At 30.1% G+C, this 106,883-nt stretch overlaps 18 protein-coding genes across 40 annotated transcripts; 9 read left to right on the plus strand and 9 right to left on the minus strand.

Annotated features, from left to right (window-relative positions):
• Positions 1-2,317: 2,317 nt before the first annotated feature.
• On the minus strand, positions 2,318-4,744 carry LOC124491666 (uncharacterized). Its single transcript, XM_047054346.2, has 2 exons — positions 4,577-4,744; positions 2,318-3,935 (listed from the first exon to the last, which is right to left on the minus strand). The coding sequence occupies exon 2, from the start codon at positions 3,648-3,650 to the stop codon at positions 2,403-2,405; it is 1,248 nt and encodes a 415-aa protein (XP_046910302.2). The 5' UTR covers positions 3,651-3,935; positions 4,577-4,744; the 3' UTR covers positions 2,318-2,402.
• Positions 4,745-5,752: 1,008 nt separating this feature from the next.
• Positions 5,753-24,335, plus strand: kcc (solute carrier family 12 member kcc). Of its 5 annotated transcripts, none has more exons than XM_075729954.1 (12): positions 5,753-6,399; positions 6,458-7,101; positions 13,309-13,658; positions 19,211-19,351; positions 20,512-20,764; positions 20,864-21,420; positions 21,504-21,726; positions 21,822-22,160; positions 22,270-22,793; positions 22,913-23,090; positions 23,317-23,452; positions 23,704-24,335. In XM_075729954.1, exons 2-12 carry the CDS (start codon positions 6,582-6,584, stop codon positions 23,909-23,911), a joined length of 3,429 nt encoding a protein of 1,142 aa, XP_075586069.1. In that variant the 5' UTR covers positions 5,753-6,399; positions 6,458-6,581; the 3' UTR covers positions 23,912-24,335. The 5 variants fall into 5 exon arrangements, with proteins under 5 accessions (XP_075586069.1, XP_075586072.1, XP_075586078.1 ...); XM_075729957.1 differs by having other exon boundaries at positions 5,923-6,325; XM_075729963.1 differs by lacking the exons at positions 5,753-6,399; positions 6,458-7,101 and adding exons at positions 9,201-9,618; positions 11,124-13,113.
• A 2,903-nt stretch (positions 24,336-27,238) lies between these two features.
• LOC124492826 (uncharacterized) lies at positions 27,239-30,626 on the plus strand. Its single transcript, XM_047055829.2, has 4 exons — positions 27,239-28,055; positions 28,173-28,560; positions 28,623-29,461; positions 29,527-30,626. The coding sequence occupies exons 1-4, from the start codon at positions 28,028-28,030 to the stop codon at positions 30,432-30,434; spliced, it is 2,163 nt and encodes a 720-aa protein (XP_046911785.2). The 5' UTR covers positions 27,239-28,027; the 3' UTR covers positions 30,435-30,626.
• A 187-nt stretch (positions 30,627-30,813) lies between these two features.
• Positions 30,814-32,536, minus strand: cib (thymosin beta cib). Its single transcript, XM_047055828.2, has 3 exons — positions 31,843-32,536; positions 31,427-31,597; positions 30,814-31,227 (listed from the first exon to the last, which is right to left on the minus strand). Exons 2-3 carry the CDS (start codon positions 31,548-31,550, stop codon positions 31,082-31,084), a joined length of 270 nt encoding a protein of 89 aa, XP_046911784.1. The 5' UTR covers positions 31,551-31,597; positions 31,843-32,536; the 3' UTR covers positions 30,814-31,081.
• An 870-nt stretch (positions 32,537-33,406) lies between these two features.
• LOC124491880 (uncharacterized) lies at positions 33,407-48,811 on the minus strand. The gene is made up of 9 exons (XM_075729973.1): positions 48,396-48,811; positions 46,142-48,226; positions 37,283-37,320; positions 36,400-37,167; positions 36,131-36,256; positions 35,400-35,928; positions 34,950-35,342; positions 34,489-34,894; positions 33,407-34,422 (listed from the first exon to the last, which is right to left on the minus strand). Exons 2-9 carry the CDS (start codon positions 46,656-46,658, stop codon positions 33,936-33,938), a joined length of 3,264 nt encoding a protein of 1,087 aa, XP_075586088.1. The 5' UTR covers positions 46,659-48,226; positions 48,396-48,811; the 3' UTR covers positions 33,407-33,935.
• Positions 48,812-49,957: 1,146 nt separating this feature from the next.
• LOC124491458 (uncharacterized) lies at positions 49,958-50,992 on the minus strand. The gene is made up of 2 exons (XM_047054098.2): positions 50,837-50,992; positions 49,958-50,780 (listed from the first exon to the last, which is right to left on the minus strand). Exons 1-2 carry the CDS (start codon positions 50,849-50,851, stop codon positions 50,235-50,237), a joined length of 561 nt encoding a protein of 186 aa, XP_046910054.1. The 5' UTR covers positions 50,852-50,992; the 3' UTR covers positions 49,958-50,234.
• Positions 50,993-52,543: 1,551 nt separating this feature from the next.
• Positions 52,544-53,601, plus strand: LOC124491881 (uncharacterized). Its single transcript, XM_075730025.1, has 2 exons — positions 52,544-52,785; positions 52,853-53,601. The coding sequence occupies exons 1-2, from the start codon at positions 52,777-52,779 to the stop codon at positions 53,387-53,389; spliced, it is 546 nt and encodes a 181-aa protein (XP_075586140.1). The 5' UTR covers positions 52,544-52,776; the 3' UTR covers positions 53,390-53,601.
• Positions 53,602-53,745: 144 nt separating this feature from the next.
• Positions 53,746-54,922, plus strand: LOC124492822 (uncharacterized). The gene has a single exon (XM_047055822.2). It carries the CDS (start codon positions 53,848-53,850, stop codon positions 54,769-54,771), a length of 924 nt encoding a protein of 307 aa, XP_046911778.1. The 5' UTR covers positions 53,746-53,847; the 3' UTR covers positions 54,772-54,922.
• Positions 54,923-55,000: 78 nt separating this feature from the next.
• Polr2B (RNA polymerase II subunit RpII140) lies at positions 55,001-58,893 on the plus strand. The gene is made up of 3 exons (XM_047055821.2): positions 55,001-57,959; positions 58,032-58,230; positions 58,299-58,893. Exons 1-3 carry the CDS (start codon positions 55,114-55,116, stop codon positions 58,773-58,775), a joined length of 3,522 nt encoding a protein of 1,173 aa, XP_046911777.1. The 5' UTR covers positions 55,001-55,113; the 3' UTR covers positions 58,776-58,893.
• On the minus strand, positions 58,761-59,945 carry BCAS2 (BCAS2 pre-mRNA processing factor). The gene is made up of 2 exons (XM_047055823.2): positions 59,428-59,945; positions 58,761-59,354 (listed from the first exon to the last, which is right to left on the minus strand). The coding sequence occupies exons 1-2, from the start codon at positions 59,599-59,601 to the stop codon at positions 58,875-58,877; spliced, it is 654 nt and encodes a 217-aa protein (XP_046911779.2). The 5' UTR covers positions 59,602-59,945; the 3' UTR covers positions 58,761-58,874.
• A 139-nt stretch (positions 59,946-60,084) lies between these two features.
• On the plus strand, positions 60,085-64,976 carry LOC124492676 (uncharacterized). Its single transcript, XM_075730037.1, is given in 11 exon segments — positions 60,085-60,275; positions 60,329-60,430; positions 60,495-60,577; positions 60,631-60,698; positions 60,753-60,917; positions 60,919-61,053; positions 61,109-61,342; positions 61,403-61,548; positions 61,619-61,900; positions 63,319-63,448; positions 63,525-64,976. Coding segments are annotated over 11 exon segments (2,661 nt in total). The 3' UTR covers positions 64,650-64,976.
• On the minus strand, positions 61,914-62,721 carry RpS13 (ribosomal protein S13). The gene is made up of 3 exons (XM_047055638.2): positions 62,574-62,721; positions 62,447-62,495; positions 61,914-62,383 (listed from the first exon to the last, which is right to left on the minus strand). The coding sequence occupies exons 1-3, from the start codon at positions 62,594-62,596 to the stop codon at positions 62,000-62,002; spliced, it is 456 nt and encodes a 151-aa protein (XP_046911594.1). The 5' UTR covers positions 62,597-62,721; the 3' UTR covers positions 61,914-61,999.
• A 461-nt stretch (positions 64,977-65,437) lies between the features above and the next one.
• LOC142598198 (pro-neuregulin-1, membrane-bound isoform-like) lies at positions 65,438-65,946 on the plus strand. The gene is made up of 2 exons (XM_075735461.1): positions 65,438-65,520; positions 65,594-65,946. The coding sequence occupies exons 1-2, from the start codon at positions 65,466-65,468 to the stop codon at positions 65,944-65,946; spliced, it is 408 nt and encodes a 135-aa protein (XP_075591576.1). The 5' UTR covers positions 65,438-65,465.
• A 61-nt stretch (positions 65,947-66,007) lies between these two features.
• Positions 66,008-77,379, plus strand: LOC124492675 (cell adhesion molecule Dscam1-like). 16 transcript variants are annotated; one of them, XM_075730114.1, is made up of 7 exons: positions 66,008-66,116; positions 66,175-66,461; positions 74,768-75,031; positions 75,083-76,336; positions 76,401-76,571; positions 76,644-76,801; positions 76,875-77,379. In XM_075730114.1, exons 3-7 carry the CDS (start codon positions 74,812-74,814, stop codon positions 76,926-76,928), a joined length of 1,857 nt encoding a protein of 618 aa, XP_075586229.1. In that variant the 5' UTR covers positions 66,008-66,116; positions 66,175-66,461; positions 74,768-74,811; the 3' UTR covers positions 76,929-77,379. The 16 variants fall into 16 exon arrangements, with proteins under 16 accessions (XP_075586229.1, XP_075586181.1, XP_075586205.1 ...); XM_075730066.1 differs by lacking the exon at positions 66,175-66,461 and adding an exon at positions 67,322-67,609 and having other exon boundaries at positions 66,036-66,116; XM_075730090.1 differs by lacking the exons at positions 66,008-66,116; positions 66,175-66,461 and adding exons at positions 66,587-66,678; positions 66,737-67,021.
• Positions 77,380-78,172: 793 nt separating this feature from the next.
• On the minus strand, positions 78,173-82,163 carry Ptp61F (Protein tyrosine phosphatase 61F). 4 transcript variants are annotated; one of them, XM_075730224.1, is made up of 7 exons: positions 80,996-82,163; positions 80,843-80,933; positions 80,669-80,769; positions 80,348-80,596; positions 80,037-80,255; positions 79,310-79,974; positions 78,173-78,650 (listed from the first exon to the last, which is right to left on the minus strand). In XM_075730224.1, the coding sequence occupies exons 1-7, from the start codon at positions 81,050-81,052 to the stop codon at positions 78,593-78,595; spliced, it is 1,440 nt and encodes a 479-aa protein (XP_075586339.1). In that variant the 5' UTR covers positions 81,053-82,163; the 3' UTR covers positions 78,173-78,592. The 4 variants fall into 4 exon arrangements, with proteins under 4 accessions (XP_075586339.1, XP_075586333.1, XP_046910795.2 ...); XM_075730218.1 differs by lacking the exon at positions 78,173-78,650 and having other exon boundaries at positions 79,047-79,974; positions 80,996-81,360; positions 81,464-82,163; XM_047054839.2 differs by lacking the exon at positions 78,173-78,650 and having other exon boundaries at positions 79,047-79,974.
• Positions 82,164-90,192: 8,029 nt separating this feature from the next.
• Ets65A (DNA-binding protein D-ETS-3) lies at positions 90,193-97,152 on the plus strand. The gene is made up of 7 exons (XM_047054841.2): positions 90,193-90,732; positions 90,827-90,883; positions 93,266-93,394; positions 95,420-95,467; positions 95,603-95,716; positions 95,975-96,120; positions 96,369-97,152. The coding sequence occupies exons 1-7, from the start codon at positions 90,438-90,440 to the stop codon at positions 96,828-96,830; spliced, it is 1,251 nt and encodes a 416-aa protein (XP_046910797.1). The 5' UTR covers positions 90,193-90,437; the 3' UTR covers positions 96,831-97,152.
• Positions 97,153-102,535: 5,383 nt separating this feature from the next.
• On the minus strand, positions 102,536-104,069 carry LOC124492063 (gamma-soluble NSF attachment protein). Its single transcript, XM_047054842.2, has 4 exons — positions 103,937-104,069; positions 103,809-103,876; positions 103,494-103,737; positions 102,536-103,432 (listed from the first exon to the last, which is right to left on the minus strand). The coding sequence occupies exons 1-4, from the start codon at positions 104,047-104,049 to the stop codon at positions 102,889-102,891; spliced, it is 969 nt and encodes a 322-aa protein (XP_046910798.2). The 5' UTR covers positions 104,050-104,069; the 3' UTR covers positions 102,536-102,888.
• Positions 104,070-105,015: 946 nt separating this feature from the next.
• On the minus strand, positions 105,016-105,983 carry LOC124491883 (serine/threonine-protein kinase plk-1). Its single transcript, XM_047054599.2, has 2 exons — positions 105,631-105,983; positions 105,016-105,579 (listed from the first exon to the last, which is right to left on the minus strand). The coding sequence occupies exons 1-2, from the start codon at positions 105,949-105,951 to the stop codon at positions 105,016-105,018; spliced, it is 885 nt and encodes a 294-aa protein (XP_046910555.2). The 5' UTR covers positions 105,952-105,983.
• Between the last annotated feature and the right edge of the window lie 900 nt (positions 105,984-106,883).

The following is a 106,883-nucleotide window of genomic DNA, read 5'->3' on the forward strand; positions in this document are numbered from 1 at the left end:
TTGATAATGATAAAAATGATGTGGCAATTTTTTTTGTTTTGTTTTTGTTTTTGTTTTCCATTTGGTGGTAAAGATAATCTGAGGGGGGAGGAGATAATTTTAAGTGAAAATGATGATGATGATGATGATGAAAAGACAACCTTGGAATATACAAATACCGTTATCATCATCGTCGTTGTTGTTGGCGTTGTCTGGTTTTATTATTATACCAAATCATCATCATCATTATGATTATTATTATAACTGGAAAAAAAACTAAACGAAACCAAACACAACGGGCACGATGATGATGATTTGAATTTTTTTTCCTACTAGACAACAACTTCTCAGTGGAGAGAGAGAGAGGGAAGGAAATGTGGAAAAAATGATAAATAAATTTCACTTTTGCTTGTTTGTTTTTTTTTCATTTTTGTTTTTGCTCATCATCATCATTATACAATCATCATATATATGATGTATGTATATGTATGTAGACATTATTCTGGTGAATGGTAAAATAATTCAAATCAGAATCGTTTGTTTTTAATGTTAATACTAACTGTCTGAATAAATAAATAAAAACCGGCTTATGGTGCTTTATTATGGTGTCTCGTTTTAATATCATTCTGATTCTGATTCTAATCATCGTCATCATTGGATTTGAATTGGTAATGAATAATTGTCCCAAAACGAAAAAAAAGAGACATAAATATAGCACAAACAGAATTCGACCGAAAAAAAAATTAACAACGAGATTTGTCTCATACACACACACACACGCAAGTTGATGGATATAGAAATTCTTGGGAGGAGAAAAAATAAAAATTTTTTTTTTCGAAATAAATGGAAAACTGATAGAATGTGGAAAAAAATGACATAAAACCACATTCTCTCAATTCTTCTTGTGTGTGTGTGTGTGTGTGATTTTCCAATTAAAATTGTTTTCAAATAAATGTGATTTTTTTCTCTCTGTCTCTGTCTCTCTCTCAATTATTTGTGATTGATTAATTAATTGATATTTTTCTGTGTGTGTGTGTTATTAAATCCACACACAGAAAAATAGTAAGTGATTACATCATCATCATCATCATCATCGATAGCACCACCGAAAATCAACCAACAAAATAAAAATGAAAAAAAAAATACCCATTGCTGATGATGCTGACAATGATATGATGATGGTGGAAAAACAAGAAGAAAAAAAAAGCAAAAAAAAATTTTTTTCCATTTACCAAGAAAAATGACAAGAAAAAAAAGATACAATTTTTTTCAGATTTTCAAAATGAAAAAAAAAACAACACAAAATGATTTGTTACATTGTGTCCATTATTCAATGAATATATATATATATAAGAAGAGGTGCTTCCATCGTATTGATTTTTTTTGTGATAAATGATCATCATCATGATGATTATTATCGTTCGATAATCATCATCATCATCATCATGATAACGATGATAATAATGAATTCGTGAAATGAAAATTATGATAATGATGTTATTTTGTTTCATTCGATTCTTTTTCTTTTTTTTGTTGTTGTTGTTTGAAACTTAAGAAAAAAAAAACAACAAAAAAAAATTTTTTTTTTTTGATCATCATTAAATCACATGACCACAATGATGATGATGATGATGATGAAAGATTGTTTCAGTGCAACTAATAATGCGGATAAAGACCAATAAGAAGAAGAAGAGAAAAATCATTTCGGAAGCCAAAAAAAAAAACAACAACAACAAAAAAAACTGCCACAGGAATTTTTTTCTCATTCATTCATCAACAGGTGTATTGGCGCGACCAAAAACAACGACAACAACAACAACAACAACAATTTCATTGGATTCGAATGACAGAAAAAAAATAACAAAAACAAAAGAAAACAAAAAGAAGAAAAACTCATTTCAATTTTTTTCCAATTAAAACGAAAATTTTTTTTTTTCGCTTCAAGGATTCATCATTCATTCATTTTGTCTCTGTGCGTGTGTGTGTGTGTGTGTTTTTTTTTTGTTGTTGTTTAAAACGGAATGGCCTATAATTTAGTTTTTTACAGTTTTCATTGATTATTATAAACCTTTGATGACAAAAATATTGATTTTGAATTTTTGATTTTATGAAAAAAAAACAAAAAAAAAAAAACAGTGACCATGGAATGTCACACAACAAAAAAAAGCAATTTTTTCCAATCAATGCAGTGAATAAGCAATAAGTTTTTGTTGTTGTTTTTTTTTTCTTATTTTGCTATTTTTGTTATGCGCGGTTTTTTTTCTTTATTTTCATTTTGTTTTTCCAAAAAAACACTTGCATTTGTGGAATTTTTTTTTTTTAGTTAAAGAAAAATTAATTTATTTTAATGGAAAAAGTGCATGTTTTATTGAAATTAATAAAAACGAACAATGAAAGAAAAAAAAAGGTAAAATTTAAAATCATCAATTCAATTTATGTGTGTGTGTGTGTGTGTTTAAATTTTGTAGATAAATGCCATAAAGAACCTGTTGAACATGTGTACGATAATCCCATGTAATTAAATATTGTTGATTGTTCAATATGGATATTAATTGATTTTTATAATTGTAATTACCAGTAGTAGTAGTAGTAGCCATATATTTATCAAAATATTTTTTATATTCAAATGAACATAAAATATTTATTGTTGTTTTTATGAGATCTGTATTTAATGATTGAAGATTTTTCATTAAAAATGGCATTATGAATGGCATTATTTGTTGAAAAATTGATTCTGAATCATCATCATCATCATCATCGATATCGATATTATCATCATTGAACAATAAATTCAATATTTGTTTCAATTCCACTAATGTCAACATTAATATTGAACTATGTGTAGACAATGATGATGAATTTCTTAGTTGAAATAATTGACGCATAAAATCAATAATTTCTTCAGGATATTTTTTCATAAATTTTATTGTACATGAAAATAATGGCCGATAATAATAATAAAGATATGGTAAACGATGTAACGTAAATAATAATGTTTTAATTGTTGACATTTGAAATTGTTGTTGTTGTTGTTGCTGTTTGACTGTTGATCGTTTTCGATCCATCATTAATTTATAAATATGTAATAAATTCTCTAAATGAATCTGTACTTCATTCGAATAGATTGATGAAACAATTTCTTTCAATTCTTCATTAACAATACGATCAATTATATCACGTCTTTCGGGTATATATTGATAGATTGTTGAAATAATTTTCGATACATAATTTCGTTCATCACCATCATCACTATGAATTAAATCGAGTAATTGTGAAACAAAATGATCGTCAATGATAATAGCGATATATTTATGATCATTTTTGAAAAAATTGATAGCAAGATCCAATATTTTGTAAACAATATCCAAATGTGGATTCAAATCATTGGTTGATGTACATTTTTCGAAATTATTACCATAATTTATGTATTCTTTTTTCAATTTTGATGGCCCCAATGGACGGAATATATTTACCGTTATTACATCAAGTATATCGGGAAAAATTTGTTTGTAATTTGTTAGCATAATATTATTTTCATCATCCATATCTTCAATGATGAATAGATCATAAATGGATTGAAGTTTTTCATATTTTTTCGTCTTCTCCATTAGATTATCATTGTTGGTGAAATCGAAGATTTCCATACAGACATTTTTAAAATCGATATCCATGGCAATCAATTGATGATGATGATGATAATGACAAAATTTAATGTTGCAAAACAATCAATAACAACAACAATAACCGTTGAAAATTTTTGAAAATTAAAACAAAAAAAAACATGAGAAAAAAAATAAAAACATCGAACCATCAATATAGTACGTACAGGCGTTTTGATTGCCATCTTTCGGTGGAGAATCAAACTGAATTCGAAAAAAAAAAATTTATTTTTTATGCCAATTCCACCAATCCATTTTTTTTTTCGTTCACAGATTTTAATTAAAAAATCAATCTGCCTAATAATAAACAAACCATAATCAATCATCCACGATTAATGTGTATAATTAAGGCATCAAAAACATGAAAATAAATTAACCACTGATGCCTGCTGGTTGATTATTGGTGGAAATAAAACAAAACAAAGCAAAAAAATTCTTTGCCCACAACAAGTTACAACCAACAGAATATTATTATTATTCTAATCAACTTACGATAATGAATAATAATAATCCATTGTGTTGTGTTAATGAACAAAACGGATGAAAAATTATTCGTTTAACTGAATATATTAACTAAGCTCCTACTACTAAAGTTAATTTCCTTGATTTTTTTTTTGTTTTGTTTTCGTCCCAAAAAAGAAAAAAAATTTTCCATTAAAAAAAATCAAGCTGAGCTGAAATCAAAATCAAAAACAAAAAAAAAACAGGAAAAAAATCACAGCAAAGAATCGATTCCGATCTGTTTTTCGGAATAAATTCCGGAAAAAAAGCTAAGGTGAAAATGGAATTTGGCGAAAAAGTTCCAAATGATGACAATTTGGATGATGTGATCATCACATACCAGAACCAAAAAAAAAAGAAGAAAAGAATTTTTTTGCGTGTCCAAAAAAAACAAAAAAACAAATAAAACATATGAATGAAAGAAAAAAAATTCTCACCATTATTCATTTTCAGTCGTTTTTAAAAGCATCGTGTTGAAAAATGTCTATGAAAAAAACTAAACAAGAATTCATTCAGTCAATCAGCCAAGTCTGTATAATGGTGTACTGGTGTTGAAACACATAAGCCATGAAAAGAGCATTAAAGAGTAAGAAAAAATAAAAGAATCCCGGATCCAGAAATAAAAAGAAATGAATCATAAGAAATAAAAATAATAATGAAATGGTTCTATAGTTCCAAATTTTTTTCTTTCTTTCTTTGGCGTTGGCGTTGGCGTTGGTGTTAGTGTGGGCCAAAAAAAAAAATCAAGACAATCCACACATGACAATATTATACATAGGCCCTATGAATCCACAACATATAAGTGTGTGTGTGTTGATCCATCAAGAATTTGTTTGCAAAACAATAAATGTGTGTATGTGTTGTTTGGTATTTGGAGCAAAAGATGTAGTATGAGTATTTTATAGGGTGTTTTTGCATTCTCGTTTCATTCATACAAACAACTGCAACAATGATCCAAGATAACAAAAAAAAAATGGACCAGAAATGATTGCATCGTATGAGATGCATCTTTTGTCTATGAAAAGATTCTATAGAATAGACAAAAGAAAAAAAAACGGATAGAATTCCACATTTTTTTTTTGGTGATCGATAAGATTCATTCAATTCTATTGGCTTTTCATTTTTCTTTTTTGTTCCGTTGTCGAGTTTCAATTTTTTTTTTTCAATCGACCACCCACCCACCCATCCAACCAACCCCCTCCACATTGTGAACATTTTTCATTCATGTAAACAAAAACGGGTAAAAAGAAGGAAATAAAAAAAATATTGACTACTGAAAACAGAATAAATCGATATTTGATTTTTTTTTTTTTTTGGTTCTTTCCACTAGCCGCTGTTCAATTATTGCCCCTTTTTTTCAATCTATTGAAATTTTAATAACAGAAAACAAAAATTGCTTGATCATTTCCATAAATTTAGATCATACCGATAGATAAACTACACACACACACACACATGAATAATGATCAATTGATGATCGAATTTTTTTCAAATAAAATTCTTGACAATTTTTGTGAATAAGCAACCAAAAAAAAAATTCATGACCAACCGATAGAGGGCATTGGCATTTTTTTTTTCATTTTCTTTCGGACGGGAATATATCAGGTCTAAACACTGAACATATGTGTGTGTGTGTGTGTCCATTTTTTTTATTCATAAAAAAAAGAATCGGTAAAAATGTGTTGTCGTATATATGTATGTGGAGCTCACGTCGATATATTGGTCTGTTTGCATTGAATTTTTTTTTGTTTGTTTGTCTGTCTCTGTCTCTGTCTGTATTACGTTGAATGAATGATCACTGACATGTCTATCTATATCTATTTATGAGTAATTTTTTTTTGTTTGGCCGTTAACCTTAAAATCAAACAAAACAACAAGGTTGAACGCTGAACAGAGAGAGAGCACAGCAGAGACTAAAAAACAAAAAAAAAATCACCTTAGTCATTGTGTTCATTATCATCATTCTTGTGTGATCATCACAATCTATCGATTGTTTTGTTTTGTTTCGAAACAACCACATTTCATCATTCATGTTGCCGTTGTTTTTTTTTGTTCTTTGTAAATTTTGATCCATAATAATAATTGATTGATCATCATCATCACGAGACGAAAAATCTGATCTGTAAATCAATCGAAAACAACAACAACAACAACAACAAACCGCAAAATTTTTCATTACGATTCTGGTAATTTGACAAATTTTTCTTCACTTTTTTTTGTGCTGCCAAACGAAAATAAAAACATTAATAATCATAACCAGGTGACTGGAGTATAATTGATTGATCGATTTATAATTTTTTTTGCATTTTTTTTTGTAGATTTAATTTTTATAGCAGTGAAAAATTCATTTTCACTCTGTTTTTTGGTTAAAATTATCAAATTTATCAATACATTGATTGATTGATTAGAAAACAGCGGCAACAATTAATCAATCGATCAATCATGAGCCGATTTACCGTTAGTCGTACTATGCCGGAAGATAGTGTGGCGATTGTAAATGAAATTGAAAATGATGATGATGATGATATCAACAATGACATTGTCGGTGTTAATGATGGTGGTGATGATATTATTGATCAAGATTTTATAATTACAACCAATGGTGGTGATAGTAATAGTTCATTGTCCGGCAAAATAAAAAACAATCATAATCAACAACAATCACCATCATCATCGTCATCATCAATGATGATGATGATGATGATGAATAATAAAAATCAACAACAACAACAACAACAACAACGACAAAATATCAGTAATACATCAAACATAATTGTTATTGAACAACAAAATAATCATGAATCAACAGAATTATTACCAAATGTCGATATTATTGATAAATCATCCGCTACAGTAGCAGCAGCATCATCATCATCATCATCATCATCACCGTTTTCATCATCAACAAAAATGAAACGTCAAACAAAAATGTTTAAAAAATATGGTTCAACCACTAATAATGGTATGTATATGTCATTTGCATGTTGTTTAATTATTTATGAGTTATCATTTTCTGTTGCTGCTGCTGATGCTGCTTGCATCAATTCGTTTCCATTCAATTCGATTCGATGAATGAATGAATGAATCGAAAACTTGAATTCTTGACAAATTCTTATTACCATTTCTATATAATTTTAGGTCAAAGATTTTCATTTTCATTTTCATTCTACATTGAAAGTGAGATAGAAAGATGTTAAACACAAATATATAACTGAACATGAAAATCTTTTCGTCGTTGTTGTTGTTGTTGTTTTTGTGCACATGTGTGCATCGAATGTTTTTGGACGGATGGATGGATGAATGGATCCAATTCATTAATCGAATTTCCAATAAAAAAAAATCGAGTTTCTGGAATTTTTCATTCATTCAAAACATTTTTTATTGTTTATTTTCAGTCTTTATGTCTTAACATGGACATAGAATATATTTATACAATAATAAAATCGAAATGGCTCTTCATTCTTTATTCTTTTTCTTTTATTGATATTCAATTCAATTCAATTCAATCATCATAATGGATAGATATGGAACAATTCTAATCAATGATGAGAATGTTCATTTTGTTAATCGAAAAAAAAGTAAATGAACAACAAAACGTTTGTAAATGATTAAAGTTTACAAGTTTACAATCATTCTATATGGTATCCATGTGTACATGCGGGTATAAAAAATGGTTGATTACTTTTTTTTTTGGCTAGTGGTGGTGTTGGTGGTGGTGGTGGTCAGTCAAATTATTCGGTCCTTCATCATCATTGATTGACTTTAATTAGTGGAAAATTTTGTTTTTTTCATTCTGGTTAAAATGAGCTTTTTTTTTAGCAAAAAGTATGTGTTCCAAATTTGGAATTTCCAATTCTTTTGTTAATTGGAACATATACTCAAACGAACACACACACGCACACACTTCTGGATGGTCATCGTCATCATCATCAAATTGATAGACTGGAGAAAAAAAAAGAAAAGGCTGTACACATGATCTCTTCTCACACATAATCAAAACTAAATTTTCGATTCTAGCATACAATGTGTGTATGTGTATGTATCAACAACATCTTAATCTCTCTGTATCATTATTTTTTTTTTGTTCTCACTTGATTCCGGATTCTTGAATGTGGATTTTTTTTCTTTTGTTTTTCTTTCTTTTGTTTTTTTGGTGAAATAATTTGGCTTCACATTTGGTCATTCTAGCGCTAATTTTTTTCCCATAATTATTTTTGGAGTTTTTTTACAAATCAAAAAAAAAATCCTGTTCGAGTGATTGAATTGGTAGAATGGAAAAAAAATGGGTTGTGGTTCATTTTTTTTTTGTAGTGAAAAACATCAATTCACCAATTGAAACCGAAGAAAAAGAAAAAATTTTTCGATGCTAAATCAATGCGTTGGTCAAGTTAGGGCATGATACAAAAAAAAATAACGATGTGCTGGCATTGTTGTTGAAATTGTTCATTCATCTCATATCGTTCTGCATCATGTTCAATAGTAGTCGTATATACGGGTATATTACCCGTCCAATTTGGATTGCCAATTCCATGATGATAATGATGACAACGAACTATATAACCTGTTTTCGTTGTTTTTTTCTCTCACTGTCATTGACAAGTAAAGAATTCTGTCTATTTTAGCTCGTTCTTTCTTTTCGGTGAACATCTAGTAGATTCTTTTACCAAAAAAAAAAAAAATTCTTTGCTTTTTTTTTACTATTTCATTGACTTCTCACATTGATTTGATTCTACTACTGATTGTATGGTAGTGGTATGTTTTTTGATGATGATTTTGTATATATGATGTTGTGTATAAAGGCTAGTCATCAGAATAAAAACGAAGCATGAGCCAACGGATATAATCCCTAAATAATTCTTTATCAATTCAAATAGAGAAAGAAAATGTCTGTATCATCCATTCTTCTTCTTCTTCTTCTTCCTTTGTTGTAGACACATACACACACACACACACAGAATGATTTCACTATAAACCAGAAAATATTCTCTATTTTTTTTTCTAAGTAAAAAATGTGTCCAATATATTCTTAGTTGAATATTCTGAACAAAACAAAAGCAACTATCTCACAATAAACCACCACCACCACCACCACAACAACAACAACCGAGCTAGTCAGTATTCACATATTTCAAGTGTATATTGGTTTTCTACTTTTTGTTGTCATCATCATCATCATCGGTCGGTTGGTTGGTTGGTTCGTCGGTTATTCTGTCGTTCATTCGTTCCATAATAATTATCGTGATCGTTTCAGATTCAAAAACTAATACTATACGATCAGTTTCAATTTTTTTTCTTCATTTCATTTCATTTTCTGGTTATATGAATATGTGTATCTGTGTGTGTAATGATATTCGGATATAACCGACAATCATTCGTTTTGTTTCGTTTGTTTTTCTGTTTTTTTTTTTGGTAAAAGATTCAGATTCATTTTTATCTTTCTCGATATTTCGAATAACGCCTGTGTGTATTTGTGTCTTTGGTTCGTTTTATTCTATTCATATCACCAGTATTGTCCTCATGTGTGTGTGTGTGTGTGTGTTTGTGTTTTGTGTTAGTTTTCCCATAATGTTTATCTATTTATTTATTTCGAAAATTCAGAATCATCAGATTTTTTTTCCCATTCTTTTTATTTCCCACTGAGATATATTACCACCTCCCATCACCATCATCCAAAAGTTGTATAAAGAAAAAAAGAGAAAAAAAAACGATGCGGCAACAACAATCATCAATCGTCAAACATCGACATTATTTTACTTCATTTATTCAAATAAAAATAATAATCTGAAAATGAAATCTTTTTTTCTTTCTTTCTTTTTGGTTCGCTGATTCTTTTTTTTTCTCTTTCTTTCATGTTGAAGATATTTAGGGGTAGCCAAAATGGTGAAAGAATCGTTATCATTCATTACACAGTAGTAGTGTTATATTCTGTTCTATTATTCTCCATTTCTAGCGTTAGCATAATTCTTTGTTATATTCTTTATTGCTTGGTTTAGTAGTTGTTGTTATGTTTTTTTTTTATTTTATTTTATTTTTTCCTTTATTTTATTCCGTTGTCTACTATCTAGGGTTCTTCATCAGTAAGATCTAGTTGGAAAAAACTTTTTTTTTTCTTGTGTGCTGTACCTAAGTTTATATTTTTTTTTTTCAATCACACGATCTCAACTTTATCGATCCAATCATAATCAATGATTGATACTGCTTTCTATTCGAGATTTTTTTTTTTTTTTTTTTTTTGGTTCCTTCTTTCCATCGATTAAACAACCATAATAAAAAATAATAATCATCATTGTCATCATAATTATATGATGAGTGAAATAGTTTGATGAACTTGACGTTGTCAAGTATTGTTGTTGCTGTTGTTATTATGTTTTTTTTATGTTAAATATTCTGCTACTACTACTGCTACCACTTTTGTGATCTTGAATATTCTTGAATGATTTCTTAGTTCTAAGTACGTATGTGTGTGTCGGTGTATTTCTAGAACATTGAGATCAAAAAGATGATGATGATGATGATGACATTGAGATGATGATTGAAGACGATTGAATTTCTTTAATTTTTTTCCCTCTCTTTTTTTTGTATTTACATTGAAAAAAAATTCTGTAAAATTGCATCCAAATCTTGAAGGTAACAGTAGTGGTGGTGGTGGTGGTGATGGTTCTAATTTTGTCTTCCTCCCCCCCATTTGGTGGATGATGATGATGATTAGGACATGTTAAAGCAACCAAAACCAAATGAGAAAAAAAAACTTTTATTTATTCACCAAATTTTTTTTTTCTTCTTCTTCAAGCCCTAGAGGCTGTGTGTGTATGTGTGTGTGTGTGTGTGTGTGTAGAATGATGATGATGATCATCATCAACATTGCATGATAATGTTCATTTGCATTTCATCGTCGTTTCCCATGCACTCACACACACACACACACACACATATTCATTTTTTATTTTGTCTATTTATGCACAACAAACACGCACACACACACAGATGAAAGAAAAACTTGCCACAATAAATAACGACAGCTAACAACAGTGACAACAACAACAACAATAGCAAAATGTGAATATTCTTCTTCATCGTTTTTTTTCTGGTGGTAGAATTGAAAAAAAATGCCATCAAAATAAAATTGTTTTTCTAGTCTGAATAATATGATTCTTTTTTTTCTATTCAAATCACCATCATCAATTTTAAGATTCTTGTGAAATTCTTTTTTTTTTTTTTGCTTAAATCGTTTAAATCATCATTTTTTTTTGATTCTGTTCTTCATCTGTATCAAATTCATCATCATAATAATCGTTTTGACCATAATTGAGACATTACATGAATGTTGAATTTTTTTTCTCCTTTTTTTACAATTCATTTATATTTTGATTTCGATATAAAAAAACGACGACGACGACCAAAAAAAAATATTTATTGATCAGCATGAATGAAATGAGATGAAAAAAACAGAATCGTCGTCATCATCATCACGAAGAATTTCAACCGTTTTTTAACAACACAACAACAACAACAACAAACTGTCATTTGAAATACAGAATTTTAAAATTTTCTCCCATTCCGTTATTGTTGTTTTCGTGTTCCAGAAAAAAAAATTCTGTTGTTTTTCATTCTTGAAAAGTTTTTTTTTCGTTTCAAGAAATTTTCCATGCATATTTTTTTCAAAATTTTCACTTGGAATTGGGATTGAAACACAAAAAAAAAATATCGGTCTTGATTGTCGTCGTAGTTGGTTTGTGTGTGTGTGTGTGTGCGTTGCCATCATTATTCAAACTTTTACACAAGATGATGATGATGAAGAAATTCAGTCATCAACCTTCTATGTGGAATTTATTATGTAATCAACTGTAGAATTTAACAACAACGACAACACAAATGACAGTGACAGTTTTAATTTTTGTGAAATATCACAACAACTACACGGCTACGATGATGATTCAATCTCAATCTCTATCTTGATAATCAAATATAATCAGAATCAAAAATCTAGTCATTTGAAATTGAAATGATGATAATTTATTCAGATTCTTTATTGGATACGATTTTTTTTCACCAAATTCTTCAATTCTTTGATTCATGATGCTCAATATTTTTGTTTTTTGTTTTGTTTTTCATTTATGAGGTCAACAACAACAACAATCAACAATCAACAATCAACGAACCAAACATAATCTTGAATTGAAAGTTTTTTTTTATCTTATATTAGACAAAACGAATTTGATATAAAAAAAAGAAAATCAAAAGAAGATCTCACTATACATTTATGCTTGATTAGCCATCAAATGTTTGTTGTCGATTAATATTCAAATGCTGTGTTGGTATTCTGAATGATTTGATTTGACGAAGAAAAAAAAAAGGAAACAAGCAACCAAGCAAGCAACAGAATAAAAAAAACTGTTCAATAGAATCCAATTTGTTTTTCTAATTTGCGTTGAATATATCCACATTACAGTTTAGTGATTTTTTTTTATGAATCCAATTACACTATCTATCTATCTATCTACATGTGCAATTTTATTCACTATTCTCGAGAATCTTTTTAATTTTTATTCTATAAAAATTGCAATCAAATATTAGCATTCTGATTCTGAGTGTTTCCAGTTCAATCGTCTCTGTGAGTGAGTGAGTTAGTTAGTTAGTGTGATTGAAAGTGAAAATACAAAAATGGATCAACGAATTCATAATAATGAATCAAAAGTTTCGGCTGAAACATCACCATTATCCAGTAATAATAGTAATAGCCGTAGTATGCCTAAATTTGAAGTAAGCGCCGTTGATGAAGATGAAATGAAAAAACAATCTAATGAATCAACACCGAATCATCGTAATGATAATAATCATCAAAATTCTGGTAACGGCAGTAGTAATATGGATGAACAACAACGTGGACAAATTATTGCAATAAAAAGTATTGATGATGCTAATGTCGATTCATCGGCTGTTTCGCCGTTTATTGTATCACTGCCATCTGATGAAGGTCCGAATTTCAATTCATTTTATTTTTGATTTTTTTTTCTACTATTTGTTTTTGAAATTTTATGACTTTGTGTTTTTTGTGGTGTAATGCATTCATTATGTTATTATTACAATTTATGGCTTAACATTCATTGATAATAATCGTATTATTTAATTGAAAAAAATTTTTTTTTTTGCTTTTTCTTCTTCCATTTAGATGATAATGAACAAAGTCTTTATGATCGTAATCAAATGTTTTTGTTCAGTGAAGATGAAGATAAACGTGTTTCATCATTATTATCACGATTGGCAAATTATGATGATGCCATACAGCCAGTGGAAATGGAACCCGGTGCACCTGGTGCCGATACAACATCATCAACTGGTGCAAAAATCAAACCAAAAGCTAAAGCTAATCTTGGCGTACTTACCGGTGTTTATCTACCGTGTTTACAAAATATATTCGGTGTTTTAATATTCATCCGTATGGCATGGATGACTGGAACGGCCGGCGTACCAGCTTATTTTGCCATTGTATTTCTTTGTTGTTCGGTGACCTTATGTACTGTAAGTATATCATTGACAAATATATAATGCAGTAATGTATGATTCAGTTGTAATTTTATTGATGATAGAAAAAGAGAGAGAACTGGAACAACAACAATGTTTTAGCCATTTAGAAAAAAAAGCTTAATAGCTGTCTGTTCATATATATATATGGTTTATATTCTTTTTTTTCCCGTTATTCTCTGATGTTGACGCTGTTGTTGTTGTTGTTGTTTTTTTCGATTCTTTATTCTTCTGTCGTTTACATTTATTTTTATTTTTTTCCACCATTCAATAATGGGTAATAATAATAATAATAATAACCAGAAACTCAGTGAACTAGAGACAGCGAGAGAGAGGAAAAAAATTGCTAAAAACAAAAAAAAAAGAAAAATTTTCTATAGAAGAACCAGAATAGTGAGTGTGTGAGAATATAAAAATTCTGGATTCCCATAGTTTCTCTTTCTCTCTCTCTCTCTTTCTCTATATATATTTCATATGGATCTTGCGTATGACCAAAATCTTTGGCCTTTTTCTATTTCGGTTTTTGTGTGTGTGTGTGTGTGTGTTTTAAAGTTGTATCGAACATGGAGGCATAAATAGGGGCAACAACCAGCAACCAAAAAAAAAAAAAAAAAGAATCAAGATGAGCCGAAACGCAAAAAGGGAAAAAGTGAATGAGTGAAATGAAATGGTTAAAAGTAGAAAAAAAAGTTATTTGCGTGTGTGTGTGTGTGTGTGTCTGTATGAGAATGTAGCTCGAAACTTGAAGTGCAAAAAAAAAAATTGATCAGAAAAGAAATATAGTCCATGATGATGATGACGATGAGAAATACATTTTCACAAAATATGAAAAAAAAACAAGAAAAAGAAGATGAAAAAAACTTTTTGAAGCAATTTCATAATTTTTTACACACACACACACACTCAAACACACAAATTAGATTACATTTTATAAACGTAGACACACACACACAAGAAAAATAAAACAGATGTCTATAATGAATTTTGTCGTTTGTTGTTTTGGTGAAAAAAAAAGAAAAAGAAAAATTTATTGTGTCATTGAGGATCTGGAATTGTTTTTCTCCTTTATTTCCAAGTTTGTTTTTTATTTTTGGTGAGAGATAAAATAGTCAATTGCTCGCTTGTTTTTCATCATTGTTTCTCATAAGAGAATTTTTTTTTTTTTTTTTTTGATCATTTATTCATAAGCCAAGAGATTTTGCATATTTGAAAGAATTTTATTCTTTACACAGAAGCGGAATAATAATAAATCCTTGACGAAGAAAAAAAAAACACAACTTAATTCCTGTGTGTTGTTTTTTTTCCATTCATTCTCAATTTAAATCTCACAACAACAACAACAACAACAACAAACAAACAACAAAAAACTACTACTGAATTTCTGTCGCTTGTTCGTTGTTAATGATGATGATGATGATGATGATGATGGTGATATTTTCAGTGCAAAAAAAATCCCCATTTCCATTTTGATTTTGTCATTCATTTTTTTTGTTTGTTTCTGGAACGGATATTTATTTGTCTATTTTTTTCGGGTATTGCAATGATATGTTCGACCTAGTTTGTTTTTTTTGCCGGCCATATTTATTTATACACGGATATACACGGATAATGTTTAGATTTATTTATTCTGTATTTGTCGTATATTCTATGATTGTTGTCTGTGATTGTCATATTAAATACTTCAATCATTCATCGTCATCATAATCATCAATTCCACAGTATATTCCGGTCATATTTATTTTTTTTTTGTTGTTGCTATTTATATAATAATCGTTGTGGTTGTTGTTGACATTCAACTTGACCGAAATATATATTTTTTGTTGTTGTTGTTGTTGATCCAATCATCATTATAATAAAAATGTTGACAATTTTTACCACGATTATAATTGCTCGTTATTACCGCTACCCATTTGTGTGTGTGTGTGTGTGTGGTATGTGTTTAGAACTAATTTGTTTTGTAATATACAAATTTGTATTTCTTGTTTGTTTGATGAAATTCTTTGGTTTCCGTATTCATTATAATGAGCGTGAGAGAAATAGAAAGAATTCATCTAGAATCTCTAATTTCAGATTCTGTTTCTCTATTTATTTCTGTTGTTTACAGAGATTTTTCTTTTTCTCCAACCAGAATAATTAATTGACAATATATATATATAGGTGATTATACTATTAACCATTCAGAATTAGAAAGCGTGGGAGCGAGAGAGAGAGAGAGAGTCAAATTAATGTCCAAATATCGTCATCATCATCATCATCATCATTATTATTATTCTCATCCAGTAATCCAAGATGATGACCACTATTCATAATGATTATGATTATGAATAGTGGTGACAGTCATTTTTTAATGCTAATAATAACCAAATCATCATCATTAAATCCAATTCGTGAGTGAAAAAAATTCTTGACACACACTCGCACTTGAAAATTTTCAGGATGTTTTGATTTATTTTTCACTCAAAGAAAAAAAAGTATCCTTTCAACGGTCCAAAAAAAAAAAATGAGAATTTTGTCAAGATGAAAAAAAAATAACAAAGTTATGAATTCTCATATAGTTAGAAGATTGGGAATTGAATCGAGTTTAGTTTATTATCAACTTTTAAATGAAAACAAAAAACATGCATGTTGTTTATGAATTATTTTTCTTCCATCTATGAAAAAATACTGATGATGATGATGATGATTTACATGCGTTGCAATTTTTTTTTTTGTTGAAAATATTTTTGTTTCACAGAGAAAGAAAAAAGTTTTTTTTTCACTGTGATTTACACTATATATAGCACTACGCATTTTGCATAATGTGTATGTATATATACATTGAATGATTTATTTGGTCATTTACATTTGTTTGTTATCATGAAAAATTTTTTTTTTCTTCTTTCAAAGTTTCAAATTTATTGATTGTTTTTTGTATGTGTTGTGTAACGATCAACACAGGTTGCTTTCATCTTTCAGTCCTGTTTTGTGTTTATATGTTATTCTATCGGAAATATTTGTCAATTATAAATTGTCGTATGTTTGTTTGTTTGTTTGGTTTGAATTTTTGTTTATGTTTCTGTTGAATATTTTATATTTCATTTTTCATGTGTGTGTGTGTGTGTGTGTCATATATAGAATTGAAAAACAGTAAAGTGTAAAATGAAACATGAAAATTCTTTTGCTGCTTTGTTTTGTTTTCAGAATCAAAAAACATTATTCTTTTCTTCCTTTTGGACTGTTTTTTTTTTTTTAGTTTGTTTTTTGTTTCTCAATGTTCAATGATTCTTGTGTGCGTGTGTGTTGTGCTGCTGTCAACTGAACAACGACAACAACAACAACACTGAACATGTACATATGTTTCGTCCATTAATTCTGGGATATTCTTGTTATTCTTTTTTTTTCGTATACGAAAGTTGTTATCGTTGTCGTTGTTGTTATCTTTTTTTTTGTTTTTTGTTTATGCTTTTTTGGTTATTGTCTTTTTTTGTGTTTGTGTGTGTATGTGCAACGCAACGAAAAAAAATAATATCGAATTGAATAACATCAAAATAAATCGAATTCATTTGCTTGAATCCATTGTCAATTATTATTATTATTGTTATTGTTGTTGTTTGCTGGTTGGTTGGTTGGTTATTCTTGTTGTTCATTCTGGTTGTTGTTAATGTTGCTGATCTTTGCCAATTTTAAGACAAGCTCCCCCCGCCCACACACCCACAAACATCTAACAAACAACAGGAAAATATAGAGATCCATTTAGAATCTAATCGTTTCCAGGTTTTCTCATTTTAGATTTCCCAAAAATATCGAATGAATTGAAACAAGAAAGAGAGTGAGAGAGAGAGAGAGAAAAGATTGTTGTTGTTGTTGTTGTTATTGTTGGCGAATGTTGCTGAATAATGATTTTGATTCGTGTGTGAATAGATGATGATGATATGACGTAATGAGTGAAGAAAGAAAATCTTTTTTTTTCCATTATTCAATATCTGGGTTCGATGATTTAATTTTTTTTTTCTCGGAACAAACAAACAAACCAGACTATATAAAAAGAAAAAATAAATCGGAAATTCCACAATTGTTGTAATCGACGAATAGAATTCTGTGGTTGTTGGCCACGAATTGAGAATAGATAAAACTTTTTTTCTCATTTCATTCAATTTATGTCATTCATTATCAAATATATATATATCAAACATTCCATTCTCAGTCATAATAATCATTACATCATTTTTTTTCTGTCGTTGTCGTCGTCGTCAATTTCATAAATAATTCATATGGTACATACTATCCATGTATTCAATTTCACCGCCTCATATTCTGTTCAAATTCTTTTATTCATTCTATTTATCACCAACAACGGTCATTTGTCGCTGTTGTTATTATTATTAGTTAAAAAACATTATGATATGAATGTCATGTTTTCATATCTTATCAATTCAATGGTAAAAAATATTTTCAATTTTCGGTACCGTTAGTTTAGTTTAGTTTAGTTTAGTTGTTTGCATTTTCATCAGCCAAAAAAAAAAAAAAAATCTTGTTCCCTCATTATTGTGTTATTATCATCGCCTAATAATAGCTGTCAAATTATTTCTTGATCTTGATCTTGATTTGTCCTCATTCTTTTGACAGTCGAAATGTGTATTGGATCCATTGGATTATAGGTCAATAATTTTTTTTGGTCATTATTATAGATGACGTCTCTGTGTTGTTCATCAATCAATCAATCAATCAATCATTGTCAATTAATATTGAATTGCGAATAAATACCATGTGTGTGTGTATGGAACATGATAAAGATGGCTCATTATTATTACATTATTCTTTACACGATTCTAGCTTGCGTGCGTGCGTGTGTGTGTGTGTGTGTGGTGTTATCGTTGTCGTTTTTTTTCTTGGAAATAAAACCAACAAATACATTATTGAAAAAAAAATTCTAGACAAATGAAACATTCACTAGACAGCGTTGATATGTATGATTTTTGTTTTTCATTCATCTTCTCATCGTTATTGTCATTTCAATTAGTTTCAAATTCAATGTGGGAACGGGGGGGGGGGAGTGGAGAAAGTGGAATTTTTCTGTATTCTGGTTCACATCCATTAGTAGTGAGCACTATGATTTTTTTTTCTGCTTGTTTGACTGACATTTAACATGTCGGTTTTAGTTAAATTTTTCGTTTATTCGTCCTGTGTCAAACTGGAGAGAGAGAGAGAGAGAGAGAGAAAAAAATATTCTTTGATATTCACATTCATTGGATATGGATTAATGAATCTATCACACACACACATAAAAACAAGCATAGAAAATGAATGTGTAAAGCTCATTTATTTTTTTTTTTTTTGTTTCTAATTCATAATTCATGTACATAATAATTTATTTAATTTATCCATGTTTTGGTGATGTCTAGGTGGTTAAAAGCTCTTTTGATTTTGATCCATCTAGTTCCATCATCATCCTCATTATACATTTACATTCATTATGAATACTAATTTCATTTCATTTTTTCTTTTGTTTTTTTTTCACCCGCCAACAACCTCGTTCATCATCATCAACAATTTATTGTTATATATATCAGGCAATATCGTTAAGCGCCGTTGCAACCAATGGAATAGTACCTGCAGGTGGTTCATATTTTATGATATCCCGTAATCTTGGACCAGAATTTGGTGGTGCTGTCGGTGTTTTATTCTTTCTTGGAACATGTGTAGCTGGCGCTGTAAGTATATTTTTAACAAAACAAAAATAAACAGAAGAAACAAACAAAAAAAAAATTCAATTTAAATTCACATATAAATTATTCAGGAGAAAAAAATAACAACAACAGCAACGAAAAAAAAAATTTGCTAGCTGTAAAGTAGTAGTAGTAATAGTAGTAGAAAGTGAAAATTTTTTAAAAAACAAAATTTCTCCCTTCCTTGTCACAAGAAATAATTATTTTGAAATTAAATTTTTGAACAAAAAAAAAAGTTGCCAGTGAAACGACAAGAAAATTTTTTTTTTTATTAAATTTAAATTTTTAAACAAATTTTTTTTTTGTTCACTGTTGAAAAAAAAATTTCCTCTTATCTTTTTTTTCATTGGCCTGAAAAAGTTTTTTTTTCTCCATGCATTCATTCATTCATTCATTGAACTAATGTAAGAAACCTGATTAATTGGTCTTATCCGTGAAAATAGAAGAAGAAGAAGAAGAAGAACGAAAAAAGACAGTGTATCGTCCAATTTAGATGATATTGCGTGATTCGAATTGAAAATTAATTCATTAATCGATTCATGATCAACAACAACAACAACAACAGAAACAGAAACAGCAGGAGAAAAGAAAAACACCATTTCTTAATATTCAATTGATTGGAAACTATCTATAATGAGTTGAGAGATGGGAATCAAGAAAAAACCAAAAAAAAAAAAAGTTTTTTTATCTAATAGTTAGTTTCAGACGCACACACACACACACAAAAAAAATGTTGGCTTCACTGTATTGCATTTTTTTTGGTTTTGTTTTTGTTCATTCATTCATTCATTTATTCATTTACCTGTGTATGCAGTGTGTGTGTGTGTCTCTCTATTTTTTTTCGATTATCGAAACCACAAAAAAAATAATATCGATGATGATGCCAAAAAAAAAATTGTAATTTATTGATCTTTTATCGATTTTGTAAGTGGTTTTTGTGTTTTGTTTTTTCTTTGTGTTTGATATTCTTTCACAAGAAAACAATTGTCCACAGGCTACATAGGCTACTCTAGAACTAGGATTATGAATCACATCAATCAATTTTGTATTATGATTTTGAGTGTTTTTTTTTTCTTAATATTCTGTTATTAATGAGTTTTATTATTTTTTTTTCATTTCATGAAAATTCTGTATATTGTATATAGATGTACATTACTGGTGCCGTAGAAATATTGCTCAATTATATTTCACCAGAGATTGCATTGTTTGGCGATTTTGAAGCCGACAAAAGTATTCTATACCATAATATTCGTGTATATGGAACGATATTCTTGATAATCATTGGCATTCTGGTATTTATTGGCGTACGATTTGTATCGAAATTTGCACCAGTCGCTTTATTCTGTGTACTTGTTTCAATTCTGAGCGTATATCTTGGTATATTTGTCAATTATAATGGTAATCGATTATATATTATTTATTTAATGGAATAAAATTCAAAAATTGATTGATAATCATCATATTTTATTTTTTTTTTGTTTTTCAACTAAATAATAGGAATTGATAAATATCAAATATGTACGATTGGTGGCCGAATATTATCATCGAAAAATAACATAACTTGTACTGAGGATGGTTTACGTGAAGTGTTTTGCAATCTAAATGGAACCAGCGATAATAAATGTGATGATTTTTTCCTGAAAAATCAACATACTATTAAATTGGAACGTGCAATTCCTGGACTTAGTTCTGGTGTGTTTTGGGATAATTTTATGCCAAAATTTCGTGAAAAAGATGATCTAGTCAGTAATGATAATGGAAAATATCGTGAAAATAAATCATGGATGGCACAATTTAATTATGTTTTCGTTGATATTAGTACATCTTTTGCTATATTGGTATCAATTTATTTTCCATCCTGTACTGGTATTCTGGCTGGCAGTAATCGTAGTGGTGATCTTGCCGATGCACAGAAAGCCATACCATTGGGCACTATTGCCGCACAGCTCACAACTAGTTTTGTTTATTTGTCCGTTATATTTCTATTTGGCGCTTCATACAATCCATTATTTATTCGTGATAAATTCGGAGAATCATTGGGCAAAGAATTGGCTGTAAGTTTTTTTTTGTTTGTTTGTTCGTTTATTGCAATATAAATAATATATACTCATTTATATTATGATTATGATTCTCATAGGTGACATTAATTTCATGGCCACATCCAACAATAATTTTAGCCGGTGCACTATTGTCCACTTTTGGTGCCGCATTACAATCATTGGTTGGTGCACCACGATTATTACAAGCAATAGCCAAGGATCAGATTATACCATTTTTGGATCCATTACAATATGTTAATAAACATGGTGAACCAGTCATTGCCATTGCCGTTTCATTGGCTATTGCTGAGGGAGCCATTCGTATGTGTTTTTTTTTTGTTTATATTGCAAATTATCAATTTTTTCTAATTTTCAATTTTGTTTGTTTTTTTTCGTTTCATTTCAATCACATAAAGTCATTGGAAATCTTGATTTTATTGCTCCAGTATTGACAATGTTCTTCCTAATGTGTTACATGTTTCTTAATTTAGCATGTACAGTACAATCAATATTACGTACACCATCATGGCGTCCACGTTTTAAATATTATCATTGGTCCATTTCATTAGCTGGAATATTTTTATGTTTATTAGTAATGTTTTTATCATCATGGATCTATACATTATGTGCAATGGCATTGGCTGCATTTATTTATAAATATATTGAATATCGTGGAGCGGAAAAAGAATGGGGCGATGGTATTCGTGGTTTAGCTTTGAGTGCTGCACGTTATTCATTATTAAGACTAGAAGAAGGTTTGTTTAGTTGTTTTGATTTGATTTGATTTGATTTGATATTATTTTACAATATCAAATTTCACTTTTGATGTTTGTGTGTTTATTTTTTTTTCATTCATTTATACAGGTCCTCCACACACTAAAAATTGGCGTCCACAATTACTTTGCCTAGTGAAATTGAATCCAGATACATTAGAATTGAAGAATTCAAAAATATTAACCTTTGCATCACAACTAAAAGCAGGCAAAGGTTTGACCATTATAACTAGTGTATTAAATGGAAATTATGAAACCGAATCTGGTATTGCTCAATCGGCTAAACAATCTTTACGGCATTCGATGGACAAAGAAAAAGTAAAAGGATTCGCTGAAGTTATAATCACTAAAGATGTGACACAAGGATTGAGTCATATAATACAGACAGCTGGTCTTGGTGGTTTGAAACATAATACCGTACTAATGGCATGGCCACATAAATGGCGTCATTCAACATCTAGAGATAAACATAATCGATTCTTGTCCGTTGTTCGTCATGCAACATCAGCGAATGCTGCATTGATTGTTGCCAAAGGTTTAAACATGTGGCCTGAGAATAATGATCGTTTAGGTGGAAACATTGACATTTGGTGGATAGTCCATGATGGTGGATTGGTAAATGACAAAAAATTTTTTTTTTTTTTTTGCTTCATTGATTTGTTTTCAATAATTTTTATATTTTTTTTTATCAATTTTACAACAACAACAACAACAACAACAACAAATTATAATAGCTCATACTATTGGCCTATGTACTTTCACAGCATCGTACTTGGAAATCGTGCAAGTTACGAGTGTTTACCGTAGCACAATTAGAAGATAATTCCGTACAAATGAAAAAAGATTTGGAAAAATTTCTTTACCATTTAAGGATAGAAGCGACCGTTGAAGTTATCGAAATGAGCGATACAGGTTTGTTGTGTTTGTTACAAATTTCCAATTCTAACTTTGAAACTTTAATGCTACACATTTGCATTAAGTTCAATTCATTATCAATGAATGAATGAATATTTTTGGATGTTTATTCTTGTTGTAATTTTTTTTTGTTGTTTATATTCTTTATTTGTTTGTTGCACGTTTGCTCGACATTATTGTTGGTCGTCATTTCTATTGTTATTCATCGCATACAAAATCACAGATGTTAGCGCCTATACATATGAAAGAACTGTATTAATGGAACAACGAACACAAGTTTTGCAAGCATATGGTAATGAATTATCTGTTATCAATTCTAATGAAACAATCAAGCCCGATGAATTGAATGTTCGACGAATGTAAGTGTGTGTATGCTGTTGTTTGTTGGCTGGCAGCAGCAGCAGCAGCAGCAGCATATAAATTAAATGTGTGCAACACCACCATTCATTTGATTTGGAAAACAAAAAAAAAAAAAAAAAAAAAAACAAAACAAAACAAAAAAAAAATATCATAAAACTTACTCACGATTTCTTTCTATTTATTTTTCGTTTCTTTTTCTTTTTTTTTTGCCTCCATCTCTCATATATATATTTATATTCCATTAAATTAGGCATACTGCCGTCAAATTAAACGAACATATAATCAACAAAAGTCATGCATCTAAATTGGTCATAATAAATATGCCTGGTATACCGAGAAAAATGACACCAGGCAGTGAAACAAATTATATGGAATTTATTGAAGTACTAACTGAAGGTCTTGAACGTGTCATTTTGGCTAGAGGTGCTGGCCGTGAAGTGATTACGATTTTTTCCTAAAAAAAAAAAAAAAAAATAACGAAAGAACAAAACAAACAAGCAAAAAAAAAACACTGCATCAAGCAAAACTTTTGATCCATGATCCATTATATTCTTAATTATTATTATTTATAAATTATACATCATCATTATCATCTTGTCATGAACTGTCATCGTCTTTTTTTTTGTTGTTGTGAGTGTAGTGCTTCTTTTTTTTTCTCCTTCTTATTATACGAATAAAAGTAACTTGAATCATCTTGTTTGTGCAACGATGAAAATCAATCAAGAAAAAACAAACTGAACAGGAAACAATAGCAGCAGTATCAACGTCAATTCAAACAACAACAACAACAACAACCGACAACAGCAACATCTCACCATTTATAAAACAATTTTACAAATGTTAAATAGTAGCAATAAAATTACCAAAAAAAAAAAAAAAAAAAAATTCCATGAATCACACACACACACACACAAACTTTCACCATGATACGAATGAAAACTTTTTTTTTCTTTGTTTTGTTCCATGACAAACACACGATGACAGCAACAGCAGCAGCAGCAATTCTTTTTCCGCCCGTTTAATAAAATTGATTCGTTGAACACATTGCCAGCAAAAAAAAAAAAGATTCGTCCATGTCGTCGTGTTTTGTTTTTTTTTTCGATTAAAGTTGATTGTCGTTCATTTTGTTGTCGATTATTGGCTCATTATAATAACAACAACGACGGCAACAATAACCAAACTTTTTTTTTGTCTTGTCACCGCCAGTCCCGAAACACACACAGACACACACACACACCCAATGCATAACCATTATTTTCAATGGCACCAAACTGGAAAAAAAAGAGTGAAAGAAAAAAAAATCCGATATATTCGTGTAGATTTTTTCAATTTTGTTTCAATTTATTAATTAAAAACCACATTGATTCATAAACGAACATGCAAACTCTTCATTCCATGCACACACACACACACACACACACACACACTGAATTGAAATGAAATTGTCTTTCTGATTCAAACCGGCTGAAATGAAATAACAAAAAAAAAAAACAAAAAAACAAACAAAATCTAGAGAGAAATACTGCAATGAAAAATCATCACAATTTTTCTTCTTCTTCTTATTCTTCTTGTTTATTGATTCATTATCGATTGATTATCAATCTTGTTAATAATAATAATAATTATTTATAATATTATTCAACACTGTGATGCATCAAATTTGTTTACACATTGATTAATTTTTTTTGTTTTGTTTTTAATTCAAAATTATTATTAATATTTAATAGATTTTCTCTTTCATATTATGTGCAATATACTCTCAATTATTAATGTTCATAATAATTAATGAAATAATGTTCTCATTAACACACACACACATAAATTAAACGACGCTGTTTTTTTCTTCATTTATAACTAAATAATACATACGTAGTACAATCACGTATACGTAATCTTTTTGTTTTTCATTTCATTATTATTCTGCATTTTATAGAATTTTCTAACAAACCAATAACGAATAAGAATGTATACATAATAAGAATATATATATATTAATTGTACTCATTGTATGTATTCTTATCGATGATGATTACAATAACAAATGGCAATGATCAAATTCATTATACACACACACACACACACAAACAAACAAACAAAAAAAAACGAATCCATTTAAATTCATTATTATCATCATCATCAGTTTTTTTTCTCCATGATTCTTTAAATTCTTTAAATTCTTTATTCTTTATTATTAGCTATAATCAAATATCACAGACACACACACACACACATACAGAATTCTTACAACTTCCAACATTTGTCACATTTCACATTCATTATTACATTAAATCAACATAATAATCATATATATATATAGATGTAATGTGTTTTTTTTCTGAATTTTATTCAATAAAAAAAAAATCATTTCCAAGATAATGGATGTAGCTGCTAATGTGTCATATTCACATTTTTTTTTCTTTGAGTGTAGGTGGTGATTCCATTGATTAAGGAGTAAAATAGAAATGTATGTACGAAAAAAAAACTGGTTTCATCTTCTTTTCTACCGCGTTTCGTGTTATTAAACCAGGATTTTTGTGTCAGATTTTTTTTTTTCTTTCTTTCTTTCTGTTGCTCATCTCTGGTTAATCTTTGAACAATAAATTTTTTTTTTTTTTTTTTTGAAATGTCGGACATCATCTCTGGGTGTGTGTGTTTGTATCACACTACCGAAAGCATCCACATTCACGGAGTGAAAGAGCAAGAGAAACCAAATTGCTGATTGTTGCTGAGTGTTGAGTTGTTGTTGTTGTTGTTTTTGTAATGGTCAAAACAAAACAAAAAAAAAAAATCATTCTATGATGTCTATGTGTTTTGTTTTTCTCTTGTTTTCGGTCTTTATTTTTCTTTAAATCAATGTTTTTGACCATTTTAGAAAATCAAATCAAATCAAATAAATAACAAACATCATCATCATCATAATCATCATCAATAATAATTCCTACTATATATACTATAGTTCCACTACATCATCAGTTGATGATTGTCAACATTTTTCTCTTTACACATGATTATGATTCATTCATGTTTATGATATTGGAAATTTTTAAATGTTAATGATGATAATTTTTCATGATGAAATGATTATCCATCAAATGATGGCGAAGGTCAGATTCATGATACACACACACACACACGAGCACACGCACACACACACACACATAACTTGTTATTGAATTTTTCCTATCCATCCATTGATTATATGTATGAATGAATGATCATCATAATAACTGGATTATGTCAAAAATTTTTCCATGTTTACATTGTTCCGTCTTTTTTGTAATTTTTTTTTATTTGTGTGTAAAAGGCCTTTTATGGTTTCTGTCATTGATGATTTTTTTCTTTATGGATCATCGTCATAATCATTATCATTATCATTGTTCATTCACAAAATAATAACTTTTTCTTTGATTTTGTCTAAATTGTCAAATGTTTTTTTAGACAATTGGCCATTTTATTTATTTATATTAATTTATGATGATTTTTGATGATTTTAGAAAAAAAAATTTGTCCATATGAAGACTGATGAGTGGATAGAATATATATTTGTAATAGTAAAACAAGACACAGTGATATTGAAGAAAACAGAGATATATAAAAAAAAACTCGAAGAACAAGTGTATGATCATGGACCAAACAACAACAACATTGTTGTTTGAGAACATGGACAACATGATCATCATCATCATTATAATATCGTCGTCTTCGTCTCCTTCGATAGTGGTGGTGGTGGTGGTGGTGGTAGTTGTCAGACAAATAAATATAAAACTAGGTCAGTAGTGTCTAGGATGATGATGATGATGATGATGATGAGAGTATTTGAATATGAAATTGAATGTGGAATAAAATGAAAGTCTTGAAATTTTTTTAAGGGAGAAAAATTCAAAGAGACAGATTCGGTTGTTGTCTCTGTCTCGGTTTCGCTCTCTCACACTTTTTCATTTTGAAAAAAATTTGATCACAAAAGAAAGAAAGAAAGAAAAATTTTATTTTTGTTGAAAACAAAATCTTAAGTAAAAAGATGAGATGATGACTGACTGCTAGTGCTGCTGTTGCTGCTGCTGCTGCTGCTGCTGCCAATAATTTTGACTGACACCTCGACAAACAAACATACAGGCACCTGGCGCGATATTAACATCAATTTTTTTTCTAGATTCGGGATATTTTTTTTTCTTTTACTTTTTTTTGTGTGCAGATCTGCATGTGTATGTGTGTCTCGGTGTCTGTTTACCATGATATTGATTTCATATGTGCATTCAAAAAAAAAAAAAAATTCAATTCGATTAAAAATTTGATTAGATTGTGTACATATGGTCATCAATCCAATACAATCACATCATGTTGTTGTTGTTGTTGTTATTTTTCATAAACCATCAACGTGTTACGCTGTGTGTATATATATCGCCATGACAAAATCAACAATATAATGATGATGACCATCATTGATTAAAGTAAACAGAAAAGAAAAGTTTTTTCAAATTATTGAAAAACGTATTTGACAAAAAAAAGTGGTTTCCACACACACACAAATTCATCAGCCAAAACAAACAAAACAGAAAAAATTAAATTTTTCAAAAATGCGATACAAATTGGCATTCATTCATTGTAAGTATCTGATTCTGTTTCTCTATTTTTTTTTTTTTTATTAATTCAAATGTAACGATTATGGATGGATTTTATTTTTTGTTCAAATAAAAAAAAAATTTCGTTGTACATTTATAGATATGTTCATGATATTCATGACATTAAAAAATGAATGTCTTTGTGATGATGATTGTCATAATTGTTTTGCCATAAGTCAATATTATAATCATCATAATGGTAATCATTATCAATCATATCCAATATCGGTGATAAATAATCCTGATCAACGGCAATATGAATCATCCGTTAATTATCAATATATGCATCCATCACAAAATGATGGTGGTACATTAAACTATGGCCATCATCATCATCATCATCAAAATTATCAACAACAGCTACAATCACAACAACAACAGCAGCAACAACAACAAATCCATTCTTCTTTATTATCGAAGCCATTGCCGCCACCACCGCAACCACCACCACCACAATATCGTCCAATAATAATGGCTTATCATCCTCGGTAAGTATTTTCGATTTGTACCGTAGCAAAATCCGTGAATTAAAGATTTTTTTTTTTGATAGTGTAAACAATAGACATTATCCATTTTTCACACGAAATTCCGATCATCTATTGGATGATTCACCATCATCCAGATCGAATAATGATAATGAATCCATAATTGATGATAATACAACAGATGAACAACAGCAACAACAAAATCAACAACAACAACAATCATTTGTACGTGTACCACAGAAATCTGTACGCCAAAGAATATCCAATCAATATTGGCCACCATTAGTGAATCATACATTTGGAAATTCTATCGGAAATTTTGCGACGACTACGACGACATCTACGACTACAACCACAACGACGACGACGACTACCACAACTACTACAACTACAACACCGGCACCACCACCATTTTCATTAGATGATTATGAAGAAGAATTTCATCACGAAATGATGTATACATCATCATCAACAACAACAGCTAAACCAAATTACCGGCCAAGACCGGTTTCAATTAGAACGAATCCTCGATTGCCATCATCATCATTATCAGCCAATGCCAACAACAATAATGCACAGGAATTTTCATCATCATCATCATCATCAGATCATCAATCAAATTCTAATAATCGAGTATTGAGCAGGATAGAGAATCCAATTGTCAGCAATAATATCGAGAATAATAATAATAGCACTATAGTGGACAAAAATAATAAATTTGATAATACAAATTTCGAAAACAACAACGGACGATTCGGTTCAGGTCAATTTAAATCAAGACGAACCGGAGGTGGTGGCGGTGGTGGTGGTCCACAAGGAAGACAAAGAAAGCGACAAAGAACTACAACGACGACAACAACAACAACAACTGAACCGCCATATTATGATGATGGAGATTATTATGGTAATCAATAATTTAGAGTTTGAAATTGTTCCAAAAATATTAAATTTCATTTTCTTTTTCAATAGATTATGATCATGATGATTATGATGTATATGATGATTATGATTATCTAGCTACAACAACAACCACAACAACTACGACTACACGAAGACCACGTGATAGACATTATCGTGGTCGAGGTGGACATCATCATCGTCGACGTGGTGGTGGTGGTGGAAGAAGAAGATATCATCATCATCGTCATAATGATGATGATGATGATGAATTATTGCCAGCAAAACCAACAGAACCATCAACAACAACAACGACGACTACATTATCACCAAATTATAAACCACGGCCAGATGGTCGTATAATTGATTATCATGCTGATCCAAATTTTCCTTATGAATTGAAAGGTGCCGATCTTACTGATTATCCATTCTATATTTCAATACCTGAAACTGATTTCAATTGTAAAGGTCGCCATGATGGTTATTATGCAAATATTGATTTAAAATGTCAAGTTTATCATCATTGTGCTATTGGTCATCAACGTTATGATTTTCTTTGTCCAAATTATACATTATTCGATCAGACAACATTTACTTGTCGTTTTGTTAACACTGTTGATTGTGATGCATCAGAGAATCATTATAAACGTAATAATGAATTATATGTTGAAAGTACAACAAATGGTCCGCAAAATAATTTCTATAATTCTTATCATCATCAACCACCACCATCATCGCCACAATCAGAATCATTACAGTCACCTCCACGATCATCATCTTCAAACAATGATCATCTACAGACATCAGATTCTTCATCATCATCGCAATCACAATCACAGAATAATGATGATGATAATGACAATTATAGACCAAATCAATTACCATTGATACGATTGAATAAACGGCCACCACTACCACTGCCACCACCATCACCACCACAACAACAACAACAACAAAAAAAACCACAACAGATCAAGTGATATGATTATTGATTTTTTTTTTTACTTTTACTGAATTTTGTTTGTTTGTTTATCTCATCATCATTCAAGTGAAACAGTTTTGTACAGTTTTAATTTTATTTTTTTGACTTCTGATCGCTTTTTCTCTCATAATTTTTGTGTAAATAATAGATGAATAAATGTGAGTGTGTGTGTGTGTGTGTGTGTTATTTATTTATTTAATTTAATTTAATTTAATGGACACGGGTATGCCACGAATTGGAACGAAATTTTGGAATTTCATGATGATGAAACCAGAAAGATTCGAAATAATCAATGGTGAAAGAAATTGAAAATCAAAAAAAAATTTCTGAAATGAAGCAAAAAAAGCAGTGCTGCCATCTATTTGTGATGAAAACTATTTTTTTTTAAAACAAATTTTTATTTTTACCATTCAAAAAGCTCAAATATCAATCAATTCACAATATTTTTTTTTTGAAAAAAACTTGTTCATGGAAAACACAGAGATAAACAGAAATCGAATATTTAAAGGAAAATAAAATGGAATTTTTCATCTTTTTTTTCTTATTATTAATAAAAAAAAATCATCATCGGGAATCAATCAATGATCAAAACTGTTGGATCAAAATTTTTTTGAATGAAACAATTAAATAGAAAAAAAATCAAATTCAGGCCATGGCCTTTTTTTCGGCTTCAATCTCTTCTTTTGTTGGCAATGGATTCTTTTCTTCGGTTTTGGCATGATGAAGTTTTTCCGCTTCGAATGTTTCAATACTTTTGAGCAACTGTTGTTGGCCTTTTTCCTGTTCAATTTCTATTTGAAAACAAAATGAAAAAAAAGATAAAATAAAATGAAAATGAAAAGTTTGATGACATTTTTAGATATTTCAAATATTTTTTTTTTTCATACGAAAAACGACAGGATGTACATTTTTCTGTTTTTTTTAAATAAATTGATTTAATTTGATTGATTGATTCAATTTATCAAACAACAAAAATTCAAATCAACATACCAGTTTTGGATGGTAGTACCACTTTTTCCTGTGTTTCAGTATGTTTAAGCTTATGTTCACCGACAAGCTCATTTTTAAGACCATCGGCAATACGTGGAAGATCTTCTTTCGTTGGGCTAGACATTTTGATTTTTTGGTTGTTTGTTGATGGTGGTTTTTTTAAAAAGAAAACTATATATGGAACAAAACAAAAAAAAAGGAAAATTAGTCAAATGCAAGCAAAATGATGATGATCAGAGCAGAAATATTTTGTCACATTCGAATTCAAAACGATAAGAAAAAAAAAATGTTCACACGATGACTCATTCATACAGCGAATTGAAATGAATGATAATTATATGAATTGAAATTGATGTTGTCAACGGATGGAAATGAATCAATGAAATAGTTATGAAAAAAAAATACAGATAAAATACCTCTGGGAATGGATTGAAGAATAAATCAATCAGAAAAATGGAACAAAAGTCAAAATTAAATAATAAAAGATAAATTGAAAGCAACAAAAGTTTATGACAATTTTTAAAAATCAATCAATGATGTTTTCGTTATGACAATCAAATGTTGAATGCGTTGTTTGTCAAAATTATAAAGCAATGACTATCACGATGATGATGATGATGGTCAGAAAGGGAGTGAAGAAAAAAATGCCGCAGTTTGGAAATTTCAACATTGGGTTGTAAAAAAAAATGACAAATAAACTAGCGGCAAAATGAAAAACCAAAAAACAAAATGTCTGCAATACATTGAATATTATGATTGTTAATATATGCACATGCTTTGTAGCTTGCTTGGAAAGGCTACTATTGGTGTTGGTGGTGTTGTAAAAGCTTTGTCATCGAACGACGACCACACCTAATCATGAAAAAAAAAAAATTTTTTTTGTAGCCACCAGCTCCATCAATATAACATTGATTCATTAGAAGAGCTCTGGTTTGTGTGTGTGTGTGTGTGTGTGTGGTATGGATGTTGTAATAGTGGTGGACATGGAATGGCTTTGAAAATATGAAAGAAATGCACTGCAATGTGTGTGTGAGATATCTGGAAAAAAATACTCGCGCCAATCATAAAAAATCTGATGATTATTTTTGTTTTCTACTTCGATAATAGTGTGTGTGTGTGTGTGTGTTGGTGTGTAAAAAACTGGTATCGTCAACATATTGTTATAGCATATGTATATCCAGATAAAATTTTTTTTTTTTTTTTGACAGAGATAAAAAGAAAACCATTTACCGCCCCCGCGTTATTTATTTTTTTTTTCGTATATTCTTGATATTCACAACAACACACTATCGCATACCGGATTTGTATATTCAAAACACCGACACACGCAAAGACTCTTTCAAATGAAAAAAAAAAAAAAATAAATAAATAAAGCAAACAAAGCCAGAAATAGACGGAAAAAAAACCAGCCATGACCAGAAAAAAAATGATGATGATGATGATCCCCAGTAATGTTGTTGTTGTTGTTGTCAATTCACATATCAGTCAAATCATTTTATGGATCCTTTTTTTTGTTTAAATAATAATAATATTTGTTGTACATGTATGAACGACGTAATGAATCCAATCCAATCCAATCAAAAAAAAAAAAAAAAAAACGAAAGAACAACAAGTGGTTGTTATCATTTTACATACACACAAACAGACACATATTGAGTCAATGTATGATTTGTTGATTACTATTACTCTGATGATGATAATAATCAGTCTGATGATTCGTCAAGATATTGGCTATAGAGAAAATGAGAAAAAAAAAGTGATCATTTGGAGAAAAATTACCTGGCTGTGTCAAATGATTTTTTTTTTTTTGATTATCAATAGAGCAAAAAAAATGATGATGATAATGACGATAATGAAGATAATGATTTTTTTTGTGGAAATTTCTCACTTTTCGGAAGAACAAAAATCAAATACAGTCATTTTTTTCATTTCAAAAAAAAATTTGTTGTCGTTTTTTTTAATATTCAATCAATGGTCAAGTTTTTTCCACATTTTTTATTGTTTTAATATTTAAATAGATGAATCGATTTCATAATGAGAAGAAAAACAAACACAAAACAATCAATTTGATAAAAAAAATAGAGGTAGTGTAATCAATAATAATAATAAGAATCAACCAAACAAATCAATCAATCGATCGATCGATCGAAATTTATAAATTGAAATATATAAATCTTAACACATATTTTGTTGTTGTTGATATTTATTAGAATAAATAACGTCTGTGTGTGTGTGTGGTGGGTGGGTGTGCGTCTTGTTTGTTTTTGTGTTTTGTTTTTGATTGAGTGTTTTTAAAACAAAAACAAAAAAAATATACTTGTCTGCTATAAATCTCTTTCTAATCCCAATTGAACAATCATAAAAAATGAGAAAAAGTGAAAATCTAAATCATCTATCCATTGTGTATGTGTGTTTGTTTGTCAATAATAATAATGTTGCCATTTGAATAGTTATAGTTTCACATAATCATCATTATTATTATATCACAGTGATTCTTTATCGGTTGTTTTTATTTTTGAAAATTTGCGCCATTAAAATTAGTATGTCCAATGTCAATTAGATGGCGTACCAATATTTTACAATCACGACAAACTTTGACTAGAGGTCCACGATGATGATGATAATGATGATGTTGATCTTCATAATCATCACCATAATCATTATCATCATCATCATCGTGGTCATGATCATGATCGTCATGATCATCATCATCATCATTATGTAATCGGCCAGTATTGGTTAACATACGCATTATTTTCATCATACGATTACGTGATGAATTTAATTTTAATGGTAATGATTTGGATTCATTTTCATTTTCATTATCGGCAGTTTTTTTCCGCCGATTCTGTTTTCGCTGCTGCTCTCGGTCATTGTTAGCGAATCTGAATATATCAAGTACATGTTTTTCATTAGGTGGTGATGGTGTCGGTGATAGCATATAGATTGGAACACGATCAAACTGTTCGATAGGAATATGCATTTTAGTGGCACATCTAAAAACAGAACAAACGAATTAGATTATCGACAAATGCTAAACAAAAAAATAATCGAATCATTACCTATCACAAATGGCACGATTACACAGTTTACAGATGGTAGCCCATGGACCCCAGAATGTAAATCTTGTTTTCAGACAAGTGAAACAAATTTTTCCATTTTCAAGATCTTTTTTCAATGATTTTGTTACACCAAGTGATTCGATTTCAGCTTTCGTCAGTACTGAACGTATATGTTGTACTTCTTTCAATGTTAATGATAAACATTCTAGTGATTTACCGAAATCATTTTTCTCCCAAATAGCTGCCACATGATTACGATGATCTTCATTAAAATCTAAATCTTCAATCACATCTTCAGCTTGTCGTTGTTGTTGTTGTTGCTGTTTTTGTTGATATTTTTCCAACACCGTTAGATCACATACACTGATAGAATGACGTCGTTCTTTTGAAAAAAATTGACTTGAAACTATGAAAAAAAAAGAAATGATGAAAAAAAACTAAACATTCTAAACTAAACTTACGTTTTTTAAGACGTTGAAATGTTTTATTTGATGTATCCATAATCAAATCGTTGGTTATTGAATCATCATTTTCATTTTGATTCAAATCATTTCCAGTAAGATCACTATCATCATCATCATCATCATCATCATCATAATGTGGTGCAATTTCCGAAGGAAAATATGCCGACATTGGCCTTGTTGATGTTGATCGTGAATTTGGAATTTCCACAATAATCTGTTCATCATTTTCATCATTTTTTTCATCCAAAAATAAATCCAATTGTATATTTGCTTTCAATAATTTTTTACGTCTAGTAACTGAACCATGTTTTGTTGTATTCGTTGAATCGTTTACTGTTTCTGCTGTTGTCATTCGATCATTCGATTCCATAATATTTTCATTTTCATTCACTGTAATAGAAAAAAAAATGAACAATCAAAATAACGAAACAAATTCTAGTCGCTAACCTGAACATCGAGAAGGAGTTACATGAGCCGAAAATGAATATGTTTTAATCGATGGTTTCGGTGTTGGCCTCAATCGATGTTCTTGGCGAATAGAGTCCATAAGTTTTTCATATAATGTAACCTGTCTAGGTGGTGCCGGTTTCAGTACACGATTCGATACCGGTACTAATGGTGGCCGTGATCGTATAAAATCCAATATCAATTCATGTGCATCTTTTTTTACACGTGGTGGTAAATCACCATTGACCATTACTTTATTCAATTTATAACGTCGTGCGCGTATATCATCCAATAACATTTCATATGGTGTTAATTCATATTCAGTATTATGTATTGAATCATGATCAACTTTTTTCAATTTTACACCATGTCTTAGTTCACGTATTACCTGTATCCAAAGACGTGCCCAATCATGAAATTGTAGCTTTTCCAATGTTGTTTCACAATCATCATCATTATTATTATTATTATTATTGTTATTATTGGATACATTTGATCCGATAGTCAATATAGATGATTTTCGCAACTCCTAAAATAAATCCATCCATGAATGAAATGGTTAGAAGCAATCATGTGATGATGATTACGATGATGATGATGATGATGATGATGGTTTATAAAAATTAATAGGAAGAAAGAAAAAAAAAGAAACAACAATTATAATCAATCAATTGCTTGTCAGTATCAAAATCAAAATCAAAATTAAAAAAATCATTTATTAAATTGATTACTTTAGTTCCTTTGGCAATTTGATCCAAAAATGTTGATAATTCAAGAGTTTCAGCTAATAATGCTCGACAAACAGCTTTATAATGATTATCAGCCGATTCACGACAAGATAGACGAGAAACGCACATCTTTTTTATTATGAATGGACCACATTCACATCAAACGAATGAACATTATTTGATTTTATGAGAAAAAAAAATTTAGGGTAATAAGATTAGAACAACAAAAAAAAATGAATCAGTCAATCAATCAATCAATTAGGAATATTAACCTGCATAACATGATCAAAATTTAGTAGATATCTACTTGTTGTTGTTGTCGTTGTTTTTCCATATCCAGGCGATAAAGAATGTTGTTGTCGAAATGATGTCGATGTCGATATTGTTGATGATGGTGATGAACCATGTGAATGTATTTCACTACTACTATATTCATGACAATCACGTTCAATACCTTCATCAGCATTAGCACATTCATCATCATCATCATCATCATCATCATCTTCTTCATCTTCCTCTTCATCGTCGTCGTCGTTATCGTTATAGTGGTCATCATCTTGATGAACATCGTTGTCTTCATCTTCTTCATCATCAACAACATTATTTTCTTCATCATCATCATCATCTAAACATATTGATCCAATCGAGCTCATTTGATCATTATTACGAACATCATTATTTTTCTTAGCTGATGATGATGATGATGATGATGATGATTGAAGAACGACATCATCACCACCGCTGACAGCTGTTCTTGTTATTGTTGACGATGATGGTGATTTTTTATCATTGAATTTTCTCCGTATTTGTCTTATCGATGATGATGATGATGATGATGATTCCTGTTGTTGTTGTTTTTGTTTTTGTCTTTGTCTTTGTTGCTGTTGTCGTTGTAATCTTCGTGAATTTGTTGCCAATTCATGTGCCGTAGTCAAACGTTCAATAAGAAGCTCTAATGGTTTACTTAATGTACGTTCTTCATCATCACATAGGCCATAATCAAGTGCATGAAATAAAACAATACCCAATGATGTAAGTAACTAAATTGTGTCAAAAAAAAAAAATATTGAAATTCGAGATTAATTTTTTTGTTTTGTTTCGAAATTAATATATGAAAATCATCATAAATCAAACACAATAATTAATACTGCTTACCTTATGAGAACTTTTAGCCAGTGTACGACCATTGGTTCCTGATATAAATCGATGATGATGAAATTAATGACAGCATGAAAACAAAAACAAAAAAAAATGAAACAAATTATGTTAATTAGTTCAATATGATCATGAAAATTTAGAAAGATGAGAAAAAAAATTTTTCTATTTCCACAATCAATCAATCATTCATCGATATAGAGTGTGGTGGCAAAAAAACAAACGAAGCTAATTATAGTTTGTTTTTTTGTTTTTGTTTTTTGTTTCATTCATTCATTCACAATATATTTAAATTCAAAAACACAACACACACAACGATATTTGATGTTCCATGTAGGTATTTATTAAAATTTTTGATTTTTTTTTTTGAATTTAAAAATGTTAATGTTTTTTTTTTCTTCTTCTTCTTTGGTTTTTTCGTTGCACCCAAATCAATAATACCAGACTATCATCATCATCATTATTGTTACTATAAATCTGCCAACAACAACAACAACAACAACAACCCGAACAACCAGAACAATTCAGATCATATCATATCATTTTAGAATGTCAATTCAAATCAACAACAACAACAACAACAACAACGAAAAGAAAGAACAAAAAAAAATCGATTTAAGATTCACCATAATCATAATTAGGCTTGAAATTATGCACATATATATATGCTGTTGTAGTTGAACTAAATTTTTTTTTTCTTATTCTTTCATGATTCGTTTGGAAAAACATAAGTTCTTTCTTCTTTTATCTGCTATTTTTGTTGTTCGTCAAAAAGACTTGATTATCATCATCATCATCGACATCAATCTGGTATGATGATGATGATGATGATGATTATAATAATTTTGCAATCAATTTAAATCAATTGTCTGTCGAACATCGTTTTTTTTTCTACATTTTCTACTATTCTTCTTTAGGTCATCATCATCATCATCATTGCATAATAATTTTGACTGATGTTCACAATTCAAAATATCTATCTATCTATCCATCTCTACCTTGTTTTCGTTTGCTTATTTCTGGTCAATGGTTCAATGTTGTGTTTGACCAACAAACATACAGGCAAGTCCGTGCTTTATACACAAATAATAATAATAATAGACCTTAATATCTAATGATGATGATGATGATGATGATGATAATAATGGAAAGATAAGAAAAAAAAGGGTTCGATAAGAAATGAATGAAAAAAAACCATACAGCTAGGTGGAGCTAGCAGTAACTTGTAGTAGTTAGTTGTTATTAGTTTAAAAAAAAATCAGCTAAAGAGACAATGAGATAGAGAGAGACTGAACAGATAAATCGGTCGGTTAATGAATGAAATTCATATGTGAAGTAAAAAAAAATTTTTTTTTTCTTCAACTTTCGTTTCCACTAGCTAGTGTATACTATACACTATAGGTCAAATCGTTTTTTTTTCGTGGATTCTTTGTTGTTGTTGTTGTTGCTGTTTTTTTTTTGGATGAATGCATTTTTTTTTTGTTTCAACCTGATTATAAATGTAACAGGTTGTTATGAACAAAAAAAAAAAAAAAAGTTACTGTTACACAGGTCAGTCAATCAGTCAGTTAGTTAGTTTTGGCCTTCAAATTATTGATGATAATGATAATGATAAAATAAACGGGTCGACTAAAAAATAAATTGGGGGTTGGTTGAAGGATAATAAAACACCTTTTTTTTTCCTTCTCATTTCATGATAATGATAATTCACCTGTTGTTGGAGCGATAGAGAGAGAGAGAGAGAGAGAGAGAGAAACGTGATGCATCGATTTTTTTTTCTCAAATAATAATATGGATGTTATCAAAAGAAAAAAAATCGATAACGGATCAATTACTGAATTTATTATGATGATTAGGACAAAAAAAAATTTTTTTCTGGATCAAATCAAATTCCATAAAACAACGGCAACAGTATGGCTATCTATATCTATCTGATTAATCTCTATACATCTATCCATCAGAAACAAAAACAAAAACAAAAAAAGAAAAGAAAATAAACCTCAACTGTTAAAATATTAATCTAAAAATAAATAACAATTAAATTTTCCACCACCATCACCACCACCACCAACACCACCACCAACACCACTACCATCAAAATTTTTAGATATAAAGAATCATCATCATCATCATATATATATCGATACATTATCATTATCAATGAATGGATGAAATGGTCGTGGATTTTTTATTTTTTTTTGTTCAATGGATGATGATAATAATAGCGTTATATTAGGCTATTGTTGTATAGATTGTGGTTGAATACAATATGTGTGTGTGTGTGTGTGTGGTTTCAACAACAACAACAATAAAAAAAAATAGGAACAATAAAGCCAATAATAATAATGATGATGATGATGATGATGGGTGTGCGTTTTTATTATTATCTTTTTATTTCTGCCATTTTTTTTCATTGAACCGTTCGATACATAAAAACTGGATGCGAATCATCCGTATCACATAGATCCAACTCGAGTGTTTTCTTTTCTTTTCTTGATTTCGTTTGACTTTATTCTCATTGGCCATACACAAACAAACAAACAAACCAAACAGACAAAGATATTCGATTTTGGTAATTAATTATTGATGATAATTTGAAAGAAAATTATGTAAATGGAAAAAAATTATTTGTTAGTTAATTATAAATCAGTAGATTGTGGTCAGGAATTATGATTGATGAATTTTTTTTGGTTTTTTTGGTTTTTTTTTCTTCATTTCTGTCTGTTTGTGTACTACAACAAATTAAGATTCATTAAATGGCCTAGATGGATGGATAAGTTATGTGCGCGCTGTCTATATAAATTTTGAACCAGAAATGAAATGAAATGAAATGAAAACATGACGTATGACACTCAATAAATCAATGATGAAGAGTGTTTATTTCAATTTTCAGTTTTTTTTCTACTGTATTTATATCTCGGGCATCCGATTTTTGTGTGTGTATGAATGTGTAAATGGCCAGATTTGATATTCTTCACCACTACCGGCAACCAAAAAAAAAAAAAAAAAAAAAACACAAACCACCTGAAGGATTTTTCTGATCATTTAAAAAAAAAAAATTATTAATTTGAATAAATGAGAACAGTGAAAAAAAAATCCGAAAAAAGAAATGAATGAATATAAAAATAGAAATGTCGTGTTGTTGTTGTTGTTTTTTTTTTCAATTTCATTAGTTTGTTATAGCCAGTTTAATGATCATGTGCGTGTGAATGTGTGTAATGTCATCATGTCATCATTGTGAGAGAGAGAAAAAAAAGATGAACAAACGACAACGATAATGACGACAAATTAAATGAGTTTTTATCATCATCATCTGAAGATGATCGACACAACCATTTGGGTTAGAAAGAAAAAAAAATGATTTGTGCATGAATGAATTTTGAATTTGTCAATGCTCTCAAATTGAACCAGATAGATGGAAAACAAAAAGAGAGAGAGAAATGAGAAAATTCCATGTACAATGTATCAGATTCTCTTTTTGTTGTTGCTGTTGCTGTTGTTTCAAATGTCTCAATTAATATCGATCATTTTTTTTCTCTCGATTCAAGTGGATCGATCGATAATGATGATGATGATGATGATGATGGTGATTGTTTTGAGAACAGAGAAAAAAAAATACATGCAAAACATTCATTATTGCTGATTAATTTCTGTTATATGAATTTAAAGAAGTAATCAAAGAGTGGAAATAAAAAAAAGGTCATTCAGTTTGTTGTTGTTGTTGTCGCTCTAGCTCCACTTTTCTATTCGTTCGTGTTTGATGTGATCAATATCCCATGACAAAATTCAGTTGCTGTTGTTGTTGTTGTTGTTGTCGATTCATTCATTCCTTCCATTACGAATCATAATTGACATTCGATGTAAACACAACAACACATCAATTAAAATGTTTTGACCGTACACCGATGATGATGATGATGATTATGTGATGAAAAACTATGACAACAACGACAACGGCAACGAATTGAATGAGAATAAGTGTGGAAAAAATCAATTCATTCGATGTGAACAATGGAATCACAGAGTTCAAGTTTTTTTTCTGGGTAATCAATTTCGTTTTTTTTTTGGAGAGCGAGAGAGAGAGATAGAAAGATAAAAGTCGATTAAAATTCGATTCAATTCAAGAGTTAATCAATGATCATCATCATCAAATTCTAATTCATTTACTAGATTACACAATGTAACGACGACGATGAAAAAAAAAAAAATTTACACACTGACAGTGAAGCGGAAAATGAAATTGCAGCCAGCAGCAGCAGCAGCAGCAGCAGCAGCAGCAGCAGCAACACTGATGATGATCATGATGATGACAATTGAAAATCTTAAACTTTTGTCAACAAAGGTCAATCTTGTAGTGGTTACTACTACTGCTGCTGATGCTGATCAATTAATTTTTTGAACAAAAAAAAAATTCAAAATCTGTTGTTTCAATACACTTTTCTTCTTACTTTATCTAACGGTCTTAATTATTTTCATCAATCTCGATTTTCATATATATAAATAATTATTACACACACACACACACACATTTTTTTTCTCCTTGCCCATTGGCCGTGTTTATTTATTTATTTTTTTTCTGTGGTCGGCTGGTTGTAATTTTTTTTCCTCATTTCTGGCCATCCACCACCACCACCCTCGTTGATTGAAAAAAAGATGAAAAAAAAAAATTTTTGATCGCCCGAGTAAATTAAATTGAAAAAAAAAAACAACAACAGCAGCAGCAGCAGCCACAAAAAAAAACGACAAGCAAAGAAAATATGAAAAAATCATAAATGAAGTAAATATTGATGAAAAAAAATATAACCAAAAAAAAAAAAAAAAAAAAAAACATCAGACACCATAATTATTGGTCATCATTGATTGTAAATGAATGGACGATCTACGATCATCATCATCATCATCATGGTTATAAATAAGAGATATGTGTGTGGGTAATTTTCTTTTGTAGATCAACCAATTTTTTTTTCTGATTGAATATTGTGAAGAAAAAGAAAATGAAAAAAAGAAAACGAACGAACGAATGAATGAAAAAAACAAAAACCCAATTTATATCAATCATCAATGTGGATGATCAAAAAAAAGTTATTATTATTATTTATGGAAATTAAAATCAATCAATGAATGAATGAATGAATTTCGATCCATCACATCATCGTCATCATCATTTATTTTTATTTCAAATGTATGCAAAACCAAACACAATGATATAGTGATATTCGTAATGAAAATTTAAAGAAAAAAATTTAAAAAAATTCCCAAAAAAAACATGATGATGATGATGATGATCTACTAATTTCATCTCTCTCTCTCTCTCTCCATTCAACAACAAGCTCATTATTCATTCATTCATTCATTCATTCATCATCTTTGTGCAATATTTTACAATCCTTTTTGGCTTTTATTTCACAAACAATCTTTACATCTATCTATCTCTCTCTCTCTCTTGTTAATCTAATCTCATCTCTTAATAATTCGTAAAAAAAATGAAAGAATTAGACAAGAAAAAAAAAGTATTAATCTCATCATCATCGTAACAAATTTTTTTTCTCCATCATCATCATCATCATCGTCGTTGTTGTTGTTGTTGTTCATCAGCCAAAAAAAAAAAAAATAAACTGAATGCCTGAATGAAACTGTACAATGAAATGAATCCATGAAAATGTTAAATGAAAAATAGAAAATGACCATTGAAGCCAATAATAATAATGATGATAATCATACACACACACACTCGCTCACTGACAAACAAACTGTTTTATCTGTCGTGACTTTTTTTTTGAATCAAAAGTTTTTTTTCAAAAAAAAAAAAAAAAAAAAAACACCACACACACATATTTTGGAGTTAGGTTTTTTTTGTGTGTGTAGTTAGTGATTTAAAACCAATTTTTTTTTAATAAATGAATGAATGAATGAATTTATTCATGCCATTAGGATTTTGTAGTTTTTTTTTCAATCACAACAACAACAACAACAACAACAACAACAACGACAACAACAAAAACGACGACGACAACAACGACAACAACAAGTGGCAAGTGTTTGTGTCACTGTGAAAATATACAATAAGCAAATCACTATCATCATCGACTATGTGAAATGATATCAATCGATCCATTTGTGTGTGTGTGTGTGTGTGTATTTGGAACAAAAATGGATTTTTTTTTCTTTTTTTTTGAAAATCACGACCAATGTATATCGATGAATGATGAATAATATTTTTTTTTCTTATTCGATTTGCAATATATATAAAAAAAATTGGCCAATTGTCTATTCACAACAAGTGAAAAAAAATCATGATTTCAGTAAGAAAGAAACAGAGAGACAGAGACGAAATGATTAAATTTGGATTCGATTATTATCATTATTATTAAATATCGATCAATTCAAAACGATATATTAGATTTGATCAATTACACAATACAAATTAAGATCATCATCATCATCATCATCATCATCATCAATGAAGGTCAATAGATTTTTCATTTTCGACCAAATAATCATCATTATCATTAGTTTTTTTTTGGGACCAGATTGCAAACATAACACACACACACACACACACATGGCTAGTAGTGAGTGTGTGTGTAAATATCATACATCGTGATCATAGATGTTCATCCATTTCATTTCATTTCATCCGTATATCCAAAACTATTGACCAAAACAAAACAAAAAAAAAGCACATACACACACACACACACACACAAAGAGAGATCAGCAGATGATCAACCGAATGAATTGATGCCATGAGAAACGGAAACGAATGGTTGAAGTAAACATGAACAAAAAAAAATTAACAAAACAAAACAGCAACAACAATCTGACTGTAGAAACGTGGAAGATATAAATATAGAAATATTGTAAAAAAAAGAGGAAAAAATGCCGGACGTAATCGATCTATTGACTATTGATTAGTATTGAGTGTGTATATCTGAATCGAATTGAAAATTTTTTTTATTGTTTCGATTTACCGCCATCACTATCATCATCATCATCATCTATTAATGATAATAACGACGATGACAATAGCATCATCATCATCATCATAATAGGTTAATCGTTCTTCTTCTTCTTTCTTCAAAATGAAAATGAAAAAAAAAATACCGAATTTGATTGAAAGAATGAGATATATATTTGTATGGAAAAAAAAGGATTTTTCTTTGCAATGTAACAAAGAAAAAAAAATTACTTATTATTGTAAATGATTGAAATGTTTTGAACAATAATTGTCAAAATAGCCGTGTTTTCATTTCATTTTTTTTCTGTATACAAAAAAAAAAATTGAAATTTTTTTCCCTTTACTTGTGTTTCAGATGATAATCGAATATATGCACAACAACAACAACAACAAAAATGCAATTAGCCAAAAAAAAAAAAAAGAAAACAAAAACAAATTGATCATTATCATTATCCAATGGAATAGATTGATTGATTTGATTTGATAAACTGACTATATCTACATGTGTGTGTGTAGTAAATTTGATTTTTTTTTTTTTTTGGATAAAAATAGCCAATGTGTATATATCCATCCGTATATAAAGAATGATTCGAATGATGTGTGTAATCATCATCAATGGATCATCAAGCACGTAAATATAATCAAAAAAAAAAAAAAAAAAAAAACAGAGAAAAAACATCGATAATGATTGTCTGAACTAGCTGAAATTTTTTTTTTTTTGAATGAATCAATCAATTTATAGTTTAATTTAATTTCTGTTGTTGTTGTTGTTGTTGTTGTTGTTCATTATCATTCACATAATCATTATAATCATCAGAGATGAGGAAAAAAAAAGCAAAATTTTTGTTTTGTTGCCATTGTCGTTGTTTTTGTCATTGAAGATTGATTTTCATCATCATCATCATCATCATTTCTAAAATGGAGAAAACAAATTATTTTACCCGATGATTAAGATGATAATCAAACAAAACAAAACAAAACAAAACAAAACAAACAAACAATCTTCTCTGACCTCGCTTTGACATTATTATTTCACATTTCACCTGATTGTTGCTTGCAAAAAAAAAATTTTTTTTTTTTTTTTTTATTAGTCAAAATTTGAAATAATTAGTTCTCATGAAAATTGTTTTTGTTTTTCATATTTTTTTGTTTTTGCTGTTCATCAACAAAAAAATTTTATTACAACCGTGTGTGTGTGTGTGTGTGTGTGTGTGTGTAAATTTGTCAACCACATTCAGTGATGACAAACAACGAAACAATCATTATAATGGACATCACACACACACACAAAGAAAGTTTCCACCCAGGTAATAAAATTTTCAATTCATTTAAAATTCATAGCAAATGGCAAATTGTTCTTATTATGATGATGATTCCAAATACTCCAACACAACAAGAGCCTTGGCGCTTTTCTGACATAGCAAACAAGAATACAGGATGTTGAAGAACAAAAAAAAAAATGCAAACAACAAGACGAATACAAACGATAGATAACCAAATGTAAAATAAAATAAGTCTATAAATCATGTCATTTGTTGTTGTTGTTTTTGTTGTTGTTGTTGTTGTTGTTTGCAAATTACCATCATAAACATCACGGTAATCATTTTGATCATCATCATCATCATCATCATTATAATTACCATTTAGGTTTGACAGGTTTTTTTTTATTTTGAAAAAAAACTAAATATTTATACAACAAAAACAACTATGGAGACTACCAATTATTATTATTATTATGAGATATTTATCATTGATATGTCACACATATTTAAGTATTTTGAACGAGAAAAAAATTCATATTCTCTCTCTCTCTCTCTCTCTCTGTCTGTTTGTCTCTCGGCAGAGAAATTAAAAGTTATGAAATTAGGAAAAAAAACACACACACACACACAAAGACATACCATTGAAAGTTTTTGGATCAAGTGTTTTACGATGTATGAAACCATCTTTATGTATATGAACATGTGATGGATCAGTAATTAGGTAGCAATCATGATGATGATTATGATGATGATGATTATGATGACTAGTTTTACTACTATTCACTGGTGGTTGATAATATTGACGAAAACATTTGACAATTTGATAACATAATGCCCATGCTTGTTCTTCATTTATGGCTGTTTGAAATGATTGTAGAATATTGGCAAGATTCAAACATTGATCATCATCTAATGTACATTTGACTAGTTGTTGTTGTTGTTCATCATTATTATTATTATTATTATTATCGTTGTGGCTGTTGATGATCATTTTATTATTATTCATTAATGATGATTGTGTCGTATCATCATCATGATGATAATAATTTGGATGATGATGATGATGGCCATGATGGCCATGATGATGATGATGATGATTTGTATTCATCATTCGATTCATATTTTTTTCATGAATCGATAATGTTGGTGGAATCATTGTTTTTTTTTTGTAGAATTTAATCAATTTTTTTCCTGTTGCAATAATTTCAACATTGTCTTTTTCATCATTTAAATTGTGGAATCACACACACACACACACACACACAAACACATTTTATAATGAAAATAAACAAACAAACAAACAGGATGGAAAGATCAAATGATTATGGATGACAAATGTGATTAGATTATGGTTCCATCCATCATCGATTACTGTGTTCCAATGTAATCCAAGTATATAAGAAACTTAATGGATTAAAATATTTGTCAATTCCATATTTTAATCGTTGTCGTTGTTGTTGTTGTTTTCGTTATTTTCAAGCACAAATAAACGAAAAAAAACGTCCTGACAACAAACACACAAACACAAAAAAAAAATATATTCTGGTCAAGGTAATGAACAGCACCCACTACCAATGAGTCCCTATGAGATGAGTAGTAGAATTTTTTTCGATTTTTATGGTTATAACCATAATATAATAATAATAATGTGCTATATATAAATGTGAAAAGGAATTTTCCATTCACACGCGCGCAGCTGCAAATCTTTTGGATTCTTGACTGACGGATTGGATGACGTTGACATTTTTTTTTCCAACTAGAATTTTTTTTTCCGAATGAAACAAAAAACCACAACAACAAAACAAATTCAAGTGGTCGAAGAAACAAAAATCATTGATGGATCAAACACGTACACACACACACACATACACACATGAATAACGAATGTGAATGGAATGAAATGAAATGAAAAAAAATCCCCACAAACAAACACACACACACACACAGACATTAAACATAACACGTCAATCAATTTTCACATCAAAACTTGATTATCATTATTATTTTCATATTTTTTTTATGCAAAAAAAAATGTAATTTAAAGAGAAACAGAGAGAGAGAGAGAGAGAGACGTACAAGTGTTTGTTGAATGATTTTTCTGGAACAACCGCAACAACAAACATGTGTGTGTGTTGCATGCATATATTTTTTATACGATGATGATGATGCAAATGATTACATCAGGGGTAATTTCAATTCATCTTTTTTTCTGGTGATGTGTGTGTGTGTGTGTGTGAATCACTTTGTGGAGCTTGATTATTTTCGATTTTGTTGTTCGATGACGACGAAGACGACGTGTATGTTGATTGATTTGAAGTTGAAATGGTAAAATAAAAAAATAAAAAAATCGAATCATAAAAATTGATGATATTAATGAGCAAACAGCCGTATACACAGGCAAATCAAACACACACACACACACACACACACACAAACACACACGTTGATATGACTCTTTCAACACTTTTTTTTTATTATTATTATCAAATTGAAATGGTCGTTGTTTTCGTTGTTATTATTGGATTGGATTGGATGATGATGATGATCAAAATATAAATGGTGAAGAAAATATGTAGTGAATGGTGAACATCAAATCAAGGAAACACACAGACACACACACACACACACACACACATAGCGCCAAATAAAGGCATGATGATAATGTCCAAACAAGAGAGAGAGAGAGAGAGACATGGTCAACAAATTTTTCATTTTTTTTTCTGTCTAAAAGTAAAATACGTGATATGGATAATGAAACAAAAGAAAAAACAAAACAAAAATGAACATAAGAACAAAATAGAATAAATCAATCGATCGATCGGATTGGAATGGATTGATCGGTGGTTCAAATCAATAATTATCATCATCATTATGAATTATGAACAAAAATTACCAATTAAAATGTAACAGCCATATTCATTCAATACTAAATTATATATGATTGATAAAAAAACATTGAAATAAAACATCTGCCACACGGACAAAATTGTTGGACATTGTAACAACACACACAGGCAGACAGAATGAAATGGCGCCTTCATTTTTTGTTTCCATTTTCATCTTGTTTGTCTGTTTGGTAGTAATCAATTGAAATCATACGGTGAATGAATGTGTACAGATGTGTTTGTTGTTTTAAGGCCGGTTTTTTTTCTGCCATACTGAATTCACATGCATTTATTAACAGCAGCAGCAGCAACAGCCTGTTGAATATTAACATTGAAATGAATTATTGAAAGAATATTATCATCTTCATCGTTGTTAAACACCGATATTGCATGTTTGAACATGGCTGATGACGATGATGATCATCAATGAAAAGTGAATGGAATGGACACACAGATATTGATGAAAGTACAGACGAACACAGATATTGCTCTCTCTCACTCTATCTCTTTTTGATTTTGATTAAGATGATGATGATCATCATCATCATTATTATCGAATAAAAAGAGAAACAAGAACTAAATGAATGATGATGATGATGATGATGATACAAGAAAAGAGCAGCACAAGCAATAAAAACCTGTGTGGACCTCGAAATATTCATTTCTTTCTTTCTCTTTTTGATTTAATTTTTTTTTTCTCAAATCATCTAATGTGAACAATATTATCAAATTGAATTCAATATATTTTTTTTCTGGTTTAACAATTTATTAATTCAATTCAATTCAACATAATATCCGGTATTTCTATCGGGTTTTATTTCCAGTATAATCCGATTTTTTTTAGAGAGAGAAAGACTGGCTGATGATTTTTGTTTGTTGTAAGCCAATTTCATTTTTTTTTCTAGATTATTATCAAACTTTGTTGATTGATTGATTGATTGATTTTTTTTTTGATCGTTTTTGTTTATGGAATTGAAATTTGATGCTGATGATGATCATCATCATTGGGCTAAATAAATAAATAAACAAATAGGATCATATTCATATCGATGAGAAAGTGGTGGTGGTGGTGGTGGAAATAAAAAAAAAACATTTTGTGATCAATTGAAAAATATTTTTTTTTGCGATTGAAGCCGATTATTCAAGGATTATTTGCTTGTTTGTTTTGTTTTGTTTTGTTTTTTCGTAAAACAAGGAAACAACACAAAGAAGAAGAAGAAGAAGTAAAAAAAAAATCAAAGCTAATCAAATCATGACAATCGAATCAAATTGAATCAAATGTTTTTTTTCTGAAGAAAAAAAAACAAGACAAAACAATCATTTTTTTTTGGCAACAGAAAAAGCAATACTTACATGCTCATGAATTTCAAATTGAATTATAAATCGATCCACATAAAGAATAATGATTTTCAATCAAATGAATGAGTGAATGAATGGAAAAAAAATTTGAAAATTGTGCAATCCACAACAACAACAAACAAACAACAAACAATCTCAAGGATTGAAATTTTTTATCAATACAATTTATGCATAATCAACAAATATGTATATACCATATGGCCAAAATATGTTTGCCACTTATTATCATCATTTTTATTATTATTATTATTATTACTTGAATCCTAGTAAAAAATCAATTCAATCGATCGATTGATCGATTTGTGATTGAATCATTTTTTTTTTTGAATCGTTTTGTTTACACTACATAAAAATGTGACGAAAGACAAAAGTGAAATGAATGTTGTCGACAATGATAAAAAATGTAACGAAAACAAACAAACAAACAACATTTGAATTATGAAAATATGAATAAATAAGTTTTTTTTTTTTTGGAATTTGGATACATCTCATTCTTTATAATATCCACCATATTTATCCATTGATTCGTATTTATTATTATCACCAGAATTGCCATCATCACCACCACCAGTAGCGCCACCAGAACTGCCACCACCCATTCCAAAACCACCATCTTGACCACGTGCAACAAGTGTTTGAATTTGTTCACGAACTGGTCGAACTTCTTGTGTAACCTGTCGAAATGGTGTAATAATTTCTCTTACTTCTTGAATGATTGGTTTACGAATATTCTGTATAAGAACATCCGGTTCATCGATAGTATTATGTTTGAATATCTGTCCAGCATGGCTAAAATGTTTTTGTATTGGATTAATTCTTGTTGAATGTGAATTAAAACGCAATGTTAATGGTAATGGTTCAGAATTAATATCGACCACTGGTGTTCGGCCCATTTGTCGGGAACCAGACACTGGAAATGTTTGAACCGAATGTTTTGAATGAATGGCAGCATCGATACCATTCATTGAATAACCGCCATTATTATTGCCACCATAGGATGCATAGGAAATACCGATGAATAGAAAAATTGATGCCTGAATGTGAAATGAAAATTAGGTAAGAAGATTGATAAATTGAAAAAAAAACTTACAACGTATTTTATCATGTTTTCAACACAAAAAAAAACAACTGAACACTGGAAAAAATTTGAAATTTTCACTGAAAAAAAATTTGAATTTTTCTGTTTGAGATTCTATTCGTGTTCAATATGCACACGATGACCAAGTATTTATATACCAAGTTTTTCTAACACATTACACACACACACACACACTTGTAATAAAGAGATATTTGTTTTCCCATTTGTGGCAATTACAAATGCATAAAAAAATGGACTTTTGAACAAACAAACAAACAAAAAAGAAAAATTAATGGCCAGATTGGTTTTAATTGTTCATTATTTTTTACGTGTGTGTGTGTGTGTGTGTGTGTGTGTGTAAAACGGTGTACTCGGCATTACTTCATCCAATTATCCCTGTGTGTGTGTGTGTAGCGGTACTTTGATATATGACAATTGTAAGAAAAGAAACGAAAAAAAAACATCAATTTACCCAAAAAAAGCCTAAGGGCTATATATCTCTATATATATTGGAATAAAAATCGATGAATATTTTAATTCAGATCAAGTGTGTGTGTGTAATTGAAATAAATGATGGTAATGATCTCGATACATTTACTATGTTTGTTTGTTTTTTTTTGTTGTCATTTTTTTCTTTTTGGATCATTCACTCAAATAATTTGAATGAATGGTGAAAAACGTAATCATTTTTTTTTCATTTGATATGAAAAAAATGATTACGAAATATTTGTGTGTGTGTGTACACATGTGTTTCACTGTGTGTGTGTGTTTGAAAAAAAAATTATTTAACAATTAAAGTAAACAATTAAAAACAACAACAGCAATCATCATCAAAAAAAACACGGTCCGAAGATTTGTTTTTTTTCGTTGCTGTTTTGCACATTTGCATTTGAAATAAATGTTCACCACACACATACACAAGGTGACAATTGAAAACTGTCCATAAAATGATGATTTAAATAAGATTTTGTCAGTTTGGTGTGTTGCAAAAACAATTTACTGTTTTTTGTTTATCCGTTTTGTTTCTGGTTGATAATTGTTTCTGTTTTTTTTTTGTTTTTTTTTCTGCTGAAAAAATGATAATTATCATTTCTTGGTGATAATTGCCATTTCAGGTTATGATAAATGATATGATGCATTGATCCGGATTTTTTTCAGTGTGTGTGTGTATGGGACATATGTGGTGTTCCAAATAAAGAACAAGAAAACAATACTAATAATTGACCAAATAGTCAAATGTCATTTGGAATTATGATGCTACACAAAAACAAAGATTTTGTAACACAAAACAAAACAAAACAAAAAAATGCAAATCACTTATGATTGACCTATATCGGTTAATTAATACATACCGCCATCAAATGAACATAGAAATCACCTATATATATATTATCTATCATTATATGTGTGTGTGTTTGTTTGAAGATAAAAACAAATACAAAAAAACTTTTTTTTTCGGATAATCAACCTAATAGACAGATATATTGATTTGAAATCATTATACCGTTGTATAATGTTGGGTTTAATTGTTTTTGTGCCAATGAGTGTGGAGGAGGTGGCTGTGGATGAGGAATACGGAACCAGAAACAAAACAAAAAAACAGAAAAAACAGAAAAAAATGGTGTGTATGTTATTTGTTGTTGTCAAATTTAAATCACCTCGTGTAAAATAGTAGTTGAAAACAAGTAGAAAAAAAATTAGATAATTCAATCATAATTAAAGAGGAAACAAACAAACAAACAAAAAAAAAATCCAATAGACCAAATAGAAAATTATCCCGTCTATTTTTTTTCGGGTAAAAAATTTTCGTTTCTGGTATTTCGACAAAAAAACAGAACACCAAACATCGAGTATATAAACATTGGACAGATCGATAGTGAAAATCATATCCACAGTGTTTTATCATCATCATCATCATTGTTTTCGATTTTTTAAAAAAGAAATTTTCAATAATGTTTTCGGTAAAGTTTTTTTCTTCTGAAATTTTTTTTTATTTGTTTGTTTGTTGTTGTTGTTGTTTTTTTCTAGATTTCATTTTTTGCATTTTCCATCATTGGTTTGGTTTCAGCATCATATGGTGGCGGCGGTGGTGGTGGTGGTGGTGGTGGCCATTATGATCATTCTGTAGATGCTGCAGTAAAATCTAAACATTCAGTCAGCCTATATCCAGTACATAGTAGCCATGATCCGGGTAAAACACCGGTAGTAGATATCAATTCCGGTCCATTGCCATTAACATTACGTTTTAATTCACATTCATCAAATATCAACGCTATACAGAAACATTTTAGTCATCCGGGACAAGTACAAAAACAGAATGCCATCGATGAACCGGATTTATTGATCCAAAACATTAAGAAACCAGTTATTCAAGAGGTACGAGAAGTGATTGCACCATATCGCCATCGTACACAAGAAGTGAGACCAGTTCGTGAACGTATTGAAACATTGATCGCTAAAGGCCAAGATGGTATGATTGGTGGTGGTGGCGGTGGTGGCGGTAGTCATGGCTATGAACAAGCCAAACAAGTTTCATATCCACAGGAAGGATATTCAAAAAAATAATCAAAAAAAAAAAAGAAAAAATTTTTAATCTTCAAGGCAAAAAAAAATTCAATGATGACCGGTTAAGTTTGTGTGTGTGTGTGTTACGCTTAACATTTTAATAATTAATCACTTATTTAATAATCAATTTAATCAATCATAAAATGATAATTTCTTTTGAGAAAAAATTACATTTTATCTCAACTTAATAAAAAACACAAATGAAAAAAAAATTTGAATCGTGAAATTTCAAATTTTCAACCATTTTGACATTTATGGTTCTTTAGTGTGGAAATAGAACCATAGCGCTTGCTCACGATGTTTCGATTTACGCGGCAAAATGATGTGTGTGTGTGTGTGTGTGTGTCTGTGTTTTTGTTTGACAGTTAGCGCCGCACGTTTATTGTTTTGATTTTTTTTATTCTTTGAATACGAAATATGATCGTTGAAAAAATTCGTTTTTAAAAAATAACCTGAAAATGGATTCTTCTCAAGATGATTTTGTTTTACCACCGATTAATGATCAAAAATGTGAAGAATTATTTGATAAACTATTCGATAAAAATAACAATGATAATGATGAACATTTAAATGTGAAAAAACCGATTCGAACATATCAAAAAGTGAAACCGAAATTCGTTCGATTCCTTGATGACGTTGACGATAATGATGATGATGACGATGATAATGACGATGATGATTTTCACAGCGAAGATGATCCAGAATCTTTAGACGAAAATCATGAACCATTATTCAATGACAATGAAAATGGTAAAAAAAAGAAACGAAAAACCGTACGGAAAAAGAAATTAGCCTATCCAAATGTTTCGAAAGATGCCGTTCTTGAAGCATTCCAGAAAGCTATCGAATCCAAAGAATTACCAGATTTTGATGAAATTGAAAAATTTCCATTAGAAATTCGAACCATTGCCGAACAAAAAGAACAAAAGAAAAGGCAACGAAAATCAATACGACAACCAATCAAGAAGCCGAAAGTCCAAAAGAAATCGATTTCTAAGGTTGATCAAAATCAAGAGAATGTTATTGCCAACGAAAACATTCATCCACGTCGAAGTACTCGTTCAAGAAAATCAAATATTTTGATTGAACGAAATGTCAACAAAACAGAATGTATACCAACCAATGAAGAAAAAAATTGTAAAAAAGATTTGTTCAATCTAGATGAATCCTGCATATCTCCTATTTCTCATCACAAAAATAGCCGAAAATCTGAAAAATTAATCGACAAAAATGATTTAACCCAAAGAAAAACTACAGCAATCAAAAGTAGTACACCATTTAATTCGACAAGAAGTCGTACATTAGGGAAAAGACGAGTGGCTTCAAAATATCGATTCTCTCCAAATTCAAAAATTGATTTACCATCATCATCATCATCATAGTTTTTTAAATCGTCATTTTTTTATAATGATTATTTTTATCTTACGTATTATTATCTCATCATTTTTTTATTTATCTCGATTTCATACACCAAGCTCTTTGACTAAAAAAAATTTCTGTAAATAAATTATAAATTTAAAAAATTAATAAAAATCAGTCCAATTTGAATTGATTTTGTAGACAATTTTGGAACGTACTCTATGAATGGTAATATGTTTGACAAAGGCCGAATATTTGGTGTCCCATTTTTTTTTTTGTTTTTGCATGCTTGCCATTGCAACGATTTTTTTAAAATTTAATTTAAAAATTGTTACAATTTTGAAAATAATTCCGATTTTATCATCATGTATGAAGATGAGGATCAAATCGACGATGAAGAAACGCCAGAGATTAGTTCAGAATTATGGCAAGAAGCCTGTTGGATTGTCATATCATCATATTTCGATGAAAAAGGTCTCGTACGACAACAACTTGATTCATTCGATGAATTCATACAAATGTCTGTACAAAGAATCGTTGAAGATTCATCTACAATTGAAATTGAAGCCGAACCACAACATAAATCCGGCATCATTGAAGCACCTACAACTTATACGATAAAATTTGAACAAATCTATCTGTCAAAAGCAACACATTGGGAAAAAGATGGTACACCGACAGCAATGATGCCAAATGAAGCTCGTCTTCGTAATCTTACCTATTCGGCTCCATTGTATGTAGATATCATCAAGACAATAACACGAGAAAATCAAGAACCAATCGAAACGATGCATGAAAAAACTTATATTGGTAAAATTCCTATCATGCTTCGGTCAACATATTGTCTACTCAATGGTCTTACTGATCGTGATTTGGCCGAATTGAATGAATGTCCTCTTGATCCTGGTGGTTATTTCATCATTAATGGTTCGGAAAAAGTTTTGATTGCTCAGGAAAAAATGGCCACAAATACTGTATATGTTTTTTCGATGAAAGATTCAAAATATACTTATAAAGCCGAATGTCGATCCTGTATTGAACATTCATCGAGACCAACCAGTACATTATGGGTGAATATGTTGGCTCGTGGATCACAAGGTGGTAAAAAAAATACGGTTGGTCAACGAATTATTGCCATCATTCCGTATATAAAACAAGAAATACCCATTATGATTGTATTCCGTGCACTTGGTTTTGTCGCCGATAGAGATATTCTCGAACATATAATATACGATTTTGAAGATCCTGAAATGATGGAAATGGTGAAACCATCTTTAGATGAAGCTTTTGTCATTCAAGAACAACGGATAGCACTAAATTTTATTGGAACACGTGGTGCACGTCCAGGTGTACCACTCGAAAAACGTATTAAATATGCCAAAGAAATTCTGCAAAAAGAAATGTTACCACACGTTGGTGTTGGTGATTTTTGTGAAACGAAAAAAGCCTACTATCTTGGCTACATGGTACATCGATTATTGTTAGCTGCATTAGGCCGAAGAGAATTGGATGATCGTGATCATTATGGAAACAAACGTTTAGATTTGGCTGGTCCATTATTGGCCTATCTATTTCGTGGCCTGTTTCGTAATCTAACCAAAGAGGTTCGAAGTTATGCACAGAAATTCATTGATCGTGGAAAAGATTTTCAATTAGAATTGGCCATCAAAACTAGAATAATTTCCGATGGTTTACGGTATTCATTAGCCACTGGTAATTGGGGTGATCAGAAAAAAGCACATCAAGCACGAGCCGGTGTCTCACAAGTACTTAATCGTCTTACTTATGCATCAACTTTATCACATCTTCGTCGTGTAAATTCACCGATTGGTCGTGATGGAAAATTAGCTAAACCACGTCAATTACATAACACTCTGTGGGGTATGATTTGTCCGGCCGAGACGCCTGAAGGACATGCTGTCGGTTTGGTCAAAAATCTTGCACTTATGGCCTACATTTCTGTCGGTTCTCAACCATCACCAATTCTAGAATTTTTAGAAGAATGGTCAATGGAAAACCTAGAAGAAATTGCTCCATCAGCCATTTCGGAAGCGACAAAAATTTTCGTCAATGGTTGTTGGGTCGGTATTCATCGTGAACCGGATTTATTAATGAATACATTACGAAAATTACGGCGACAAATGGATATTATCGTTTCGGAAGTATCGATGGTACGCGATATACGTGATCGAGAAATTCGTATCTATACGGATGCTGGCCGTATATGTCGTCCATTGTTGATTGTTCAAAATCAAAAACTATTACTAAAACGTTGTCATATTGAACAGTTAAAAAATCGTGAATACAATAGTTTTAGTTGGCATGATTTAGTTGCTTCGGGCGTTGTCGAATATATTGATACATTGGAAGAGGAAACTGTAATGATTGCTATGACACCAGATGATCTACAAGAATCCGAAAATCCATATTGTTCTACGTATACTCATTGTGAAATTCATCCATCAATGATACTTGGTGTTTGTGCATCGATCATCCCATTTCCTGATCATAATCAATCACCACGTAATACGTATCAATCAGCTATGGGTAAACAAGCTATGGGTGTTTATATTACCAATTTTCATGTTCGTATGGATACATTGGCACATGTACTTTATTATCCACAAAAACCATTAGTAACAACACGATCAATGGAATATCTTCGTTTCCGTGAATTACCAGCTGGTATTAATTCAATTGTTGCCATCATGTCATATACGGGTTATAATCAAGAAGATTCAGTTATCATGAATGCTTCAGCTATTGATCGTGGGTTTTTTCGTTCCATCTTTTATCGTTCATATAAAGATTCTGAACAAAAACGGCTCGGTGATCAAGAAGATCAATTTGAAAAACCAACACGAGATACATGTCAAGGAATGCGTAATGCTATCTATGATAAATTAGAAGATGATGGTATTATTGCACCGGGAACTCGTGTTTCTGGTGACGATGTTATTATTGGTAAAACGACAACTTTACCAGAAAATGATGATGATTTATCCGGCGGTGTTAAACAATACACCAAACGTGATGCAAGTACATTTTTACGAAACAGTGAAACTGGTATTGTCGATCAGGTGATGATCACTGTAAATAATGAGGGATATAAATTCTGTAAAATTCGTGTCCGTTCTGTTCGTGTACCACAAATTGGCGATAAATTTGCCTCAAGACATGGCCAGAAAGGTACCTGTGGTATTACTTATAGGTAAGCTATTGAATTCTTCATCTTTTTTTTAGTATGAAAAACAATTGATTATTTGTTGTTTTTTTTTTGCAGACAAGAAGATATGCCTTTCACTTGTGAAGGTATCACACCAGATATCATCATTAATCCGCATGCTATACCATCTCGTATGACTATCGGTCATTTGATTGAATGTTTACAAGGTAAAGTTTCTGCGAATAAAGGAGAGATTGGTGATGCTACACCATTCAATGATACTGTTAATGTTCAGAAAATTTCAGACCTTTTACATGTAAGTTGTTAATGTGTTTCTGAAATGATGATTTCTAATCCAATCTGTTGTTAATTTCATTTTTTTAGGATTATAACTATCATCTTCGTGGTTACGAAGTAATGTACAATGCACATACTGGTCGTAAAGTTAATTGTCAGATTTTCCTTGGTCCTACCTATTATCAACGATTGAAACATATGGTCGATGATAAAATTCATTCACGAGCTCGAGGACCAGTACAGATTCTTGTTCGACAACCTATGGAAGGTCGTGCTCGTGATGGTGGACTTCGTTTCGGTGAAATGGAACGTGATTGCCAGATTGCTCATGGTGCCGCACAATTTCTTCGTGAACGTTTGTTCGAAGTATCCGATCCATATCGTGTTCATATTTGTAATCTATGCGGTTTGATTTGTATCGCTAATCTTCGTACGAATACATTCGAATGTAAAGGCTGTCGTAATAAGACACAGATCTCACAGGTACGCATACCATATGCTGCTAAACTATTGTTTCAAGAACTTTTATCAATGTCAATTGCACCACGATTGATTGTGACATGAAATTTTTATTGAATTTAATTTTACATTTCTAATGATGAATTGAACAATGATCAATCAATATTATTACAATGATTATTTTGTTTGTAATATTACAATCAATTATTCTTTTTGTTGAAAATTTTGCTTTTGCTGTTGTTGTAATTTAATCAGGTCCGTTTCGAGTTGTAAACAAGCTCGTTCAATTTCATAATTTTTACCGACCAATGAAACCCAATTTTCTTCAAGAATCTTAATCTGCTCTCCAGCTTGTGTTTGGCTATTTTTACGTAATAGATTTATATCCTGAATTTGTTTTCGAATCTTTTCCAGGTGAGCCTTTGATCGTGCCAACAATTGTGTCATAATTGAATTGTACATTTTCGATGTTTCGGTTCCATATTCTGTTAATAGTTCGAGATTTTGTATTCGAATAGCTTGATGTTCAAGTTGTGTAAATGAATTTTCCAAACATTCTTGCCATGCCCATATATCGTTCAATTTGCCGGTTGATGGTGATGGTAATTCATAACGTTTCATGTTCAATTGTTCCATCGATTGGCCATTGTTTAAACGTTCGAATTCTTTGCGTAAAATGTCAGTCTAAATTTAAATAATAAAAATATATTCATTATTTAAAGGCATAAGATGAACAATCATTTTGGGATTAAAATACCTCAAATTTATTCACATCCAATGTCGGCAGATTCGGTAATGATTCCAAATAATTTTTTGTTGGACGATATCGTTTTGTTTCATCTTCAACCATTTGAGCAACCGCTAAACGAACTTCAGAATTATTAAATTCATTATCAATATAAGGTAAAGCATCAACAAGATCCGAATACATCTTGTTTGTTTTATTTGTTAAAAAAAATTTAATTTAATTTAATTTAATTTTCAAAACATTTCAACTTCGTTGACAAATGAATAAAAATCTACTCAATTAACGTGTTATTCGAAGCTATTAACACCTTAATTGAATTGTTGCGTTGAAATAGAAGAATCGAACCACCAAAAGAAAAAAAAATTCACATGTGAATGGCTAAAATAAATTATCATTTGACCTAATCATGCCACTTGTTGTTGTTGTTGTTGGCTGTGTAGACCAAGTATAGCGGTTTAAATTTATTTTTTTCGTAATTTTTTTTTCTTTACTTTGTAAAATTCAATCTAATTTCAAATGTTTGCCATCTTTTTTTTGACATCATCATCATCATTATCATCACCCGTTATTCATCAAATGTTGTGATTAGAATTTTTTTAAAAACCAAAAGAGCTTGTGTTTTTTTTTGTAAACCGATTAAATTTTTTCGAATTTTGAACATCACTAATGAGCCAAACAAAGTCATCACCAAGTATATTGTTTTCATTAAATTCTAATACAAATATTAGATATGAAGAATTTGACGAAGAAACGAAAACTGATTCGAATGATGGGTCAAAAAAACTGATTACAGCACACGATTGGCAATCGTACAATACTCAGGATGTTTTCGATGATGGAACACAAACTTTTTTTTGGTAATTTTTCGTTTTATCCACTTATTGATGTTAATTTTTTTTCATTGTAACAGGAGAGCTCATACATTGACCGTATTATTTTTTATGCTTACCGGTCTGGTTTATGTGGCCCTTGTTGAAAAACCTTCATTGGATACAAATTATAATGTCAAACGGTATGATTCTATGATAGTAATCAAATAAAGTTTTTATTTATTCAAAAAAAAAACAACCTTTCAGTGGTTTAGTAGCTGTTGTTTTGGTGTTCATATTTTTTGGTATAACACAAATACCAGACGGTCCATTTATACGTCCACATCCTGGTAGGTCGAATATTCCGAAAAAATTGTTTTGTTAATCTTTTCATGATTTTCAGCTTTATGGAGATTGGTTCTATGTTTGACAATTATCTATGAGCTCTCACTTATTTATATTTTATTTCAAGTAAGTATATCAGATTAAACATTATCATGAATTAATTTTTTTTTTGATTTACAGACACCTGACGATGCCCGTAAATTATTGACACATATTGATCCATCACTTGGAAAACCGTTAATGGAAAAAGATTATGGTGGTAATTGTAGAATATATGATAAAGACAAACCAGATGATCCTTTTCATAATGTAAAAGATAAGCTTGATATTTTCGTTCCAACACATTTTTTTCGGATGGTGGCTCAAAACTTTGATGATAAGAGATTGGTGGCTATGTACAGTCATTAGCATAATGTTTGAATTATTAGAATATACTTTAGAACATCAGCTACCAAATTTCAGTGAATGCTGGTGGGATCATGTATGTCTAATATAAATAATCATTGGAAAATATATCTAACACATTTTCATTTCAGTGGATTCTTGATGCATTGATTTGTAATGGATCCGGAATCTATTTAGGAATGTTATCGCTCAAATACTTATACATGAAACCATATGATTGGCGTGGTCTATGGAATATTCCTACATATCGTGGAAAATTGAAACGAATTGTTGCTCAATTTGGGCCACACAGTTGGCTTCAATTTGATTGGCGTCCATTTTCAAGTTTTGATCGTTGGATTGCCACATTATTGCTCATCATTACGGTAAATGAATGATAATTATAATGGTTAGAAAATAAGTTTTCAAAACAATTCCTTTTTCAGATGTTGGTAGCCGAGTTGAATACTTTTTATTTAAAATATGTTCTATGGTTAGAACCTCCACATGCCTTAAATCTCATGCGATTAATATTGTTGGTATTTTCCGGTGCTGTCGCATTACGAGAAACGTTTCAATATCTAGATGATCCGTAAGTTCAAACATTTTTTTTCTAATTGTAACACAATAGAATAACACACATTTGTTCATCATTTGTGCAGAGATTGCACTAAATTTGGTCGTCAATCTTGGGTGTTGATTGCAATCATAATAACCGAACTGTTGATAATACTCAAATTTGATTTTGAAGTAATTACGAAGCCATTACCTAAACATGTTCTATATTCATGGATTGGTGCTATAATTATTCTAACTGTTTGGACTTTCTGGAGATTTTTATTAAAAAACACTATACAATTTATGTATCAAAATAGGAAACCTAATGTTGTAATCAAATCGAATAATGTTAATGTTATTGATTCTACGACTAAACGAAAAAATCCAAGAATCAAAAAATCGCAATAAAAATGTCTTTATTTTTTTTGTTGTAGTTGTAGTTGTTGTTGTCAAAAGATAAATGAAAAAAAAATTATTTCTTCAATCTATGCAACCAATGCTGAAGCGGTCGATGATTCGTATCGCCAATTTGGTGCAAGCACACTTTTGGTTTTATAATAACGAGCCAAACGATGAATACGGCTTTCCACCAAAATCAATCGAAATTTGGCATCTTTATCTTTCCTGTTTCGTTCCAAATGTTTACGAATGGCAACAGCTTTTTTGATCAAATAATATAAATCTTCGGGCAATGATGGTGCTAGGCCTCGTTTCTTAAGAATACGCAAAATTTTGTTACCAGTCACCCAACGAACCTGAGCAACACCATACCAATCTCTAAGCATAACACCAATTTGTGATGGTCGCATGCCTTTCTTTGCCAATTTCGAGATATGATCAACTACATCATCAGTCGTCAATTTGAGCCACTAAAATAACAATCAAAATATGAATAAAATCGATTCAAAATCAAAGAAATATATTCAACTTACGCTTGGTACACTGCGACGATATGGTAAAGCTGATTGGGATATACCCTTGCTTTGAAATTTATGGAAAAAATAGACATTTTTCAATTAGTAAAACATTTTAAAATTATCTTAGATCAAAATAACATACCCAGGTGCATGCATACGACCCATTTTGTTGGAATTTCAGGGAAAATAATCGCAGAAATATCAAAAAAATACACGTGAAACAGTGGACAAAAAGATAGAGCGGAAGCATTGAACAACTGCAGAAAGAAAGAGAGCGAGAACGAGAAAAAAAAAAAGCATGCCACAACATCGCGTAAATTTTGAGCCAATCATAAATGATAGGATAAAAAAAATTAAATCATTTTATTGAAAAAATTATTTTGACAATAGATGGCGCTTAATGTAATTTACTAATAGGTGTGTGTGTGTGTGTGTGTGTGGTTGGAGAGAAAAATAGCCAATCATATTTGGCCACAACATCAGCAACATATATAACAAACTGATGAATGAGCTTATTACAGCTGTATTTTGATGTATATACTGTATTATGGCAGCGGCAATGTTATGAGCCAATATCATCGAAAAAAAATTTGATAATCAACTAAACATTATTGATTATTGATTATATTTGCCAGATTTGCCATAAATATATGATATATTATCGCCATCAAAATCATAATTAAATTAAAACAACGTCATCATCATCATCATCATCATCATTTTGGATTGTTGTTTGGATTAATTGGATTGGATCGAATTATATTATTTTGTTTTGCTTATAAACGATATAATATTATAGTTCTATAATTTATTTTCACTGTTTGATTATTGATAGATCATTGGTGATTGATTGGATAATAAAAAAAAAACGACGACAACAGGATGATTGAAGACGACGTATGTCTGGTTATCAAAGCTTCTAATCAAAAATATGAAGATGTCAAAATTGATTGTCAACTTTCATGGTCAATTTTGGATCTGAAAAAACATCTTAGCGTCCATTATCCATCCAAACCGGTAATTTTAATAAATTTTGATATATTAAATATTCAAATCAATAAATTGAAATTTCATTTTTTTTTTTGTTAAATAGAAAATAACCGATCAAAGAATCATCTATTCCGGTCATTTACTAAAGGATAACCAATTGTTGACAAACATTGTTAAACTGTCGGATTCATCATGTTCGAATGGTGATGATCGTTCTCAAAATACATTCATTTTTCATCTGGTCTGTCCACAAAAACATTTGTCTACGAATGATAAGGTAAATATGACCAATGAAACAAATGGATCATCATCATCATCATCATCGAATAGTTGGTCATTGGATGCTATTCCAACAGCAAGTACTAGCTCATCATCAACAACAGCAGCCACAACAATGCCAACGCCAACCACAGCATGGAATCAATTTAATCAATTGAACATTCAAATGGGACCAGATAATATGTTGATGCAACAATCGTATCAGATGTTGATGAATCAATATTATCAATATATGAGCTATTATTTTCTTTCAACACCGCCAATTGATTTAGTATCATATGCTGCATTCACTAATGCATATATGCAATCATTTCAGCCTGTAATTGATCAACAACGTTCCAATTCCATCAACAATGAAACATCGAATAGCAATGTGGCCAATAACATCAACAACAATTTGGATAATGATAATCGAATTAATCGACCACAACAACAACAACAACGACAACAACCGCAAGTAGCGGCAATAGATAATAATGATGATCTTATCATGAATCGTGATTGGACAGATTGGATGTATTCATTTTCAAAAGCTGTCATCATGTTAAGCATCATTTATTTCTATTCATCATTGAATCGTTTGGTTTTGTTTATGTCAATCTTTTTGATTATCTATTTTTATAAAAATCTTCTAAATGGTTTACATCCGGCTGCTGCTAATCATAATGGCAGAAGAAATAATAATGATGTTCGAATTAATCATGATCGAAATAATAATAATCAACATCCAGTCAATAATGATCGAATCAATAATCAAGCAGATTTAATTGATGAATCACAAAATGATGAAAACATTAACAACAACAACAACAATAATAATAATCAGCAACAACAACAACAACAACAACAAGATGATGATAGCCGATATTATTCTGGTCTTAGATTTATATGGATGTTTATCACTTCATTGTTTACATCATTGATACCGGATCCAGTGCCCATTAATTAGAATTTGAAATGAATTTTCGCAAAGGAAAAGAAGAAAAAAATTTATAAATCTGTTTTTTTTTTGTTATTATTCTTCATGTGTTTGTAAACGAAAAAAAAAATTTCTTTTTTTTTCTCATCTCTAATCACACATCAAACACACACACACACACAACAATATATACAATTTAAACATAAACATGATCTTCAAATTGTAAAATCAAAAACAAAAGAAAAAAAAACAATTATAATAGATCCCATACTACTATTACTACTAGTCTCTATCTTTCTCTCTCTTTTTCTCGGTTAATATGAAAAAAATAAATGTTTTGACAAAATCGCAAAAAAATAACCGAAAAATTACTGTCCAATGAAGTGCTGCAACAAAATCATCATTTTTTTAATTCGAATTCTTTCAAGTTCATTCATTTGAAGCCACATTATGGACTACTATAGAGCCATCTATTGTAGAAGAGAATAAACTAAAAAAAATTTGAATTTTTTTTTTTTTTGGATAATTTTTTTTTCGGCAGAAAAATCGAGAAAATTATTCCGAATTCATTTTGTTGTTTATTTCGACAATTTATGTTTGGTCATTTACCATTATCATACGAATCGAATGTAGTAAGTTAGGCTAAAAATGCATTCGGCCATCATTCAAACATCGACTAGACTTCTGATCAAAGGTATCTGTATTTTTGGCCAAAATATGGCGCTCCAATCTTGATTTGATTTAAATTCCAATTTCTTTCTCGTGTGGCCATGGATTCTAAATTTATTTATCCATCGGTCTATTTCATTCCTGAGCGGTGAGAATGTTGTTTTTTATGTTTGAAAAATGATTATCCAGTCAATTTGTTTGTTAATTTTAACAAAATCTGTTCATTCTGGTGGTATGTTTTTTTTTCATTGAATCAGATTAATTATTGTTGATGGATTCATGATATTTGAATTTTTCAATTTCAGTGGCTCCCAAAGTGACAAGATTTCATAATGAAATTATTCAACCAAAAGATTCATCTTTTGTTCTGAATTGTGCTGCATATATTGGATCTCACCCGTTACGATTTCAATGGCTGAAGAATGGTTTAACCATTAATAAACAATCGATGCAATTAGATCGAATTCAAATTAAAACTGAGCACAGTTATTCTATTCTCACGATTTCGGAAATCGAATTGAACGATTCGGGCAATTATTCTTGTACGGTTATCAATGATGATGGATTCGATGCACAATGGTCATTACTTCAAGTTCAAGGTTTGAAATTAACTAAAAAAAATTCTCTGTTCTTAATTTCCACCAAAACGTGGCGCTAATTCTGTTTCGAAATCTTGGTTTTGAAATTTTCCTTTTGATTACGATCAAAATACTGGCTTTACATTTGTTCTGATCACACGAAATTCATTCAAAATGTTGAGTTTGGTTTTCAAATTTATTGTTTTGTTTATCTGGATTTTATTGCAGATTTCATCTGTTCACAGTGATGGTAAGTCTATTTGTCAATCATTTTCATCTTGAATTAATTCAATTTTTTTCAATTCTAGAATCTCCGGTTCTCGTTAATTTTATTCACAAACTCGACATGAACAAACCAAAGGTTCAGATCTTGTGTTGACTTGTAATGTTGCCAAAGGCAGTAAACCATTTCGGTTCCAATGGTTCAAAAATGGTGTTGAATTATCCAATACTGGACGATCGACAATCGAAACTAAAGATATTTTTTCCCTCTACACATTAAGAAATATTGACTCAAGTGATGGTGGGAATTATTCCTGTGTTGTCACCAATAAATTCGGTTTCGATAAACTTTGGATTCAACTAACCGTCACAGGTTTGAATAATTTTTTTCAATGTTTTTTGTGGGCCAAAAGGTAGCGCTAATATTGCCATTATCCACTGGTTTTTAAAATTTTTTCGATTGAAATGGTTTGATTGAACTATTGCTTTTCTTGTTGTTGAACATGAGTTGTTGTTGTTGAACGTCATGGCTATTATGATTTTATTATTGGTGATTTTTCCAATTTTCCATTTTCATTCAGTCGATGCTGGTAATTTAGTGAGACTTGTCTGGAATTGTTTCTCTTTAATAACTATTTTTGATTTTAGCAAAGCCCAATTTGAATAAATTTCCTACATCCGAAGTCAAACTTTGGGCTGATGCATCGTACATATTACCGTGTTCCATTTTATCTGGATCAAAACCAATATTCTTCGAATGGTACAAAGATGATCATAAGAAGCTATCGTCGACCGAGTACAAAATCGATAATTATGATACAATGACATCACTTGTATTCAAAAGTTTGAATCCAAACGATACAGGCAGCTATACCTGTAATGCCAGAAATGTTCATGGATCCGACTCGATTACAACAAAACTTGTCATACAAGGTTTGCTTTTAATTTAATCATCATGGTGTACAATTAGGGTCAAGATTTGAAACTAATAATTTCCACCAAAATGTGGCGCTAAATATTGAAATTTTGATTTTGATTTTCCTGTCGAAAATGTTTTTTTCGATTGTTTTATTCACATTCAATGTTCGATCACACGAAATTTGCTTGTGAAAATGTTGAATTTGATTTTCAAGTTTTTCGCTTTAATCATTTTGATTTCATCTGCTAACAGCGATGGTAAGTCTATTTGTTCATGTGTTTTAAGCCTCAATTAATTCATTTTTTCGATTCTAGAATCTCCGGTTCTCGTTAAACTTTATCCACAAAATAAACATGAACAAACCAAAGGTTCAGACCTTGTGTTGAATTGTAATGTTGCCAAAGGCAGTAAACCATTACGGTTCCAATGGTTGAAGAATGGTGTTGAATTATACAATACTGGACGATCGACAATTGAAAACAAAGATATTTTCTCTTTTTTTACACTGAGAAATATCGATTCCAATGATGTGGGAAATTATTCTTGTGTTGTTACCAATAAATTCGGATTCGACAAATTGTGGATTCAACTAACCGTCACAGGTTTGAACAATTTATTCAATGTTTGTTATCGGCCAATATATGGCGCTAATTCTTCCATTTTGAGGGTCATGGAATTTTTTTTTATTTTTGCATAAAATAATTCTGTCCATGAAATGTATATTTGAGTTTAAGAGTATGAACACACATTGTTCTTGACATTATGGCTATGATAATTTTAATAACGTTGATTTTTTCAACTTTTTATTTCCATTCAATTGATGCCGGTAATTCATTTGAATTTATCCAGTGACAATTTCTAAATGGTCATTTTTTGATGATTTTAGCAAAGCCCAATTTGAGTAAATTTCCTGCATCAGAAATCAAACTTTGGGCAAATGCATCGTACATATTACCGTGTTCCATTTTATCCGGATCGACACCAATTTTCTTTGAATGGTACAAGGATGATCATCAAAAATTATCGTCGACCGAGTACAAAATCGATAATTATGATACACTGTCATCGATTGTATTCAAACGTCTTGATTCAAATGATACCGGAACTTATACTTGTAATGCCAGAAATGTTTATGGTTCTGATTCGATTACAACCAAGCTTATCATACAAGGTTTGATTTTCTATTTATTATAATCGTGATTTACTTGACCAATAGGTGGCCCTTTTAATGCATTATTTTTTTCTGGTTATCTTCGATTCTCTCCAAGGCTTGAGTTGATTATCATTTTGTTTTTGTCGTATTGTGAGATGTTTGAAAACATTCACAATGTTTAAATCGTTGCTATTTTTCTGTATTTCATTTACGGTTATTTTTGCATCAAAAGGTTGGACAATTTTTTCCGGTTTTACGTTTCTGATGAAAATCACTTGTTTTTCCCTTTAGATGCACCTCAAACTTCTAAATCATTTCCAACAGAATTGAGTCAATCTGAAGGATCAGTATTGACAATTCCTTGTTCGGTTATCAGTGGTTCAATGCCATTATCGTTCAAATGGTTTAAAAATGAACAAGAATTACTTCGACATACGAATCCGGATTTATCATATCAGATTAAAACGGATAATTTTCTATCATTTTTAACCATTTCACAATTGAAAGCTTCTGATTATGGAAATTATTCCTGTGTTGTCAGCAATCCATTCGGCTTCGATATTCAATGGACATGGCTCCAGGTGAAAGGTAGTTTGTCTGTTTTTGATCATGTTTTCGGCCAAAACGCGGCGCTATTGATTCAGTTTTGAATCATTAATTTTTTTTAATATCTAAATTAACCATCGATTGAGTGTTTTCACTGTCTCTCTGTCTGTTCATCACAAATAATCATAAGGCATTTTTTTCAAAATGTTTTGTCAGTTTTTTAAGTGGTGTATTCAAATCATCATTTTGTTAATATTCGAAACGATATTTATTGAAGCAAATGGTAAGTTTAAATTGATTTAATTCATTTGACTTGAATTGATTTTTCTCATTTATATTTATCACCTAGAATCACCATTATTGTTGAAACAACTTGATCGATTTAATTCAGTGAAAGGATCAAACATAGTGTTCAATTGTAATGTAGCAAAAGGAACGAAACCTTTCCGATTCCAATGGCATAGAAATAATGTCGAACTACGAGATCATAAACGATCTAGAATTGAATCGAAAGATATCTATTCATTTCTAACATTGTACGACATTAATGTCGAAGACATTGGCAATTATTCATGCATTGTAACCAATCAATTTGGTTTCGATAAACTTTTCTTTCATCTAGATGTAACAGGTTTGCATTACATTGAATTGAATCATCATAAAATTTTGATTTGATTATTTGGCCGAAATATGGCGCTAATTCTGCAGTGTTTTTTGATTGTTTTTGAAAAATTGAAACATTTCTTTGATCAACATTTTTCTTGCATGCACACACTGTGTGTGTGTTGATATTTGTGACTTGATATTGTCCATTCTCAATTGATTGTAATGATGGCCATAAGAATTTGTTTGTTTTGTTTTCTATTTTTACCATTTTTCATATCTATTGATTCGGGTAATTTAAATGATTTTTGTCTGTTGAATTTCATTGGTTGATATTCAAAAAATTTTTTTTCCCGCTAGCTAAACCATCGGTAATGAAATTGCCATCGGAAATTCAACTTAGAGAAAATTTTTCATATATACTTCAATGTCTTGCCATATCGGAATCGAAACCAATATTCTTTGAATGGCTAAAAGATAATCATCCACTCGTAGCCACTGGCCATTCGTCGGAATATAAAATTGACCATTTTGAAACATGGTCAACATTAACATTTAAACGTTTGACCATAAACGATATGGCAACTTATACATGTCGTGTAAAAAACGTTGAAGGCATTGATACTACTAGCACTAAGCTCATTATACAAGGTTTGTATGCTTTGATAATGGCGGTGGTTGATTTTTAAAAAAAATCTTCCAACCATCAAGTGTTGAAATATTTCATCATCGTATTCAACACAAACCAATAGTTGGCGCTTTTGATGTGTTCAATTTGAATTTTTCTATCCTAACTTGATTTCAGTTTATTTTTTTTCTCTTTCTCTCTCACTCGTCATATTGAGATTCCAATCAAGAATTGTGCCAAAATGAATTGTGTTTTGACATTTTTTATTTTGTGTTTTTCAATTTATATCACCACTATTGGTGCATCATCATCAAATGGTCCACCAATCATTTCCAAAATAGTTTCAACACATATGAGCCAACCACAAGGCTCAGTGTTGAATTTAATGTGTCCAATTTTCGCTGGTTCCCGCCCGATTACATTCAAATGGTTCCGAGATAACATTGAAATTGAACGTGAAAATCATCATCATCATGTATCAATCGAAAATAAACCTTCGTTTTCTGTGTTAATGATACAGGAATTAAAACCGAATGATTCAGGAAATTATTCCTGTGTAGTCAGCAATCCATTCGGTATCGATGTTCAATGGACATTGCTTCAAGTTAAAGGTATCATTTTTTTTTTGTTATTCGGATATACGGATGGCGCTCGTAATGCCAGATTTTTGAAATTTTTATTCAGATGTTGATTTTTTTCCTCATTGTTGAATCGTGTGATTCAGTTGTAGAGAAAAGTGATTGCATTCATTCGTTCCATCGAATAATTGAAAAACAATGGCATCATTTTCAAATTTTATTATCATCAGTGTCGTTATTTTGTTTTTATTATCACCGAATTCGATTGAAACAAGTAAATTTGTCTTTCTTTGTTAAATTACTTCTTCTGAGTATTTTTCAATTTAATTTCGATCATTAAAATCAGGCTATTCATTACCAAAATTACTTGATCTACCAAAACGTATTGAATTGCAGGAAAATTTTGATCATACATTGGCTTGTAATCTTGTTTCAGGCATAAAGCCAGTCATGTTTTATTGGTCAAAAAATGGTCATAAAATTTCCGAACCAACAATTTCAAATGGATCAAAGTAGCCATTCTTCAATGATGATATTGAAAGAGATAAAACGTAATGATTCTGGAAGGTATACGTGTACGGCACAGAATCAATATGGTATGGATTCAACTTCGACCGAATTATTTGTTCAAGGTTTGCGATTGGTTATTTATTTATTTTTTTTTTTAGTTACATTTGAAACATTCTCCAACGAAACGGAAATTGCACATTTCACTGATGAATGTGTGTCTCTTCATCATTATTGATGAGCTTATAGGCTCATTGATGGCGCTCAATTTCTTTGGTTACAAAAAGAAAAAGAAGCCAAATCAATGATTCTAGATTTGTGTATTTGTATTCATTCATTGTCCATTCGTTGATTGTGATTCGTTGTGTTTGAACCATGGCTTCAGTTTTCGTCAATTTTTTTCCGATTATTTTTGTATTCATTTTTACTTTGGTTTTCGCTAATCAAGATCGGCCTGAACTTTTAAAATCACAATCAAATTATCTAATTCAACCAGCTGGTTCATTGCTTGTGCTCATTTGTAATTCCATTAAAGGATCAAAACCATTAATATTCAGATGGTTAAAAGATGGCCATGATATTGAGAAAGATTCACATCGTTTTGATATGGATCGTTATTCGATTGAAAAAAAGAGTTCATTCACTCAACTAACCGTTAATGATGTTTCCATTTCGGATTCGGGAAACTATTCATGTGTAGTGACCAATGCATTTGGCCTAGATTCACAATGGTCACAATTTGATGTTAAAGGTTTGCAATTATAATACAATGATGATGATTACATTACTTGTCACACTCTATCGATTCTAATGATTTTTTCTCAATTTTATTTCAATCATTAATTGCGTGGTTGATCAAATAACATTGTTTTCGGAAATGAGAGAACCGGAAACAATTTTTTTTTGTTTGACCCAAAAACACAAGAGATTATGATTGTAGCCGTTTCATTCTTTTTCCACCAAAAGGTTGCGCTTATATCATCACAATTTGTTTGATTGATAAATTTTTTTTTGTTCGGAAAAAATCAATGGCAATTCCTTTGCACATTTCACATCAATCGGTTTATTTGTCTCTTCTGATGATTTTTGTGTTTGTGTTTTAAAAATGTTTTGGCCATTCATTTTGGTTGTTTTTGATTTGCTTTTAGCAAATCAAAACTTTGTGATCGCTAATGGTAAGCTTTTCAGTTATTTTAAATTGATTTTGTGTGACTTTTCCAATTTTTCCCCGTAAAAAATAGATGCTCCTCGTTTGGTTGAATTTAAAAATTTATACTCACAACCCATGAATTCTCGATTTGTTTTAATGTGTAACAAAATGAATGGAATATCGCCATTGAAATTTTTTTGGACGAAAAATGGCCACTCTATTTCACAATCGTCGGATTCACGTATCAAAATTGATGTTGATGATGATTTTTCAATGATTAATATCAAAAATATTAAAATTGATGATGCAGGAAATTACTCCTGTACGGTACAGAATCGTTTCGGTATCGATTCACAATGGTCGATGCTTCAAGTTAAAGGTGACTACTACAAGAAATAGTCATAAATTTGAACAAAACGTGTCGCTAGATTTGTTGTTGAAAAGAATTACTTTTTTACTGTGTTTCATTCGTTATTTCATTGCAAAAAAAAATCTATTGTGAAACATCGGAGGTGTTTTTACCAATTTTTCGATAATGTTTCGAATATTTATTTTGTTCAGCTTTTTCATCTCTCGTGGACTTGCTCAAGGTAATGTTCATTTTCGATTAATGAATTTGCGAAACTTGAAATTAATTTTTTTCCAATTTTAAAATTTTGTAGATCCACCTAAAATCAATAAAAATGTCATCGTTGATGCTGAACCGATTGCTCATACTTTTCATCTGATTAGCTGTACTGTAATATCTGGTTCTGAACCCGTATTTTTCACCTGGCTTAAAGATGAACAACCACTTCGTGAAACCAGCAATTTGAAAATTGAAATTAATCAACAATTTTCGTTATTAAAAATTCAAACAACCAACAAAAATGATTCTGGCCGTTATGCATGCCAAGTCCGTAATGCTTACGGAACTGATAGCATGATTTTTCGACTGAATGTAAAAGGTTCATTTTTTCTGTTTCATTGAGTTTTTATTCGTGGTTAAAAGTTGGCGCTATCTGCTTGAATTTGTCGATTTTTTCACACTAATTTTTTTCGTGTTTGTCATCATTGTGTTTCATTCGTTTGAATCCATTCCAGTAGTGTTGTTCAAAATGTTGTTTTCAGCTATTTTCTTGTGTTTTACCTTAAATTTCGTCATCGCAGGTTTGTTGATATTTATTTTTTCAAAAAAAAAAAAATTTCTAAACTTTTTTTCTCTCTCATTAGATGAGCCCAAATTGGTTCCACTACAAAAACGCTTAGAACTTGTGGATAAATCCACTTTTACTGTAGTCTGCAGTTTAGCATCTGGTTCTTCGGTGTTTTTTGAATGGATGAAAGATGGCCATAAATTATCGACAAACGGAAATATTCGTATCGATAATACTATTCTTTATTCTTTGCTATCCATAAAAAATTTAGCCATCACTGATTCGGGGATTTATGAATGTATCGCTAAAAATCCTCATGGAAGTACATCGACATCCACACAACTTGTTATAAAAGGTTTGACGGAGAAAAAATCATATCGATGAAACTATGTTGAGTTCATGGTTAAAAGTCGGCGCTAATGTTGCTTATTTTAAATTTATTTGGCTATTCCAATTTCTACATTTTCGGTAGTAAATTTTCAGTCTTTGAAATCTTTCAATCATAACACATGTTTATCGTTGAATGACGAAAATGTTTTTCTTGAAATTTTTCACATTTTTCTCCATAATTTCAATCGCCATTTCTGGTCCACCGAAATTGATGTCATTTAATGGTGACCTACATGAATTGATTGAAAATATGACCTATCCATTAACGTGTGTGTTGATAAGTGGTTCGAAACCAATTTTTTTCGATTGGTATCGAAATGGCGAAAAAGTTATGGAACGATTAAATCTAAAAATTGATAATCAAGATCGAATCTCACAGCTTTCTCTATCAAATGTTCAAACAAGTGATAGTGGGAAATATGAATGTCATGCGAAAAATCAATATGGTCAAGATTCGATTGCCACCAATATTTTGGTTAAAGGTTTGGTTTGATTTGATCATTTGTTCCTCACTCAAATCGTGGCGCTATTTGTTGAAAATTTTTTTTTATGGATTTTTCATCTTTTATAACCTAACAATGATGACAAATACATTCTTGACCATTGAAATATTTCACTGTTGACAAACATGTTTTCATTGCGAAACATTTGGGTTTTTTTACTAATTTCAATTTCTCACCAGAATCCTGTTGTATTGAATACATGGAGTTCTTTTCAAACACAAGTACAAGGCTCTCGTTTATTTTTGAATTGTCTGCCTATTCTCGGTGATTCACCGTTTTCATTTAATTGGATGAAAAATGGCCGTGAAATCCCCGAAAACGACCATGTGCAGATCCGAAAAGATAATCTCTTGTCTATTTTATTGATTGAAAATCTAATATCTGATGATTCGGGAAATTATACTTGTTCAGTCCATAATCAAGGCGGTTTTGATAGCCAAAGTTCATATCTGAGTGTTCAAGGTGTCTAATGATCAAGAACAGTGCCACGATTGCTTTTCGAATGTTTTGTTGTCGAGATTAACTAACATTTTTCAAATTATCAATTTGAATTTATTTTTTTCCAGTTCCACCTAGCTGGATCAAAGAGCCGAAAGACGTGAATCTACGTATGGGTGAAGAATATTCCGTGGAATGTTTGGCCGATGGTCTACCGAAACCGAAAATCAATTGGATTACACCGTCAGGTAAAACGATCGAAAATGAAATTCTGGATCTGAGTAAATTGATCAAAAATGAAAAAAATGGTCGACAAACATTGACTTTCGAATGTGTGGCTGATAATGGCATCGGTGAGGCATTACGGAAAAGTATCACCATCTCTTATAATGGTAAGCGAATTCGTCCAAAGATTTTCAGTGATTTTAATTGATGATTTGAAGTACCGGCGAGATTTGATGAAAAATACAGTTCATTACAAGCGAAAAAAGGCGATATAATTGTCATGAAATGCAACGCTACCGGTGATCGACCGATCACAATACGTTGGACAAAAGATGGAATTAAATTGGACCGGTTGAGTCATCATTATGAAATGACGGATTTCTCCACCAGTCAAGGTGTCATTTCTGAACTATCAATTCGACCGGTGCAGAAAAGTGATGGCGCAATATATAAATGCGACGCTGAAAATGAGCATGGTCGTGATGATCGAACCATAAAATTATCAGTGGTAGAAGAACCAAGTTCACCGGTTAACGTTAAAATCAATGAAGTATGGTCACGTTCAGCCAGTGTTTCATGGCGTCATCCTCAGAATGGTAATTCACCTGTCATCCGATATCTTATACATTATTGGCGTCGACAAAGTGCTCCGCATCGATTGCATGAAGTAAATGTTAGCAGTTCGCAGACATCGTATTTGATCAAAAATCTCAATCCTGGATTGTCCTATGAGTTGTCCGTTATTGCCGAAAACGAGGTTGGACGTAGTCAACCATCGGAAACGGTGCCATTTTTTACTGGTGAAGAGGAACCAAGTGCACCACCGAATGATATAAATGTCGAACCAAAAGGACCGACTACAATTCGGATTACATGGCGTGCACCACCAAAAGAATTCTGGAATGGCCTGATCAAAGGTTATTATGTTGGTTTCCGAAAAGCCGACGATACAAATACAGCTTATACATTGAAATCCATTGATTCCAAATACACAGAAGCCAATCAAATCGAAAGTGAAGTTTATGAATATTTTCTACGCGACCTATCACGTGGTACGGAGTATGAAATCGTTATCAAAGCCTATAATATGGCCGGTAGTGGACCACAATCTCATGTATTGCTGGCACGTACACTTGATGGTGATCTACCACCTGCGCAACACCTAATTGCAACGGAAACCACGACAAATTCAATTTCCTTAAGATGGCATCAACGAGATAATCGGAATTCGATTACCTCAATCATTAGCTATACGTTACAATATCAAAAGGAAGGTGAACCAAAATGGCATGAAATACCATTTAGTTCGTTGGCAACATCAGCTCCATCGATCGAACAATCATCGATGCCAATCTATACGCATACATTGGTCAATCTGGAAAGTGGCACTAATTATCGAATATTTGTGACGGCTGTTAATCGTTTCGGTTTCTCTGATCCAAGTAATATTGTCAACACTAAAACCATTGGAGGTTTGTTTCGTTTTTTTTCTGTTATTCAAATTTCACCCAAATTCTGATTTTTTGATTTCAACAGAACGATTGAATTTCCAAGGAAAATTGATGAACCACTACTATGAAAGTCCATATTATATGCAACCAGAATTCACTATTCCAATACTGACTGCATTCGTAATCGTAGTCATCATTATGGTCATTGCATATGTCTGTGTCCGTCGTGCGAAACATCGAGCAGCTGCCAGTAGTCGTAAGTTATTGTTCATCGGTTATTTCAATCAACAGATTGACATTTTTAATCTTTTATCCTCAATTTCACTAGTTATCCTAGAGAGTGCAAGCAAACAATTTACCGGATATAATACGGCGCCAAGATATGCTGATTTTGATAAAGTCAGTGGCAAACCACTAATAATGACCGAACAAGGCAATATATTTCCGACTGCATATGCTACAATGCCACTGGATGAAAATATGCAGGTTTGTCTCAAATTTCGATTTAAAGATTTTTCACTGAGAAAAATAATGTCGATCTATTTCTAATTAAAATTAGCCATGGACAGGAGAAATGAAAAAAGATTCGCATATTTATGATCATCCGCAATAACCAATGGCTGTCAAACAAATTCCACTTTTTTCTGTTTATTATGTCTCAAAATAGTTGTCGATTCAATTGGATTTCATCTTGTGCCACGCCGAAAGACACACAAACACACATCGAATACTCAAACTTTCTCAAATAGAACAAATACTCAAATCCACACCCAAAAAACAAAATATTCTTGAACTATATACAATATTTTCTTTGGTCTAACTCTATCTTCTGTCTGTAATTCTGGATTCTCTTTCTTATTGACTGATTCTCTAATCTAGTTTTTTTTTGTTTCTGTTTCAAATAGTCAATACAATTGATCTCATTCGAATGCATAACACACATCTTGGCCTAATTCCATATTTCAAACATACAATTCAATCAGATAGTCGTGATTTTTTTTTGTTTTAATTATAAAATGAAATTTAATTTAATTAAAATGATTAAAATGATAATTTTCAATGTTTTCCTAATTTTTAGTTATAATTTTCCAATTGAATTATTATGATCCAGTGGTAGACATAAATTCGATTCGAACGACAAAACAATGAACCTGAAAAGCCAGAGAAACCATACAATGAACCCCAAAAATACATGCACAATGTCCTTGTTTTCAGATAGATTTTCTGCTTTATTTAGTGCGCGTACCTATCCTGTTGTTTGGATGAATTTTGTTCAAGTTCGTGACCGACCAACAACAACACATGGTGTGTGTGTGGGTATATAGCTTTGGGCTGAATACTTATTTCCATTCTGGTTACAGACAACCCAATGAAAGAAAATCACTGAATGACAAACACACACACGGGACAACTTTCCAATGTCGCAAGTGATTTAACGATCAATACCTTCAATACGCAGGAACAATAATAGTTTATACGATGAAATTGCAAAAATTAATCGATTTAAATTGAATTTCGATGATAATCGTTAGCCATTTGAAATGGACAATAATATTCAATTTTTTGTGTTAAAAAAAATCCATACGAATTATTCCCTTCTGATAATACTTGGCTTTTAAAAGTTTTGCCTTTTAAATTTTGTGTAAATCAACTAGCATCGTACAAATTGGTCAAATTAAAAATGGGTTGGTCCGAAATGTTATAAACAAAAACGTTCGACATGCGTATCATTGATGAGCATGACTCACAAATTCATTACTAGAGGACGCTATCGTACGGACTGTGTGTAAAAAAAAAAATTTCAAAAAAATCTGCAATCATAAACTTGTTCGAATTAAAAAAAAAAATTAATCAATATTTTTGATCATGAATCAGTAAGAAATTTTTTTTATTTATAAAATGAAACAAAATGTGAATTTCACAAAATTTCACATAATAATCAACTACTATGGCTTTACGAATGAGGCTGAATGAATCTTTCATGTTAAATGGACATACATGCAAATGTGTAATTTCAATTGTGATGTGAAAATAATTAATTTATTACGAGTCATTGTTTTTTATTTTGTATAAATTATATGACGATTAGTGTTTTGAAAAAATAAATGATGATTCGCCAAGATTATGTTGTTCATATAGTGGATGCTGTTGATGTGATATGATTGTGATCAAAGGCACTAATTATTTTATTGTAATTTAGTGGAGGGGGTTGAACTAAAAAAAAAATCGATTCGAATGAATTCCAAATATCAATTCTGTTGTTGACCATCGTTTTGTTTAAATTGATCGTCGAATTTTTTTCATCACTGGTGACGATGATGATCCTGAATTTTTTCTATTAATTTCAAAGAGAGAGAGAGAGAGAGAGAGAGAGAGAGAGAGAGAGAGAGAGAGAGAAAGAATGGATAAAATGAGTAGAAAAAAAATTCAAATTATAAACTTTTGGCAAAAAAAAGTAAATGAAATTGTCCAAATAGATCAACAGAGAAAGAGGCAGAAAATGTTAATAAATGAAAAAAAAGTTAATTTTCGCATATTTGTTCATCTTCAACATTTAATCATCATTCGAAATGAAAATTAAAAAAAAATTAGATTAAAATGAATGGATGTTTGCTTGTTTTGTTCTGTTTTTTTTTGAAAAAATTTATAAAGCAAAAAAGTGAATTTAAAGATGAAAAAAAAACAAAACAAAAGATAACTATTTATAAATGATGATGATGATACGTCATAGTAATAGTAATAATGTATAATTTTGTTGTTGGTAGTTGTTCCTTTGAGAAAAATAAAAAGATACATATTTACAAAAGGCACCAGAAATGAATATATGAATAGTTGGAAAAGAAATGACAGAATTATCATCATAATTTATCGACGATAGAGAAATTTTCATCATTCTGTTTTTTAAAATAGATAGCCAGCCCAATACAGATGGCCACACCGAAACAGAATGAAAATGTTTTGAAATATTTATTAATTTTTTGATAAAACATTAACCTTTCTTCCATTTCTTTTTGTTTTCGTTTTATACGTTGTATTGTTTCCATTGTTTTACGTCGTTTTTCTTCACGTTCTTTTTTCCTTTGCCGTATTAGTAGCCCATCATCATGTGTTTCATCATCATCAATATCATTGTGATTTTTATCATTAGTATTATCGATTTTACTGCTTAACTCATTATTTGGAAGCGTTGAGTTAGTAGTTCTTACAGCGTTCTGATTATCATCATCATCAACATCATTATCATCAACAACTTCTTCATTTATCAATTCTTCATAATCATCATCATCTTGATCATCAGATGAATCATTAATAACATTGTTATCCGAGAGGATTGTATCATGATTAAAAACAATGTTAGTATCGTCAATATTGGCTGAATAGTCTTCATTATCATCGACAATACCAAATGATCGTTTGATTTTGACATTTGATGATGTATTAGTTTTGATATTATTCGTTGGCTGTTGTTTTTGTTGCTGTTGTTGTGGAATAGGATGCTTCATTTCGTCGTTGTTGATCATTTGTTTTGAGCCTTCAATTATGGCCATAAATGAGAAACGTAATTGATCAGATGTTTGAATAAGACCCATACGATATGTACGAATATCTAATAATACATCAATTATGTTGATTGAATCTCGACATTTATTTTTCTCTATCTATAAACAAATAAAACAAAAAAAAGAGAATAAGATTTTTCTAGTTTTCAAATAAATATTACCATGACAAGACATGAATCGACCAAAACAAACGTTCCTGATCTTCCGATACCAGCACTGCAATGAATTACAGGTGGTCCATGTTGTTCATCGATATTATCCAAACACCCTGATTGCCTAACGGCAGATAAAAATTCTAAAAATGAATCACAACTTCGTGGTAGATCAAAATCTGGCCATGATGTATAATGAAAATGTAAAATCTCTTTTGAAGTTTCAGTCTATAAAATCATTCATTATGAAATGATGAATGAGAAAAATTGTAATGACATGAATAATTATTTGATTTGATTTCAAGAAAAAAAACACTTACCAGTAAATCACTTAGGATAAATGTTCTTAGAATATAAAAATTAAATTTTTCCACCGATTTGACTTTAACTTTTAGGCCAACATCATCGAAAAATAGCTCATCAACATCATTCCGGTTTTGGCCATCGGGCCAATATTTATGGCATTTAATATTACCGCATTCAATTAGATTATTAAGCATTAATATGGCTCTAGATTTTTGTTCCCAAACCATTAACCAAAAATGACCAGATGTATTTGGTAAGGGACCCTATTTCAGTAATTCAATTAAAGAAAAAAATGAAATTGGTTTTATTTCATTCATTCATTTGATTTTACTTGCCTGTGTAAGTATATATCTACGATTAGCTAATGGTACGGCTACATGGCTTGCGTTTATATAATTGAAATTATATCTTTCCAATTTGACACGAGTCTTATCATCTAAAGAAAAAAAATTGATATCATTATTATTCAATCAATCGATTGATTAATTAATTAATTAATTAACACATACATGGTACAACATCAGTATAACGATTCAATGGTTTATTCTCAATTTTTCTTGATTCTTTACTTGAAAATATTTGCGACATTGAATTCATATTCTAAATAAAGTGTAAAGGAAAAAAATTTTTTTTTTATCAATCATTATGGTCATTATACAAACCTTGAAAATTTTTCGCCATTTTTCATTATTTTCGTAATCATGAAATTCGGCTTCCATGTTGTTGTTGTTGGATTTTTGATGAATAATTTCAAATTATTGTTGTTGAATGAATTTTTTTTCTATATGATTGATGAAAAAAATAATATCCGAGATGATATGTTCAATGAGATCAAGAAAGAAAACGAAAATAAATAATAAATGCAAATAAAAATGTCAACATAATCCAGTGATGATGACAATGTTGTTGTTGTTGATCATCATCAAGATATTTTCACATTCAATCAAAAATTGACCGGTTGAATTGATTTTTTTTTTTTTTGGAATTTCAACGAATCGAAGAATTTTTCACATTTGTTGTTCTTTTACTGTCACACAAATGAAACAAAAAAAAAATTTTATGTAAATTAGAGCAAACAAAAGAATAAAAAAAAAATCAAAATGGTGTTCTCTATCTCTCGCCCCCACTACCAAAGTCGTGGTGTTGTTGTCATTTTTCCACTTCTTCTTTTTTTTTCTTCTTCGTTTTTATATGTTAACAAAATAACAAAATTATTATTATTATCGTGATTCTTGTTGTTGTTTTCTCAACAATTTTTTTTTCTTAAAAGAGTCGACTCTTTAAAACTGTGGTGGCCCATCATCATACATTCACATTTCACATTCGATTCAATATATATGGATTCAAAAGCCGAAATTGAAGAAAATGATGATGATGATGATAAAGAACGCAGGAATATTTTTATTGTAAAGAAAAGAAAAACAGCCGTATAGAAATAGAAACGATGATGATGATGATGATTATAAATATTAAAAAGCAACAACGGTTTTTTAAGCAATAGTTATTGCAATTGCAATCTTTGTGTGTGTTTGTGTATCTGTCAGGAGTAGAATCATCAATTGCAAAAAAATGCAGAAAGCATATAATAAAACGACATTAAAATACAACACAAAAAAAAAAATATTCGAAACAAGAGAGAGTGAGAGTGATGAACGAAACAATCGAGAAATGTACGCTGCTAGTGACGCGATATATCGATTGTATTCGGGACGGAAAATCTTTTTTTCCATTTATTCAAAATATGAATAACAAAAAAAAAAAAAAATTCGGTTATCGATGATTGATCGAAAATAAACACACAAATATTGTAGACCATCAAATGATGGTGGCGTTAATCGAATGAAACAACAAATATTAAATGATTGATTGATTGATTGATGCAATCAAGATGCAACACTATCAGATAACAGCAAAAAAAAAAATGATGACACTTTAATATTGCAATCTTCTTAACAAGTTACAACTATAGTTATTAATCTCGTCTGTCTAAGAAAAATCGATTTATTTGTTTTACGTTTTTTTTTTTGGTTGAAATACATTTGTTATGAAATAAAAAAAAAATTAAAATTAATAACAGGTTAACAAAATAGATGGCGCTATCGCTTTCATTATTTATTGACATTCATTTTCAATTCGAATTCTTTCTTTGATCCTATAAAATATATTCCAATGATGATCATTTTTTTTTGCTCAACAAAAAAAAATGATGAATAAATTCGTATGAAAAATAATGAATTCAAAAAAAAAAGTTAACAACAATGACAAAAATGACACACACACACACACACACACCACACCATCATAATCACAATCATCATCACCGATAACAATGTATCATGTGAACCATATGATGTTACAAATTTTTGCTTGAATTGAAACTTTCAATGTATATGTCAATCAACTATAACTGCAGCTAAAATCTGAATCATCATCGTCATCATCAGATTCAATTTGCTAGATAAAAAAAAATGAAACACACACACATCTCTATTTAAACGTTCACTTAACTTTTACTTACTTTGATGAAGACTATGAAAAAGAAGACAAGCATAAAATGTTTCATTTTCGTTTCAATTCATCATCAAACGAACAAAGAATAAAAAAAAAAACTAGAAAAAAATGGAATGAATGAATTCTGTAAAGAGAAAAAAAAAACATACGATGTTTTCATACGCTGATGTTGATGATGATGATGATGACAAACGCCTCTTTTTTTCACTCAAAAACGAATGAGCCAAGCAAACAAGAATGAAAATGAATTGAATGCTCAATTGGTCCAACATAAAAGACTGACGACACCATCAAATTAGGTATGTATGTGTGTGTGTGTGTCGAACGTTTTTTCGTTTTCAATCTTGTTTTCCGAGATTCAAATTCTAATTACAAATCATCATTTTAGAAGAATAGGTGTATGTGTGTGTGTGTGTGTGTGCGTGTATGTTGTATTTTTATCGATTCTCATTCAGAATGAATTGGACACATGTCTATGGATTTTTTGTTGTGTGTGTGTGTCTGTGCTATTGTCGCTTGATTGAGTTCGATTAGTAACAACAAAAATTATCGTTTTTTTTTTGGTCCAGAAAAAACGACATTCTACGTCGTCGTCATCATCGTTGTTCCAACATATTTTCTCAATAATAATAATCAATCAATCAATCAATCGTTATCAATAAGTCACGTGGACAATAATAATAAATTCTTTTCTATTTCTTTGGACATTATTCATTAAAATTGCCATTGTCAATTTTACAGATGGTCATACATAGGTCAGCTATTTACACGTAAAATATCGCGTGTATGTTTGTGTGTTTCATGATTAAATGACGACGACGACGATGATGATGATGATGATGATTGGGTTAACTTTAACAATTTGACACAATATGTTTAATTCACTTATAACACTGATTATTATTTTAATCGACTACTATTGCTAACCTGAAAAAAACATACTGAATATTTGATTCATAATCATCATCATCATCATCAACTTGAATTAATAATAATAATAACAATATAATAGAATCATAGAACCCCTAAAGGCAATCAAATATCGAATTATATTGAATTCAATTGATGATGTTTCACACGAATCGCGTGAATTCATCATCAACAACAACAACAACAGAACGAACGAATGAACAAATTCATTGGATCCAAAGTTTTCTTTTTCTATCCAGAAAAAATGGCTCTCTCTCTCCCTCTCTCTCTAATGGCTGATGGCTTTTTATTTCAACGATTCTTCTTGCTTTATTTTGGTCATGTTTCAACGAAAGAAAGAGAGAGAGACAGACAATAAATAATAACGATTATTATTATTGTTATACTCGACAACAGCAACAACAACACTACCCATCACACACTCACACACACCCCATAGCGAAGATAGAATTCCGAATCGAATATGAAAATATTCTTTTTTTTTCATTTCATTTCATTGTGATGATTACATTCCATTTAGTTTGAATGGTTTTTTTTTTTTTTTGGTTGGCTTCCATTTCAATGACTGTGTTGTGGCTAATTGAATTCGATATGGTTTTTCTATGTTTCTCTCATTGTGGTTGTTGTTGTTGTTGTTGTTGTTTTGGAACTCTATCTATTTATCTATTCAATCCAATTCAATACATTCATCGTGATCCATTAGTCCAAAAAAAAGGCAACAATAATGAAAAAAAAACCGCATCCAAAATCGATAAGTGATGCTGACGATTATTATTATAAAACAAGCTGCAGGGCTGATGATGATGATGATGATGATGATGGTATATGGCCATTATTATGATCATTTCTGGAACGAATCAGTTTCAATTAAAAGTGGTTCATTCATTGTGTTGAATTGAAAAAAAAGAAATGGCAAAAATAAAATCATTTTGAATAAAAACATATTCAAATGTAAACGAATCTTTCTCATCATTTGGCTTCAATGAAAAAAAATTAGTGAAAAAAAAGACCATTATCATCATCATCATCCAGTATCAACAGCAATAAATCTTGACCACTCGATTTGTTTTTGTATTTGTATTTTTTTTTTTTTTTTTTTTTTTTTGGATATGAAAATTTTACATAAACACAGATCGATTGATCGATCTATGGACAAAATGATCTAATGGTATAATGAAACAATAAGATCCGGTGTGAAAAAATGAATGTAGTAGAAAAAAAAATTTGAGAATCATATTCCATTGACAAGTATGTGTGATGCAATCATCATCATATATATAAAAAAAAACTAGAAGTAGTAATACAAGATTTAGTGTATGGATGTATATTATTATGGTGTATTAAGTTTATAAGATGGTAAAATGATGATGATGATTCGGGAAATTTTTAAGGATATCCCGACTTTTTCCGTTTCCTTCCTGATGATGATGATGGTGAATTGGTGGTGAATGAATGAATGAATGAATGAACATAACTAACCAACAAATGTCTGTGTTTGTGTTGTGGTTAGTATATATATGTCATAGTTCTCTATGGTTATTTGTTTTTGTTCGTGTGTGTGTGTGTGTGTGTGTGTGTGTGTGTGTGTGTGTGTGTGTGTGTGTGTGTGTGTGTGTGTCATCTCTGTGATGTAAGTGAATGATCAGTTCATCGCCAATTTGGCTTTTTTCATATTGTGTGTGTGTGTGAAAAAATGTCCACGATTTATCATTGTTGTTGTTGTTGTTAAAGGAATTCATCTTTTTTTTCCGCTGTATAACTATTATTCAAAACAAAACAAACAAATGGAACAAATGGAACAGAACAAATAAAACAAAAACTAACCCCGAAAAAAAAGGATAGTTAATCAAAATGACACATTTTTCTTTTTTTTTTGTTCTGGTGGGTAAAAGGTTTGGTGATGTCATCATTACATGGTGTAATAAAGAAAAAAAAAGGAGTGGCCAAGAGATTTTCTAATCATCATCATCGTATTTGTTGGTGTTGATCTGTCTGGAAAAAAAAGGATCAATCAGATCAGGATTTTTTTTTCATATTTTTTGTTCCTGCACATAAAATGTGAAATAATAAATGAATGTGTAAATCAAAAAGGTAGAATTTATGCTTATGAAAATGGAAACGAATCCCAAAATCCCGTTATTAGGAATGAAAATATTGATGGCGTGATTCATTCACACTATTTATTTGTCTCTCGGTGTGTGTGTGTGTGTGTGTTAGTCCAAGGTAAAAAAAAATGGTTTGCTGGTTGCTTGATTCCTCTTTCTTTCGTTGATCATCAATATGAATTCTATCGCTCACAGGAGGTGGTTGATTTTTTATATTTTGCTTTTTCTCTCTCTCTCTCTCTCTCTCTCTCTCTCTCTCTCTCTCTCTCTCTCTCTCTCTCTCTCTCTCTTTCACACAATGTGTTTGGTGTGTGTTTTTGTCGATAGAACCGGATTTTATTTATATTTTTTTTACAGATTTTTCCAGATTTTTTTTTATTCTTTAATTAAAAGATTTAAATTTATCTTTATTGTTATCGATTATTAGGTTATTATTATTGGGTTGGTTGTTTGATGAATATATGAACAAACGAACGAACGAACGAACGGGGCCACCCTTGGATTTTTATTTTGGGCGGCCCGACAAACAAAAAAAATTTGATTGTGAATTTAGGTTTTTTTTTATTCTCTCTCTCTCTCTCACACACCATTTCTTGATAATGTTCGGTCTCAGCTGTCCAATGGATTCTGTTGTTTTGAAAGTTTTTTTTTTTTTGGTCTGTTGCCACTAAAAAGAATCGATTGAGGAAAAAAATTTTGATTTTGATTTTCATTCATTGAAATCAAATTTTCGTTTGTTTTTTTTTTGTTTTGTTTTGTTATTGGTGAATAATACCAGTTCGACTTGAAAATTGATTCCTGTCCACACACACACACACACACACACACACACACACACACACACACACACACACACACACACACACACACACACACACACACACACACACACACACACACACACACACACATACATACACAAACAGATTCACGAAAAAAAATCCAATTATTCATTCAATTTATGAACATAAATGAATGAATGAATGAATTACTGATGATAAATTCAATTTAATATATACAAATTATGACTGAAGAATGCAAAATTGTGTCAATATTTTTCCTTCTTTTTTTCTGCAATTATATGCACCATGAATTTGCACATGATTCATTTTCAAATAAAAACAGAAAAAGAGAGAGAAAGAGAAAACGAAAATTCTAATGAAAATGTTCAATCAAATTACTGACTTTCTCTATTTCTCTTTCTTATTTTTGTACGGAAAAAAACGGAAAATTTATGATGATGATGATGATGACGTTGAAATGAAATTCAACGAGAAAAAAAAATCATTAAATTGAAATACGGGAGATGAAAAAAAAATAAAAATAAAAATAAAAATAACCGAAACAGCAGCAGAAAAATTATTTTTTCGCCTGTGTTTTGTTATTGTTGTTGCGTACATTTTTTTTCTCGTTGAATTTGCATTCGTGGACACATACTGACCATATATGAATAGATAAACAGTTAACAACGTACAAGGTCAAATGATTAATTGATTAAAGATTTATATATTTGATGATGATGATGATACTAATAATCATTATAATGGGATTGGGCAGATGTATCATGTGCCATGTTGTTGTTGTTTGATGATTAATTTTCCACACACACATACACCCACACACACACACACACACGCATACACACACATTTGTTGTTGTTTTTTCTGAATCACAATACGTGGTATCATTTTGTTGTGAATATCCGTTCTGAAACAACAACAACAACAACAATAAAGTTAGCGTCATCGGCGACGATTTTTATTAAATATTCAAAACGATAGTGACAATAATTATCGAATTTGAATGACAAAAAACAACAACAACAATACAATGACAAACAAACAAATGCATTAAAATCATCGATGAATTGATGATTTTAATTTTCATTCATTCATTTTTATATATTGATCTGTTATTGAATCTGTTTAGTATGGATTGATGATGATAATGTGATCATAATGATCAATGATGATGATGACGATGATGATGTGGAGAATCCAAAATCAACATCAACATTAATAAACCGAATCGACAAGACAATCGAAAAAAAAGAGAATAAAGAATAGAAGAATAGAGCCAATTTAGTATCCGTATCAAATGGCAAATGATAATATGGTCAATGGATCTCACAATGGTGGTCATCATCACTATTTTTTTTTCTCTCTTCATTCTCTATATTTATGATCGTTTCACATTTCATTATACGAATCATCATCGTCATCATCATCATCATTGTTATTAGCTATAGATATCTCTCTTTTTTCTTGTCTTTTTTTTTTGGCCAATCTTCAATTCTTTTAAATGGAAAAAGAAAAACAAATTTCAGTTCATCATGAAACATATATATAGAGAAACGAACCGAAACAAACGATGATGATGATGATAATAACGACATCGAAGATGTCAATGCTTATTTTTTTTTTTTTGGTGTATAGATTCAATCTATATGTTGGCTGAATGGTTGGTTGGTTGGTTGGTTGCTTGTTCGATATTAATCATAACAACAACAACAACAACAACAATATAGACCAATGAATAAAATGAAAAGACTTGATAATAGGCACGTGTTTAACATACACACACACACACACACAAAACATACACGTGTGTAACGACAAAAATAAAATGTTTCACCAAGAAAAAAAAAGAAGAAAAGATAAATTCAAATGAAACAAACATCAAAACAGTTAGATGATTTAGAGACAGAGAGAGAGACAGACAGAAAAAAATAGTTTTTCGGTCAACGATGATGATGATGATGATGATGATAATGTTTTGATCGACGACTACCATTGATGATGATGATGACGATGATGATGGCAAGCAAGCAACAAAAATGAGAAAAAAAAATCAAAATTCATTTCTCTCTGTCTCTCTCTCTCTCTCTCTCTCTCTCTCTCTATGATACCCCCGTATAGATTCTGATATTTTTATTTATTTTTATAATAAAATGTCAATGTCAACCCGAACAAAAAAAAAATTCTATTCTCTGTGATTACTTGTTTTTATTCATTTGTAATTTTCATACAATTCGTTTGTGTGTGTGTGTGTGGTTACTCTCTGGTACTGGTGACATTAGCCATGTTCACGTGTCCATACACACATAAATGCATCATGCTTTTAAATTTTTTTTTTTTTGTTTCGAAATTAGTACTACCATGATGATGATGATGATTTCTGATCAATGATCATCTTATGTGCGTGCACAAGGTTAATTCATTCAAATTGAAAATTCAATAGATAAAATGAACACATGATAACAATACAATGAATGCCGTCATTTATGGATTTATTTGTATATATATAAATAATGCTTGAAAATCAAACGATCCAAAATAATTACCTTTATTATATTCTGTGCATACAATCATTCAATCAAATTCAATTATATGAATATATTTTTGTTTTCTGTGTAACAAAAAAAAACAAAACAAAATAATCGATTCGATTTGCAATGAAAAATTTCTCAGAATGAAAATTTTTTTTTGTTCTTGTTCCATCACCAATATATATATGTTGTCATGATTTTGATTGAAAATTTTAATTTCAAACAAAAAAACAGACTAATGGAAATTTTTTTTTTTGTAAAATTTTTTCTCAAATACGCAGCCAAAAAAAAAAAAATCAAATTCTGATGAAATTGGAACATGGATCTTGATCGATTCTGTTATTTCTGTTTTTTTTATCATTTTTTTTATAAAGAATTGACGATGGCGATGATAATGATAATAATAATAATAATGGTAATTTAAATTAATGTTATCATGAAAAACAAGTACAGAATTTTTTTTTTTTTTTTTGCCAATCATCAACATCTACATCATCATCAATTTAATCATACAACGAAAAACAACAACAACAACATAGTCATCAATTTGATGACGATATATACTTGTGTATAACACAACAAAATAGAGAATATATTGAGAAACAAAAATCAAATTGAATCGAATCGAATCGAATGATGAACTCAGTAAAGTAAAGTCAGCCAGTCAGCCAGTCAGTCAGTTAAACAAACGCGACGGTATAGTGTTCATTTTCATTTTCTGAATTGATCGAATTGAAAAACAGTACCCGTCGAATAGATAATTCAAAATACAGTAAAAAGACTGACTGAATTTACTGTGTTAACTGTGTGTTAACTGTTAACACATGCTCCGCCTTTCATTTAATCATTGTCAGTATTTAAAGTAGGCGGGTTTCATACTAAAATCCGATTATCTGATTGGACGAATTATTATATATATATGAGTATATGTTATATGTATAGAGACATATTCTGTGAATGAGAAAAAAAATTCTTGATCATTGTACACACTATCGTGGTTGTTGTTATATACCAAAAAAAAAAACACATATATAAATATTCTTTATATTCATGTTCAATTCTAATCAATTGAAAATTATTCTAAAACTAAAATCAATTTGAATGTAAAAACCAGCTTGAAATATGTGTTTCTGTCTGTGTGTAGTGTTTGTGTGATTTTTAGAAATAAAATTTTTTTTTATGTTTTTTTTACGAATGTTTTCATTGTGATTTTTTCTCTGTTTTTTTTTGATGAATACATTGGATAAAACAACGCCTATTACGACGACGACGACGACTACGACGACTTTTAAAGTCTGGAGTGATTCTTATCATCAACAAAATAACCATCATCTTTCATTACTTGATCATCATCATCATTATAACAATAATCAGCCATCATTTTCATCAACATTTCCAACCACGATTCCAGCTACAATAACAACGTTAAAAACGGCGATCACAACACCATCAGAATCGCCATCATCAACACCAACATCACCATCACCATCATTATCATCATCATTGCCAAACATGTTGTTTACAGGTTTGATTTTAATATTGAAATATAGAAATTTTAACAATTCTAATTCACACACACACACACACACACATTTCTTTCTATTTTTATTCTATTACAGAATCTAGCTATAAATCATCATGGAATTCGCCAACAACACCATCATCACCGGCTCAAAGTAAGTATAAAATATCGATATTTTAAAGCGATATAATTATCAGGGCATCTATCTATCTATTTATGTTATCATTGTCATTGAAATTGACAGAGAGAATATTTTTGAATAAATAATAGTCAATTTTTTATATTCTGAAAATTGCGAAAAAAAATATTGAAAAATCAACCGACGAACTAAAAAAAAATTGATGATGATGATGATGAAAGTGAATGAGTGAGGAGCCAATAGAGGAAGGATATGATTAAAAGTAATTAGTTGGTTCCTTCCTTTTCCTTACGAACCCGAACCTTAACCATTTTTTTTCATTCTTTCTTTCTTCTTTGTTTGTTTGTATATTAACATCTAACAACAACAACAACGACGACGATGATGATGATGATGATGACAGAGAGAAAGAAAGTGAAAAAGGAAGAATGATATCACCAATTCAAAAATTGTAAAAAAATGACACTGTATTGGTGTCATAATCATCATCATCTACATAAATCTATAGTGTGTGTGTGTATGCGCCCATTACAACCAACTTATTATGTTGAATGGATCGTTCCAAAAAAAAGAAGAAGAATAAAGGATTCTTACTTGTTTCAATTGCTTCAGGGTAAAATTCCATCCATTATTAAACAGTGATGACACAGTAGTATGTCGTATATAAAGAATATATAAAATTTATAGTTTTTTTTCTGAAAAAAAACGGAAAAAAAATTTCAGAAAGAAAATCAGAAACTAGCATTCGATAATATTTTATAAATCAATCTGTCGCTTGAGGTCACACACACACACACACCGATGAATGGTGAGTTTTTTCATTCATTCATTTTATTCATTCCGGTTCCATTTTTAGAATCATTTATTTTCACTACCACCATTATCATCAGGCTTTTTCTTCAAAACAAGTTATTCAAATATCGAGCCAAAATTTTCTTCTCTTTTGTGTGTGTGTGCGTTTGTTTGTTTAAAATCAAATTTATCACCAATTATGAGAAAAAAAGCCAAATTAAAATGATGATTGAATCAGCTGAATTCCGTTTTTTTTCCATTTCATTGAAAGTAGATTAAAGTAATCCAAATGGAAAACAAATCGTCTATCATTTTTTTTTATAGCAAGTTTTCACGTGAATCTCGGCCAATTATTACAGTACACAAGATTTTCGACATAGTTATTTAGTCTATGTTGGATCATTTTGTTTATTTAATCATTGAATGAATAAAAAAAAAATGTAAACAATTTGAATGTCAAAAAAAAGTTACATTTCAATTTCAATTTTGATTTAAAAGAAACAAAACAAAACAAAACAAAAAGTAAATCCTGATGACAGAGTCAATTTTTTTTTATTTAGTCCGCGCAAGTCAATAATAAAAGTCAAATTGAATTGAAAATTGAAAATGGAATAGAAACGAACGAATGAAAAAAGAAACAACAAAAAAAAAAAATCTGATGACAGGCACAATATTATTTTCAGTGTTCAGCCATAATAGTAAACGAACGATTTTGGCATTCAATGAAAATGAAATTCTCATCAAGGGAATTCATTTTCGACAACAATAGCCAAATATAAATCGATCGATCGGTACACCGGTGACAGAGATTTTCTGCTGCCGCTGCTGTTGTTGTTGTTGTTGTTGTTGTCTCATGGGGCCTATGATGATGATGATGATGATTGCGTGCTGTGCGATTTACACCCAGAAACCCGTAACATGATCATGATACTATCATCAATATCACCCACCACCACCACCACCACCACCATGACGATCCATATGGTAATGATGACGTAATAATGAATGACATGACATGATTGAAATTAATTGAAAACAAAAATAAAAAAAAAATATCATGTTTTCGTGTCATTTCGGTAGTGAAAAACGAAAAGAAACGAAAGTGATATTCGGGTGTCGGTTATCGGTGTGTGTGTGTGTATAATCATTTTGGATCAAAAACAGAGAAAGAGAGGGAGAGAAAAAAAAATTCTTCAAAATGAATAAATGGTATCAATTAAAATTATTAGCTTATAATGGTCATATTATGGTACGCCTAATATTATGTCATAATGATTCCCAGTGATCACATTTCAACCAAAATTGGTAGTTAACCAATTTTATTTGGGGCGTTTACCACCACCATCATCATCATCATTATTATTATGCGTGTATATCATCATTATTATTATTATTCAACAATTACGAAGCTGTCGTCGGTAGCACGTAAATTTTTCACACACACACACAAACCCCAAACACGCAACCTAAACCAAAAAAAATAATGGATCAATTTGTAATTATAAAAAACTAACTAGGGAAAACACGTATTTTTTTATTATAAATCTGGAAAAAAATCTCTATAATTATCTATCCAATTTTTTTTATTTTTTTGCTGTACCATAGATTATCATCCGAATTCAATCACTGGTATAACAAGTAAAGCAGCAGCAGCGGCCGCTGCTGCTGCCGCTGCCGTATCATTGGATCAAACAACAAATCATTCACATCTAAATGTTCGTAATACGATTCAAGGTATGTTAAAATTATTGATTGATTTTTGGTTTTGTGTTCTGTCATCATCATCATCATCATCATCATCAATGAAATTGTGAAACATTGAAATTTTAATTATATAAATAACAAACAAATGTTCAGATTCCCTGATACAAATACACACAAACAAACAGACATTAATCCTATTATGTTGCCAAATATAGAAAATCCTTATAAAATACAAAATTGTGTTGTTTATCCAGTGAGAAATGATATATTTGTGTGTTGATTCGACCAAAAACATTTGCTATGTGTGTCTATGCAGTGTGTTCACTTGATTGAATTCAAAAGACAAGTCATTTTCAATTGAAACAATTGAAATCCATTGAATTGATCAATACAAATGAAATCAATACATTGACAGACAACACAAACAGAATACAATACACACGCCCGTTTTTTTTTTCTTGTTTACTACCTATCCGACACAGTATACTGAATTAATGAACCATGATCTGTTGTTGTTGTTGTTGTTGTTGTCGAATTTTTTTTTATTCGTTTTCTATTTGATTCGATTCGAAACACAAAAAAAAAATTGTCAGACTGTTTCGATTCTTTTTTGTTTCTTCTATTTGATTAATGATTAATCAAATGAATTGAAATCCATTTTCACATCTAGAATTTTTATTTATATTTTTTTTTTACTCTTCCCATTTCAAATTCTTTTCACACTGTAAATATTGAACCAATTGAAATGTTTCTGTTGAATCGATGCATCGGTGTGTTTAATGTTTTCATCCATCCATCCATCCATCCATCTATATCTATCTATCGTCGATTATTATTATGTAAACACATCAGTCATTTTTTTTTCGTTGTTGAAAATATAGCTATCACAACAATATCCCGTGTCGGTGTTTCTGTTTGCACACACACACACACACACACACATGCCCGAATATTCTACTATTAAGCACAATTAAACATTATTATCAATATATGGATGGTAGAAAAAAAAATATAGAGCTTGTATAGCACATAAGTGTGTGTGTGTGTGTGTGCTTGGTTTTTATTCGTCTTACTTTATTCACACTCTAATGATGATGTAATTTCATGTTGATGTGTGTGTTTTTGATGTAAATGGAGAAAATGGTAAATTGTTCAACATAATATATTTGACATGAAAGACAAAAAAAAAATTCATATTTTTCATGACACTTTTGTTTTGATGACAACAACAACGACATTATCATTCAATATCAATATATGTGGTGTGTTTATAAGGCTTTTAACCACAACAACAACAACAACAACAAAAAAGCAAAAAGAGAAAACGAAACCAGAATGCCAAATAAATAAATAAACAAACAAACAAATAAACGATCCACAAAATGCCTCACTTTCACTGCCTATATCCAACCATCCATTTGATGATAATTTTCACAGTTTTATTTACACAACAAACACTCATACCAATGCATCATCATCATCATCATCATCAATGAGGGTCGGGTATTGAATACCCGAGAAAAAAAACCGTTTTTTTTCATTTTTTTCTGACAGATTTTTCTTTACTATTCGCTTGATTCATTGCCATTAATTTTTTTTTTGACTGTTTGTTTTTTTTTTTTGGAGGGAGGTGAGGGGGAAGTTTGCTTCACACACACACACATTAATGATGATGAGCAAGACAATTACAAATGACAAACGAGCAACAACAACAACAACAACAACAACAAATGAGCGACTAACAATTATGAATGAATTTTTTTTTCTTCTGAAAGATTCTGAAAACAAGTCAAGAATCTCTAAACAAAAAAAACAAGTATGATATTGATGTGTGTGTGTGTGTGTGCGTCTGTAATACGAGATGATGATGATGATGATGATGAGAGACATTAAAGTCACCAGCAATTTTTTTTTTTTGAAATCACCATCAACATCGATGTTGTTGGTTGAATGTTTAATGAAAAAAAAAACTTTTCATTCATATTTACATAGCCAATATTATTAAATTTTTCTCTCTTTTTTTTTCTCATTCATTCGTCTGATCTGTCTAAATAGATCCATATCAAATGTTTGGACCAACAAGCTCTCGGCTAGCAAGTTCGGGTATGTATTTTAATGGAAAATTTTTTTTTTCATTTTCATTTTCATTTTCATTTTCATATCATCGGTTATTATCATTATACGGTATTTATTATTATTATTACAACAATGAAAAAAAAATGTATTTATTTATTCAAGGTTCAGGACAGATACAATTGTGGCAATTTTTGCTCGAACTTTTATCCGATTCAGGCAATTCAAATTGTATCACTTGGGAAGGTACTAATGGTGAATTTAAACTTACCGATCCAGGTTAGTGTTGTCTACATACACATAAACACACTTATAGTTTGATATTTGTTTACCGATTTGTGGTGGCCATATATATATATTCGGTATTTGTTTATTTGTTCACAAAGAATTTATTCTCTCTCTCTCTCTCTCTCTCTCTCTCTCTCTCTCTCTCTCTCTCTCTCTCTCTCTCTCTCTCTCTCTCTCTCTCTCTCTCTCTCTCTCTCTCTCTCTCTCTCTCTCTCTCTCTCACTTATTGAAAATTTTCATTTCAAATAGATGAAGTTGCACGACGTTGGGGCGAAAGAAAAAGCAAACCAAACATGAATTATGATAAATTGAGTCGTGCATTACGTTATTATTATGATAAGAATATTATGACTAAAGTACATGGAAAACGATACGCATACAAGTTTGATTTTCAGGTTAGTTACATTTTTTTTTATCATCAATATAATGATTGAATGATGTTTTATCGATCAATAGATAGATAGATAGATATAGACTATTCATCCATAATAATCTGATTATCACAATGTTTATTAAGCTTCAATTTTTTTGTTTGTTTGTTTGTTTATTTGTTGTTTGTCCATTTGTTTGATTTGATTTGATTTGATTTTCGATTTTGTTTTCGAAACAAATAATCACAATCAATCAATTGTAAATAATTTAGGGTCTTGCTCAAGCTACACAGCCTAGTCCAACTGATACATCAATGTATAAAGGTGCCTATCAATCGGCCGATCTATTTACAACAATGCATCATGCATCCGGTTATCATAGTGGTCATCATCATCATCATCATAATCATCATCATGGTACAACAACAAAAGCACATTTAAATTTTGCTGCTATGCATGCTGCTGCTGCTGCAAGTGCATCACCAATATCACCAACATCATCTGGTACAATATTTCCATCACCAACATCATATTGGTCAAGTAGTGCAAATGCAGCAGCAGCTAATCTTTATTCAAATATAGCAGCAGCATCAAATCATGCTGTTGCTGCATCAGCAGCTGCAATTAGCCATCATCATCATCATCATGCATCTAATCATCATAATCATCATAATCATCATCATCATCATCCAACAATGACATCACATATTGGATCATATTCACATTATGCTTGAAAAAAAAAATTTAAAAAAAAACCGTTGATGTAAATATACATAATGTATACGAATTTTGAAAAAAAAATTTGCAATTTTCTGATCTTATCGATGTGGATCTTTATGATTTTTATTGATTGATTGATTGATTGACATACAGAAAAAAAACAAAACAAAACAAAACAAGACAAAAAATACATAGATGATGATGAAAAATACAGAAAATTTTTATATAGTGTTTTTTCTCTTTTTCTCTCGCAATTTTTTCGTTTTTTCCTTTGATTTTGTAAATATAAAATTTTCCAATTGATGATAATTATAATAAGAATAACCCGAAAATTGAATAAAATTTAGTTTTTTTTTCTTCTCATTTACAACAGAAAAAAAAAGAAAAGAAAAATGTTCATTAATCCAGTGTCAAAAGAGTGGTTAACAAATGCCCCTTTGTAAATGGATACTTTGGATTTGAATGAAATAAAATGATTGTCTACATAAATCAATCATGCACATGTGTATCGGATCAAATGATTGATAATATGGCCACCATCATCATATAGTATGATGATGATTATTCCTGTCGTTATTGATATTGTTGTGATTTTTTTTTCCATTTTCCCATAAAAGTGTCAAACAACAACAACAACGAAAAAACCAAAACAGAAAAATTTGCTAAATTGAATGCTTACTTTCACACACACACACACACTTAGTGGATTGAATGTGCATATGTCAGCCAATATATCGTTATGATTTGTTTCAAGATTCTACCATCCCCACCCGAACAATTTACTCATTTTGTTGCTGTTGTTGTTGTCGATGCTTGTTTTAACATCATCATAGATTCTTTAGAAACATTTATATAGGATGGGAGAAAATTTCAAACAAATAATAACAACAACAACAACGACAACAACAAGAAAAATAAAAGATTGTCGAACAACAAACGACCATCAAATCAAGCTATCAAGCTTCTCTATATATATATACCAAAAAAAAAGGAAAAAAAATAATAGAATTTATTCAAGCATAAAAACTATACAACAAATACGATTACTACTTACTACTTACTTACTACCACTACTATTATCAACATCATAATAATCATCATCATCAATGATGATGATGATGAACAAAACAATGATGATTAACTTGAGTATAAATGAGAAAAAAAATTTTTTTTTCCATCCATATAGCCAACAACAAATCGAAAATATACTATCGACATCATCATTATATTATATATATATCAACATGAACAAAACAAAACAAAACAAAAAAAATGATGGGGACCGATATGAACAAACGTCCAACTCTAACTAACCAACCAACCAACCGATTATTGGCTTAACTAGAAAGCGTCAAACGTGAGAGAATAAAGTAAGTATACACCGTATACAATGATGATGCTGAAATATCAAAAGTTTTTTTTTTTTTTTTTTGGATATGGTTGGCACGGTTCCTGATTTTTACATTATAAAAACATACGATGTTTTGTTGTTGTTGTTGTTGTTGATGATCTAAGTTTCACAAATAGTAAAGACTTTTATTGTGTATATGATGATATAACCTAATTCATAAAAATGAAGCGGATCGTGGCTACAAAACATCATCATCATCATCATCATCATCGATAACAACAACAAGAACAACAACAACAACAAAAAATGTTTATTATTGTCTCCATTCAATAAAAAGGTCTAAGGTCAAAGGCACGAGGCACGATTTTTACAATTGAATGAATGAATAGAATAGAATAGAATAGAATGGATACGTTGTTTGTTCACATTTAATAAAATATTTTCTGGAAAAAAAAACAGAATAGTTTTAATCACTCACTCCAATGAATACATAATTCACCATTTTCAATTGATCACACACACACTCACACATAACACGGGCGCGTGTTACATGTATCAAATAATCTCAATGATGATAATGATTTTGAATTTTGTTTCTCTTGTCAAATTTGTGAATATAGCTAGAGATTAAAACGCGTGTGATTCGTCTTTTTTTTTGTACTGTTTTCATTTCATTTATACAAAATTTGATTGTTCTTTACGATCAAGTGAAATATTCATTTCATTTCATTTCATTCACACTCACACTCACACACACACTTACACACTAAACCAAAATGTTTTGGTCTTTTGCTGTTCGGTTTTGTTTTGTTTTGTATCAACATAACGTTGGTTTAGGTCTTTTTTTTCTCATTCAATTCTAAATTTTCATTAAAAAACAATCATCAACATCAACATTGGCAATTGAAACCACCGTAAAGAGATCCTATGGGAAAATTATTTATATTTATCAATTTATTACATCGACATTGCCATCGATGATATCGATACCGATTCTTTAAGTACTAAATTTTTAAATTAAATTTTTTTTTCTCTCTTCATTTTCAACATGCATATGATGATGAGAAATACTCCAAGACGATGATAGCACAACAATATGTTGCTGCTATATCATACAAAGTGTTGTCATGTTTTCATTCATTTATTCGGTTTTTTTGTGTGTCGATCACGGTTGGTCGAATTTATTCAAAAAAAATAAAAAAAAAGTTGTCACCATAATAATAATGATGATGATGATGATGAAAATGTGTGATGTTCCACCAACACACACACACAATTGTTATATTAATGGAAAAAATGTTGCTCATCATCATCATTTGTGATTTGAACGAGAAGAAAAAAAAATATGCAAATGCCACACACATTATTGTTGTGTGTGTGTTAACGGTTGATATCCATTATTATCATCATCATCATCATCACCATTTTTTTGGTGAAATAAATGAGCAAAAAAAATGTTATAGACTCATTTTCATCATCATCATCATCATCTAGTAGTAGTCGTCATCGTCAAAACTTTTTCTTATACGCCTTTTTACATATACACAAAAACACACAGAGAAAAAAAACCAGACACAAAACACTATCTATCTATCTACCATTTTCACATTTGGTGTGATGAAAGGGAACGAAAAAATAAAAAAAAAATCAGCCTCTTACAAATTCAAATTGAATGGTACTATACTTACTGATGGTTATTGTTGTTGTTCATCATCATGATAAAGCAATGAAAATTTCCATTCCATTCATTTGTGGTACCTCCTAATGGATTCTAACCATTCATTCAAGCATATATGCAAAAAAAACCCATATTTAATTTGTCGAAATGACGGTTTTTTTTCGTTGGTTAAAGAACCAAAAATTTTCCTTTTTGCCCCCCGATTCTCTCTTTCTCTCTCTCTCTCTCTATTATTCGATCTTTCTGGTTAAACGACCCGATAGATAGTGATAATGATGAGGATGATCACAGTGTTTAGAATTCTTTTTTTTCACATTTAAATTAAGTGTTTTGAATCGAGATAGAGATAGAGATAGAGAGAGAGAGAAATGAAAACCAATTCACCATCATCATTATCATGGTTTTGATTTCAAAACTCTGGCAGTATAGAATAGAGTAAAGTACCAAAAAAAAATTAACAAACTAAGTAATAGAATGAAAAATTCATTCGATTCCTCAAACAAAAAATAAATCGATTCTATTCAATTCTAAATCATCATCATTGTAGCACTTAACGCATACCCCACACACACACACACACACACACACACACACACACACACGATAGTTATTCTAATTTTTTTTACAAATTTTCATGCCTAACAATTTGAATATTACATCATTTTTCAATTTTGATTCAATCATCATCATCACATTTAAGAAAGATGAAAATTTCAAATGTAAATTAAGCTTTTATAAATCAATCTTGATATATGGCACAAAAACAAAACAAAAATTCTTTGATGTCTATATCAAGTGGTACTTGTTGTTGTTGTTACTCTTGAAAAAAAGGTGACAAATACAAACAACAACAACAACACGAACACGATATGTGTGTTGATTAATTGGCGATAATCATTATTACAACGAAGATTTTTAGTGCTGACCAAAAAAAGTATACTTAAAATAGATCAATGTCCAAGTGGTTTGTTTTGGGTCTGTGTGTGTGACATGAATGTTTACATTGGATCACAAAAACCAGCCAATACACACATAATTAGTTGTCATCTCCATTATCATCAAGAATTTTAGGTTTAAATGTTTGTGTGTGTGTTATAAGCAAACAAACAACAACAAAAAAAATCCATTTTTTTATCCATAAAAAAAATTATTTGAATCCATTATTGACAACAACGATCAAAAAAGAAAAAAAAAATTATGGACAAAATTGGCAGTGATTTATGTGTATCCAAATTTGGTTGAAGCGAAAAAAAAACGAAATTCATGATGATTCAAATTCAACGAAAAAAAAATTGACATTCATTCATCCATTGAATATATAAGTAATAAATTTGCATTTTCAATGGACCAAATTTTTTTTCTTTCATTTGCTTGAAATTTACAATTCTGGATACAATTTTTTTTATTCATTTATTCCATATGATGATGATGATCCAGAATGATAAATGTAAATAATTGAATTGATAATTCTAACTCAGAAAAAAAACTGAAGAAAAAACGTGTATGTCATCTCAGAATTCATTTGTTTTCACCAAAAAAAAAAATATACAAAGAAATAAGAAAAAGAAAGGTTCCAATCTTATGAATCATGTTTGGTTTGGTTTGGTTTGGTTTGGTTTGTCGGTTGATGGTTGTCGATTTTTTTTTTGGGATTGGTGGATAGTCCGCCTAAACAATCCCGTCTAGCAAACGAAGAAAAAAAAACAAAACACAACCAATCAACCATCAACAAATATTATACAAAAACAAATTTGGACCGAGCAATATCAGTGAAAAAAAGATAGAAAATAAAATAAAAATAAAAGTAGAATCGTCTGGATATTATACAAGCTAATAACTAGGAGAATAACAATGACGACAACAAATGTTCAACATTTTCGTATAGTCAGAAAAAAAGCAGCAACATAGAGAATCAAATACACACACACACACACACACACACATAGTTGACACTGCCACTATCATCATCTCATCTGACTGCAGTTCCGGTCTTTGCATGCCGACCGGAAAAGGTTCCATTAGCTTCATCATCATCAACATCATCATCAAAACCTTTTTCTCTCAATTCTACAATAAAAACACATGCACACACATATAGTCTACGACGTCATCATCATCATCTATTCTTTCCACGATGGTGATGGCGTTTGGCTATCCAACAGCGAAAAAGTAGAAAAGAAAAAAAAAATAAAAATAAAAATATTCTTCATATGATTCTTCACATTCTATAGTAAATTGGAAGTCTTTTTTTCAGTTTTATTCTCTACATAATATTTGAAATAGAAAGTTTTAGCCAACAACAAAAATGAAAAAAGTGATCAAATGAAACGAAAAATGGTCAACAACAACAACAACAAAAGTAAAAATTCCAAATGAAAAACTAGATACTAGATAGATAGAGTTGGGATGGTTTTCGTTTTCGTAAACATACACACACACACACACATTGTCTGTCTTAATCACTTTTGATGATTATTTTTTACTTGGCATAATTTCATTTTCATGGACAATACCAACTACAACAGCAGTGAGTTGAATATAAAGTCAAGAAAAATTGCGAAAAATTTTTTTTTTTTTGTTTTTACAACTTTTTTTTCTGTCAAATGATGATTGTTAGAGAGAAACAAAAGAAAAAAAAACACGATGATGATGATGATGAACATTCGAAAAAAACATTTTCAGTGTTTCTGTTTTGTTTTTCATTTATTTATTTATTCTAGAGTTTTATCAATGTTGTTGTAATTTAGTTGAATCAATAAAAAAAATACAAACAAACACACACACATATGTATAGAGAATCTACAAATTCATCATTATTCTTCACACACACACACACACACAAATACAAAGGAAAAATAAAATTACTCAAAACACACACGACTAGATTGATATAAAATAATGAAAAAAAAGAGAATGAGATTGTGATTGATTAAATTGCAAATTTCGTTGGTTGTTGTTGTTGTTGTTGTAGTTGCAACTATAAAATTTGGAATGATCAATTTGATTAATGTAGCAATCATCATCATCATTATTATTATTATTTTTATAGTACGGCACCAGCTTCATCATCATAATCATCATCATTATTAGCATTCGATGGATTGTATTGATCACCTGTATCAGTTTTTGGTTGATATTTCAAAAGTAAATCTCGTACAATCTTAACAATTTCATTGTCCATACTGCTTAAAAATGGTGATTTTAATGCCTGATTGATTGTTGTATTATCAAATTGATCAAATCCTTGAAATAATTGATCCAATGTATAACGTTCATCTTGATGAATGTATGTCTTATTTGCCATATATGCTTTTTGTGCTGCAACACTATCATCACGTGCTAATTGTATAATAACCGTAGTAACCGTTTGACGTCCAGCTGAACGTTCTTCTCCGCCAGTTATATATGCTTCGAATGCTTTATCCGATAATCTAATGGCTTCATCATAATTTTTCAATTTTAAATACATTCGTACAGCTTTGTTAGCATATTCGGCAGCCTGAAGATAACGATCTTCATTCATTGTAATATCATAACAACGTCCATACCATTCAGCTGATTTTTCTGGTTTTATCGTTTCAAGAACACTGTATCACAATAAAACAGTTAACATCTAATTATGTCAATAATACGATACGGTGTATTTACCCAGCAATTTTGTTAAAAGTCAATGCAGCCGTATCTGGTACACCATGTTCACGATAATACATACAACATTTTTCATAATATCCAATCATCTTATCCCATTCTTTCATCTCTTTTGAAATGGCTCCAGCTTGTTCATAGCATTTGGCAGCAGAAAAATATGATCGTGATTTTTCATAACAATTAGCCGCTTTTAAATTCGCTTCAATGGCTTTTTCTGGTATTCGAACTTGACGAAATATTTTTGCTACACATTGAAAAGAAAAATTACATCAATATTAAATTGTTTAAAATCGATGAATAGAAAAAAAATCGAACCAGCATTGCTATATTCATTGGCTGCTATTTCATAATCTGGTGTCCATTTCATCAGGCCAGTTTTGAGACTAATTGAGAAACGACCACGACGTTAAAATTAAAAACCACAGAATGGACATAATACTTACGCTTTTTCCGCTCTTGAATAACAATCATTTGCTTCTTTAATATTAGCCATTTTTGTCCAGAGAAAAACAAATAAATTCTTAATATGATGATCATAAATCGAATGTTGACACATCAATCAATAAACAAATGAACAAAAACACAACAAAAAAAAACTTGTAAATTAAAAGTTTTGAAACTATCGATACTATCGATTATTGTAGTATTTAAATCGAATAAATTCATGAATTGATGAAAATTATTTATTGATTAATTAATTCTATGTATTGTAAAGCTATCGATACATATTGTTGCATACGATCCGTAATATTTCCATTCATAATGAATGATAATGCTAATGATAATTTTTTTCTAGTGGCCACATTCACAATGGTCATTGATTTTTTATTCGGATCAAACAAAAGCGTTTTCTTTTGTTCATCGAAATTGATCTGTATCAAATTATATGTCATCAATTGAAAAACAATAGCATCGATGGTTTTGATCCATTTTTGTAACCAAGGAATTTGTTGTTCATTGAATTGTATTTGTAAATCATCATCATCACCATCGTTAACAATTTTTGTTTGATCATCAGTAACAGGAGTTCGATGTAAAACATCAAAAGATTGTTTTAAAATCTTTAATTTTTTCTTTAATAAATTTGGACAATCTGTCGTTGGAAATTGACAAATGGATGATGATTGTGTTGTATTGTTGTCGTTGTTGTTGTTATCCATGTAGAAAACAGATTCATTATGTAACATCATTTTGGTTTGATCACGAAAATTAAAACCAAAAGTTTTATGGCCAAAATCATAGCCAAAACCAAACATAGCGATTTCAATCCATTGCCTTATTGAAATGATTGGTGTTAGATGATTATCATGATATGGTAAATAATTTATACGAATTAATTTATTCGAATCATAATTGGAAATTGCTTTCATATAATCAATCATTGAATCGTATTCGATTTTTCGTTTTCGATTATTATCATCGTTCGTGGTGGTGGTTGTTGTTGTTGTTGTTGTTGTCTGACGTTCATCGTCGTTTCGTGTATCCATTGATGATGATGGTTTATTGGTGAAAAATCGTTTCTTCAACAATTGATCAATAGTGATTCTTTTTTTCGAATCTTTAATCGTTTCTTCAACAATTGATCAATAGTGATTCTTTTTTTCGAATCTTTAATCAACATTGATCGAATAAAATTGATTTCTTCATTATTGATACTGAAATCATAACAACTTATACGAGAATATTTAACATTTTTATTCAATACACAACGATAGATTTCATTTGCATTGGATCCATTAAATGGTGCATTACCATAATATAATCGATATGCAATACAACCAATTGCCCATATATCAATGGAAAAATTATAACCAATTCTTGTAATCATTTCTGGTGCTTGATATTTAGGTGTACCACAAAATGTATACAAAAGTTTATCCACAGACGACAATTCGGTGGCTAAACCAAAATCACCAATTTTTGCTACAAAATTTTCATTCATAAGAATATTATCCGGTTTAAGATCACGATGAACGATTCGTTTTGAATGTAAATACTGACAGCCAGTAATAATATCATGTAGAAATGTTTTTATCATTTCATTCGTTAAATTCCATTGTTGATTTCGTAATAAACTATTTAAAGACTGTAAAAAAAGTTTGTTAAATGAAAAATTTCAAACTTCAAAAAGTCTCACTTTGTTAACACATAGCTCCAGAATAAGATAGCTATGATTATCATTCGATTGAAAATAATCAAAAATTTCAACAATATTACGATGTGATCGTAATTGGAAAAGAATTTTAGCTTCTTTTTTTGCCAACAATTCAATTCGTTTGTTTTGATCATCATCACGATCTTTGATTATACCGATTTTAATGGCAACAATTTGATCATTTTTAATATTACGTGCACGAACAACAATTGCATATGATCCTTTACCAAGGTAATCGATTATTTCATAACTTGAATCATTGGATTCAATATATTTAAGGTTGGCCAATAATTTTTTATCCATTTAGACAAACATACAAAGTAAATATATTTGAATCTTGTACACGAAAAGATTGTAGAAAAAGTTTTGATTAAATATTAAAAATTTCCAATGAAATGAAATTTAAATTTAATTTAATTTTTTTGTTTTGTTTTGTTTACAATTGACAAAAAAAGTTCGAATTTTAATTTTTTCTGTAAAATTTAATTTTTTCGACACTAGATGTCGCCGGCAGCGTGATAAAATTGTATTTTTTTTTATTTTTTTTTTTTTTTTTTTTTTTTGATGGAAATGACTAAGAAAACACACACGCATATATCGACATAATAATAATTATCTTTATTATGGTCATTTATAATCAGCTTGAAAACGATATAACAATTTTTATTTTTATTACCACTGCCATCATCATCATCATCAACAAATATTTGAAGCGGCTAATCGATCAATATCATCAAAACACACACACACACACACACGCACGCACGCACTGGCCAAATAAGAAGCCAAATATTAGATCATTTCATCAGATTTCTTCTTAGTCTAATTCGTTCTATTTTTTTTTCTTAATAACCCACGAATATCGAAAAAAGAAATTTTTTCTCTTCTTCAAAAAAAAAAAAAAAAAAAAATCATCATCATCATTTATCATTATGTCAATGGCGATCATCAAATCGATTCAACAAAAATAGACATTATATCATCACAGAATCAATCAGATCAAAATGTGAATTTCTATATATTCTAGTTCTTACTTTTATTTGATGTCCGTGTGTATTGGCCATAATGATATGATATTAATCACTGGAATAATTTTTTTTCTTCATTATTATAAAGATCAATATCAGTATTGATCGGCGGATTATAATAAATTGATCATATCATCATAATCATTATCAATCTTTTTTTGGTCTTTTTCTTTTTTGTTGTTGGTTTGGTTTCGACAACAATTTCAT

This window comes from Dermatophagoides farinae, chromosome 1 (assembly GCF_024713945.1).
Source record: "Dermatophagoides farinae isolate YC_2012a chromosome 1, ASM2471394v1, whole genome shotgun sequence".
NCBI lineage: Eukaryota > Metazoa > Arthropoda > Arachnida > Sarcoptiformes > Pyroglyphidae > Dermatophagoides > Dermatophagoides farinae.

Bases quoted from the DNA above. Each gene is read 5' to 3' on its own strand.
- LOC124492826 (XM_047055829.2), top strand. From the start codon at position 28,028: ATGCGATACAAATTGGCATTCATTCATT. The intron at 28,056-28,172 runs GTAAGTATCTGA...GTACATTTATAG, and splicing joins CAAATTGGCATTCATTCATT to ATATGTTCATGATATTCATG. The intron at 29,462-29,526 runs GTAATCAATAAT...CTTTTTCAATAG, and splicing joins TGATGATGGAGATTATTATG to ATTATGATCATGATGATTAT.
- cib (XM_047055828.2), bottom strand. From the start codon at position 31,550: ATGTCTAGCCCAACGAAAGAAGATCTTCCACGTATTGCCGATGGTCTT. The intron at 31,228-31,426 runs GTATGTTGATTT...GTTTTCAAATAG, and splicing joins GGTACTACCATCCAAAACTG to AAATTGAACAGGAAAAAGGC.
- LOC124492822 (XM_047055822.2), top strand. From the start codon at position 53,848: ATGGATTCTTCTCAAGATGATTTTGTTTTACCACCGATTAATGATCAA.
- Polr2B (XM_047055821.2), top strand. From the start codon at position 55,114: ATGTATGAAGATGAGGATCAAATCGACGATGAAGAAACGCCAGAGATT. The intron at 57,960-58,031 runs GTAAGCTATTGA...TTTTTTTTGCAG, and splicing joins ACCTGTGGTATTACTTATAG to ACAAGAAGATATGCCTTTCA. The intron at 58,231-58,298 runs GTAAGTTGTTAA...TCATTTTTTTAG, and splicing joins AAATTTCAGACCTTTTACAT to GATTATAACTATCATCTTCG.
- Ptp61F (XM_075730218.1), bottom strand. From the start codon at position 81,052: ATGGAAGCCGAATTTCATGATTACGAAAATAATGAAAAATGGCGAAAA. The intron at 80,934-80,995 runs GTTTGTATAATG...CACTTTATTTAG, and splicing joins AATGGCGAAAAATTTTCAAG to AATATGAATTCAATGTCGCA. The intron at 79,975-80,036 runs GTAATATTTATT...ATTTGTTTATAG, and splicing joins TCGATTCATGTCTTGTCATG to ATAGAGAAAAATAAATGTCG.
- LOC124492063 (XM_047054842.2), bottom strand. From the start codon at position 104,049: ATGTGTCAACATTCGATTTATGATCATCATATTAAGAATTTATTTGTT. The intron at 103,738-103,808 runs GTTCGATTTTTT...TTCAATGTGTAG, and splicing joins CAATGAATATAGCAATGCTG to CAAAAATATTTCGTCAAGTT. The intron at 103,433-103,493 runs GTAAATACACCG...ATTGTGATACAG, and splicing joins ACTTTTAACAAAATTGCTGG to TGTTCTTGAAACGATAAAAC.
- LOC124491883 (XM_047054599.2), bottom strand. From the start codon at position 105,951: ATGGATAAAAAATTATTGGCCAACCTTAAATATATTGAATCCAATGAT. The intron at 105,580-105,630 runs GTGAGACTTTTT...CTTTTTTTACAG, and splicing joins TGGAGCTATGTGTTAACAAA to TCTTTAAATAGTTTATTACG.
- Ets65A (XM_047054841.2), top strand. From the start codon at position 90,438: ATGAATACATTGGATAAAACAACGCCTATTACGACGACGACGACGACT. The intron at 90,884-93,265 runs GTAAGTATAAAA...GCTGTACCATAG, and splicing joins ACCATCATCACCGGCTCAAA to ATTATCATCCGAATTCAATC. The intron at 95,468-95,602 runs GTATGTATTTTA...TATTTATTCAAG, and splicing joins CTCTCGGCTAGCAAGTTCGG to GTTCAGGACAGATACAATTG.
- LOC124491666 (XM_047054346.2), bottom strand. From the start codon at position 3,650: ATGGATATCGATTTTAAAAATGTCTGTATGGAAATCTTCGATTTCACC.
- LOC142598198 (XM_075735461.1), top strand. From the start codon at position 65,466: ATGATTATCCAGTCAATTTGTTTGTTAATTTTAACAAAATCTGTTCAT. The intron at 65,521-65,593 runs GTATGTTTTTTT...TTTCAATTTCAG, and splicing joins AAAATCTGTTCATTCTGGTG to TGGCTCCCAAAGTGACAAGA.
- RpS13 (XM_047055638.2), bottom strand. From the start codon at position 62,596: ATGGGTCGTATGCATGCACCTGG. The intron at 62,496-62,573 runs GTATGTTATTTT...TAAATTTCAAAG, and splicing joins GGTCGTATGCATGCACCTGG to CAAGGGTATATCCCAATCAG. The intron at 62,384-62,446 runs GTAAGTTGAATA...TTGTTATTTTAG, and splicing joins ATCGTCGCAGTGTACCAAGC to TGGCTCAAATTGACGACTGA.
- BCAS2 (XM_047055823.2), bottom strand. From the start codon at position 59,601: ATGTATTCGGATCTTGTTGATGCTTTACCTTATATTGATAATGAATTT. The intron at 59,355-59,427 runs GTATTTTAATCC...ATTTAAATTTAG, and splicing joins TGGATGTGAATAAATTTGAG to ACTGACATTTTACGCAAAGA.
- kcc (XM_075729954.1), top strand. From the start codon at position 6,582: ATGAGCCGATTTACCGTTAGTCGTACTATGCCGGAAGATAGTGTGGCG. The intron at 21,421-21,503 runs GTAAGTTTTTTT...TGATTCTCATAG, and splicing joins CATTGGGCAAAGAATTGGCT to GTGACATTAATTTCATGGCC. The intron at 23,453-23,703 runs GTAAGTGTGTGT...CCATTAAATTAG, and splicing joins GAATTGAATGTTCGACGAAT to GCATACTGCCGTCAAATTAA.
- LOC124491880 (XM_075729973.1), bottom strand. From the start codon at position 46,658: ATGATTCCACCAACATTATCGATTCATGAAAAAAATATGAATCGAATG. The intron at 35,929-36,130 runs GTAATCAATTTA...GATTTATTTTAG, and splicing joins AAATTGCCAAAGGAACTAAA to GAGTTGCGAAAATCATCTAT. The intron at 34,423-34,488 runs GTAATGATTCGA...TTCTGTTTTTAG, and splicing joins AATCGTGCCATTTGTGATAG to ATGTGCCACTAAAATGCATA.
- LOC124492675 (XM_075730057.1), top strand. From the start codon at position 71,398: ATGGCTTCAGTTTTCGTCAATTTTTTTCCGATTATTTTTGTATTCATT. The intron at 76,572-76,643 runs GTAAGTTATTGT...CAATTTCACTAG, and splicing joins TCGAGCAGCTGCCAGTAGTC to TTATCCTAGAGAGTGCAAGC. The intron at 76,802-76,874 runs GTTTGTCTCAAA...AATTAAAATTAG, and splicing joins CACTGGATGAAAATATGCAG to CCATGGACAGGAGAAATGAA.